Raw genomic sequence first — 121,896 nt, forward strand, 5'->3', positions numbered from 1 at the left:
ATGTTCTAATTCCAAAAGCTTCTAAATTCCACTGCATAGGCTCTGTTATTCAGGAACGAAACATGATGCCAAGTCCCTTCCATTCTTCAATAGATAAGTCTATTGTCTACTTTAGTGTGTAAACCTCTGTAGCCAAAATAGTGTTCCATTTCTGCAGTTTCCCAGGAGATAAAAAATTCTGTCAAATTCGATGCCAACAACTTGTAATATCCCTCGGCTCCTCTAGGTGGATTGTAATAACTCAGTTCCCTTCCAGATCACGTCCACCAGTCAAAGTAACTTATTATTCCTTGTTTTAAACATTTTGTATCCAATTTGTAACAAATATAACCGGCAAAGTCCTCATAACAAAGTTCTCATTTTTGTTCTTCTGCTTTGACAGCTCTTTGACAGCTGTCAAAACCTCTCCTTGTCTTCTCCCGGCGCTCTAACTAAAACGCTCCCAGGTTCCGGGGGGGGGGGTTGCTTTTTGATTAAATTCCACTTTTCTCCTCCAGCTCAATCTTATAGTTTTCCATCGCGAAATTTCATAACTTTATCAAAATAGGGTTGCGCTCAATCTTAGATGTTAAGTCCTTTACTTTAGCTCCTCTACAACAGGGGGGGGGGCTGACTTCCTTTTTACGCCTCCCCCGCTCGTTCCGAATTCTTTAAAAATTTCTCGCCTTTTTTAATCCAAGTTCCGATTACTCACGGGTTATGCTTTTAAGTCCAAATTTCCAATAGAAGAAGTCAGCGCTCTCCGTCGAATGGCATGCGGCTTCGCTCGGCAGGGGAAGCGGAGGACTCAAAGCACCACCCCCCCGTCACCCGTTCCGCAGCCTTTAAAAAGGCTCCTTCGCGGGTCGGGGGGGGGCTCAAAAGGTGCCAGCCGAGTCACCATGTCCATGGGTTTCAGCGCCCATGGTTTTTAGGGGTCCCCGCGTCGCCGGCGCGGTAGGACCCAGCCCCTGCCGAGCAGGCTCCCTCCGGAGCTCGGAGGGAGTCCGCCATTCGGCGATGGCGCCAACCCGGAAGTCCGCTATTTTCTCATAACTTATCAATATTATTTGACCCTCCTCCCTTAATATTGTGCTATACGTTATCCAGTTCTCTTTGATGTTGTTGTTTTTTTTAACAGTGATTGCTTCTAATGGAGAGTTCCATCTTGGGGTTTTCTGTTCCAAATATCTTTTGTATTTTTCCCACACCTTATATATAGCGTTTCTTATTATATGATTTGAAAAACTCCGGTGCACCTTTATTTTCCCATAATTAAGACAGCCATGCCATCCAAAACGTGCTGTAATGGTTGCTAAGGGGTTGCTCGTGCGCAAGCAGGCAACTATCTCCCTGGCTGGGTGCAAACACCTGGCTGGGCTGCCAAAGTAAACTTTATCTGTCCGGACGCCACTCACCCGTGGCTGACTCAGTTGCTGGCAGAATCCGTGAGTGGGCGTTTCTTAAACGTCTTCCAGCAAAGAAGCTCTTTGACGCCTAGTCTCCACCTACCCTCTCTGCGTGAAAGCCTTCTGCGCAAGGAGGGCATGGGCAACGGAGGACCCCTACTCTCCCCGCTGGTCCCAGGCAAGGAGTCATGGGACCGCCTTGCCGCTTCCCCCATCTGCCCCCCTTCTCCACTGGTGCTACGCTGATTCTCTTCCCCAGAAGATGGGCTGCTTCTCCCGATCCCTGGACGCTCTCTGGAATCCCTCTGGCTTTTGCTCTCTCCCTCCGGCACTGATGGCAGTTCCCTGACACGTGTGTCATGACCTTCTAGATCTAAAGTATCCCAATTTTTTAATAAACACCAATCTTTCAACCAGAGAAGACATGAGGCTTCGTAATATAGCTTCAAATCCGGTAACCCGAAGCCACCTCTTTCTACAGTATCTATTAATATCTTATGCTTTATTCTTGGTCTTTTACCCTTCCATAAAAAGTTAGAAATTTCTTTTTGCCACTTGTCAATACTGCTGGTCTTTCCTATAATTGGAATCGTTTGGAATAAAAAGAGTAGCTTCGGTAAGACTATCATTTTAATTACCGAAATACGGCACAGGAATGATAAGTTTAGGCTTGTCCATGTCTCCAACTGTCTTTTGATATCTTTCCAACAATTAATATAATTATCTTCATACAAGTTAATATTCTTTGGTGTTATCCATAATCCTAAATACTTGATTTTGGGGTAGATTTTAATTTGTATTATTTTTTCTAATTCTGCTTTTTCATCAGGCGACAAATTTTTAACTAATAGTTTTGTCTTGTTTAAATTCAGTTTAAACCACACAACTTTACCGTGGGCATATATTATTTCCAACGCCTTTGTTAGACTCTGTTTTGATTGCTCCGTAGTTATAATTAGATCATCAGCAAATGCCCTTATTTTGTAACTTCTATTTCCCAGCATAATCCCTTTTATTTCTTTTTCCTCCCTAATTCGTTTACATAAATCTTCCAATGTTAGTATGAAAATTACGGGGGATAGTGGGCAACCTTGTCTGACCCCTTTACTGATTTCACACTCCTGTGATAAATTTCCATTGATTATGATTTTCGCTTTTTGTTTTGAATATATTGCTTCAATCCCTTTTATATACTGTATACCCAAATCCATATGGTGTAATAGACCTTTCATAAATTTCCAGGAGACCCTATTGAAAGCTTTTTCAGCATCTATGGCCATTAAGACTGCCTTCTTTTCTATTCTGAAGTCTAAATACTCTAATAAGTTTATAATGTTTCTGGTGTTGTTATAAATGTGCCTCCCGGACAAAAAGCCAGCTTGCTCATTGTGTATAATCATCTGGAAGACTTTTTTTGATCTTTCGGCTAAAATATTTGCATATAATTAATAATCGCTATTTAGGAGTGAGATAGGCCTATAGTTGTTAATAAGTAGATTGTCCGTTCCCTGTTTTGGAATTAATGCAATAAGGCTGTCTTTCCATGAGTCCGGCATGGTTCCATCTTTTAAAATGTTGTTCATGATACTTCTTAATGGGTCAGACAGTATGTCCTCAAATTTTTATAATACATTGCTGGTAGGCCATCAAGCCCTGGTGACTTTCCTATCTTTGCTTCCTTAATTGCTCTTTGAATTTCGTACAATGTAACAGGGGCATTCAACAGTTCGTTTTGTTCTTTAGTAAGTTTCGGAAGACCGTTCTGTTCTAAATATTCTTTAACTTCTTCTGATCTTTCATTTCCTTCCTTATAGAATTCTCTAAAGAATTCAACAAATCGTTTCTCTATTTCTTTAGGGTTGTTTATTACTTTGCCTTTGCACTTAACTCTATTTATAAGCCTTTCTGCCTCTCTCTTCTTTAATTGCCATGCTAATAAGCTTCCTGGTTTATTAGCATGTTCAAAGGTCCCCCCCCCAATAATCTTAGTTTCCATTCCATTTCTGCATTTATTAGCATTAAATATTGAGATTGTAGGATCTTAATATTTCTTTTTAATTCTACACTATTTGGTTTTTTGTATAATTCCTGCTCGCTTTTTCTAATCTCCTCTAAGATTTCTTGTTGTTGTTTTTTTCCTTTTGTTTTCTTTGAATTACGTTTTGTTGAATAAAGAAACCTCTTAAGACAGCTTTACTAGCATCCCAGACTATCTTTAAATCAGTACCCTTATTTAAATTCAGTTCAAAAAAGTCCTTTAAGGTCTTTTATGCTTTTTCTATTATTATTTCATCTCTCAATAAAGTTTCATTTAATCTCCATCTTATAGATTTCCTCTTTCCCCAGGTCAGTGTTACTTGTACTGTATTATGATCAGCTATTGTCTTTGGTTGAATTTCAGATTTAGATATTTTGACTGTCAAATCTTTTGTTAGCCAGATGGCGTCAGTTCTTCCTGCCGAGTCATAGAATCATAGAATCATAGAGTTGGAAGAGACCACAAGGGCCATCGAGTCCAACCCCCTGCCAAGCAGGAAACACCATCAGAGCACTCCTGACATATGGTTGTCAAGCCTCTGCTTAAAGACCTCCAAAGAAGGAGACTCCACCACACTCCTTGGCAGCAAATTCCACTGTCGAACAGCTCTTACTGTCAGGAAGTTCTTCCTAATGTTTAGCTGGAATCTTTTTTCTTGTAGTTTGGAACCATTGCTCCGTGTCCGCTTCTCTGGAGCAGCAGAAAAGAACCTTTCTCCCTCCTCTATGTGACATCCTTTTATATATTTGAACATGGCTATCATATCACCCCTTAACCTCCTCTTCTCCAGGCTAAACATGCCCAGCTCCCTTAGCCGTTCCTCATAAGGCATCGTTTCCAGGCCTTTGACCATTTTGGTTGCCCTCCTCTGGACACGTTCCAGTTTGTCAGTGTCCTTTTTGAACTGTGGTGCCCAGAACTGGACACAGTACTCCAGGTGAGGTCTGACCAGAGCAGAATACAGTGGCACTATTACTTCCCTTGATCTAGATGCAATACTCCTATTGATGCAGCCCAGAATTGCATTGGCTTTTTTAGCTGCCGCGTCACACTGTTGGCTCATGTCAAGTTTGTGGTCAACCAAGACTCCTAGATCCTTTTCACATGTACTGCTCTCAAGCCAGGTGTCACCCATCTTGTATTTGTGCCTCTCATTTTTTTTGCCCAAGTGCAATACTTGACATTTCTCCCTGTTAAAAGTCATCTTGTTTGTTTTGGCCCAGTCCTCTAATCTGTCAAGGTCGTTTTGAAGTGTGATCCTGTCCTCTGGGGTGTTAGCCACCCCTCCCAGTTTGGTGTCATCTGCAAATTTGATCAGGATGCCCTTGAGTCCATCATCCAAGTCGTTGATACAGATGTTGAATAAGACCGGGCCCAAGACAGAACCCTGTGGTACCCCACTAGTCACTCTTCTCCAGGATGAAGAGCAACCATTGATGAGCACCCTTTGGGTTCCGTCAGTCAGCCAGTTACAAATCCACTGAGTGGTAGCATAGTCAAGACTGCATTTTACCAGCTTCTTTACAAGAATATCATGGGGCACCTTGTCAAATGCCTTGCTGAAATCAAGGTAGGCTACATCCACTGTGTTCCCTTCATCTACCAGGGTTGTAATTCTGTCAAAAAACGAGATCAGGTTAGTCTGACATGACTTATTTTTCAGAAATCCATGCTGACTATTGGTGATCACAGTATTCCTTTCTAGGTGCTCACAGACTGTTTGTTTAATGATCTGCTCCAGAATCTTCCCTGGTATTGATGTCAGACTGACTGGGCGGTAATTATTTGGGTCCTCTCTTTTCCCCTTTTTGAAAATAGGGACAACATTTGCCCTCCTCCAGTCTGCCGGGACTTCGCCTGTTCTCCAGGAATTCTCGAAGATGACTGCCAGTGGTTCTGAGATCACATCTGCCAGTTCTTTTAATACTCTTGGATGCAGTTCATCTGGCCCTGGAGACTTGAATACATCTAAACTAGCCAAGTATTCTTGTACTATCTCCTTAGTTATTCTGGGCTGTGTTTCCTCTGCTGAATCATTTGCTCCAAATTCTTCAGTTCGGGCATTGTTTTCTTTATCGGAGAAGACTGAGGCAAAGAAGGCATTGAGGAGTTCAGCCCTTTCTGTATCCCCTGTTTGCATTTCACCATCTTCTCCTCTGAGTGACCCCACTGTTTCTTTGTTCTTCCTTTTGCTACGAACATACCCATAAAAGCCTTTTTTGTTGCTTTTAACCTCTCTAGCAAGCCTGAGTTCATTCTGTGCTTTAGCTTTTCTGACTTTGTGTCTACACGTGCTGGCTATTTGTTTGAATTCCTCTTTGGTGGTTTCCCCCTTTTCCATTTTTTGTACACATCCTTTTTTAATCTTAACTCAGTTAAAAGTTCTTTAGATAGCCACCCTGGCTTCTTTAGGCACCTTCCATGTTTCCGTCTCATTGGTATTGCCTGAAGTTGTGCTTTTACTATCTCCCTCTTAAGAAACTCCCAGCCATCATGAACTCCCTTTCCTTTTAGTATTACTGTCCATGGGATCTCACCCAGCACTTCCCTAAGTTTTATGAAGTCACCTTTCTTAAAGTCAAGAAATTGAGTCCTAGTATGCTTGGCTGCTCCTTTCCGCTGTAGAGTAAACTTCAGAAGAGCATCTTCCGTGATCTGTCCGTTCCAAGGTCGCCTGCACATTCCCTGAGGACTGACTTTGCTGCTCGTCTTCATATACCTGATTGACTGTAACGAGGGAGAGATCCTCAATTGGAGTCTGCTCTTCGTCTTCCATGCTAGGGGAGAGGACCTCAAAGCGATTGTGTATTTCTAAACAATCAGAGCGAACCCTGGGCTTCCTACTTCTTTGAGTCACGTTTCTCCATATATTTGGCTCCTGTGTTGGTGAACTAGCTTCCTTCTCAGGGGAGTCCCCTGTCTCCTCCTTGGTGGAGACGGTGTGCTCTGTTGCTTCCAAGAAGAGCTCCAGCTCTCTAATTCTTTGGAGCATAGCCACACGTTCCTCCAGTTGCTGGACTTTGTCTTTTAAGAGGGCAATCAACATGCAATTGCTGCAGGTAAAGCTGCCTGCAACCTTTGGCAAGATGGCAAACATTGTGCAGGAACCGCAGGCGACTACAGCTGTTCCCTCACTCTCCATCTTGAGAACGTGTCATTGGGGCTGGCTACAGCGGCCCTCCATCATAAGAAGCGTGCAGACAGGACAAATAACTCCCCCCCCAAAAAACCCTAGGTCTCCCCCAACAAACGTTTGAGACTAGCTCCCCTAAATCTAAAAGATGGATCAAACTGCGCACGCCGCTGCCCTGCAAGCTCTGGTAAGCTCCTCCCACAGCTAATCACCTGCCTCAACAGAAACCCTGCCCCCTCTGACCTTTGTACAGGGAGAGCAGCTAATCAGCCACAAGAAACACACACACAATAAAACCCTTTTTGCTCCTTCTTCAGCTGCTGCCCTGCAAGCTCTCGGCTGATTTCCTTAAGAATGGATACGTTTGATCTTCTTGCAGTCCATGGGACTCTCAAGAGTCTCCTTCAGCACCTCTTTATTACAGTGAGGTAATTACATCATAAATGCAATTGACGGTAGCAAAACAGTCCCCTTTTCATTTTGGCACAGTTGTTTGCTATTACACTTCCTTATTAAGAGGCTGCCATTTGTTATCAGGGGGTGGAGTGATTTTCAGAGGAGAGGAATTCACCAGCTCATCTTTAATATTGGGGGAATCGTTTACAGCCCCTAATTTATGTTGACTTTTTAGCGTATGGTATTGCAATTAAGTCAGATTAATGAAGGGTAAATTCCAGCTTCTCTATTAAAAAAAATAAGCCTTGTAAAGAACGTAATTAGCATGTTTGTTTGTTTAGATGCTAATGGCTTAATTGCATCCTATCTTGCTATTCACTAATAGGGATCATGAAATGAGCATGAAAAGCAAAGTGTAGCATTCATACTAGCAGAAGAAGAAGGACGTGGAGGGTCAGCCATGGAGGGGAACTGTTGTTAAAACTTTTGAAAGCCATCTGAACTTTTGAAGTGCTTTCGCCTGTTGCAAAGCTTAGCAGAGTATAGCAGAGTACTGCGGTGTTTTTTAGGCAGCTCTTGAGATTGCCCAGGCAGGACGACGATCAGGAACAAAGACTGACGACTAGTAACTTGATTCTTGTAGTTTATCATATACAGCAGTAAACATACAAGCTATCTACAAGTTACTATTTACAACATGACTTCTTCACTCTCAGCAACTCCTCAGCACTAACCAAACCACTTTTCAACACTAGTGTCATAGGTCATGCTGCCTATATGAGGGACCTCAGCCAATCACTGAGCTGTTGCTGGGTCTTCTTATCTCTAGGCAGATTCCTTTCATGCTCTGTCTCCCCAGGCTGTGGAGACACTAATTGCTAACTTGCAAAGCTGCAAGCAAACCATGAATTCCAGCACCCCCTCACAGCTTGCATGGTGCAATTAGTTTCTGAGCACATACAAAGTATTTTCACCAACTTTGTTTTGCAAACCCATGCATTCACACAGCATTTTGTTTTTCACAAATGACAATGGCTTAGTCATTATATCTGACATTCTGGGCACTTTCAACATATTCACATGCAATGACAGTCCTGTGTACATTAGATCTGACATTCTGGTATTTTACTTCCACGTGTTTTGATTTCCCCTTGAACTGCTCAGTTTTACTTAGTGTTATACAGGCTTGGTTGTCCACAAAATCGTTTCCTGGAAAATCTCATTCAGTGCCAAAATCCAACAGTAACTGCTTAAAAAATATTAGCTCATTGCAGAGCTCGCTCAAAGCAGCGTATTCCGCTTCCGTGGAATACACACTAACTATGCTTTGTTTCCTGGATTTCCATCCAATCAGTGATCCACCGAACATGATCACCAGCCCAGTTACAGACTTTCTGTCTGGCAGATTTTCCCAGTCGCTATCTGAGTAGCACTCAAGCATTTCTTCTCCTGCTGAGCTCAATTTCAGAGCAGTTTGCTTTAAGTACCTCAGTATCCTTTTTACTCACAGTGGGTTTGGATACCTGTCTGCTTAAAATCCCCACTGCATAGCAGATATCGGGTCTACTCTACTGTGATATGTACATTAGGCTCCCAATGGCTGATTGGTAGAGATCTGGATGCTCAAACTCAGAGCTTTCATCTGATTGCATTCCTTTAACAAAACCTACTTCCATGGGTGTACTTGCCCCTTTACAATCTTGCATGTTAAAACGTTGCCAGCAGTTGCTTAATTTTGTTTTTCTGACTGAGCAGAAAACTACCATCACTGGCCCAGCACACTTCCACACCCAAATAGTTTTGTACGTAGCCCAGATCTTTTACTTTGAACCTTTTGGCCAACTGCATGGAAAACTCCTTGATTTGCCTAGCCTCTTTGGCCACATATAGCAAATCATCCACAAATACCAAATAAAATTCTTGCTTGTTACCAGTGCCACGCATGTACAAACAGTTATCAGCAACACTGCGTTCAAAACCTAGAGAAACAAGAGTCTCATCTAAACATCTGTTCCACTTAAAAAATTCCTTCCAGTAGCACCTTAAAGACCAACTGAGTTAGTTCTAGGTATGAGCTTTCGTGTGCATGCACACTTCTTCAGATACACTGAAACAGAAGTCACCGGACCTTTCTATATAGTGAGAAGGTGGGGAGGGGTATTACTCAGAAGGGTGGTGGGAATGGGTGATTGGCAGATAGCTGCGATGAGCCTGTTGACGACTCTTAACGACTGCAATAGGTCTAACAGGAAAAAGCAACCTTGCTTTTTCCTTGCTCACCCCTTGCTTTTTCCTGTTAGACCTATTGCAGTCGTTAAGAGTCGTCAACAGGCTCATCGCAGCTATCTGCCAATCACCCATTCCCACCACCCTTCTGAGTAATACCCCTCCCCACCTTCTCACTATATAGAAAGGTCCGGTGACTTCTGTTTCAGTGTATCTGAAGAAGTGTGCATGCACACGAAAGCTCATACCTAGAACTAACTCAGTTGGTCTTTAAGGTGCTACTGGAAGGAATTTTTTTATTTTGTTTTGACCATGGCAGACCAACACGGCTACCTATCTGTATCTGTTCCACTTGTGTGCTGATTGGCGCAAACCATATAGGGCTTTGTGTAATCTGTACACTTTTCCTTATCCTGTTTCAAAACCTGGTGGCTCTGATAAATAAAGTTCTTCATAAGGATTGGCATTCAGATAAGCCATCTGGATGTCAAAATGAATAACTTTAAGATTGCGCTTTGCTGCAATTGCAAGCAACAAATGCATGCTCTCACTTCTAGCTGTGGGTGCAAACACTTCATCAAAATCCAGTCCTGGTCTCTGGGAAAAACTTTGTGCCACTAAATGCACCTTATATTTATAACCACCAGTAGCCAGAGGCTTTATTTTTTAAACCCATCTACATCCCACCACCCTGGCACCCTTTGGCGGTGACGTAGATGTAAACACTCCATGCTCACGGAGAGAGTTCATCTCCTCTTCCATGGCACCCTTCCAGAGCAAAAATTTGCTCCTTAGGTAAATCCATTACTTGTTTGTAGCTTTGAGGCTCTATAGCTACATGGAACACGTGAGTTGTACCAGGCGTAAAACGATCTGGCGGAATTCCTATGTTCTTCCTTTCTGATCTTCTTGGAGTAAAACTGGCCTCATCTTCACTATCATTCCCCTCAGATTTTTGCCCCCTTAGAGGAGAGTAAGACTCATCCTTTGATGTTGGTGAAAAATGACTGGCATTCTGTTCACTAGCCTCAGGAGATGCAGATTTTACAGCCCTGTCACCTTTCTCTTCAGTGTTTACATTGCCTGGTTCCCTTTTAACACTCAAATGTGAGGAACCACCCTTTGATGCCTGGAACCAAACCTCTGAATTAGCATGTAGCCCACTATTTCCAACCACAAACCTCCACCCTTTGCCCAAATCCTGGTAACCAACAAACATAAGCTGCTGTGCTTTGGGGTCACCCTTTCTGCACTGTGATCGTGGCACATGAACCCATGCCTTCACACTGAACGTGTGCAAATGATCAGCTTTGGGCTTTTTTCTGAACAGCATAAAATAGGGTGTTGTTCCAATCGTGCTGTGGACCAAGCAGTTCTGAACATAATTGGCTGTCAAGATCGCCTCCCATCAATAGCGTTTGGACAAGCCAGAATCCTCTAGCATTGAGTCCATCATTTCTTGCAGAGACCTTTTCTTTCTCTCTGCCTCTCCATTCTTCTCTGGACTATGAGGGTTTGTCTTTCTGTGCCCAATTCCATTCCTTTGTAACCATGATTAGAATGCACCTGACAGAAATTCGCCTCCACGGTCAGATTGAAACTTTTACACTTTGTGTGGGAATTGCCTCTCAACATATGCCACCCAGTCTTTAAACTTAGAGGAAAACCTCTGCCTTGTGCTTCATGGGATAAACCCAACTAAACCTTGTGGCATCATCAATTACAGTTAGCACATACTGGGAATTACCCCTGCTGAGTTTAAAAGGACCACACACATCAGCATGAACAAGCTGAAAAGGTTTCTCACTCACCTTCTCACTTCGAGGATAAGACCCTTGGTGGCTCTTGACCTGTTTGCATACATTACAGTCAAGATATTTATCACAGCCTTGTAATTCACATCCATCACTCAAATCTGGCATTTTTGCTACACTACGCCAATTTGAATGACCAAGTCAGTGAGGCCACGGATGTAAACATTTTTTGTGTAATGCCTCATTTTTGCATGCAGGCTGTGCATCACTGCTAGTAAGCACAGACTCCCTTAACACAAATAAACCATTTTCTTTTTTTTAATAAATTTTATCAAATTTTCCACTGTGATAACACAAACCACAAAGCAAGATGATATACAAAAACAGAAAAGGAAAAAGGAAAAAGAAGGAAGGGGGGAAGGGGGGAACAATAAACAGATAGACAATAATAACAAACTTAATTCTTCACAAGTCCAACCTTTTAAACATCTTGGTTGACTTCCTCAAATCCCTCCCTTCTGAGTTTCCTTGTAATTAAAAGTAACAGCTTTCCAATATCATTATTAAACTAAAACAATTTCCAATTATAGTCCATCTTATTCACTTTTCTTAACATTCTGAATCCCATTTATTTAATTATAACTTAATTTAATCCTAGGCCTATTTGTTTCTTTCAAGTAATTTCTAATTTTTTATATTACAATATTTATTCAAATAGTCCTTGAATTTCCTCCAGTCCTCTTGAAACTCCTCTTCTTTCTGGTCGCGGACTCTTCCAGTCAGGTCAGCTAGCTCCGAAAAGTCCATCATCTTCATCTGCCAACCTTCCACTGTTGGTAGTTCTTGTGTTTTCCAATTTTTAGCAAGTAATATTCGGGCGGCCGTTGTGGCATACAAAAATAATTTAACATCTTTCTTGGGCAATTCTAAACCTGTTATTCCAAGAAGAAAGGTCTCTGGTTTCTTAATAAATGTATATTTCAACATTTTTTTCAGTTTGTTATAAATCTTCTCCCAGAAGTCCTTCATCTTGGGACAGGTCCACCACATATGGAAAAAAGTACCTTCTTTTTCTTTACATTTCCAACAAAGATTATCACTATTGTGATAAATCTTTGCTAGTTTTACAGGGGTCAAGTACCATCTATACATCATCTTCATAATGTTTTCCTTTAACTTCGTACATGCAGTGAACTTAACCCCTTTCCTCCATAGCCTCTCCCAGTCCTCCATCATTATATTATGTCCCACATCTCTTGCCCAATTAATCATAACCGATTTAACTTGTTCATCCTTAGTATGCCACTCCAACAACAAATTATACATTTTAGACATATTCTTATCATTAGTATCTAACAACTCCATTTCCAATTTGGTTTTTTCTGTTGCAAAACCATTTCTCTTATCCATCTTATATAATTTGTTAATTTGATAATATTGCAACCAATTCACTTTATCTTTAATTTGTTCAAATGGTTTTAATTTAGAACCTTCCTGATCCTCTAACAAATCTGAATACCTCAACCATTTGTTTTCCATATTTAACTTTTTGGGGGCCTGTGCTTCCATTGGTGAAATCCATTTTGGTGTTTTTCTTACTAAGAGATCTTTGTATCTAGTCCATACATTGTATAACGCCTTTCTAATTACATGATTCTTAAAACCACTGTGGGCCTTTATCTTGTCATACCATAAATATGCATGCCATCCAAATTGATTATCCAGTCCCTCCACATCATCATTCTCTAACTGAATCCAATCCTTGATCCAGCAGAAGGCAGCAGCTTCAAAGTATATCTTCAAATCTGGTAGGGAAAAGCCCCCTCTTTCTTTTATATCTGTAAGTAATTTATATTTAATTCTAGGTTTTTCCCCCTGCCAGATAAATTTAGACAATTCCTTCTGCCATTCTTTAAAACATTTAACATTATCAATGATTGGTAAAGCTTGAAATAGAAACAACATCTTCGGCAATACATTCATCTTAACCACCGATATTCGGCCCATCAATGAAAGTTTTAGGTTTGACCATATCTCAAGATCTCTCTTGATTTCATTCCATAATTTTTCATAGTTATCTTTATAAAGATTCAAATTCTTTACCGATAAGTTCACACCCAAATATTTAACTTTTTTCACAGAAACAAGGCCTGTCCTTTCAAAAAGGGTTTTTCTTTCCTCATTATCTAATTTTTTCCCCCAAAACTTTGGTTTTGCTCTTGTTTAATTTAAATCCTGCTACCTGCCCAAACTCTTGAATCAGCTCCAGTGCTTTTACTGCACTGGTTTCTGGATCTTGTAAACTTAAGACCAAGTCATCAGCAAAGGCTTTTAATTTATATTGCTTGGATCCTACTACAATGCCTTTAACCTCCTCCTCTTTCCTCAACATGTTTAGCAAAACCTCCAGAACAGAGATAAATAGCAGAGGGGAAAGCGGGCACCCTTGCCTGGTTCCTTTCTCAATTCTGATTTCCTCTGAGACCACATTATTAATTATGATTTTTACTTTTTGTTCAAAATAGATCACATTGATACCATTTAAAAATTCCTGGCCAACCTCGATTCTTTCTAGGTTTTTCATCATAAATAACCAAGAAACATTATCAAAGGCCTTTTCAGCATCAATAAACATTAACATTGCTTTACAATTTCTTTTCGCTTCCAACCTTTCTATTATATCAATTATATTTCTAATGTTATCTTTCATTTGTCTCCCAGGCAGAAATCCTGCCTGGTCCTTGTGTATATAATCTGATAGAACCTTTTTTATTCTATTGGCCAAAATATTCGCAAAGATTTTATAATCCGTATTAAGTAATGAGATTGGTCTATAATTTTTTACATCAGATCTATCTTGATCTGTTTTTCATGCCATTTAGTAGGAACCTTTTATCCTCGGGAATTTTCTGCATTTCATTTGCCTCAAGAAATTGCTCAATTTTATCCTTATCTTCTTTGCCTTTTTTATACAGCTGTTTAAAGTATTTCTGGAAACCTTTTCTTATATCTGCAGGGTTTTCCATAGATTTTCCATCAGATACAATATTTGTAATAGTACTTTGCTTCTGTCTCTTTTTAAATTGCCAAGCCAACAATTTCCCACATTTATTCGCAGATTCAAAATTTCTCTGTTTCATCATTTTAATTTTCCATTCTATTTCCTGTTTAATAATTTGAGAAAATTGAATCTGCAATGCTTTAATTTCTTTTGGAATCTGTTGACTCTTTGGCATTAATCTTAAACTCTTCTCTTTGTCCTTTATTTGAGACAGAATTTTCTCTTTTTTCTCATCCTGTATCTTTTTCTTTAGCGAGTTCTGTTGTATGAGGAAACCTCTCATTACTGCCCTACTTGCATCCCAAATGACTCTTCTTTCTACCTCTGTGTTCATATTTAGTTCAAAATAGTCTTTTAGAGTCTTTTGGGCCTTACTAATCATCTGTTCATTCCTCAACAACTCATCATTCATCCTCCATCTAAAGGAGCCCTGCAGGTATAATTTCATCTCCAAAACCACTGCATTATGATCTGAGCAAGTCTTAGGGCAAATTTCTGTTTTAGTAACCTTAGGAACCAAATCTCTGGATATCCATAAATAATTGATTCTCTAGAAAGATTGATTTGAATTTGAGAAAAAAGTATAGTCTCTCTCCATTGGATTTCGTAGCCTCCATACGTCCGACAAATTGTATTTATCAGTCATATCAAAGAAAATCTTTGGTAGTCTGCCGGAACTTGGATTTTTCTGTCCCTGTGTTTTATCCATTAATGTTGATGCTGCTCCATTCAGGTCTCCCATTAAAATCAATTTGTAATCCATATAATCCATAAGTTTTAAGTCCAGATTCTTAAAGAATTCCACTTTGCCATCATTTGGTGCATAAATTCCCAGCAAAAGAAATTTATCGCCTTGTGCCGTAATTTCAGCTGCAATGTACCTCCCTTCCTCATCTTTAAACAGCAATTTGGGGTTCCATTTTTCTTTAACATAAAAAACCACGCCTCTTTTTTTCACTTTGTCGGATGAAATAAATTCCTGCCCAAGTTTCTTATTTTGGAGAATTTTCCTGTGAAGTCTTATAACATGTCTTTCTTGTAAACAGATTATATCCAAATTCTGTCTTGCCAATACATGATAAACTTGATTCCTTTTAAAACGTGAATTTAGACCATTTACATTCCAGGAGTAAATTTTCAAAGACATCCTGATTTGTTAGGGGCCCACTGCCCCTGCCCCCAGTAAAGGAGAACTTTCCAGTCCAAGCTCTTTTGCGTTTTTCTCCAGAAATCTTTCTTTCTCTCCGACAGTTCTTATTCTTTGTTTCCTTCCTTGAAATTTAAAAGATAGTCCTTCCGGGAACTCCCACCTGAAGAAAATGTTCTTTCTTCTTAGGGCACTAGCCAAATCCGTATAATTATTTCTCAGGGCCGAAAAGTGTGTCGGAATGTCTTTAAACAGAATTCTTCCCTTCTCATCTATCTTTAAACTTTTTTTATAATGGTGGCCTAAAATAATATCTCTCTGCTCTTTAGTTTTAAAAAACACCATACAGTCATGTGTAATCTTAGTATCTGTTTTAGGTCCAAATCTGTAGGCCTTGTCAATCCAGGAATTTAATTCTTCTTTTGAGAGAACCCAGTACGTTGCAAATTCTTCAATTAACCAATCCTTCAAATTATCCTGCTCTTTCTGGGGTACGCCCCTCAATCTCAGATTACATTCCCTCTGTTTTAGTTGCAGAGACGCAATTGAAATTTGAGATTCTTGCTGAATTGTCTCTAAGTCAGGAATTCTCTCAGTTTCCAAATGCGCCAGTCCTGACTCATGTGCTGATACATCTGAGTTAACTTGCATCAAATCTTGTCTTAATTGAGCAAAGTCACTTTTTAATTCCTTTATAGACTTTTGATTTCCTCTTCTGTTTTAATTTCCTGAAGCAATTGCAACACAGACTCCTCAAAAGTTGGTGACTTAGAGTCCCTCCTTACTTTGGTTTTTGTTTTCTCTGTCTTTTCTCCTTTCTCTCCCCCATCCATAACTTGTAATTCTTTTGTTCAAGGTCAGTCTCAGACACAAGGGGGAGATAAGGAGGCAGACAGTTTCCCTTCTCAAGCCTCTCCACCAGTCTTAATATAAAAGTCAACAGTCTCTCTAACTTGTAATCCTTTTTTTTACTCCTTTCTTAATTCCCCAGAAGTTAATAACACAGTTACAATTTACAATTTATATCTGGAGGTAGGGGTACTGTTAAAAAAAAGAGAGAAAAGAAAAACCTTTGAGTTCGGGCAGCTGCAGTTACTCCCCCCCCCCCCCAAAGGAAAACGAAAGTTGAAAGTGTCCTTTTTCTTTACGACGTCACAATGGAGTCTAGTCTCCCCGACTGAGTAGTCCGCTTCCACAAAGAAAATACCTTGTAAATCCAAACTGTCTGCAGGGATTATAAAAGTCAGAAAAGTATCTCCCCCCTTCCCCCTGCTAGAAGAGGGAATCCGAAAGTTAACTTGAAAGTCTTTAGAAAGTCGTATATTTTAGATCACGGCTTTGGCTAGTGTAGCTGTTTTCTCTCTTAATCAGAGGAAGGGACTGACCTCCGTTTTTAAGCCCCTATCCTTTCCAAATAGATGTCCAAATTTTTAATTTATTACTTACTCTTTTCCAATCAAAGTTGCTTGGAGAAATTGGCCGCTCACAATCGCTGGACTCAGAGCTTCATGCGATGAAGGAAGTGAGTCTATTCCCAAGTGCCTCCGTCTCCAACCCCACTCGCTCTTGGAGCCCTTATCAAGAGCTTACCGAGGAGTGGGGGAGTCGTTCCAGGCACCCGCAGGAACACCAAGTCCTCGGAATGCTCAATCCAAGGTTTTTTAAGGGGTACCGCGTGTTGGAAAAACAAGTCCCCTCCGGAGAGGCTGGCCCCTCTCCCTGCTTTCGGAGCTTGTTTACCGGTGATCTTCCTCTGGCTGACATCCCGGACAGACCAGGGAGAGCTTGATAGGCGACATTTCCCAGCGTGGAAAATGCTCACCCCCTCCCTCCTTGCATACCGGCAAGAGAAAGGAGATAGTCAGAAATCCTTTTACATCTTGTTTATTTCTGACTGATGTAACTCTACAAAAAACATGTCCGAACAGTTCAGTGTTCAGCAAGCAAGTGACTAAGACTTCCTTCACATACGCAACAGGAAGGTCTCATATTACACACTTCACAAAGCTTTGAGAAGCCTGTGAACTTCCGGGAAGATTCTTTCCCACAGCTAGTCACATCATGTGATGTTTTCACCAAGCTGCCAGTTTGCAGCTGCGTTGCTCTCATATCGTAACATACTCCCCCATATGAATCAATGTTAGCTGCGAACAAAGCTTGATCCAGAGAAGAAAACAAACAGTTGTTATACATGTAACAATCTCGTGTTGTTTCAGTACCACCCTTGGAACTACTCGCCACTGGTTTCACCAATGTAACTCTCTGGGTGTCTCTTTTCCAAGGAATGAGTGCATCTGCATTACCTTGGTTAGGGAATGTAGTGTTACGCTTAGCAACTCCCACTTGTGTCTCTGTCTCTGACTTAGACACAGCTTTTACTAGGCTTGAGTTGTCAACAATAGTAACACATGCAACAGCTGAATTAGCAAACTCTTGAGAATACCTCTTGGGTAGTATGCCCTTTGTGATTCTTCCAGACCTGCATATGAGGTGCTGATCCTCCTTGCTGACTGGTTCATCCTCAGGACCTTTTGGAGAACCAGTTCCAACAGTAAACAGTGGTTCAACCTTAACCTGTGAAGGTCTAGCCATTGTGCGTGAACCTCTCTCAATGACTGTGTCAACAGAACTTCCTGAGCTTTCTGTGTCACTCTCAGTACCAGAATAATCAGAATAATCAGAATCATCATCTGAATTGTCAGCAATGGGAAATGTTTGAAAAACCTCTGTCTCCTGTCTCGGAGTGCTCTCTAGAAACTTTGTGAGAATCACCTGACCAGATTTAGACAAAATTACTCTGTAGAGACCCTTTTCATAACCCACAAAAATGCCTCTGGCATTCTTTACCCCATCTGGAGTTTCTGTACGGATGTGAGATCCAAAAACCTTAAAATGATTTACAGAAGGTTTCCTGTGGAATAGCTTCTCAAAAGGAGAACTTTCCATACCTTTTGAAACCTTTCTCACCTAAGTGTAACAATAAGAAGATAAAGATTCAGCCCAATACTCATGTGGCAAATGTGAACTCAGCAATTGTGCATTCATGCCATTCTGCAACTCTTTGTTCACCTTTACACACACACTTTTGTTCCATGCAGCTTCTGAGACAGCAATTTTATGCTCTATCCCTTGTTTCTTGATGAAATCCTGAAAATCCGGTGAAAGAAAAATTGGCTTTTCATGTGTGAAAAGAAAATCAATATTAGCATCATGAATATTCTTAACCTTATCACAAAACTCTTTAAACCTTGCTAAGGTTTCTCTGGGTGATCCCAATATATATAGCCATACATATTGAGAATAGTGATCAACAAATACAAGGTAGTATTTTGCATTGCCTCTAGATGGTGCTAGAGGACCAATTACATCAGCATACACTTGCTGAAAAACACTGGTAATCTTAGGTGCCTTTTTATCCTTGGCTCCGTCCGATATACCTGCAAGAGAAAGCATTTTAGACTCACATGCAGTACAACTTTTGTAATCACTCTTATCAAAAGTTAACAGATACAGGTAGAGATCCAAGTTGACTTGCAACGGTTTTGTAAGTCCGATTAAGGCTGTTAATGATCATAAAGCAAAATATCTCTTCCTGAAGAGGGAAATTGTGTTGCGCCATCTGCTGGCGTAAATGTTTCATCTCTGTCAAATGCACCATCACATCCCCATCAGGCGCCAGTCTCATGTTTGTGAGTTTTTCAAAATGCAACAGCGCAGTACCTGCAGCATCCCTTCGATGGATTCTTTGCAGCGTTTGCCAAATTTTGCGCGCGTGTTGCATATCTGCTATATGCACGAGCTGCTCATCTGAGACACACAGAATCATAACCGACGTGGTTTTCACATTCTGAGAATTCCAAGCTGGTGTGGGTGCAGCTGGGATTGGATTTTCAAACACTCCAAACACCCTCTGACTCTGAAGCATGGCTTTCATTTTCACAGACCATGAGGAATAATTGTCATTAGTCAGGGGAGGTGGATAAGGTAAACCTGCCCCTTTCTTGGCATCCATCTTGATTCCAAGCTTCAGCTTTCAGCTACAAGCTGGAAAATCCAAAAGTCTATGAGCTGTTTACAAGCTGGCAGCAAGCTCCGCTTGGAAAGTCCCGACTTTGGGTCCAAGATGGCCACGGCTTAGCAAGCAGGCTTCGGAGCTCCGCAGATAACAGTGTCAGCATCGCCCTTGAGCCAGTGTACCAACTGGACTCATGCACTACAGTCCCGACTGGGCTAGGCGAGCTGGGTAGCACTGCCAGAGACCTCCTTTCCCACAGGAACAGGTCACAGTGCTGTGGACTCACAGCTTGGAGCTGAGAGCACCGGATTCACTGTCTCAAAATACAGTCGTCGCGCAGCAGCGTTTTGCAGAGTCTTGCAGAGTATAAACCACTCGGAGAGCAGCTCTGTAAAATATCCTCCTTTATTCTATAACTACAGCTATGATACAAACTATATACAGAGCTAAATATTCTGAGCATAAATCAATGCTATACTCTGAGTGCCTGCAGCTGCTCCTAGCAGCAATCTTATCTATAAACACGATCCCTTGCACTCTCTCTCCGACACACTGACTGACTGACTCTCTCTCACACAGAGAGACTGACTCACTCACTTGACTAATTAAGTAGAGAGCAGTACATTGCTCCTCCTCTCTGTAGAGTCAGCAGAGACCTCAGGAGATTCTCAGGAGATTCTTGGGTATGGGAGGGGTGAAATCTCCTCAGGTAGAGATCCAAGTTGAGATCCAAGTTGACTTTCAACAGGTAGAGATCCAAGTTGACTTGCAACGGTTTTGTAAGTCCGATTAAGGCTGTTAATGATCATAAAGCAAAATATCTCTTCCTGAAGAGGGAAATTGTGTTGCGCCATCTGCTGGCGTAAATGTTTCATCTCTGTCAAATGCACCATCACATCCCCATCAGGCGCCAGTCTCATGTTTGTGAGTTTTTCAAAATGCAACAGCGCAGTACCTGCAGCATCCCTTCGATGGATTCTTTGCAGCGTTTGCCAAATTTTGCGCGCGTGTTGCATATCTGCTATATGCACGAGCTGCTCATCTGAGACACACAGAATCATAACCGACGTGGTTTTCACATTCTGAGAATTCCAAGCTGGTGTGGGTGCAGCTGGGATTGGATTTTCAAACACTCCAAACACCCTGGATCCAGCAATGGGGCAAGTTGATCCTGTACTCCTCAGAGAGGAAGGAATAACAAGTAGGGAGAGCACCCAATTAACTCTAATTGCAAGAACGGTTGAGCATATCTTCCAGCAAATTAGAGGTATTGCCTCTCAAATAACCCAATTATCCAAAGAGGTCCACAGTTTATCAGTTAATACCAAGCAGGCATCAACAGAACACCATAGTACGAAAGGAAATTGGCGACAACAAGAGCCGACCCCTAAGCTCAATATAGAACGTGCAGAGGCTCTTAAAACAAACTCTTCTTATTTAATCTTCCAACCAAAAAAGATCTGCATGACAATTTGTGGAAGGCCAGATCAAACTCCTAGCTGGAAAGGTGCCCAGCGTTCCAAACAACATTTATCAGACTTACTTGGCATTGGACTTACAGAGATCAACCTCGTTAGGACTGAACTCTTGAATACCACAAATCAAAGCCAAAAAATTATGTTAACTTTTTCCTCTACTAGACTGCCCTCACTGATTCACAAGCTGAAATTCAGATTGTCAAGCAGAGGAGTTTTTCCAACCCGGGTATTTTGCAATTCTATTGTTGCACCCTTATGTAAGATGAGGACTGGTGCTTCAGAGGGGCTCACAAAACCAAAGCCTGGATCCCCAATGGAAGTAATGACATCACAAAAAAACTTGACAGGTGGGGAGGAAACAGACATGCCTGAGTTGAATTCGCAGGGTCATGCCCAACATCAAAATAACCAGGTGAGCCAAAAGGAACAGCCGATTCCTCTAGACAATCATCTTCAGGAATCTGAGCACTCTGTAAATCCTTTGGAAGAGGATTTTCTCAAGTCCTTTAGGAATCTCCCTCAGGAAGAGCAACAAACAGTTATCAAGAGGCTTGATCTTATGAGCCAGACATTGAAAGAGATTAAAGAACCGGAGGCAGAGATTGATAATAGACCCAATGGCCACAACAGAATGGTAACTATAGAACCACCGAAGTATTGGACAAAGATGAGATATTTAGAAGAGGAGGAGTCAGGAAACACACCCAAGAAATCCCCATTGGCAAACAATTTGCAAAGAAAAGGCCCAGTGATTACAAATGTGAGCACTTTATGTACTACGACTGAAATAATCGAACATCTGGATTATTCCACTACCATTAGCAATACTCTGTTGCCTGAAAAACTGGTAAACTCTGAGAGTACATTGGCCAACAATTGACTAAGAGTAAATCACTGTAAAACAATTAAACTTCTCTCATGGAATGTAACAGGGTGGATGAACAAGATCCAAGACAGTGATTTCTGTTCTTATCTACAAACACATGATATCATCTTTCTTCAAGAAACCTGGGCAAAAGAGGGCACTATGGTTGAACTACAGGGTTTTACAAGTTACACTCAACCAGCTCTTAAAACTGTAAAGTATGGAAGGCCTAGTGGGGGGCTGGCAGTGCTGGTGTCAACCTCTCTTAATGTATCAATTCAGCAGTGTCCCTCGTTGACCACCCCTAATTTTTTAGTGTTGTCCCTTTCTGATAGTCTTCTGAGAAATACTTATTGCATCTGTGTGTACATACCTCCAGTAAAGTCTTGCGGGGAACTGAGATCATATTGGGATAAACTTGACCAACTACTCGAAAGTATAGACTCTCTGTCGCCTAACCCTCGGCTTGTCTTGGGAGGTGACTTCAATGCCCGGATCAGCCTTGTTTCCCCACAAAATACAATATTATTTGGTCTAAACTTGGAGGACGAACCTGAAATCTGTCAGAGGGCAGCAATGGACACCACCTCTAATCGCGCTGGGAAATATCTTTGTGAACTTATAATAAAGCATGACCTTTTGTTATGCAATGGGCACGGTCAAGGGGATCAAGAGGGTTATTTTACTTTTATCTCCCCCAGAGGATTTACTAGCACCATAGATTATATCCTAACATCTAATAATGTGCCAGTTAACCGAGATACCTTCAGGATAATTCCCAGAGTTCAAAGTGACCACTTTCCACTTGATAGGTGACATTTCCCAGCGTGGAAAATGCTCACCCCCTCCCTCCTTGCATACCAGCAAGAGAAAGGAGATAGTCAGAAATCCTTTTACATCTTGTTTATTTCTGACTGATGTAACTCTACAAAAAACATGTCCGAACAGTTCAGTGTTCAGCAAGCAAGTGACTAAGACTTCCTTCACATACGCAACAGGAAGGTCTCATATTACACACTTCACAAAGCTTTGAGAAGCCTGTGAACTTCCGGGAAGATTCTTTCCCACAGCTAGTCACATCATGTGATGTTTTCACCAAGCTGCCAGTTTGCAGCTGCGTCGCTCTAGCGGTTTCGCCGACCTTCAAAGCACTGGTGCTATTTCAGGCGAAAGAGCTCACCCTTCCAGCAGAACGGGCAGTCTGCTAGAGCCCTCCCCAATGTTACTCCGTCCCTCTGGATTTCACAACATGCGTCTTTGAAAAGAACATAAAACCCAGAATTCACCAAACAAGAGACAGACATCAGGTTGCTCTGCAGCGAGGGAATGCACCGTACATTGTCCAGCTGCGTGTGCAGACAGGGTACGAAGACAGATCCCTCCGATTTCACGTTGGACTTCCTCCCATCTGCCAACACAACCTGTTTTCATGGCGAAGAGGCCTTCTTGGCAAAAAACACCTTTGAAGCAATCAGGTGTCTGGAACTGCCTGAATTGATGACCCAAGTGATTTGCTGCTCATCTTCGGAACTCTCGTCCACTGCAGTCACGAGGTGCACCGTCTGCTTCCTCTTGCTTCTTTTGCTGCTGTTGACGGTGCAAATGACCTTCGGAAGCAGCCCCCTCCGGACAGGACTTCCACAGATGCTTAGTCAAACAGCACTTGTAACAAATCTGGTGGCCACCAACAAGAAACATCTGACCTTTGTAACTGCCAACAAGGGTTTTGCCACCAAGTGCTAAGTCATCTTTTGCAAAGGGATCCAATTCTTATTTCACTCATTATAATGCACATCAATCTCTGACTTTTGTCTTCTGGGTTTCTGGGGGTTTTCCTGTTGTTATTGTGTCTCCCACAGCTGCAATAAACCTACCATTAAAATGATGGGCTGGTCATTTCTTTGTCAGAGGGCAAATGGGCAAATTTAGCAGGGGATCAAATACTTCCCCCCCCCTCACTGTATATGCTGCTATCAATTTTAGATCTTGCTGGCTATTAGACACTAGAAAACAACTAGATAGCGAGGAAAGCATATTGCAGAATTACAGCTGGATATGTGTTTCTCCTTCTGAGCTTTGAAGAACAGGGTCAGACCAAGTGACACAAAGGGTGGGTTCTTGTGGCCAAGCAGCTGCTTTGCTTCTCTCCCAAAGGTGAGGGAAGATGTGGAGCAAAGTAAGAGCAGCACCAGCTGCTTTCCAGGGGAAACCCTGCCAGGTGGGTGGGGTATACATTGTCATCATCACCGTCATATTATTCCCACTCCAACCAAGGGGAGGAAAGATTGCTGACTCAGAGCTGCTCTATTTTCAAGGTTGGGACACAACAGAACCATGACACAAATCCCAAAGTGACTCTCATCCCCAGTTGAAATGGGGCCTCTCACCCACAAAAGAAATAACCTTATGAAGTAAACTTCAAAATAGAATTGTATCCACTTTAATTCAAGTGGTGCCAGAACCCTGTTGCTACAAACCATGCAGGAACAGAAAAGATGGATCTAGGGGAGCAGTACCAGTGTGGTTGCACCGGACACGAGAGTTTCTAGCATGCTGCAGCAGGCACAACAACTATGACAGCCAATGGAAGGCAAGATGTGTGGGGCACCAGATTTTGACATCACGCAGGGTGCCACTGAAATTTGAGATGCCAAGGTCCACCACTGGGAACAGTCTTAGGGGCTCTGACTATCAACAAAGATGAGGTACCGTATTTTTCGCACCATAGGACGCACTTTCCCCCTTCTAAATAGCAAGGGAAAATGTGTGTGCGTCCTATGGAGCGAATGCAGGGGGGAGGCAGGCGGGAAAAGCCCCCAAGAGCTTCGTGCGCTCTTGCGGGCTTTTCCCCAGGAGGGAGAACGGACTGACTGGCCGCATCAGTCCCTTCTCCCTCCTTGGGGAAAAGCCCCCAAGTGCAGCCCCTTTAAAGAGCGTGCGGCTTCTGCGGGAGGTGGGGGAAGCTGCAGCAGATTCCCTCCTCCCGGGCTCCCTTTGAAGCGGCAATGTGGGAGGGGAGCAGCTTACACTCGTGTAAGCAGCTCCTCTCCCACTTTCCTGCTTCCAAGTGGAGGGAATCCACTGCAGTTGCGAGCAGAGGATCCATGGCTCCGCTTCCTTCCCTCGAAGCAGGGTGTGGGGGTGCAGGGGGGAAAGACGGCAGGAAATAGATGCCGGGCAGGAAGACACAACCACACTTTGACCACTGAAAGTCCACCCCAGCCTCCCCAGATTTCCACTGAGACGGCCAAGCTAATCTTGATGGCCATAAGTCTGGCTCAGCATTATTAACTGGACTTAGATAATCTATGGTTCCCCTTCCTACCCTCCTCTGAGGCTCGATTTAAAGCAGCAAAGCGGACAGGAGCCGCCCGCTTTGCTGCTTTAAATAGTTTAGTGCAACATTTTATTCAGAATATTTTTTTCCGTATTTTCCTCCTCTAAAAACTAGGTGCGCCCTATGGTCAGGTGCGCCCTATGGAGCGCAAAATACGGTACTACCCAGTACTAAAGACTGCTCCACCATGGAACCACTACAGTATTTTCCATGCTACTGATCTGGGGCTACAGTCCCCATCATTCTCAGTCCTCAGCTTGCCAGAAGATCTCACACAGTACTTGTGAGCCTTTGTTTACATTGCTTGGCACAAAAACCACAAGAACATAAGAATCATAGAATCATAGAATCATAGAATCATACAGTTGGAAGAGACCACAAGGGCCATCGAGTCCAACCCCCTGCCAAGCAGGAAACACCATCAGAGCACTCCTAACATATGGTTGTCAAGCCTCTGCTTAAAGACCTCCAAAGAAGGAGACTCCACCACACTCCTTGGCAGCAAATTCCACTGTCGAACAGCTCTTACTGTCAGGAAGTTCTTCCTAATGTTTAGGTGGAATCTTCTTTCTTGTAGTTTGGAACCATTGCTCCGTGTCCGCTTCTCTGGAGCAGCAGAAAACAACCTTTCTCCCTCCTCTATGTGACATCCTTTTATATATTTGAATATGGCTATCATATCACCCCTTAACCTCCTCTTCTCCAGGCTAAACATGCCCAGCTCCCTTAGCCGTTCTTCATAAGGCATCATTTCCAGGCCTTTGACCATTTTGGTTGCCCTCCTGTGGACACGTTCCAGTTTGCCTGTGTCCTTCTTGAACTGTGGTGCCCAGAACTGGACACAGTACTCCAGGTGGATTTTTCAGAAATCCATGCTGACTATTGGTGATCACAGTATTCCTTTCTAGGTGCTCATAGACTGTTTGCTTAATGATCTGCTCCAGAATCTTCCCTGGTATTGATGTCAGACTGACTGGGCGGTAATTATTTGGGTCCTCTCTTTTCCCCTTTTTGAAAATAGGGACAACATTTGCCCTCCTCCAGTCTGCCGGGACTTCGCCTGTTCTCCAGGAATTCTCAAAGGTGACTGCCAGTGGTTCTGAGATCACATCTGCCAGTTCTTTTAATACTCTTGGATGCAGTTCATCTGGCCCTGGAGACTTGAATACATCTAAACTAGCCAAGTATTCTTGTACTATCTCCTTAGTTATTCTGGGCTGTGTTTCCTCTGCTGAATCATTTGCTCCAAATTCTTCAGGTCAGACATTGTTTTCTTTATCGGAGAAGACTGAGGCAAAGAAGGCATTGAGGAGTTCAGCCCTTTCTGTGTCCCCTGTTTGCATTTCACCATCTTCTCCTCTGAGTGACCCCACTGTTTCTTTGTTCTTCCTTTTGCTACGAACATACCCATAAAAGCCTTTTTTGTTGCTTTTAACCTCTCTAGCAAGCCTGAGTTCATTCTGTGCTTTAGCTTTTCTGACTTTGTGTCTACACGTGCTGGCTATTTGTTTGAATTCCTCTTTGGTGGTTTCCCCCCTTTTCCATTTTTTGTACACATCCTTTTTTAATCTTAACTCAGTTAAAAGTTAAAAGTTAAAAGTTCTTTAGATAGCCACCCCGGCTTCTTTAGGCACCTTCCATGTTTCCGTCTCATTGGTATTGCCTGAAGTTGTGCTTTTACTATCTCTCTCTTAACAAACTCCCAGCCATCATGAACTCCCTTTCCTTTTAATATTACTGTCCATGGGATCTCACCCAGCACTTCCCTAAGTTTTATGAAGTCGGCTTTCCTAAAGTCAAGAAATTGAGTCCTAGTATGCTTGGCTGCTCCTTTCCGCTGTATAGTAAACTTCAGAAGAGCATGATCACTCGCGCCTAATGATCCTTCCACTTCTACCCCTTTAACCAGGTCATCAACACTGGTTAGGACCAGATCTAAAATGGCTGTTCCTCTTGTTGCTTCTCCCACTTTCTGGACAACGAAGTTGTCTGCAAGGCCAGTGAGGAATCTGTTTGACCTTATGCTCTTGGCTGAGTTTGACATCCAGCAAATATCCGGGTAATTGAAGTCCCCCATTACTACTATCTCCCTTCCTTTTGCATGCTTGGCCATCTGTTCCAGGAAGGCATCATCTATGTCCGCCGTTTGGCTTGGGGATCTATAGTAAACTCCCACAATGAGGTCCCTGTTATTCATGTCTCCCTTAATTTTGACCCAAATGCTCTCACTTTGGCTTTGAGGTTCTAAATCTTGGATCTCTTCACAGGTATACACATCCCTGACATATAACGCCACTCCTCCTCCTTTCTTGTCTGGTCTGTTTCTCTGAAATAGATTGTAACCCTCCATTATTACATTCCAGTCGTGGGACTTATCCCACCAGGTTTCAGTGATGCCTATTATGTCATATTTAGTTTGCTGTACCAAGAGCTCAAGCTCATCTTGTTTATTACCCATGCTTTGTGCATTAGTGTACCTTCAGGAGCACTGTCTTCCTCCCCCACATTAGTCAGTTTAAAGCCCTCCTGATGAGGTTTCTGAGATTTTTGGCAAAAACATTCCTCCCAACCGTTGTGAGGTGCAGCCCATCTCTTGCCAGAAGTCCATCTTCAAGAAACTGCAGTCCGTGATCTAAGAATCCAAACCGTTCCTGTTTACACCATTTGTGAAGCCAGCTGTTCACTTCCACTATTTTTCTCTCTCTCCCTGGGCCACGTCGTTCAACTGGGAGGACAGATGAGATGACAATTTGTGCATTTAATTGCTTCAATTTCCTGCCCAGAGCCTCATAGTCTCTTTTGATCTTCTGGAGGCTATTGCTTGCAGTGTCATTGGTTCCCACATGAACCAAGAGGAAGGGGTATTTGTCAGTGGGTTTTATGATTCCTTGCAGTCGTTCAGTTACATCTTGGATCTTAGCCCCGGGGAGACAGCACACTTCCCGAGACATCTTGTCAGGCCCACAGATCACTGCTTCTGTTCCCTAAGTAGGGAATCCCCTATCACCACTACACGGTTTGGTCGGGATTCTTCCATGATCTGTCCATTCCAAGGTCGCCTGCACATTCGCTGAGGACTGACTTTGCTGCTCATCTTCATATACCTGATCGACTGTAACGAGGGAGAGATCCTCAAATGGAGTCTGCTCTTTGTCTTCCATTCTAGGGGAGAGGACCTCAAAGCGATTGTGTATTTCTAAACAATCAGAGCGAACCCTGGGCCTCCTACTTCTTTGAGTCACGTTTCTCCATATATCTGGCTCCTGTGTTGGTGAACTAGCCTCCTTCTCAGGGGAGTCCCCTGTCTCCTCCTTGGTGGAGACGGTGTGCTCTGTTGCTTCCAAGAAGAGCTCCAGCTCTCTAATTCTTTGGAGCGTAGCCACACGTTCCTCCAGTTGCTGGACTTTGTCTTTTAAGAGGGCAATCAACATGCAATTGCTGCAGGTAAAGCTGCCTGCCACCTTTGGCAAGATGGCAAACATTGTGCAGGAACCGCAGGCGACTGCAGCTGTTCCCTCACTCTCCATCTTGAGAACGTGTCGTTGGGGCTGGCTACAGTGGTCCTCCATCATAAGAAGCGTGCAGACAGGACAAGTAACTCCCCCCCAAAAAACCCCTAGGTCTCCCCCAACAAACGTTTGAGACTAGCTCCCCTAAATCTAAAGATAGATCAAATTGCACGCGCCGTTAGGCGTGCGCTGCTGCCCTACAAGCTCTGATAAGCTCCTCCCACAGCTAATCACCTACCTCAACAGAAACCCTGCCCCCTCTGACCTTTGCACAGGGAGAGCAGCTAATCAGCCACAAGAAACACACACAGGAGAAAACCCTTTTTGCTCCTTCTTCAGCCGCTGCCCTACAAGCAAGAGCCTTGCTGGATCAGACCAGAGACCCATCTAGTCCAGCATCTTGTTCTCACAGTAGCCAGCTGAATGCCCCTGTGGAAAGAACACAACCAGGACCTAACAGCAAAAGCATTCTCTCCAATTTTGATTTCCAGCAACTGGTATTTGGAGGCATACTGTCTCCAAGAGTAAAGGTAGAACATAGTTCTATCCTCCACAGGGTTGTCTAATACACTTTAAAGTCATCCGGGTACTCACCTTGTCGCATAATTTTCACTCATGACTGTTTTTTAAGAGGTGTAGTACCATTGGTGACTTTTGCTCTCAGATGCTCCCCGTCAGATAAGGCACCTCCCACAAACTGCTGAATCATTTCGGAAATGCGGTTAAAAGGTCAAGAGCTACGTTGAAAAGCTCATTTGGCACAACAACATATTCTACATTGAGAACAATATTTTTGTGAGCCATTAACACCATTTTAAAACTCTGGTGAACCCTCAATCCTATTTTGGTACCTAATTGTGACTACAGAGCTAACCTGGGTCATTTTTGAAAAGCTAATTGCAGCTGCTCAACATGCTAACCCTTTCAAGATTTCTGCATGTCAGAGTTTCAGGTCTGATCGCCATGGCGTTTGGCTGTTTTCCCAGAGCACCGGACCCCAATCATGCATTTATTCAGGGATGATATGGGGGTAATTATCCCTGCCAACCCCCCCAGGGTTGTCCGATAACTGCCGCTCACTACAGAATGCGGGGGCAGAGACACTGGGTGCTGAGCATTGCACAAATTGGAAACTCTCCAGAGCCATTGCCATGAGCAGGAGGATCCCTGTTCTTTAAAAATATTTGAATTCAGACTCTGAAACAGGCATGTTCTGGAAAGAAGGAGACAAAAAGAAGACCTGCTAAATAATTCAGTCGCTGAGTGCCAAGGCTTTGATCGGAGAAGGACTTTTGTCGTTTATGTGAGGTGAGCGACTGTTTCTTTCCTATACTTGCTAATTCATGATTTGGCAAGCCTCACTTAGAAAGATCTAATTAATCAAACGGAATGCAGGAGGAACTGTGTAAAAATATGAGAATCTGATGCTTCATGGCGCAGTCCTCTGTGGAGGGCTCTAATTAGAACTGGCAAAAACAAGATTGATGTGCTTCCAGTTTGGGACAATAAAATGGCAAACTGTGACACAGTTGAAAAAGAAAGGAGCCTAAGGGGCGGAAGACCGCTGATAGATTACAATTGGGGTATATTTCACACAAAAACTGCATCTGCTTGTATGGATTTGTGTCGTATATGGATGAAGGTGAATCTATAAAGTGAAGGTGAATCTCTGGTCCTTGCGAGCTTTCCCTAGGGACAGCAAGCTTGGATTTTAGAGGAACCAAATAATTATTAACTCTGGAATATACTCGATGGCATTGCCTTCTACAGAAGATTCTTTTTTTAAAAAAAATAATATTTTATTAGGTTTAACAATAAAGAAATTATAAAACAACAAATAGAAGAAACACAAGAAAAATACAAAAACACAAAAATACAAAAGTACAAAAGTACAAAAATACAAACATTTAACATAGAAAAAAGAAGAAGAAAAAAAACAAATATCCCTCTTTATTTAATTTCTCATCTTTAGTTGACTTATTTTCCTGACTTCCTCGCACCTCCCTTTTTTGTATTCCATTTAAAAATTGGTTCAGCAAATTCATATCCTGTTAATTTATCCTTAATTATTTTTCCTCACATGTTATAACTTCAAATTTTTATCTAATATCACTCCAATCTTACATTTTATCTTATTACTAGAACCCCTTCGTTTCATTTCAATGTCATCAACATTCAAAAATTTTACAATATTTCTGTAGGTAGATTTTAAATTTCTTCCAATCTTCTTCCACCAACTCTTCTCCCTGATCTCGGATTCTGCCCGTCATTTCCGCCATTTCCATGTAGTCCATTACTTGCATCTGCCATTCTTCCTGGGTGGGTAGGTCTTGTGTCTTCCAATGCTTTGCCATGAGTATTCTTGCTGCTGCTGTAGCGTACATAAAGAAAGTTCTGTCCTTCTTTGACACCAATTGGCCAACTATGCCCAGGAGAAAGGCCTCTGGTTTCTTCAGGAAAGTATATTTAAATACCGTTTTCATTTCATTATATATATTTTTTATTATTAAAATTTTTATTACATTTTCAATTTACAGAAAAAAGAAAAAAGAAAAAGAAAAAGCGATCCAACTTTCAAAATGCATTTTTACATTGTTAACTGGACTTCCCCACATCTCCCTCACCCTGCGTTACTTACAATAAACATGTCAGCAAATTATTACCTTATTTCGTGTCTTATTTGTATCTTTCAAAATATTTTACTTCTAGATTTAAAGTACCTTTTTTCAAATATTTATGCCTTAGAATAATACATAAAATAACTTTAAATTTCACCTTTTTCTTACTTATAACTTAATTTTCTATTTTCCCAATCTAGTTGCAGGAGCAAAAATTTCCAAATCATGCAGATTCTTAACATTCATACAACTTATAATGTTTTTGTAAATAGTCCTTAAATTTTTTCCAGTCTTCTTCCGTTGTCTCTTCTCCCAAATCTCGAATCCTGCCAGTCATTTCTGCCAATTCCATATAGTCCATCAACTGCGTCTGCCACTCTTCCAGCGTGGGGAGGTCTTGTGTCTTCCAAGCTTTTGCAATAAGTATTCTTGCTGCTGTAGTTGCATACATAAAAAATGTTCTGTCCTTCTTTAACACCTTTTGGTCCACTATGCCCAGGAGGAAGGCCTCTGGTTTCTTAGGAAAGGTGTACCTAAACACCTTTTTTAACTCATTGTAAATCATTTCCCAGAAGGCCTTCACTTTTGGACACGTCCACCAAAGGTGAAAGAATGTCCCCTCAGCCTCCTTACATTTACAACATTTATTATCAGATCGATGGTAAATTTTTGCTAGCTTGACTGGGGTCATGTACCACCTATATATCATTTTCACAATATTCTCTTTCAAGGCATTGCATGCCGTGAATCTCATTCCAGTGGTCCATAACCTTTCCCAGTCTTCAAACATAATGTTGTACCCAATATCCTGAGCCCATTTTATCATGGCTGATTTGACTATCTCATCCTGAGTGTTCCATTTAAGCAGCAAGTTATACATTCTCGAAAGTACCTTAGTCTTAGGTTCTAACAGTTCTGTCTCTAGTTTCGATTTTTCCACCTGGAATCCTGTTTTTTTGTCAGACTTAAAGACTTCTTGAATTTGAGCATAATGAAACCAATCTTGCACCCTATTCTTTAATTTTTCGAAGCTCTGCAGTCTCCAGTTGTCTCCTATTTTTTCTATCATTTCCCTTTTTCCCTTTTTCATTTCATTATAGATTGTCTCCCAGAAGGCCTTAATCCTTGGGCACGTCCACCAAAGGTGAAAGAATGTACCTTCAGTTTCTTTACATTTCCAACATTTATTATCGGGCAAATGATAGATTTTTGCAAGCTTGACTGGGGTCATGTACCACCTGTATATCATTTTCATAATATTCTCTCTTAAGGCATTACATGCCATGAATTTCATGCCAGTGGTCCACAACTGCTCCCAGTCAGCAAACATAATGTTATGTCCAATATCTTGCGCCCATTTTATCATAGCAGATTTTACTGTTTCATCCTCAGTGTTCCATTTCAACAGCAAGTTATACATTCTTGATAGTGTCTTAGCTTTGAGTTCTAAAAGTTCTATTTCTAATTTTGACTTTTCCACCTGGAAGCCAATTTTTTTATCCAAATTATAAGCCTCCCTTATTTGAAAATAATGAAGCCAGTCTCGCACCTTGTCTTTAAGTTACAGATAGGTAGCTGTGTTGTTCTGCCATAGTCAAAACAAAACAAATTCCTTCCAGTAGCACCTTAAAGACCAACTAAGTCAGTTCTTGGTATGAGCTTTTGTGTGCATGCACACTTCTTCAGATACACTGAAACAGAAGTTTCCAGACCCTTCTATATAGTGAGAAGGTGGGGAGGGGTATTACTCAGAAGGGTGGTGGGAATGGGTGATTGGCAGATAGCTGTGATGAGCTTTCACCTTTTCACCCCTTGCATTTTCCTGTAAGACCTATTGCAGTCGTTAAGAGTCGTCAACAGGCTCATCACAGCTATCTGCCAATCACCCATTCCCACCACCCTTCTGAGTAATACCCCTCCCCACCTTCTCACTATATAGAAGGGTCTGGAAACTTCTGTTTCAGTGTATCTGAAGAAGTGTGCATGCACACAAAAGCTCATACCAAGAACTGACTTAGTTGGTCTTCAAGGTGCTACTGGAAGGAATTTGTTTTGTTTTGACCTTGTCTTTAAGTTTCTCATAACTCTGCAATTTCAATTTATCACCCTCCTGTTCCAAGATTTCCCAATATTTTGGCCAATTGGCCTCCATGTTAAGTTTTTTCAAAGCCTTCGCTTCCATAGGTGATAACCACCTTGGGGTTTTATTTTCAAGTAAATCTTTGTATTTTATCCAGACATTAAACGGTGCTTTTCTGACAATATGGTTTTTGAAAGCCCTATGCACTTTAACCTTGCCGTACCACAAATATGCATGCCACCCAAAAGCATTATCATATCCTTCTAAGTCCAAGATGTCTGTGTTCTCAAGAAGCAGCCATTCTTTCAGCCAGCAAAATGCTGCTGATTCATAGTACAGTTTAAAGTCTGGCAGGGCAAATCCACCTGTATTCTTTTGTATCAGTAAGTATCTTAAATTTTATTCTGGGCTTCTTGCCCTGCCAGACGAATCTAGAAATATCTCTTTGCCACTTCTTGAAACAGTCCATCTTGTCTATAATTTGCAATGATTGAAATAAAAACAACATTCTTGGCAATACATTCATCTTAATAACAGCAATTTGGCCAAGCAAGGAAAGCTTCAGGTTTGACCATATTTCAAGATCTTTTTTCACTTCTGACCAGCATTTCTCATAGTTATCTTTAAACAAATTCACATTCTTAGCAGTCATGTTCACCCCCAGGTATTTTACTTTCTTTACTAAAGTTAAGCCTGTCTCCTTCTGAAACCTCTCTTTCTCAATTGGTGTTAAGTTTTTCTCCAAGACCTTAGTTTTTAACTTATTCAACTTAAAACCTGCCACCTGACCAAATTCCTGGATTAATTCCAAAACCCTTTTAGTACTAGGCTCTGGCTCCTGTAATGTCAAAACTAAGTCGTCTGCAAAAGCTTTAAGTTTGTACTGTTTAGCTCCGACCTGAATACCTTGAATCAGATGGTCCCTTCTTATCATATTTAACAGGACCTCCAGGACTGAAATAAACAGCAGAGGGGAGATTGGGCAGCCTTGTCGTGTCCCTTTCTCCATCCTAAATTCTTCTGTCACCACGTTATTAACTATCAATTTGGCCTTTTGTTCTGAGTAAATTGCACCTATACCATTTTCAAAACCTTGACCAACCCCCATCCCCTGAAGATTTTTCTTCATAAAGCTCCAGGAAATGTTGTCAAAGGCTTTCTCCGCGTCTACAAATATCAAAACTGCTTTTGTGTTGATATTCACTTGTAGTTTTTCTAAAATGTTAATTATATTCCTCGTGTTATCAGATAAATGTCTTCCCGGGAGAAAGCCAGCTTGGTCTTTATGTATCACTTCTGCTAATACTTTTTTCAGTCTTTTAGCCAAAATGTCTGCAAAAATTTTGTAATCCACATTAAGCAGGGATATGGGGCGGTAGTTCTTAAGTTGTCTTTTCAGACTCAGTTTTCGGTATAAGTATAATATAAGCTTCTTTCCACGACTCTGGCGCTTTTTCCCCCTCCAAAATTTCATTACAAACCTCCTTTAGTGGTTGAATTAGGTAATCTTTCAAAGATCTATAGTACTTGAAGGTTAAACCGTCCAGCCCTGGAGATTTACATAGTTGCATATTCTGAATGGCACCTTCCACCTCTTGTTCAGATATTTTATAGTTCAACAATAACTTATTTTCTTGAGAAATTTTTTGTAATCCATTAGTTTTCAAAAATTGATCTATTTCAGTTTCTTTCTGTGGCCCTTGTGTATACAATTTTTTGAAATATCTCTGGAAGCAATTTCTAATTTCCTGCGGATTCTGTATATTCTTTCCGTCCACTTCGAGGTTTGTTACGGTGTTTAACTTTTGTCTTTTCTTCAACTGCCACGCTAGCAGCTTCCCACATTTATTAGCCGAATCAAAAGTCTTTTGTCTCATCTGTTTAATTTTCCATTCTATGTCCTGATTTATCATTTTCATATATTGTACTTGATGTAACTTTATTTCTCTCAGAATCTCCTGCGACTTTGGTTTCGCTCTAAGTCTCTTCTCTCCTTCTCTTATTTTCTCCAAAATGTTTTCTTTTTTTCTCGTTTTGGGTTCTCTTTTTTATTGCGTTCTGTTGAATCAGAAACCCTCTCATTACGGCTTTACTTGCGTCCCAGATTACTCTTTTTTCCACAGCAGTTTTCAAATTAATCTCAAAATAATCGTTCATTATTTTTTTGGCCCTTTTGGTAATTTCTGAATCTCTAAACAAGGTGTCATTCATCCTCCATCTGAAGGAACCAGTCGGTGTTAGTTTCATTTCCATTCTCACAGGGTTATGGTCGGAGCAGATTTTTGGGCAGATTTCCACTTTTCGAATCTTGGGAGCCATTCCGCTGGTTATCCAGATTTGGTCAATTCTTGTCCATGTCATTTTGGCTTCAGAATAGAAGGTCCCCTCTCTACCTAGGGGGTTTTTAGTTCTCCAAATATCAATTAAGTCCATATTGTCTGTCATTTCAAAAAATGTTTTTGGTAGTCTTCCATCTTTTGTGACTACTTGTCTTTCTGATTTGTCCATATTTGTCGACACCACTCCGTTCATATCTCCCATCAAAATGATATTACAGTCCATATAGTCCAACAGCGTCTCATGCAGTTTCTTGAAAAATTCCGATTTCCCTTCATTTGGTGCATATACTCCTACAATCAAAAGTTTCTCTCCTTGAAATTGAATTTCAATTGCCACAAATCTTCCTTGGTCATCTTTAAGCACAAATTTTGGTAATAAACTCTCTTTTGCATAAATCACAACTCCTCTCTTTTTAACTTTGTCTGATGAAATAAATTCTTGGCCTAATCTTTTGTTAATCAATACTTTCCTGTGTAGTCTAGTTACATGGGTTTCTTGTAGGCAGATCAAGTCCAATTGTTCCTTTTTCAACAGGTGAAAAACTTTTTTCCTCTTGTCCGGGGAATTGAGGCCATGAATGTTCCAACTTAATACCTGCAGAGACATGGTGTAGTTATTTTACTTTTCCTCCAACTGCTCCTTGTAATTGTTCTTGTTCTGTCAGTGGTGTCACTTCTGATTTATCCAATCCCAAGGGGGGCCTTGCTAGGTCTAGTATTCCTGGACCTGGTGCCTTCGGCTCTTCTTCCTCAGCTTCTTTTTGTAGATTTTCTTCGTGATCTCTCAGAAATCTCACTTTGTCCTCCTCTGATCTTATTTTAACTTTTTTCCCTTTGTAAGTAAACGAAAGGCCTTGAGGGAACTCCCACCTAAAGATAATTCTGTTTCTTCTTAACAGGGCCACTAGGTCTCTGTAGTTAGCCCTAAGGTCCAATAAATGTTTTGGGATGTCTTAAAAAATTTCTATTCTTGAGTCCTCTATTTCCAGTGATTTCTGATAATGGAGACTCAAAATTTTATCTCTCTCTTCTTTTGTTCGAAGAGTGATCAGGCAGTCTCTTGCCCTGTTCTTTCTTCCCCTTTTCCAAGTCTGAAGGCGCTCACTATTTTAAAGTCTTGTTCGTCTGGGTCAAAGCCCCAAAATTCTTCAAATTTCTGTGTAAGATAACCTCTCAGGTCACCCTTCTCAAGTTCTGGTACTGCCCTGATCCTCAGATTAGTCTGTTTATCCCGAAGTTCGATCATAGACAATTGCGATCTGTGGTCCTCTAGCTGTTTGTTTATTGGCGGTATCTTTTCCTCTACCGCCAATGCCTTCTCTTTCGCTTCTTCTGCTATTTTTTTATTTAATTTAGATTCTTGCAGCAACCTATCGATGACCTCTGTGTTAGAATTCACCTTCTGCCCCAAATTGTTAATGCTTGTAGTATTTAAATCAATTTTAGTTGATAATTTTTCCAGGGCTCCAAAAATTCTGTCTAATCCTGAAGATAATATCTCTTCAGATACTATTCCCTTTGGTCCAGTCTGTACTGGATCTTCCTTTTCTGGGGCAGAAGGGCCAGATGCTGATTGTCTACGTTGCTGCAGCCTAGTTTTGACCCTTGTTGATTTTTCCTGATGTTTTTCCTGAGGCTGAGACTGATCCATTGCCTTGTGTCTGAAAATCAAGGTCACTCTCACAGCTCAGACTTGTTTTTTATGGTGGGAAGATTCTCTGGCCAGCTGTAGTGGAAAATCCCCAATTGTAACACTTTCAAAGTTCCTCTAGGGGAGCACAGTAGCAACAGTATTTGTTTCAACAGTACTTGTTTCAACAGAGTATCTTTCACAACTTTTTAAGTCTTTCAATAATAGGCAACAGTTGCAAGTTTAAGGGAATCCTCCAAATCTTTCAATACACTAGCAGAGTATCTACATAAAGTTACAGTGTCCATAAACAGTGCGTCGTTTAGCTCAGCAGTTCTATTGTCCCTTGGCAGACCGATATCAAGGATTAAGCGGTGGTCTTTTTCTCCTCCTTTTTTTTTTCCTTGCAGGCAAAAGTATTTTTTCTTCCCTCCCTCCCCTCTCCTGCAACTCGGAGAGGGAGATCTTTTACTTGGCATTAAAATTTCACTCCTTTTAAGATGATTTTCCCAGTTCTTAGTTTAAAAAGTCTTTGCTTTTAGTCTATTTACAAAAAGCGGAAGGCGGACTTCCTGTTTACACCTTCCCGCTTCAGTGCCAAATTCAAGTTTGTTACGCCGATCAAAGGAATGATTCCTTTGAACTCCCCGATCTTTCAGATATCCTACTCACGGGTTGTTGTTTAAAAGCCGAAATTTCACAGGAAAAAGGACAGCGCTCTCCGGCATCAGCTGTGCAGCTTCGCTCCGCAGAAGTAGCGATTAACTCTTAGCACCGCGCCAGTCACCCGTCCCGCTCCCGAGCCCTTTGCAGGGTTCCCTTGCAAGTCGGGGAGGCGCAGAAGGTGCCCGCCGAGTCCCACGGTCACAGGCTTCACCCACCTGCGGTTTTTGAAGGGGTCCCCGCTTCGCTGCAGCGGCAGGACCCGATTTCTGCGGAGCTTCTCCCTCTAAGTCAGAGGGAATCCGCCATTGCCGATGGCGCCGCCTCCGGAAGCTCATCCCTTCTACAGAAGATTCTTATCTGGATCCGGGAAACATCTGCTCATTAAGAGACTTGAAAGACAACTTTGAATTTTATTAAAGGAAAGCTGGAAGACAGCCCAGAGTTTTAGAGATAAAAGCATGAAACGGTAACAAGAAGAATAAAATTCCTCTTGCAAGCCAACATATATATGGATTTGTTAAACACGATTGAAAGTCGCATACCAGTGATTGTGATGACGATAAAGGATTAAGATCGGAATTATGACCTTGGGAATAAACAACAGAGAAAAATGCAGGAACAAGAATAAAAGATTCTCTCCCTCCGGCCAGAACATGGGAAGTCCTTTTTAAATTATTTAATTTGGAATGTAGAATTGGCTTTATTATTTGTGCTATGATGTGGTATGATTTGACATGTTATTAATTGGAATGTTATTAATGGAAAATTAATAAAAATTGGGTTTTTTTAAAAAAAGAGCTGCAGGTTTTCTCCCTTCTGTCACCTGCCTTTTGGAAGTGGCACCTCTGATCCCACAGGACTGCTCCTCATTTCCAAAACCACCATCATTTGCTGAAACGCTGTGCCTCTGCTTTTCCAGTCAACATAACAGCTGCTGGAATTCCAGTGTCAATACGATATTGGCACAGAACTGGAAGCTTTTAATATTAACATGCCTGTTGTGAAAACTTTAGAAAAACCTGTGTTTTCATGAACAAATAGTGCTTAAGTGTTCAGCAGAAGTGAATGCACATTATATAAAGTTATTTCCTAGTATTTGCAAACATATGTCTACCTGGGAGAAAGCCTGCCTGGTCTTTATGAATTACTTCATTAAGCACTCTTTTGAATCTACTTGCCAAAATGTCTGCAAATATTTTGTAATCCACATTCAAAAGGGAGATGGGACGATAGTTTTTGAGTTGTGTCTTTTCAGCTTCAGATTTTGGTATCAATGTGATAAAGGCTTCCTTCCACGATTCCGGCGCCTTCTTCCCTTCCATAATTTCATTACAGACCTCCATCATTGGTTGGGTCAGATAGTCTTTTAATGTCTTGTAATACTTGGAGGTCAAACCGTCTGGCCCTGGAGATTTGCCCAGTTGCATGTTCTGGATAGCTTGTTCAATCTCTTGTTGTGTTATTTTGTTGTTCAGGATTAATCTGTTTTTTTGTGACAACTTTGTTAATCCATTTCTTTCCAGAAATTGTTTAATCTCAACCTCATCTTGCGGCCCTTGAGTGTATAATTTTTTAAAGTATCTCTGGAAGCACTTTCTAATTTCCATGGGGTTCTGGATATTTCTTCCTTCAATTTCTAGGTTTGTAACTGTATTTAATTTCTGTCTCTTCTTCAACTGCCAAGCTAGCAGTTTTCCACATTTATTTGCCGATTCAAAAGTTTTTTGTTTCATTAATTTAATCTTCCATTCTATTTCTTGGTTTATCAATTTAGAATATTGGGCTTGATATAGTTTAATTTCTCTCAGAATCGGCTGTGACTTCGGGTTTGATCTTAATTTCTTCTCCAATTCTTTAATTTTCTGCAAAATCTTATCTTTCCTTTCATTTTGTGTTCTTTTCTTTACAGTGTTCTGTTGTATCAAGAACCCCCTCATCACAGCTTTGCTTGCGTCCCAGATAGTTCTTTTTTCCACCGTAGTGTTCATATTTATTTCAAAATAATCCTTCAAGGTTTTTTGGGCCTTCTTGAGAATCTCCTGATCTCTAAACAAGCTATCATTCATCTTCCATCTAAAGGAGCCGGTTGGCAATAGTGTCATATCCATCTTCAGCGCATTATGGTCGGAGCAGGTCTTTGGGCAGATTTCCACTTTTCTGACCTTGGGTGCCAGACCTCTAGATATCCATATTTGGTCGATTCTTGTCCAAGTCAGTTGGGCTTCGGAGAAGAATGTTCCCTCTCTTCCCAGGGGGTTCTTAGTTCTCCAAATATCAATCCAGTCCATATTGTCAGCCATTTCAAAAAAGGTCTTTGGTAGTCTGCCGTCTTTTGTAACGTTTTGATTTTGTGACTTATCCATGTTTGTCGATACGACCCCATTCATATCTCCCATCATAATGATGTTGTTGTAGTCCAGATAGTCCAGCATAGTCTCATGCAACTTCTTGTAAAATTCCGATTTCCCGTCATTTGGTGCATAAATTCCTAATATCAGAATCTTTTCTCCTTGGTGTTGTATCTCAATTCCTAATATTCTTCCATGTTCATCTTTGAATAAGAATTTAGGTGACAGGCTCTCTTTTGCATATATCACCACTCCTCGCTTCTTTACTCTGTCCGAAGATATAAATTCTTGGCCAAGTCTTTTGTTTATTAACACCTTTCTATGGAGCCTAGTCACGTGTGTTTCTTGTAAGCAGATAATATCCAATTGTTCTTTTTTTAATATATGAAAAATTTTCCTCCTTTTTTCCGGGATATTGCAGCCATTAATGTTCCAACTCAAAAGTTGCAGAGACATCCTGAATAAATCTGGTTATTTTTCAAGGGGTGGTATCTTGTTCAGAGAATCTTCAGAGTCCAAGGGTGCAGATGTCTCTGGTGTTTCAGGCCCTGGAAGTTGATCAATTCCTTTGTGAAGGTCCTCTCCGTATACGTTCAGAAATTTATCTCTGTCTTCCGATGTTCTGATTTTGATCTTCTTCCCTCTAAAGGTAAAAGATAGTCCTTGAGGAAATTCCCACCTAAAGATGATTGAATTCTTCCTTAGTAGTCTTGTCAACTCCAAATAGTCAGATCTAAGATCTAGCAGTTGTTTAGGAATATCCTTGTAGATCTCAATTCTTTTGTCCAAAATGTCCAGTGACTTTCCGTAGTGTAGGCCCAAAATCTTATCCCTTTCCTCCTTTGACCTCAATATTATCAAACAATCTCTGGGCTTCTCTTTCTTTAGAAGTCTTCCGAGCCTAAAAGCTGAAACAATTTTAAAGTCCTTTTCCTCTAAACTCCAAAATTTGGAGAATTCTTTAGTCAGAAACTCAGCTAGGTTGCCTTCTTCCACTTCTGGTATTGCTCTTATCCTTAAATTGCTCTCCCTGTTCCGCAGTTCAAGCATGGACAAATAGGTCTGATGTTCGCCTACTTGCTTGCAGAGTGGTCTTACCTCTTGTTCTAAATTTTCAAGTTTTTGGCTGGTATCTTCAGCCAATTTCCGATTTTCCCCTGCAGCCTCCTTCAATTCTCCGATTGCTTGAGTATTCTGTGCGACTTGTCCAGATAATTTATTTAAACATTCTATGTTCTGCTCAATTTTATATGTTTGCTCATCAGCTTTCTTGTCCAGAGATTCTACTTTCTTATCCAAAGATTCTAATTTTTCAAAAATTTTCTCTAAAATAGTAGTGCTTGCCCCTGAGGCCATATCTTCCAGTTGTAATTCCTCAGTTTCTCCCTCCCCTGCCCGTGGCAGAGAAACAGTTTCGACCTCAGAGGGCAAAGTAGGCACAGATGATCTACGTGCCTGTGAGGCTGCGGTTAAAGTTGTCAAAGTTGTTTGTTTAGTTCTTCCTCTCCTTCTTGTACCACTCATTCCAAAGTTATCTAAAATTCAAGGTCAAGCTGAGTTGTTCCCATGAGAAAGCCCCAGCACAGATGGTCACAGTCAATAAGGGGCCGGGAAAAAGAAAGTAAAGTAAAAGTCACTGTTATAAGTCCCAAATCCTCTAGGGGGAGTTTAAAATATTTCAGGGAAGAAATCAATTTCAGTTAAAATAAAGTCAAATTTCTAAGTCCAAGAACCTTCAATAAAAAGATTTTTCAGCAGAGTTAAGGTTTAGTGCAACAACAGTATTTCTGATGGTGTAAGCTGGTAATCCAAATGCTTCAAAGTTACAAGTTCAGACTCTCTCAGATTGTTTCAAAGTTCAGATTCAAAGTATCCAAGCTGCAAACTGCAAGCTGACAGCTCAGTTTCTCAGGCAGTTCCAGCGCCTGGGGTTTTTAGTTAAAATATAGCTCCAAAGGGAGAAAGATTAAAATATAACTAAAATTCATAAAAGTCCAGCACATGAGGTTATTTATTCCACTTAAAATAAAGTTCAATGGGTGCTCAGATCAAATAGTTTAAAAGATCTCTCTTTGCCTCCACTCTTCCACGCTCTTTGCGTTCAAGTTCAATGGGAGCGGAAGACGGACTTCCTGTTTTTCGTCAATCCGCTTTCAGCCAAATTTAATGTTTTAAAGTCCCGAATTACATACAGTCCGTTGTTTACTCACGGGTTGTTGTTTTTAAAACATAAATTTCAGGAAGAAAGGTCAGCGCTCACTGGCAACAGCTACGCGGCTTCACTCCGCCGATTGCGGAACGACCCACAGCGCCGCAGCCTCCTCCGCGATCCGGAGCCCCTTACGAGGCTCCCTCAACGTTTCGGTGGCCGCTTCTGGCACCCGCCGGGTCCCGGGACCGCAGGCTTCTGCTGCCTGCGGTTTTCCGTTTCTGGGTCTCCGCTGCGCCGTAGCGGACGACCCTTTCTCGTGCGGAGCTTCCCTTCCCGTTAGGAAAGGGCAGCCATTACCCTTCGCGCCGCCTCCGGAACAAAACGGAGTGCTTCCGGAAGTGGCAGAAAGATATATCTAAATTTGTCTGGCAGGGCAAAAAGCCCAGAATTAAGTTTAAGATATTAACAGATGCGAAAGAAAGAGGTGGCTTTGCCCTGCCAGACTTAAAGTTGTACTATGAAGCCGCAGCTTTCTGTTGGCTAAAAGATTGGCTACTTCTCGAAGACACTGACGTGCTGGACTTGGAAGGTTTTAACAATGCTTTTGGTTGGCATGCATACTTATGGTATGACAAAGTTAAGATCAATAAGGCCTTTAAGAACCATATTGTCAGGAAAGCACTGTTCAATGTCTGGACGAAATATAAAGACTTATTGGAAAACAAAACTCCAAGGTGGCTCTCACCTCTGGAGGCTAAGGCCCTAAAAAGACCCAATATGGAGGCCAAATGGCCAAAATATTGGGAATTATTAGAAAAAGATGGAGACAATTGGAAATTGCAGAGTTTGGAGAAAATGAAGGATAAGGTGCGAGACTGGTTACATTATGCTCAGATTAAAGAAGTTTTTAAAAATGACAAAAAGTTAGGGTTCCAGGTGGAGAAATCGAAGTTAGAAACAGAATTGTTAGAACCCAAAACCAAGGTACTATCTAGAATGTATAACTTGCTGCTAAAATGGAACACACAAGACGAAATGGTTAAATCGGCTATGATAAAATGGGCACAGGATATTGGGCATAACATTATGTTCGAGGACTGGGAAAGGTTGTGGACCACTGGGTTGAACTTCACTGCATGTAATGCTCTGAAGGAAAATGTTATGAAAATGATATATAGATGGTACATGACCCCAGTTAAACTTGCCAAAATATACCATTCGTCTGACAATAAATGTTGGAAATGTAAAGAAAATGAAGGAACATTCTTCCACCTCTGGTGGACATGCCCTAAGGTGAAGGCCTTCTGGGAAATGATATACAATGAGCTGAAAAAGGTATTTAAGTATACCTTCACTAAGAAACCAGAGGCCTTCCTTCTGGGTATTGTCGGCCAGAAGGTGTTAAAGAAGGATCGAACATTTTTCATGTATGCAACAACGGCAGCAAGGATTCTCATCGCAAAAAATTGGAAAACTCAAGATTTACCCACACTGGAAGAGTGGCAGATGCAGCTGATGGACTATATGCAACTGGCCGAGATGACTGGCAGAATCCGAGACCTGGGAGAAGAAAAGATGGAGGAAGACTGGGAGAAATTCAAGATGTATCTACAAAAACATTGTAATTTGTTTGAATGTTAAGAAGGATGCTAGATTATAAAAAACTGGCCACCACTAAACTAGATTTAAATTTGATGATAAGTGAGACTAAAGAAAATATAAAAATTTTATTGGAAAAAGTGTTAAATTATATTGGAATGTGTGGACATGAGATTGTAAACAAGTTGATAATTTGTTTGGAAAAATTCTTTTTTTAATGATGTAAATGGGAGAGGGGGACGTGAGGGAGTCCAAAGAAGTGAAGAATTTGTTGTTATAAAAGTAAGATTGTTTGATGTGTGCATTTATATTTTAAAAAAAACCTTAATAAATATTTATAAAAAAAAAAAAAAAAAAATATATAAAGTTATTTCCTTCCTTAGATCTAGGAGTATAGGGCAGGTTGTGCTATCATTTTTATCAAGCAAAATGCCCCCAAAAGAGAGTCTGTTGAAGGCTTCAATTAATCTGCTTGTCTTTTCTTTTCTCTGCACAGCTACAGCTGTCGCTTATTTTACCGTCCAAAACAGTATACACTTCAACACATTATATTGTGGTAGAGAATACCACACTGTTATCACTGTGTTTATCAAGTGAGTTTTTTGTATATCTCATGTTCTTCACCAAACCCTCCACTCAACTTGATCATTTTCCATCTTGCTCATCCCCCTCTCTTGAGCAGGTTTCTGGCTATTTTGGCATTTCTCTTGGGCTCTGTTTTAGTTTTATTTATTCATTTTGTGAAATGCAGAAATATTACTTTTCACAGCCTTTACTTGCCAGTGTTTTTCAAAATCAAAAGACATGATTTCGTTCTTTCTTTCCAGATTAGTTCCTGTTCTGGTTTTGGTAACCCAAAGCTCAACTTTAACTTTGGAGCTCAGGATGAGGTTGCTTCTGTTCTGACCCAAATATGACATCAGCAAATACTTTTAATAAATCCATGCTGAATACTATTTGCTCTATCCAAATCCATAGCTGAAGGTGTGAGGAGAACCTGAGCTTACAGGGTTAAACAGCTCAGAGTGTACGCACTGCCCACTGTTGGGAGGAGGGAGACCCTGCGTCATTTCCGAGAGTCTCCAGTCTTTGTTCTTTCTCTCTACTTTCGCTTTTGAGGAGAGAGGACGTGTTTTCACGATGCTGTTCGCTGTGGACAATAATGGATAGTCTGCTGTAAATAAACTGCTTCTAGCTGCTAATATCCTGAGTGGACTTTATTTTAGCACACTGAAGAAAGCAAGGGACTTATGCAGCTTTCTCTTGCTGCTGCGTAAACTCTGCGTTTTTGCTCAGAGCCTTTGGAATGTGGCCTTTGAAGTCCAGCGTATCTGCACAGCCGAAGCGGGCTGGACGCCAGGATTTATCTGAGCAATAAATCATTTCTTAAGAGAAGGTTCCAGAGTTGGGTAGGATTGATATGTGGAAAGTAATTGTGACATAAGTTTTCCCCTCCTTGGCTTGGACATCATCAGCCTCCCTGTTGGAAAGGGACTACTGGAAACAGAAAAACTTGCAAGGTGGTGGTATTTAGGAGCTAGATAACCCTAAATATTGGTGGGGAGGAGGGGAGAACTCAACATGGGGATGCCATTTTGACATGCATAATATATAGTTCAGAACCTAAACACTATGATGAAAGGGTTCTTCTCTGATGCTCACATAGAAAATCCCCCATTTGCTTTTCAGTCTTTTAAATTATGGAGTATGTGTTTCTTACCATTGTCTTTTTTTGGTCACATTTACTTCCCTACACCCCCCTGACAGGTCACATTAGGAAAAGTGTTAAAAGTCATAGTGATAATGCGGAGCCTCTTCATTTACCGAACAATTGTCAAGGGGTATCATGAAAATGTATACACGGACGATGGCAAGGTAAGTGTCTCTTCCATATTTCCCTTTGCTATGGATGTTTATATGGAACTTGGTGCTCAGGCATTTACAGAAGAGCAAGTCTCTACAACTGATGCATCTCTGGTCCAAGAAGCTGTCCTAATGTTATTTATGTAAAGCATCCCACTTTTAATTTTAGATAACTTATCTACTGATTTACTATATCCTCAGCCCTTAGACCAGGTGTCAGGATCCTTGGCACCCCAGATGTTGCTGGATGGCAAGTATCACAATCCTTGGCCATTACCCATGCTTGCTAAAGCTGATGGGAGTTATTATTAAGCAGCTTCTGAATGGCCAAAGGTTCTCCACACTTGCCTTAGGCCCATGTTGCATCATTATTAGTATCTACTATTGCTGGGGCACATCAGTTGTCCAGGCTTTGGATCCCCCCCCCCCCGAGCCACCAGGAAATTGTACACAAATTTTCCATTCAAGAAGGAAAAACCTCTTTTTGGTGAGAAATCGGGGGCTTGTCCCAAGTTGGTTTAATCTGATGGCAGCCACAGCATTCTGAATGGCAGCTATTAAGGCAGTGCAACCTGCTTCCATGAGTGATCTGCTTCATTGGGGGGGGGGGGGAATCACCTGGCTTGAACTCCTAATTTCTCTTGACTGCATGCACTCCATATGGCTTTCTGTGGCGCTTTAGAGGGTGTTAATGGGACCTGACAGCCTTCAAGTTGGTTTCTTTCTCTCTTCAGAGTGGAATGGGCTCTTGCTGTCAGAGAAGTTCCCTCACTGAAAAGGGTAGATCAAGCAGGTACAGAGGCAGAGGGAAGAGAATGCCTCAGAGAGGAGGGAGAAGCGGGGAGTAGCAGGAAATTGACCTCTGTACAGAGAGGCACAGCGAACTGGAATGCAACTGACAGGCTCCAGTGAAGACAAAACAGAAGGAGAGGGGGAGATAGGAGGGGTGGAATTGCCCAGAAGCAGGAGACCTTTGAAGCTAGCCGAGAAGGGGGGGCTGGAAGGAGGAAAAGGTGGGGGATTTCCTGCTGGGACAGGAAAGGGAGGAATCACCATGTTTCGGCAGCTGGATCATCATCAGAGGACTTACCAGAGCTCCTTGTAATGTAGTAATAAATCTGCAATAATTAACTGCCGGAGTTGTGTCGTGTGGGGGAGAGACACTTGCTGAGACACCCACCTAGGCTCACTTTTTTGCCAATAACAAGTACTAAGCACTCCTGAGGGACGCGGGTGGCACTGTGGTCTAAACCACAGAGCCTAGGGCTTGCACATCAGAAGGTTGGCGGTTCAAATCCCCGCGACGGGGTGAGCTCCCGTTGCTCGGTCCCTGCTCCTGCCAACCTAGCAGTTCGAAAGCACGTCAAAGTACAAGTAGATAAATAGATACCGCTCCGGCAGGAAGGTAAACGGCATTTCTGTGCGCTGCTCTGGTTCTCCAGAAGCAGCTTAGTCATGCTGGCCACATGACCCAGAAAAACTGTCTGCGGACAAATGCCGGCTCCCTCGGCCTATAGAGCGCGCATCCTGAAAGTCGTCCACGACTGGACCTAACGGTCAGGGGTCCCTTTACCTTTACCTTTACCTTTAGGCACTCTTGTCTCTCACATTCTTCCCCCGCCCCTCTGGATCTCTCTCTCTCCTTATTACAAAACCCATTAAAAACATAAGGTTCATAATAACCAGACAAGCACTTGCGCTTCAAGGCCCCTAAGCCCTTCCCCTGAAAATAACTTCACACTGACACGTAATTTTAGTTTAAGTCATTGGGCAAAATTTAGGCCACAACGTTATTGATTACAGCAAAGTGAGCGGTGTTGGCTTAGGCATTGGCAACAGACTATAACTGACTCCTGCCTCTCTGGCTTGAAGTCTGAAAGGGTAAACACCAAACGAGGGAACAACATCGATGAAGACCAACCAAAGCTCACTCCAGGGTTCCTGTGGTCCTGGCATGGCCCTAGCCCCTCAAGCGGACTGCAGACGAGATCCAGGACCCCCAGATTCCTTTACCGGAATACCCTTATGCATGGAGGGGCAGGTGATGGCTGCACCTCCCCTCCCACCCACTTCAATAAGCCAATGCCTAACTCCCACACGAGCCTAGCGCTCGCCGCCAACACCCTTACTTCGCAAACAGTCCTTCAAGCCATCTGGGACCTTGGCCAACCACACATTGTTACCTTTGTCAGATAAATGCACTCCATCTGCCCTAAACAGGGCTGCATTAGAGAAGGTAATACCAGGGTGGTATTACGAGTCTCAGATATGTTTAGAGACCCATGCACGCTCTATCAGCAGAGTGTGTAAATCTTCTCACAGCAGAAGAGGTGGACAGAGAAACGTGTAAGCATTATATTACAGCATTTTATTCAGCAGCAGGAACAAAGGAAAAAATATGTCTGCTTCCCTTTGTCTGCAGCAAAAAAAAGCAGTAACACAAAAGCTATATACAAAAGCTATATAGAAAGTGCTGGAAGTAAACAGGCATGTGACACACAAACATCATGCCTGTACCCTTTTAAGGTGGAATGGAACTACATCCTCCCCCTTTCCATGTAACCTGTCGTACTTGTGGTTCAACCCAATTGCAACCTCTGTACATAAACCTGAAGTTGTTCTCTGTTAACAACCTTAGACAACAGATCTGTAGGAATTTTGTTTCCTGGCATGTAGGACACCAGAATGAGTCCTTTCTGAATACACTCTCTTGCACGATGTAGCTTTATCTGCAAATATTTGGCTCTTTGCTTGCAACTCTCTGAGGCCAGCAAAGCCAAACAGGATCTGTTATCTTGATACACCTGTATAGGACATGTCACTTTGACTCTGATGTCCTGAAACAGTTGCATCAACCATTCACAACCCATGAGTGAAGATGACAGGGCATTGAGTTCTGCCTCACAGGAACTTAGGCTTACTGTCGTCTGCTTTTTGCACAGCCAGTCAAACAGACAGTGGTTGTACATGTAGCACACTCCAGAAGTGCTTGTACCATCCGTGGTGTCACTTCCCAAACTAGCATCTGCAAAGATTTCAAGACCTCCAGTCTTCTGACTGGTGAACCTCAGCCTGTAGTGCAAAGTCCCCTTCAAATAGCGGGCTATGCGCTTCAGAGCTTTCCAATCCTGAACAGTAGGATTATTGGCATGTCTGCTAAGCAGGTTAGTGCTTACAGCAATGTCAGGTCTTGAACATCTAGCAATAAAATTCAGCTTGCCTAGAATGCATCTGTACAGTGTGGTGTCAGAAAATGCTTCAGCAGTACTATCTACCTAGTAACCTGTTACCATCGGTGTGTCTACAGGATTTGCATCAACCAAATTCAGCCTGGTTAATACATCAGCAATTTTCTGTGTTTGGTGTACCAGAAAATTACCTTCCTGGTCTTTCTCTACAATGCAGAGAAAGATAGTTGGATACCTCACCAAGATCCGTCATGTCAAAGTGCTCCTTCAGTTGAGCTAGGGTGCTTTGGTACAAAGCCTGATTCTTCCAGAAAAGAAGAATATCATCAACAAAGCATAAACAATACAGTTTGCTTTGCCCCTCCTCTTTGACAAACACACATGGATCAGCTTTGCCTTGGTGAAAACCTAGAGAAAGCAATGTCTCAGTGAGTTTTGTGTCCCAACACCTGGCACTCTGCTTGAGACCCTATAGGGACTTCTGTAGTTTACAGACCATTTTCTTCTGTATCTGCATTCCATCAGGTGGAAGCATATATAGCTCCTCCCCCAAAACCCCGTACAAAAAAGCTGTGTTCACGTCGTGATGAGAAACGTGCAGTTTCTCTTCTTCAGCAATCTTGAGCATTAGTCTAATGCTCTCATATTTGACGGTGGGTGAGTAGGTCTCGTGGTAATCCTGTCCTGGTACCTGTGAAAAACCTCTGGCGACCAATCTGGTTTTGTGCCTGACAGCCTTGCTAGTCTGGTCTGTCTTGGCCTTGAAGACCCATTTGCTGCCAACCAGTCTCATTCCTGGGACTACTGGCACTAGCTCCCAGGTTTGGTTCCTATTAAAGGAATCAACTTCAGCCTTCATGGCATTAAGCCATGGTTCAGCATCTTTAGAGGTTAATTCTTGCACCTCTTGGAAGCTTGATGGTTCCCACACCTTCTCTGAGCTACTAAGAACAGCAGTTGCTATCTTAGCAAACTCATCAGCAAATCTCTTTGAAGGTTTGCCTTTTGTGGCCCTTTCAGATCTGCATGCTAGACACAAGTCTTCTGCACTCATCTCCTCCTTCTTAGGAGAAAAGAGGCCAATGGTGAACAGTGGTTCTTCCAGTTCAATGTCAGACGCATCAGATGGTGTGACTGAGGCCTTTGCGCTCTTGTAGTCTGCTGTGTCATCACTGTCACTGACAGCAGCACCAGCGCTGCTCACTGAGCTGGAATCCGAACTCTGATCATCATCCTCAGCTTCCTCTTCTCCCTCATCATCTTCATCCCCCTCTGAGTGACTCTGAAAAATTCCCACATTTCCCCCCCCCCCCATTTGGGATTGTACTCAACACTCTTTGTGACCCTAATGGTCTTAGAGTCAGTCATGAATACCCTGTATGCACCTTTTTCGTACCCCATGAACAAACCATGTGCCCCACGCTTCCCAAGTTTGCTGCTCTGTGGGGTGTGGACCCAAATGTCAAACGAAAGATTCTCATGTGCTTGACGTAAGGTTTCTTACCAAACATCTTCTCATAGGGAGTACAACCAATAGGTGATGACAGTCTCCTGTTATAGGAATAAAGGAAACACGATAAAGCTTCAGCCCAATATTTCTCAGGGAGATTGGCATCATGCAACAAGGTTTTTAGGCCTTGCAGCAAAGTCTGGCTTGCCCACTCGCAAAGTCCATTCTCCCATGGAGATCTGGGACTTGAGAGGTCGTGCTGGATTCCCTTCTCAGTCAGGAAAGCTTCAAACTGCTGAGAAGTGAATTCACCGCCTCAATCAGTAAATAAACAGCCAGTGCGTTTACTGTGAGCATTCTCCAACCAAGCACAGAATGCCTTGAACTTAGGAAACGCTTCTGACTTCTGCTGGAGCACAAACACATGAATGTACCTGGAAAAAGAATCAGTTAAAACCATGAAGTACATTGCTCCACCCAAAGAGGGTGCAAGTGGACCTACCAGGTCTGCATGGACTAGCTGATAGGGTTTGGAAGCCTGTCTGTCAGACACCTTGCCTTTTGGAGCAATCTTTACTTTGTTTTCAGCACAAGATATACATTTCATGTGAAACTTACAGGGTTTGATGGACATACCCTGAACCAACCCAGGCATCTTGGCCAGTGCCTGCCATGACATGTGACCAAATCTTTGGTGCGCCTCGTGAATACATCCTGCATGAAGAACTTTGTTAGTTCGTGCAACACAACAAGATTCAACATTAGACACATCAACACCATTGTCATCATAAGTTATCAAGAACAAGCCACCCTGTTATCCAATTCGATAAGACAACCAGAAAACATTGGCACCTGATACAAGACGTACCAGGCTGCCCTTTTATACCTCAGTAGAACCAGGAACTTTAAAGACATGCTTGTACACGCAGATATAACGGATAAGAACCAGCCACAAGATTGCAATATAAAATATAACATTTTTAATGCCAAGAGGCCATTGTGGAGGCAACATTTGGAGCAACTGCTGAGGAGGCAGCATATTGGGCCTCCAAGGAACCCTGGCACTGCAGCAGCAACAGAGGCAATGCATTCCTCAGAGGCTTGATTTGCCACTTCTGTGGATCCTGCTAACAGAGGCAGTTGCCTCACCTTGCTATATGAGTAGGCCAACCCTGCTCCTACCTCATGTGAGGCTGGATGCCTGAATAGGCCTTACGTTGCATGTGCACTGTGTTGGGATCGTCCTACTCTCGTGTAGGACCCTGGCAGAGACACATGCCCAACTGGCAAGTTCTCTCCCTCCTGGTCTGTCGTTTGGCAGCTTCAAAAGCTTTCTTCAGCCTGAACATCACAGTGATTGATACCAAAAGACATCAGCACACTTAGGAACCTGCAGAGTATTTGCAGTTTGCATAACGAAACTCAGTATCACAGCATTTTGGCTAATCTACTTTATTTACATATACACTTGGAGCATTCTACCTTAGCTCCTTCCTCTTTCTCATCAGACAGCAAAGAGAGAAAGAACAAAGGACAATAGTCCCACTTCACGGAACACAGTAACACAAAACATCCTGTCTCTGTCACTTCCCATACTGTGGAATGAAAACATACACCATCATGTGATAGACAACAATCCCATGACTGCAAACACGGAGCAAGAATCCTCTGTCTAGTGGAAAGGTTTAGGATTCCAGTTTAAATTTGGTTGTCAGGTATAATTCCAAGAGGAATCAGTCTAATAAAAAGGTGGAATGAATCTGTGTTTCTTAATATTTCATGTATGTTGATATTGCTTGCATCCGCCACAGGACCTTGACTCCACTGTTACAGCAGATGAATTTCAAGAGATGTCCAGAGTACTGTTATGTTGGAAGAGTTTCAGTTAGTAAGTTTCAAGGATGCAAACAAGGTGCTTGGACTGGTCAGGGTGACAGTTTGCATTCTGGACCCATGGCCCTCTTGGCTGAGAAAAACTTAACAGGGAAGGGACAGCTGGCTGGCCCAGGGAAGTATTAATTCTTCCTTGTGAGAGGGACAGGGCCCTGTCTGCTTGAAGAAGGCAGTGGCAAAACCACTCATTAAGAAACTCTCCCTGGATTCAGAAAATCTAAGAAATTACCATCCAGTTGCCAATTTCCCCTTCTTGGGCAAGGTTCTTGAGCAAGTGGTCATGGGCCAGATCCAGGCACTGTTGGAGGAAATTGATTTTCTTTAAAAAATATATATTGTCAGGGAACTGCCATCGGCTCAGGGGCAAGAGGGGAAAAGCCAGATGGATTACAGAGAGCCCCCAAAGATTGTGGGAAGCAGCACCTCCTCAGCAGAGGAGAATAGCCACGCCTCTAGTGGAGAGGAGCTTCAGGGCTCGGAGGAGGCGAGGCGGTGCCAGGACACCTTGCCTGAGCAAAGTGGGGAGGAGAGAGGTCCTCCGTTACCCACGCCTTCCTTGTGCAGTAGAGAGGGGAGGCGCAGACTGGGCATCAAGCAACTACTCTGCTGGGGAAGGTTTAAGGACCGCCCACTCTCAGATTCTGCCAGTGAATGAGCAAGACACGGAATAGAGGAGCTCTGCATGGTGAAGGGGTTTTTTTGCACCAATAACAAGGCTTTACAACAGACCAGGGAGGCATTTGCCTGATTGCTCTCGAGCAACCCCCTGATACCCGTAACAACAATCTGAGAGAGTCCCTGACATTGCTCGAGGGTAGCCATGTGAAGGCAGCATGATGAGCCAGACCGGACCAGCCACGGAGACGGAGCAGGAAGCTATGGTGCGAAGGCTAATTGAGAGGAACTGAGACCTCGAGGCGCACGTTGCTATGCTGTCAGCCCGGCTGGAGGAGAGGTGAGCACAGGATGGTCAGCTCAGAGCTACCCTGATCGGAAGGAAGGTCCCAGGGCTAGTGAATAAGTTTGGAGTAAAGCCCCAAGATTACAACACGTTTAAAACAGAGATACAATATGCGTTGGAATTGCAAGAAGGGGAGTTTACTAGCGACCGGGAGTGCGTTGCTTTTGTAATTGGACACCTTGAGGGGGTGCTCGCGAATGGATTAGGCCGCTCATAGCAGCGGGGAACGATGCTTTGAAAGACCTGAAGAAATTTTATCAGGCGATGGACGCTATGTTCTCCAGCGAGGCGGAAGGAAGTGTGACACAAAGGGAGCTGCTGAGTTTCAAATAGGGGTCTCTGACCGTCAGGAGCTACTGGTCGCGTTTTGCGATGTTAGTGCACAAGCTAGGCTGGGACCTAGATTCTGAACCCCTGCAAGCTCTGTTTGAGGCAGGCTTGAATCCCGAAGTAAAGGATGAATTATCCAGAGCCCCCTGCCCACGGTCCATGGATGAGCTAACTAAAACAGTGTTAGCGGTTGGAGTACGGCAGGAGGCGTGGGCTCAGGAAAGGCGGGAGGCCAGAGGAGAGTGTTTCCATGGCAACCGCATTCCGGAGATGCCTACAGGGACTTCCCACAGTCTGCCAGCAGCCGAGCCAATGGAAATTGATGGAGCCCGTGCGCGAGAGATTTCAAACGTCAGTGAGCTCAGGAAGAAAGAGGGGAGGGACTGGAAAACAGCCAAAAAGTGTTGCATCTGTCAGCGCCCTGGACATTTCGCAAAGGTCTGTCTCCAGAAAAAAAGTCTGGCAAGGCATGATGGGTGCAGCAGGCAAAGTGGAGGGAGAGAAGGCTCAGGTGCAGGGAAACGAATAAGCCTGGCTGCAGACCAACAGGGGCAGCAACCAGGCAGGCAACCAGTAGAAGAGCCCCAACCAAACCCTCCCAAGGCAGGCATAGCAGTTGAAGTGGTGCTAGAACCTCCTAATGGGCACCCAGTAGAAGTCCACGCTCTTCTTGATTCGGGTTCTTCTTGCAACTTTTTCAGCAGACACTTCGCTCTGGAGCACCAACTACACCTGTTGCCACTAGATTTCCCCTTGCAAGTGACCACCATTGATGGCAGGGAGCTACTGGGGGGGGGGGAGTGACACACCAGACACCCCCAATGAGGATGAGGGTTTCTAGGCACACGGAAACCATTGCCTTTCATGTGGCCACACTGGCGGGACCCCCCATTATACTGGGAATGAGTTGGTTGGCACTCCACAAGAGACCACAAGGGCCATCAAGTCCAACCCCCTGCCAAGCAGGAAACACCATCAGAGCACTCCTGACATATGGTTGTCAAGCCTCTGCTTAAAGACCTCCAAAGAAGGAGACACCACCACACTCCTTGGCAGCAAATTCCACTGTCGAACAGCTCTTACTGTCAGGAAGTTCTTCCTAATGTTTAGCTGGAATCTTCTTTCTTGTAGTTTGGAACCATTGCTCCGTGTCCGCTTCTCTGGAGCAGCAGAAAACAACCTTTCTCCCTCCTCTATGTGACATCCTTTTATATATTTGAACATGGCTATCATATCACCCCTTAACCTCCTCTTCTCCAGGCTAAACATGCCCAGCTCCCTTAGCCGTTCCTCATAAGGCATCGTTTCCAGGCCTTTGACCATTTTGGTTGCCCTCCTCTGGACACGTTCCAGTTTGTCAGTGTCCTTCTTGAACTGTGGTGCCCAGAACTGGACACAGTACTCCAGGTGAGGTCTGACCAGAGCAGAATACAGTGGCACTATTACTTCCCTTGATCTAGATGCTATACTCCTATTGATGCAGCCCAGAATTGCATTGGCTTTTTTAGCTGCCGCGTCACACTGTTGGCTCATGTCAAGTTTGCGGTCAACCAAGACTCCTAGATCCTTTTCACATGTACTGCTCTCAAGCCAGGTGTCACCCATCTTGTATTTGTGACTCTCATTTTTTTTGCCCAAGTGCAATACTTGACATTTCTCCCTGTTAAAATTCATCTTGTTTGTTTTGGCCCAGTTCTCTAATCTGTCAAGGTCATTTTGAAGTGTGATCCTTTCCTCTGGGGTGTTAGCCACCCCTCCCAGTTTGGTGTCATCTGCAAATTTGATCAGGATGCCCTTGAGTCCATCATCCAAGTCGTTGATAAAGATGTTGAATAAGACCGGGCCCAAGACAGAACCCTGTGGCACCCCATTAGTCACTCTTCTCCAGGATGAAGAGGAACCACTGACCTTTGGGTTCGGTCAGTCAGCCAGTTACAAATCCACTGAGTGGTAGCATAGTCAAGTCCGCATTTTACCAGCTTCTTTACAAGAATATCATGGGGCACCTTGTCAAATGCCTTGCTTAAATCAAGGTAGGCTACATCCACTGCGTTCCCTTCATCTACCAGGCTTGTAATTCTGTCAAAAAACGAGATCAGGTTAGTCTGACATGACTTATTTTTCAGAAATCCATGCTGACTATTGGTGATCACAGTATTCCTTTCTAGGTGCTCACAGACTGTTTGCTTAATGATCTGCTCCAGAATCTTCCCTGGTATTGATGTCAGACTGACTGGGCGGTAATTATTTGGGTCCTCTCTTTTCCCCCTTTTGAAAATAGGGACATTTGCCCTCCTCCAGTCTGCCGGGACTTCGCCTGTTCTCCAGGAATTCTCAAAGATGACTGCCAGTGGTTCTGAGATCACATCTGCCAGTTCTTTTAATACTCTTGGATGCAGTTCATCTGGCCCTGGAGACTTGAATACATCTAAACTAGCCAAGTATTCTTGTACTATCTCCTTAGTTATTCTGGGCTGTGTTTCCTCTGCTGAATCATTTGCTCCAAATTCTTCAGGTCGGGCATTGTTTTCTTTATCGGAGAAGACTGAGGCAAAGAAGGCATTGAGGAGTTCAGCCCTTTCTGTGTCCCCTGTTTGCATTTCACCATCTTCTCCTCTGAGTGACCCCACTGTTTCTTTGTTCTTCCTTTTGCTACGAACATACCCATAAAAGCCTTTTTTGTTGCTTTTAACCTCTCTAGCAAGCCTGAGTTCATTCTGTGCTTTAGCTTTTCTGACTTTGTGTCTACACGTGCTGGCTATTTGTTTGAATTTCTCTTTGGTGGTTTCCCCCCTTTTCCATTTTTTGTACACATCCTTTTTTAATCTTAACTCAGTTAAAAGTTCTTTAGATAGCCACCCTGGCTTCTTTAGGCACCTTCCATGTTTCCGTCTCATTGGTATTGCCTGAAGTTGTGCTTTTACTATCTCCCTCTTAACAAACTCCCAGCCATCATTAACTCCCTTTCCTTTTAGTATTACTGTCCATGGGATCTCACCCAGCACTTCCCTAAGTTTTATGAAGTTGGCTTTCTTAAAGTCAAGAAATTGAGTCCTAGTATGCTTGGCTGCTCCTTTCCGCTGTATAGTAAACTTCAGAAGAGCATGATCACTCGCGCCTAATGATCCTTCCACTTCTACCCCTTTAACCAGGTCATCAACATTGGTTAGGACCAGATCTAAAATGGCTGTTCCTCTTGTTGCTTCTCCCACTTTCTGGACAACGAAGTTGTCTGCAAGGCCAGTGAGGAATCTGTTTGACCTTATGCTCTTGGCTGAGTTTGACATCCAGCAAATATCCGGGTAATTGAAGTCCCCCATTACTACTATCTCCCTTCCTTTTGCATGCTTGGCCATCTGTTCCAGGAAGGCATCATCTATGTCCTCCGTTTGGCTTGGGGATCTATAGTAAACTCCCACAATGAGGTCCCTGTTATTCATGTCTCCCTTAATTTTGACCCAAATGCTCTCACTTTGGCTTTGAGGTTCTAAATCTTGGATCTCTTCACAGGTATACACATCCCTGACATATAACGCCACTTCTCCTCCTTTCTTGTCTGGTCTGTTTCTCTGAAATAGATTGTATCCCTCCATTATTACATTCCAGTCGTGGGACTTATCCCACCAGGTTTCAGTGATGCCTATTATGTCATATTTAGTTTGCTGTACCAAGAACTCAAGCTCATCTTGTTTATTACCCATGCTTTGCGCATTAGTGTACAGACATTGAAGTCCATTAATCATTCCCCCGTGTCTCTTATTTAAGGATTTTTTCCTCCCACCACTAGGTCTGCGTGCTGTTTGCTCCATTTGGTCTATGACATTTGGATGATCATCTTCATCAATTGATAGACTCCTACCTTCAGGAGCACTGTCTCCCTCCCCCACATTAGTCAGTTTAAAGCCCTCCTGATGAGGTTTCTGAGATTTTTGGCAAAAACATTCCTCCCAACTGTGGTGAGGTGCAGCCCATCGCTTGCCAGAAGTCCATCTTCAAGAAACTGCAGTCCGTGATCTAAGAATCCAAACCGTTCCTGTTTACACCATTTGCGAAGCCAGCTGTTCACTTCCACTATTTTCCCCTCTCTCCCTGGGCCACGTCGTTCAACTGGGAGGACAGATGAGATGACAATTTGTGCATTTAATTGCTTCAATTTCCTGCCCAGAGCCTCATAGTCTCTTTTGATCTTCTGGAGGCTATTGCTTGCAGTGTCATTGGTTCCCACATGAACCAAGAGGAAGGGGTATTTGCCAGTGGGTTTTATGATTCCTTGCAGTCGTTCAGTTACATCTTGGATCTTAGCCCCGGGGAGACAGCACACTTCCCGAGACATCTTGTCAGGCCCACAGATCACTGCTTCTGTTCCCCTCAGTAGGGAATCCCCTATCACCACTACACGCCTCCTCTTAGGTTTGGTCGGGGTTCTTCCGCGAGCTGTCCGTTCCAAGGTCACCTGCACATTCCCGGAGGACTGACTTTGCTGCTCGTCTTCATATACCTGATCGACTGTAATGAGGGAGAGATCCTCAAATGGAGTCTGCTCTTCGTCTTCCATGCTAGGGGAGAGGACCTCAAAGCGATTGTGTATTTCTAAACAATCAGAGCGAGCCCTGGGCTTCCTACTTCTTTGAGTCACGTTTCTCCATATATCTGGCTCCTGTGTTGGTGAACTAGCCTCCTTCTCAGGGGAGTCCCCTGTCTCCTCCTTGGTGGAGACGGTGTGCTCTGTTGCTTCCAAGAAGAGCTCCAGCTCTCTAATTCTTTGGAGCGTAGCTACACGTTCCTCCAGTTGCTGGACTTTGTCTTTTAAGAGGGCAATCAACATGCAATTGCTGCAGGTAAAGCTGCCTGCAACCTTTGGCAAGATGGCAAACATTGTGCAGGAACCGCAGGCGACTGCAGCTATTCCCTCACTCTCCATCTTGAGAACGTGTCATTGGGGGTGGCTACAGTGGTCCTCCATCATAAGAAGCATGCAGACAGGACAAATAACTCCCTCCCAAAAAAACCCTAGGTCTCCCCCAACAAACGTTTGAGACTAGCTCCCCTAAATCTAAAAGATTTAGATTTAGGACTGGAGACCTTGTGCGTTTTTCTCCAGGAAACTGAGCAAGTCAGAGCAAAATTACACTATTTATGACAAAGAATTTCTGGTCTTTAGGCAGTGGAGACACTTTTTGATTGGGGCGCAACACCAGATCCAGGTCCGAACAGACCACAAGAACCTGGAATACTGGCGGACAGCGCACGTACTCAACCAGAGACAGGTCCGGTGGTCGCAGATGTTCTCACAGTATCACTTTGAGATACAATACGTTCCTGGGTGGGGGGGGGATGTGAGGGCGGACGCACTTTCCAAGAAACCTGAGTACATGGAAGGGGAAGGACCTCCTGTGGCCCGGCACGTGTTCCCAGAGGACCGCTGGTCATGTGGGGGAGCACTGGTAGGGGAGCAAGAACTGGTTGGGCTCACCAGACACGATGAGTTTGCTCAAACTAAAATCAGGGAGCTCAGAGATGGAAAAGGAGAAAATGGGGGGTTTTGAGGAAAAAGGAGGGCTCTTGTGCTACAAAGGGGCACTGTATGCGCTGGGAGAGGCATTGAGAGCCAAAATACTTAGGCAGCTCCATGACAACCCCACAGCCGGGCATTTTGGGCAGCATAAGACCATGCTACTAGTCACCAGACAGTTCTGGTGGCCCAAGGTAAGGGAGGATGTACAACTCAGGCTAAATTTGGAAAGGGCTAAAGAAGTCTACAAAAGGCAGGCAGACAGGCACCGCAGGCCAGGGGAGGTCATACGGGTGAGGGACAGGGTGTGGTTGTCGTCCCAGGGTTTGCCCCTAAAGGGAGGTTGCAAAAAATTGCAGCCTAGATGGCTGAAGCCCTTTGAGGTTAACCCAGCAGGTTAACCCAGTGACCTTCAGGCTGAAATTGCCAGACAGCATGAAGATACATCCGGTGTTTCATAGGTCCCTGCTTTCGCATTACAGGGAGGGGTGGGGCTTCCCAGGGAAGGAGGAAGGGGTGCCTACCCATCCATGGGAAAAGGAGAGGGAACACTGTAATGAAGCAATGGAAAAACTTGATTCCGGGTGGAGAGGACACCAGGTAGAGTACTTGGTGGCCTGGGACGGAGAACCCAGCTCCGAAAACACATGGGTTCCCGCAGGATCCGTCACAGAGGATTATCTGGTGGAATAATTCCATGGTTTGTTCCTGCATAAGCCTAAACCCCCAGCGAGGTTCTTGGAGGAGGAGTTCAGACCCACGGACGACGAAGGGGACTTCGTAGGTTTCCCTGCCTCAGAGGAGGAGGAAGGCCGCAGGGACGAGGTCGGGGAAGTGTCCGAGGGAGAAGAACCAGACTGGGAAGTCCAACCAGCGGGAAGGGACCCGAGAGGATGGCAAGCAGCTTTTGAATCCACAGAGGAGGATGACGGGTATTCCGGGGTTTTCCTCCATCGCCGGCCGATGCTCAAGAGGAGGAGATGGTTAAAGACCTCACCAACGGGGAGGGGGGTCTTGAGGAGGGGGTGGATGTCAGGGAACTGCCATCGGCTCAGGGGCGAGAGGGGAAAAGCCAGATGGATTACAGAGAGCCCCCAAAGATTGTGGGAAGCAGCACCTCCTCAGCAGAGGAGAATAGCCACGCCTCTAGTGGAGAGGAGCTTCAGGGCTCGGAGGAGGCGAGGCGGTGCCAGGACACCTTGCCTGAGCAAAGTGGGGAGGAGAGAGGTCCTCCGTTACCCACGCCTTCCTTGCGCAGTAGGCTTCCGCGCAGAGAGGGGAGGCGCAGACTGGGCATCAAGCAACTACTCTGCTGGGGAAGGTTTAAGGACCGCCCACTCTCAGATTCTGCCAGTGAATGAGCAAGACACGGAATAGAGGAGCTCTGCATGGTGAAGGGGTTTTTTTGCACCAATAACAAGGCTTTACAACAGACCAGGGAGGCATTTGCCTGATTGCTCTCGAGCAACCCCCTGATACCTGTAACATATATACCGTATTTTTCGCTCTATAGGATGCACTTTTTCCCCTTCAAAAATTAAGGGGAAATGTGTGCGCCTCCTATGGAACGAATGCAGGCTCCTTGGCTTCAGCGATAGCAACGTGAAGCCTCCGAAGCGCAGAGGGAGCGCTCCCTCCGCGCCTCGGAGGCTTCGCGTTGCTTTCGCTGAAGCGTGGAGAGCGAGAGGGGTCGGTGCGCACCGACCCCTCTCGCTCTCCAGGCTTCAGGGATAGCCGCCTGAAGCCTTCGGAGCGCAGCGCGCGTTCCCGCTGTGCTCCGCAGGCTTCAGGTTCCTTTTGCTGAAGCCAGGAGAGCAAGACTCTCTCAGCTTCAACAGAGAGGGAGAGCTGTGCAGCGCCCCTTCAGCCAAGCGGGAGGAGAAATGGAAGGGGCTCCGTTTCTCCTGCCACTTCGCTGAAGGGGCGCTGAGCAGAGAGGGGGAGAATTTTTTTTCGTGTTCTCCCCCTCTAAAACAAGGTGCGTCTTATAGAGCGAAAAATACCGTATATTGGTTTTTCCATGTATACATCCTCTATCAATATTTCTCTAACAATTTTTCATATTTCCCCCCCCTCCTCCCCTGGACTTCCCTCGTGTTCCCATTTTGTTTTATTTCCATATTACTCACCCTGCGTGTTGTTTCCCAAAATTTTCCCCATACATCTTACTTTTTGTTATATACAATTGTGTTTGTTTATTCAAACCCTGCCAGTGAGTCCAATTCTTTATGTTGCCTCTTCATATATGTTGTAAATGGTTCCCATTCTCTTTTAAAATCTTTGTTATCCTTTTCATGTCATTTCTGTGTTAATTTTGCCAGTTCTGCATATTCCATAAGTTTCCCTTGCCATTGTTCTTTCGTTGATATTTCTTCTGTCTTCCAAACTTGTGCTAATATAATTCTTGCTGCTGTTGTTGCATACATAAATAATTTCCAATTTTCTTTTTTTAAATCTTGAGCTAAAATTCCTAGGAGGAATGCTTCTGGTTTCTTAACAAAAGTCTTTTTAAGCATTTTTTTTCAATTCATTATATATCATTTCCCAATAATTTCTAGCCCTTTTGCACTCCCACCACATATGATAAAATGTACCATCTTTTTCTTTACGTTTCCAACAGGTTTTAAATCCCTTTTTATACATTTTTGCCACTTTCATTGGTGTAATATACCATCATATTCAAATAATACTCTTTCAATAAGATACAATCTGTAAATTTTAAATTCACCTCCCACAACTTTTCCCAATCTGCCAGTTGTATATTATGACCTAAATCCTGAGCCCACTTTATTTGTGCTGACTTTACCATTTTGTCCAGCGTTTCCCCATATAACAGGAGATTATACATTTTTTTAAAGTAATTTCGTATCACTCTCAATTATCTCTTTTTGAAAGTTTGACACAGTAACTCAAACCTTTCTTATTGTCTTCCTTAAACTGTTTGTTCAGTTGCCTATGATGTAACCAACTTTGCAATGTAGTCTTTAGTTCCTCATATTCTTTCAGCTTTAACCCTTTTTCAGCCCCTTTTAATAATTCTCTGTACGTCAGCCAACTGGAGGAAATTGATTTTCTAGATCCATATCAGTCAGGATTTAGGCCCAGTTTTTGCACAGAAACCGCTTTGGCAAGGGAAATGTGTCCCTGTTAATTCTCCCCAACCTCTCAGTGTATTTTGATACCATCAACCATAGTATCCTTCTACTTGGATGGTCCAGAGGGTGATGCTTGGTGAGTGCTCTTCGTCTCCATTTGGAACCCCAAATTTTATCCCCTGTGTTGTTGAACATGTATCTACATGAAACCTCTGAGTGAGGTCAACTGGAGTTTTGGAGTGCGTTGTCAGCAATATGCTGATGACACACATCTCTATTCCTCCTTTGCATCTGCAGGTGTGGCAGTGGATGTGTTGGACCATTGTCTTGCCTCTGTAATGGACTGGACGAGAGACAGTAAAGTGAAGCTTAATCTGGATAAGGCTCGGGCACTGTTAGTGGGTCATTCTCTGGACTGGATAGATTGGAGGTTGCCCATTCTTGATGGGTTTGCACTCCCCCTGAGGGAATGGGTACACAGCTTGGGAGTACTCCTGGGTCCATTGCTGTCACTTGAGGCTCAAGTGACCTTGGTGGGGCAGAGTGCCTTCCATAAGCTTTGGCTGATGGTCCAGCTGCACCCCTATCTGGACAGGGCTAACCTAACTTCTATCATCTGTGCTTTGGCAAGATCTAGGTTAGATTTCTGCAATGTGTTATACATAGGACTGCCTCTGAAGAAATCTGCTGCAAAATTTGGTAGTCAGATTGCTCACCAGGGCAATACAGTTTGAGCATAAAATGCCAACCCTAGCCCAACTGCACTGCGTGCAAGTTAGTTTATGGGCCCAATTCAGAGTACTGGTTTTGACCTATAAAGCCTTAACCAGCTCAGGAATGCAATAACTCAAGGACCACCTCTCCCTATATGCGCCGTCTCTGATGCTCTTGCTTGTGTGCCTCCACCATGAGAGGTCTGGAGGGCAGCAAAATGAGAATGGGCCTCTTCTGTGGTGGCTTCCCACTTGTGGAAGGCTTTCCCCAGAGAGGCTTGCCTGACGCCATCGTTGCATATCTTTAGGCACCAGACAAAAACATTCCTCTTCTTCCAGGCCTAATTAAACAACCTATGGCCTTTTAAACTGGGGGGGGGGTACTGTTTTTGCTTATTACTATGTTACATATTTTTGTGTTTTTATATTGTAAACTTCCCTGTAATCCTCAGATGAAGATGAAGATATACATTTAATGATGATGATATGGGACTTGTTTCTTTTCCTGCAGCTTGACATATGGTCCAAGTCCAACTATCAAGTGTTTCAAAAGGAAAGTTTCTTTGTTTCTAAATGGTGTCTGCTTTATGTTATGTTATTTTATTTCATATTTGAATATGACCTTGTATATACACCGTTTTCAAAATGTGCACATACAGTGGAACCTCGTTTTGTGGCTGGGATCCGTTCCGGAGCCCCGGTCCCTAACCAAAAATGACGCAGGCCAACGTGCATGCACGAGCGGCAAACCTGGAAGTAACCCGTTCCTGTACTTCTGGGTTTGCTGCGGACGTTCACCGGAATGGACGCAAGTGGAGGCAGACGCAGGACGAGGTTTGACTGTACTGTCTCTTAGGTTGCATATGCATTCTGAAGTAAGTGAATGCTTGTTTAGTTAAATGTTCTGGCAACTGTTCTGGATTCCACCTTCCTCAACACACTTGGAGCTTCACAGATGTGCTAGAAGGCAAAGGTGGCCATTTTAAGAACAGGTTGAAGTAATTCTCTGCATATGCAGAGAGCTCACAATTTGGTTTAAAAGAAAACACTCAATTTCATTCTGTCTTCTGTATTACGTCTGTGAAGTATTAGGATGTTGAGTCTATAGATCCAGTAGTCAACTCTTCTAAATTCCCAAGCAAAATATAAAGCATATGTACGTGTGCATGTACTATATATGATTGGTAAAAAGTATTTATCCACCCACATGTCAGAAAAATAAATTAGATGTTTGCTGCATGTGGTGGGAATGTCTGGAAGCAATAAGGTTTTGGAAAACAATAGTCGACTAAAGGTTTGAGAATATGAGACTCCTTATGACTCGGTTTTTGTTTATTTTGGTTGAATCGTATGAAATGTTTTTCAATGGTAACAGCACCTAGAATTTTATATGCAGAAAATAGGGATTGTCAAAAGCACCATTTATTAAGGAAGGGTGTGATAAAATATAGGAACTTGTCTCAATGGGTAATTAACACATTTAAATTATATTTAAAAAATAATCATGGATTTACAGTATTTTTAAATATTACATTTATGTCAAGATTAATTTTGATTATTCTGTTCCTAGCAGGTAGCCTATATTATCATTTTTGCCTTGAACTTTGTTTGTAAACATTGTAGAGTTGGAAGGGATTCCAAGGGTCATCTAGTCCAACCCCCTGCGATGCAGGAATGTAACATGTAACAACCAGGATTGGTTGGATGGTTCAGTTTTCATGTGAATTTTCATTTTAAGCTTCTGTAAATTTGGGGCATGAATTGTTGTTGCTGTTCTTAAACTTCATATGTAAGCTGAGCTATTGATACATACTCTCTAATACACACACACACACACACACACACAAATTACAAGACATTTGGTCCATTATAAGAGCTATTGAAACTGTAGTAATTGTATTGTAAATGGCCACTTGCTTGGCAGGGTCACAGTTGGTGAGTAAAGATTACCACGTTAGACTTTAGCAGGTGTTGTTTACCACGTCCAAGAAACAGGTTGTCAACCCAAGGAAGGGCAGAGATCTCATCGGTGTTGGCTATTTGCAGTATGGTAGCGCTGCAGAGAGCTTGCTGGGGAGACCATGCATTAAAAAGAAAGGGACTCAAAAATAACTTAAACAAGGTTTTAATTACAAAAACAAAAACTCCTTATACACTAAATACATTAACAACAAACCAGACCCAACCCCCAACCCAACCCCCAGGGTAATGGGAGAGCTAGGTGCTGCTCCTTATATACTACATGCAAATGCTGACACACCTTTAATCAATGCAACTCAGCAGCACCTGCTATGTTTCACAGCTGTAAAGCTGGGTCTCGTTATCTTGCTCTGGCCCTTGCTCTGGCCCCTTAAAGACATACACATTAGGTGGAACAATGATGAACCTTTACATTTAAAGAAACCATTCAACATTTCCCCTGCGGTTCATCATTGTGGAACAAAAACATAAAGCATACTTTGTACATGTTTTTCATGTGTAACCTTTGGAAGTGCTTTTGTAAAAATGTCCGCAATTTGATTATCACCTGGGACATATTCAAATACAATCATTTTATCAGCAATTAGTTTCTTTACAAACTGCAAACGTAATCTCAAGACTCTAGTGCGCTGCGTATTGGTTTCTGAACACAGGATAGCGAGTCCGCTCTGGGAATCAAGGTAAACTTTTACTGGTAGTGTTACTTGCATTTGTAGGTCTGCAAATACTTGCAGATACCATTCTACATCACGAGTGGCCTGAACGCATGCACATAATTCACTCTCGGTTGTGGAGAGACAAACAATGGTTTGTGTCTGGGACTTCCATTCAAATGGACAACCGTTATAACAAAACACCATACCAGACACACCCCTGCAATTATTTTGTTCCACTGCATGAGATGCATCGCAGAAAATTTCAAAACCTTTGTCAATACTTGACGTAAACTGCAACCTATAATGTTTGGTATGTTTAAGGTACATTACCACTCTCTTAAGAGCAGAGAAACATTGTGTAGTGGGCTTTTCCACAAATTTTGCCAGAAAGTGAAAAGCACAAGTTATATCTGGTCTTGAGATTCTTTGAATGAAATTTAGCTTGCCTATAGCAGAACGATACAGAGTTTTGTTAGGAAATGGCTTATCTTCACCTGTAAAGGTGAAACCACACACCATAGGCGTTTCCTTCCCATTTGCATTTTCTAAACGTAGCATTTCAACAAGGTCATCAATTTTTGCAGTTTGATGAACCAGAAAAGATCCATTTTTGCCTTTCTCAATTTGCATGGATAAGTAATTTTTAGCTATGCCTAATTCCACCACATCAAATTTCTTCTGTAACTGTGAAACTACCTCTTCATATTCCTGTTTAGTTTTTGTAGAAATTAACACGTCATCTACATACACACATATTTTTGTTACAGAGTTTGCCCTTTCCTTTATAAACACACAATTGTCTGTCTTTCCTTGTGAAAAACCAATATCCAGCAATTCTTTTGCTAAAGTTTGGTGCCAATTCCTTCCACTTTGGTGCAGACCATAAAGGGATTTATTTAATTTGCATACCAAACCTTCAGCAGCGTCTATGCCTTCAGGAACACGCATAAAAATTTGTTCTTTTAAATCTGCAAACAAATATGCAGTTTTTATATCTAGGTGATAAAAGATGCATCACAACGTGGACATTCTGTTTAACAAAAGCTTAACTGTTTCATATTTTACACTTGGCGAATAACACAAATCATAATCTTCGCCTGGGATTTGTTGAAAACCCTTAGCAACTAATCTTGCCTTGTACCTTACAACTTCATTTTTGTCATTCATTTTAACTCTATAAACCCATTTTGAATCAATAAGTCTCATATCTGGGGTTTGTGGTACAAGAGACCAAGTGTTATGCTCTTTTAAAGAAGCTATCTCAGAGTTCATAGCTTTATACCAATTTGCAGCTTGGTGCTTAGGTAAATTCTGAACGTCACTGTAGCTTTTTGGCTCAAAAACCACCTTATTGGCATACACAGTATTAAAATGTTCATCTGCAAATCGTTGTGGCTTCTGCCTCTTTCTATCTGAACGTCTTAGTCTAGAAGGAGAGTCAGACTCCTCAGACTTAATGGGACTAAGTAAATTACTAGTTTCAGGTTGTAAATCATCACTGTCAGATTGAAGAGGTGCCTGTAGGCTAAGCTCACGATCAGAAAACTCAAGAGAATCTAACCTCCCCTCGGGTGCCTGTGACTTTAAATCATCAAACAAATTATCAGATTCAACAGGCTTTTTGTCTTTTTCCATTAATTCAGAAGCACCATTTCCTGCTGCTGCTGCTTCTTCTTCTTCCTCAGTATTATCTATACCATCAGTATCTTGGAAAACAGCAACTCCATTCCAATTTACAGTTTGTATCATGCTTCTGGTAATATGAAATTTGCCAGTTGCTGGTATGTAAATTCTGTATGCCCCCTGCTGGTATCCCATTAATTTACCCTGGACACTACGCTCACCCAATTTCTGCTTAGCGGGATAATGCATAATTACATCTGAACCCCAAATGCGTAGGTATTTCAGATTAGGGCGTTTTTTAAACAGCTTCTCATAGGGGGTGACATCTAAACCAGAATGATAACTGCGATTTTTGACATAACAAAACGCATTAAGCGCTTCAGCCCAAAAGTCTTTGGGCAGATTAGCATCGTGCAGATACGTTTTAACCCCTGCCTGCAGGTCACGCTGCACAACTTCAACAAGCCCATTTTGCCAGGGACTTCGGGGGCAAGATAACTCATGAGTAGTCCCCTGCGCTTCCAGGAATTTCTCAAAATCCTCAGAAACAAATTCCCCGCCCCGGTCAGAAAACAGGTTCTTAATTGGTTTGTTAAAGTGCGTTTTTACCCAGTTGCAAAAAACTTTGTACTTCTCAAATGCTTGGGACTTGTCAGCTATTGCATAAGTCCAACAATATCTACTATACTGGTCTATGAGGGTAAGCCAGTACTTAGAACCTCCTAATGATGGTGGGAGTGGCCCAACTAAATCACAATGTACACGCTCAAATGGCTCAGTTACTTTCCTATCTGAGCACCTACCCTTGCGTGCAACCTTAATCTTATTCTTGCAACAGGATAAACATTGCATAAAGAATTTACATGGCTTTAAGTTGAGGCCATTAACAATATTCTTCGTCCTAATTACATCAGCAAAATTCAAGTGTCCCAGAATTCTGTGCGCCTCGTGGAGACACCCGGAATGAGGCCTTGCATTCCTCAACCCCTGGCTTGACTGTGCTGCTCTGCAATTTATAGGCAATTGGGAGTAGGTGCGAAAATACAGTCTATATAAACCATCAGAGTCCCGGGCATACAATAGACGTTTGTTCCCCTCAAAAAACTCACACATTGAATTTAAGAAACGCACACTTATGCCTTGATGAGCAAAACACCTTACTGATAATAAGTTGTCCACTGATGGGCAGTAAATGCAGTTCGCTATTGTAATGTTTAAAGAGTCAAGTTTAACAGTACCTCTGCCAAGTGACTGCAAGACTTGTGAATTGGCTAAATGTACATTACCAATTTCCTCTTCGAAAGAAATAAACAAGCTTCGATTGTTGCAAGCGTGGTGAGAAGCTCCTGAGTCCACAATAAAAGAATTCCACTTGGCACCTTTAATTCTTTTATGATCTGCAGTCCGAGCGTGAAAAGCTCGCGGCTCGTTTCTGTCTTTACGGTGCGATGTTGGCTGCTGAGATGGCACCCGTGACTGACGAGCAGAAACAGGCTTGGGAGTACTTTGCTTTCTTTTGGCTCTGCAGTCCTTTGCAAAATGTCCTTGCTTATTGCAGAACCAACAACGCTTTGCAGCTTTAAATGCAGTCGCATCACCACAAGTTTGCATATGGCGTTCCTCATTACTTCTGGAAATAGGAGTGCTTATGGCACAAGCCTCCCTTCTATCCAACTCGCCCATTAATCTTGCCGTTACCCCTTCCACAGTTAATTGTGCTGGTGGAACGGCAGATATCTGGCTAGCTATACCATCAAAGTCCTCATTAAGGGAACAAAGAATGATAAAAACATACTGAATATCAGGTATGTCCATGTCCCTTCAAATTAATTCGCCGCGTATTGCCTCCAGACGTCTCAAGTGTGCTGCCAAATCACCACCAGGCTGCAACTTGGTCTGGTACAACTGCTTGAAAAACGTCAATGCAGACGCTGACTCTTTTCTAACATGCACCGCTGCAAGACTGTCCCACATTTCTTTGGCAGTTTTCTTATTCCTTATATAGACTACTTGCTGGTCGCTGACTGCCAAATTAATTATTGCCCTGGCTTTTGCATCTCCTTTCGACCAAGCATTAGTTACAGGGTCAGGAGGGTCTTCAGTTACATAGGTCCATACTTCCCTAGAGGTCAAAAGCGCCTCCACCTGAAAAGACCATAAACTATAGTTCTCATCTGTTAGCTGTGGGAAGACCAGAGCCTTCTCAGCTTCAGGAACCCGGTCAACCATTCTGGAAATCTTCCAGACCCACAAAAACTACACTAACAGGAGAAGGAGTTTTCAAACCTTTCTCAGAGTCCAAAAATATGCAGTCATCCACTCAGCAGCTGGGCCCATAACCAAAGATGTTGGCTATTTGCAGTATGGTAGCGCTGCAGAGAGCTTGCTGGGGAGACCATGCATTAAAAAGAAAGGGACTCAAAAATAACTTAAACAAGGTTTTAATTACAAAAACAAAAACTCCTTATACACTAAATACATTAACAACAAACCAGACCCAACCCCCAACCCAACCCCCAGGGTAATGGGAGAGCTAGGTGCTGCTCCTTATATACTACATGCAAATGCTGACACACCTTTAATCAATGCAACTCAGCAGCACCTGCTATGTTTCACAGCTGTAAAGCTGGGTCTCGTTATCTTGCTCTGGCCCTTGCTCTGGCCCCTTAAAGACATACACATTAGGTGGAACAATGATGAACCTTTACATTTAAAGAAACCATTCAACAATCGGCACTGGGACAACAGTAAAGAAGACAGTGCTCAGGACAAAGCAAAATACTCAGACTCTTGACAAGTTGCTTAGGCCCTAGAAGCTGGTTTTGAGCCTGGGGCTTTATAGGTCCTTGTTGATCCTGTTTGACCTGTGCAGCTAATAATATTCACTCTGTCTGGTTCTACATTCCATTGAGCTTTGTTTGACAGGCTTACCTGGCAAGTTAGAGTGCTGGTGACGAAGGTCCTAGTTACAGGTGTGGGCAGACACACACATGCATCTACATGTATATGTTTAAACTTACTATTTTTCTTTCAAAATAAGAAAGATTATTATTTTAAGTGTCCATCTTAAATGTGATTTGACACATCAGGGAGAGAAATGCTTAAATCATTCCCCTATGAACCTATACAATGTTGGTTTCTATGCCTATTTCAAGTTCTAGGGGTTGATGAATGACCTAAGAATTACAAGACTTTTGGTGCATTAAAAGACCTATTGATGATGTGGTGTAAGTAACCACTTGCCTAATGGTGTCTGTGGTGTTGAGTAAAAATCACTTCCATAAGGAGACCAGGTCAAAGATGGTAGACACTAGCAGATTTGCCTCGAGTGCTTTAATCCCAACCCCAAGGGGATGACTTGACATTCCAAGTTTAAGCTAAACCCATTCTCATTTTATGGGATCCAAACCTGAAGTTGAAGGAACTTAAAAAGTCCAATATACTTTGCATAATTTCCTGTCCCATTTCCCCCCTCTGGTACAGTGGCTTACAAACTGTTCTGAAGAACCTTGTGATACGTCAGAGTGTATTGATGGTTTCTCAGTAGGAAGTGTTGGCATGCGACCAAGGAAACGGGGGCAGTTGGCAGGTCCCCATCTGGCTCCAGTCCACAGGCCGGTGTGCCGGGCAATCTCCAGTCCTTGGATCAGCATGAATCTGTGACCCGAGTCCAGGCTTTTGAAGACTGAGCATGCTACTCAGCAGCGTAAATGCCCAAACAGAAGTGGCAGGAGAGGTTGTGTGAGCATATTTACAAGCAGTTTATTCAGCATACATCAGGACAAAAGGAAACATGTCTGATCTCCTTTGTGTCCAAAGCAAGACAGCTAAAGCAAAAGCAATGCACAAACGGAAGTTTCCAACAAGCTGTGCTGGACTGTAAACAGACATGTGACATGCAACAATCCACACGTCTGTTCTTAAGGTGGTACGGAATATCCAAACAGGAAGATCAGGAAGATTACCGATCTTTCCCTCCAATATATGGCTGACAGTGTTATACACTTGCTAAGGAACCTGGTTCACATGGAATGACATTGAGGGGCCTAATAGGACCTGTCCAGCATCCTATGTGACATCCTAGAATGCCACATATGGAGAAGTTCTTCAACAGATGTGGAAAATAGTTCACTAAAAGTTGAAAGTTTTGAAAAGCCATTGCTCAAGTTTGTCAAACAAATACCAGCAGGAGACTCTTGAGCTTGGGCCTAGCCTGGAGGCATTCCACTACAATTCCTGTATAGATATCTCTTGAAACTTTTGGTGCCAGGATTCTGTGTTCACCCAGAAGTAAATAATTTTGACCTGTGATGCCAGCTTCCTCCAGATCATAGAATAGCTTCAGGGAGGTAGGTATCAGCCCATTCCCTGACTAGCATTAAGAGGCAGAATAACACAGTAAGTTAGTCTGTTACCCGAGAGACAAGTGAGAATTAACAGATGATTGAGAAAAAATTGGTCAAGCCATAAGACTGAGAGAGGGTGAGAGCTTAGCATAAGTTTACCAGACGTCCCCGTTTCCCAGGGACAGTCCCTGGATTTACAAATCAGTCCCCTGACAAAATCCATCTATTTAGTAGGAAGTTGAAATTGTTAGGATATTTCCGTTCCACCTTAAAAGGGAGCAGGCTTTTGTGCGTCACAGAGCCTGCGTATTTCCTGTTCACAGGATATTTCTGTTGTGTCTTTGTTTCGTCTCTCTCTCTGCGCTGAACACGCTAGCAGGCAGACATGTTTTTCTTTGTTCTGACCAACGCTGAATAAACTTGTAAATAATGCTCTCCTGAGTGCAACTTTCGCTGTGCATTATCTGCTGAAAGAGCGTGCATCAGTTCCGGAATGTGAAAGCTATTTTCTGGAGCTCATGTCGCTAATTGCTGATACTGTATCTACGGGAGGTCGATGGACGTCCGGAGTCCGGAGTCGGCTGGAGGCAGTGATGGCCTATGTCTCCCTGGCAGTATCCCAACAACAGGTTTTGGGCCCAGATTCACGGCACATACAGGAGAGTAAGGCTGTGACAGACTGCTGAGGTATGTGTTGGAAAAGCGAAAGCAGAGGCTTTTCTGAAAGCCGCGGAAGAGTCTTTGAACTCCGGCTGCCTAATTGGTCTGGGAGCCGAGCCAAGCAGGCATCGTGATTAATGAGCTGCCGAGATAAGGAGTCTTTGAGGTGAAAAAGGCTCACGGCTCAAGCAAAGAGGTGGAATGGAGTTTTTCCAAGCCTCTGAAGCTGCTGAGTGCCCAAAGTTAAATCGGCACAATTATGACACCTGGGTTGTGTACTGTGAGAGCTTGCTGCGACAATTTGGAGTGTGCCATACTGTGTGTGAGGCCCCTCCAGTTCCTCTGACAGAGAAATGGAAGGCTCAGAATTTGAGGGCCGTGGACGTAATAGTCTTGTCCGTCTCTCTAGAGGAAATTGCTGCGCTAGCTGGCAACACCACTGCACGTCAGATGTGGAATGCTTTGAAAAAAGCTCATCTGCCTGTTATCCCAGCTCAGAGTTTGACTGCATCGGAGGTCCTGGCTGTTTCCCAGAATGCGAGTGAATGCAGGGATGCTGAGGGCACCGGTTGCAAGCTACAGGGGGAGCTGACTGTGATGTCATCCCAGGCAGCATTCCAGTCTCCAGGGGGAGCCAAGGAGTCGGCAGCTGACAGCTCTGTTTCTCATGGGAGCCAAGGTCATCCTAACAGATACCGGAAGGCCAGAGGTAAACAGAGACAGTTGTCTGCAGATGGCCAGAAGCAGAAGGGGGGTGAAAAGCCCAAACGAGGGAAAAACAAGGCTTTGTTTGCTGGCACTGCTTCACCAAAGGCTAAAGGCAAGTCTGATGGCCAGGAGCAGGGGGGCAAGCAGCAAAAGCCCACGCCGGTGGAAAACAAGGTTTTGCTTGCCAGAAAACCTGCTCCAAAGGCCAAGGCCAGGTTTATCGTGGACTCTGGTGCCAGCTGCCATCTTACGAAGGACTGGCACCTATTTATCTCCTTCACACCTCAAGATGGAGAGATCCACCTGGCTGATGGAAGGACTTTGCAAATTGCAGGAAAAGGGACTGTGAAACTTGCAAGTCTGCACACTACCATCAGTGATGTACTTTTTGTTCCAGGTGCTGCGGACAATTTGCTAGCAAGGTTGTCAGGCATAAAACCAGATTGGTCGCCAGAGGTTTTTCACAGGTACCAGGACAGGATTACCACGAGACTTACTCACCCACCGTCAAGTATGAGAGCATTAGACTAATGCTCAAGATTGCTGAAGAAGAGAAACTGCACGTTTCTCATCACGACGTGAACACAGCTTTTTTGTACGGGGTTTTGGGGGAGGAGCTATATATGCTTCCACCTGATGGAATGCAGATACAGAAGAAAATGGTCTGTAAACTACAGAAGTCCCTATAGGGTCTCAAGCAGAGTGCCAGGTGTTGGGACACAAAACTCACTGAGACATTGCTTTCTCTAGGTTTTCACCAAGGCAAAGCTGATCCATGTGTGTTTGTCAAAGAGGAGGGGCAAAGCAAACTGTATTGTTTATGCTTTGTTGATGATATTCTTCTTTTCTGGAAGAATCAGGCTTTGTACCAAAGCACCCTAGCTCAACTGAAGGAGCACTTTGACATGACGGATCTTGGTGAGGTATCCAACTATCTTTCTCTGCATTGTAGAGAAAGACCAGGAAGGTAATTTTCTGGTACACCAAACACAGAAAATTGCTGATGTATTAACCAGGTTGAATTTGGTTGATGCAAACCCAGCAGACACACCGATGGTGACAGGTTATCAGGTAGATGGTACTGCTGAAGCGTTTTCTGACACTACGCTGTACAGATGCATTCTAGGCAAGTTGAATTTCATTGCTAGATGCTCAAGACCTGACATTGCTGTAAGCACTAACCTGCTTAGCAGACATGCTAACAATCCTACTGTTCAGGATTGGAAAGCTCTGAAGCGTATAGCCCGCTATTTGAAAGGGACTATGCACTACAGGCTGAAGTTCACCAGTCAGAAGACTGGAGGTCTTGAAATCTTTGCAGATGCTAGTTTTGGAAGTGACACCACGGATGGTACAAGCACTTCTGGAGTATGCTACATGTACAACCACTGTCTGTTTGACTGGCTGTGCAAGAAGCAGACGACAGTGAGCCTAAGTTCCTGTGAAGCAGAACTCAATGTTCTGTCATTTTCACTCATGGATTGTGAATGGTTGATGCAACTGTTTAAGGACATCGGGGTTTCTGTGAAATGTCCTATACAAGTGTATCAAGACAATAGATCCTGTTTGGCTTTGCTGAACTCAGAGAGTTGCAAGCAAAGAACCAAGTACTTGCAGATTAAGCTACATCGTGCAAGGGAGTGTATTCAGAAAGGACTCATTCAGGTGTCCTACATGCCAGGAAATGAAATTCCTGCTGATCTGTTGTCTAAGGTTGTTAACAGAGAACAACTTAAGGTTTACGTACAGAGGTTGTAATTGGGTTGAACTACGGGTACTATAGGTTACACAGAAAGGGGGAGGATGTTAGGATACTTCCGTTCCACCTTAAAAGGGAGCAGGCTTTTGTGCGTCACAGAGCCTGCGTATTTCCTGTTCACAGGATGTTTCTGTTGTGTCTTTGTTTCGTCTCTCTCTCTGCGCTGAACACGCTAGCAGACAGACATGTTTTTCTTTGTTCTGACCAACGCTGAATAAACTTGTAAATAATGCTCTCCTGAGTGCAACTTTCGCTGTGCATTATCTGCTGAAAGAGCGTGCATCAGTTCCGGAATGTGAAAGCTATTTTCTGGAGCTCGTGTCGCTAATTGCTGATACTGTATCTATGGGAGGTCGATGGACGTCCGGAGTCCAGAGTCGGCTGGAGGCAGTGATGGCCTATGTCTCCCTGGCAGTATCCCAACAGAAATGTGTCCCCGGATTCGTTGAAAAAAGTCTGGTAACCTTAGCTTAGCAGATAAGATGGGAACTCTGGAGTGGAAATAAATGGTGTGCTGGTTAGAGTGTTGGACTAAGACCTGGGAGACCAAGCTTCAAATCCCCACTCAGACATGTAGCTTTATGGGTGATCTTGGGCCAGTCACCATCTCCCAGCCTACCTATTGCACAAGGCTGGTTGTCAGGATGCTATGGGTTTGGGAAGAGAGAGAGCGAAAGAGAGATGCCACCCTGAGCTTCTTGGAAAATAAGGCTAATGTTTCATTTATTTGTTTGCTTTTCTCTGTTTTTACGCCACCCTTCAGCAAATCTACCAGGGCAGTATACAAAGAAATAGTAAAACCTTTTCTTTTCTTTTTTACAATGGAATACAAAAACACAGACAAAACAGACCAGGAGCATAGAAACTCCGCAGAACAAGTAAAACCTAACCAGCCACTTTGCACATTCCATTGTGGAAGGCAAATCATCAGCATCAGCATCTTTGCTTAAAACGCAGCATAGTTGTCACTAGGCAAACCTTCTTGGAAAAGGGAAATAGTTTTAAGGGTGCTTCAGTGCATAGTCAGAGGCTACAGGCGACCACCTCCCTTCAGGGTTACACACAGCAGCTGCTGGGTGCTATATGAATCACCCCTAGAAACACAACATGGGAGGCAGCCCCCATTCTGCATGGTGGGACCAACACAAGTCCGGACATGGGGACTTCCGGTGGAGCGCGATCCCGTCGGAAGCGAGGGATTTTTCGGTGAGAGGAATCCCGGCTATTTCAGAAGGAAAAGGGGGTGCTACAGGGCACAGTAGCCCCCTATGAAGCCTCTGGAGGGTGTCCAGGGTCTCAGGTTCCCGGCAGTGCCCCAAAAGCTGCCCGTCCGGCCGTCAGGTAGCCTCCAAAAAGGGGTGAAGAGTACGGCGGAACGGGATAGCGGGCTATCGGGAAGCCATTGCTGCATCCGAATAGCGAAGCCCCGAGCTTGCAAGGAACAGCGCTCCGCTCTCAAAACTAAGAAATTTGGACCCAATTAAACTACAAATTAGAAGATGTGGATTTAAGGAGGGCTCCAAAATAACAAGGATTTATTTGAGTTCAGCTGCTATCTGGAATCAGCTTAGACGCAGCAATACATGCAGAGCTCGAAAGTGAAAGTAAGTTGCCGCTAGCGGCTATTATCTCCGTTTCCCTCGTAACTTTTAGGAACAAAGTAAAGAAGTTAAAAGTAACTTTTGCAGAAGATATAAAGAAGTACAAGGCTACTACAAAAAAAGGGGGAACAGAAAGTTATTATTGTGGCGTATAGAGGTCTTGGATGTAAAGGAGGATATATAAAGAACAAGATTCTTTGTCTCTCCACTTTCGCTTTTAAAGACAAAGAATGGAGAAACGGAAGGATAGTTTCCGACTCCATTGTTAATAGTAAAAGCTTCGGAAAGGCTGCAGTTGCAGTGAAGAGGAATTAATACATTTTTCTTTCACTCTCCCTATTAACTAAATTTATAAATTCGGCATACTAAAATTGAAAGCTGGAAATAGTTGGAGTTTGTATATTTGGACTTATTAATTTATGTCGCTCACATTTGGACATTGATCTTCCAGTGGATGGAATGGGACAGTACAACTTGTTTTTCATGGTTCATTTCAAGGTTAGTGGATTATTTATGAAGTGACTTTGGCTTTTCTCCCCTTCTGTGCTGTATTCTTGCGGAACACTTCCCTTTGGAATAATATTGGTTAATTTTTGCAGATACTTTAATTCTCTCCTGGTTCTTTTTTTTTATCATCACTATTACTATTTTGGAGGGGTCATTTCATTTCATCTGGATTACAACATAATTTGAACTTGGATTTTAATGTTGTTTTTACTTCAATAAGCACACTCCTAAATCCATTTTATTTTCAAACTATAAGTTGGACGTGTTCTGATTACAATACAAGACCATCAGGTCTACAATTTGATTTATTTGGTTTACAATTCTGTTTGGATTACAAATTTGTTCGGATTATAACCCCATTTGGATTACAATTGATGCAAGCATAAATCCAGAAAGATAACCCAACTAAGGATTAGCCCAATTGGGGGCAAGAAGATTGGAACTTTGGATTTGATTCTGATTTGACTTTTATTTCTCCCAAATTATTGAGGGAGATTAATTAAATTCTATTTTGGGGTTTAAGTTGTGAGATATCTCTATTCGTAAAAAGACTCTGTTTTTACTATTTCTGACACTCTTCCCTTCATCCCCCTTTTCTTTTTTACTTTTTCTTTTTTCTGTCTTTTCTAAAAGTGATACATTACAATTTAAAATTGGAAAATTGGTTAAATTTTATATTTATCTGTGCTGTGATTTGACTAAGTGGGGAACGTGTTACGAGATCAGTGTTAAGTGATATTTTGTCGAAAATGACGCATCAACAGAAGAAAGGGATGGATGGGGGGACACCAACAGACAGGAGAGCATCTAAACAAGAAACAGATTTTAAAGCAGAAATATTGAAAATGTTTGCAGAAACTAGACAAAGTGAAAACAATTTAGAAACAAAATTAGAACAAGTGGATAGTAAAATTGGGAAAATGGATAAAAAAATTGATGAGACAGTTAATGAACTGAAAGGGCAAATTAAAGAGGTATCTAAGAGAACACAATCACTAGAATTGGGGTTGAAAAAGACAAAATTGGAGATGAGGGAAGTGAAACGAGAGGAAGAAAGGATGAAGGCAGAAATGATAGAATTAAATAAATCTCAGGAGGAAATCAAAGATGCAATTGCTATGAATGTACTGAGACAGGGAAGTGAACCTGAGGCTGAGATCTGTGCCAGAAATACAGAATGAAAATATCAAAGAGAGATTGATAACGGAAATTGCGCAGTGGTTGGAGCTACCAGTGGAAGAAGTTGCAAAAACAGTACAAAATGCATTTAGAATGAGAGTAAGAACAACTAAGGCAAGAAAATTTCCGGGAGACTGTTTAATTACATTTAAGGACAGAGAGATGAGAAATCTGATACTACAGAAGAATAGAGAGAAAAGACTATATATAGATGGAAACTACATAATCATTTTTAAAGACATCCCAATAAGGCTGTTGAAACGAAGAGACCCATATAAGCCACTGGTGCAGATTCTTAAGAAAAACAAGATCGACTTCAAATGGGAATTTCCAGAGGGAATTTCATTTTTCTACAAAACTAAGAAGCGCAGATTGACAAGCCCAGAAGAAATAGGGAAATTTACGAGAAGGTACAAGGTGTTACAAGTGGAAGAACAAGAGGTCAAAGGTGCAGAAGGAGGAGTAGGATCTTCAGAATCGGGGGAAGAAGAAGAAGAGAAAGGAAAAAAGTCTGAAGAAGAAGAAGGAGAAGAGGTAGATAGGTCATAAAGAAACTAAACTAAATTTATTTAATTGGAATTTAACATGGCGTTAAAATTATGGAATTGGAATATTAATGGGATGAATGATAAGAAGAAACGAAATAAAATTGAACAATTCTTTAAAAAGAAAAATCTGGACATTATATGCCTACAAGAAACCCATGTGGCAAGGAAACATAGGAAAATTTTGATCAACAAAAGACTTGGGAATGAATTTATATCTTCGGATAAAGAGAAAAAAAGGGGGGTTGTTTTATACATCAAAAACAAAATTGAATCCCAACAAATATTTAAAGATGAAGAAGGAAGAATCATAGCAATCCAGGTCAAATGGCAAGGCGAAAATTTAATTATTGTCGGGATCAATGCACCTAATGCAAATAAGACTGATTTTTACAAAGTTTTGGAAGAAAAACTATTTGAACATATGGATCAGAAAATCATAATAATGGGAGATATGAATGGAGTGGTTTCATTGGAAATGGATAGATTAAGAGAAGGAACAAACAAAGAAGGGAAATTACCTAAGACTTTTTTCACAATGACCAAGAATTACAATTTGATTGACATTTGGAGACTTAGACACCCATTGGAGAAGCAATTTACGTATCATTCAGAACCGAATCAGTCAATGTCAAGAATTGATCAAATATGGGTTTCGAATGAATTGACTCCAAGAATCCAACTAATTGAAATACAACCTAAAGTAATCTCAGACCACAACCCAATAAAATTGGAACTAAAAGGTTTTGAAGAAAGAACTTTCAGATGGAGAATCAACGATTATCTGTTGGATGACCAGAAGATCATAGAAAAAGCGCAAAAGAAATTAACCGAATATTTTATGGATAACATCAATAAAGGTACAAAGATGAACATTGTTTGGGACGCAAGCAAAGCAGTCATGAGAGGATTTTTTATTCAGCAGAATTCATTGAAGAATAAAAACAGGGGAAAAGGGGAAAAAGAAATTTTAAAGCAGATTATGGACAATGAACAAAAACTAATCAAAAAACCCAATAATTTAAAAATTAAGCAAGAAATTAAGATTCTACAAACTCAATTTGCAATGATAATAAACAAAGAAGTAGAATGGCACATCAAAAGGTTAAGACAGAAAAACTTTGAATTCGCTAACAAATCAGGGAAACGGCTTGCGTGGCAAATTAAAAAGAGAAAGGAGCAGAATACAATCAATAATATTATTGTAAATGGTGAAGAGACATCCAATCCGAAAGAAATTAGAAAGGGATTCTTGGATTTTTATAGGCAACTATAGAGAAATAAGGAAAGGAACAATATGAAGAAAATAGAAAGATTTCTAAAAGATAAAAAGGTGCAGAAGATCCCGACAGAACAAAAAGACCAGCTGAACGCCCCAATAGAAACTGATGAGATTAAAGAGGTTATAAAAGAATTGAAGAGGGGAAAGGCCCCATCAGGCTACTATAAAGAAATGAGAAACGTTTTGATGACACCATTGAAAGAAGTTATGAATAATATTTTAAAAGTAAGAGAGATTCCAGAAACGTGGAAAGAAGCATTTATTACTCTGATTCCAAAACAAGATTCTGATTTAACACAAGTTAAAAACTACAGGCCTATCTCACTGTTGAATACGGATTATAAAATATTTGCGGGAATTTTAGCGAAGAGAATGAAAAAGATATTGATAAGAATCATCCACAAAGACCAAACAGGTTTCCTGCCAGGCAGACAAATGAAAGATAACATAAGAAATATAATAAATATTTTGGAATACCTGACTGCCAGGAATGAGAAGCAAGCGATACTAATGTTTGTGGATGCAGAAAAGGCCTTTGATAATATAGTTTGGGATTTTATGCTGAAAAATTTGGAATACATGGATGTGGGGAAAGAGTTTTTCAATGGAATCAAGGCAATATATACAGAACAGAGAGCTAAACTGATAGTCAATAATGTAATTACGGAAGATATAAAAATATCTAAAGGAATGAGACAGGGGTGTCCACTCTCACCATTGTTATTTATAACGGTCCTAGAGGTCTTTTTAAGTGCGATCAGATGAAACAGATTAATAAAAGGGGTGACAGTAGGTCAGAATGAATATAAAGTTAAAGCCTTTGCCGATGATCTGGTAATAACGATTGAATAACCAATGGAAAGTGTAAAAGTAGTATTGGAGGAAATCGAACAATTTGGAAATGTGGCCGGGTTTAGATTGAATAAGAAAAAAACAAAAATAATGGCTAAAAACATGGAGCAAAATATGATAGAAATAATGCAACAATTGACAGAGATAGAGGTGGTGAAAAAGGTAAAATACTTGGGAATTTGGTTAACTCCTAAAAATATTGATCTGTTCCAGAATAATTATGTACAGGTTTGGAAGGGAATAAGGAATGATCTGGAGGTGTGGAGTAGAATGAAATTGTCCTTTTGGAGCAGAATTTCTACGATAAAGATGAGCGTGCTTCCAAAGATGTTATTTTTATTTCAGACTATCCCCATTATAAAGGGGGTAGGGATTTTCAAAGAATGGCAAAGAGTGATTTCAAGGTATATCTGGCAGGGGGAAAAGCCAAGAATAAAATATAAGTTACTAACAGATGCAAAAGAAAGAGGAGGCTTTGCCCTGCCAGATATGAAATTATCTTATGAAGCAGCATGCCTATGTTGGTTAAAGGAATGGATAAAACTAGAAAACAAGGAATTACTAGATCTTGTTTTTTTTTATATATAAAATATTTATTAGGGTTTTTTATAGAAGAAATACAAAGATAATAAACAGCATTGCTTTGTTTTAACAAAATTTCATAACTTCTTTGGACTTCCTCACGTCTCCCGCTCCCACTTACATCGTTAATAAATTTTTTCAAGCAAATTATCATCTTATTTGCAAATTTATAACCACTCAATTCAATATAGTGTAACAATTCTCCAACAAATTTTTGTTTCTCTTAATCTCATTTATCGTCAATTTCCGATCCAATTTAGTGATGGCCAATTATTTATAGCCAAGCATCCTTATTAACATTCCTCTAAATCACAATATTTTTGTAGATAAATCTTAAATTTCTTCCAATCTTCTACAATCCTTTCTTCTCCCAGGTCTCGAATTCTGCCAGTCATCTCCGCCAGTTGCATATAGTCCATCAGCTGCATCTGCCATTCTTCCAGTGTGGGTAGATCTTGAGTTTTCCAGTTCTTAGCGATGAGTATCCTTGCTGCCGTTGTTGCATACATAAAGAATGTTCTATCCTTCTTTAATAGGAATTACTAGATCTTGAAGGTTTTGATAACAGATTTGGATGGCAAATTTGGATGGCACGCATATCTATGGTGTGACAAAAAGAAAGTCCATAAAGGTTTTGGGAACCACATCTTCAGGAATTCGTTAATAGAAGTATGGGACAGATACAAAAATTTATTGGAACCAAGAGTACCACATTGGCTATCTCCGTTGGAGGTTATGAGTGTAAAGAAAATTAACATGAGAAGTAAATGGATTACATATGGTGAAATGGTAATTAAAGAAGGAGGAAAATGGAAATTGAAACCATATGAACAAGTTAAAGAGCATGTATATGATTGGTTACATTATTTCCAAGTAAATAATGAATGCAAAATTCTGTCAAAAATGTATAAGATATTATTGGAATGGTATACGAAAGATGAAGAGGTCAAATCGGTAATGATACAATGGGCCAAAGACTTTGGGTATAATATTCAATTTGATGACTGGGAAAAGTTGTGGAAAGAAAATTTAAAATTCACTGCATGCATGCATGACATTGAAGGAAAATGTTATGAAAATGTTTTATAGATGGTACATCACACCGGTAAAATTAGCAAAAATGTATAAGACATGTAATAAGTGTTGGAAATGTAAAGAAAAAGAAGGAACGTTTTATCATATGTGGTGGGCATGTAAGAAAGTGAAGAGTTTCTGGGAAGCGATATATAATGAACTGAAAAAGATGTTAAAATATACCTTTGTAAAGAAACCAGAAGCTTTTCTTTTAGGGATTACAGGAAAAGAAATAAGAAGAAAGGATTGTAAACTATTTCAGTATGCAGTTACAGCAGCAAGAACTTTATTGGCCCAGAAATGGAAACAAGAGGAAATACCGACGATACAAGAATGGAGAATGAAATTGACAGACTATGCGGAACTGGACAAACTAACTGGGAAAATTAGATATCTGCGAGAACAAAAGTTCATCGAAGACTGGGGAAAGTTTGTAGAGTATCTGAAAAATGTGTGTGATGTGCAAACAACGCTAGTGGGGTTTCAAGAAGCACTGTAAAAGTTAAGATGTATTGTCAAAAAGAAATAGAAGGGGGAGGGGTGCCAAATAGAAATACAATGAAGGGAATGCGTACTGAAGAATAACTATGGATGATTACCAGAGAAGCTGAAGGAAGTCCAAAAAAGATTTAATTTGTTAAAATTTGGATAAAATTGTATAATTGTATAATTTTGTTGGAAAATTAATAAAAATTTATTAAAAAAAAAACACAAGTCCAGACATGCTTTACACGAATGAGAATAAGCTTCTTACATCTTTCTCAACAACAGAGGGCTAAGCATCGGATTACAGTGGTACCTCGGGTTACATACGCTTCAGGTTACATACGCTTCAGGTTACACACTCTGCTAACCCAGAAATAGTGCTTCAGGTTAAGAACTTTGCTTCAGGATAAGAACAGAAATTGGGCTCCGGTGGCGTAGTGACAGCAGGAGGCCCCATTAGGTAAAGTGGTGCTTCAGGTTAAGAACAGTTTCAGGTTAAGAACGGACCTCCAGAATGAATTAAGTACTTAACCCGAGGTATCACTGTATATAGAAAAAATGATGCATTTAAATATAACCATTATTGTGGGTGGGTGTTTTGTTTGAGGAGGAGACCCAACAGTACATCATAGAATATTTGTGAACGCCTTTATTTTTCATTTTTTTGTAATAACATAATTTATTAATTATTGTTTCCCTTCCCATCCCAAGAGCTTGGGAGCAGACTGTGAATATAGCTGTAAAAATAAAGAAAAAGAATCAGGTAACATCGTCATCAATAATTGTTTCCCAACCCAATAACTTGGGATTGGTAACAATTGTTTGTTTGTTATTTCTATTTCAGTGTATGTATATTCGTTAAAACCCACTGACTCTAATCCTGTCCACCAAAACCCAGTTTAAATGAAGAATTTTCACACTGCTTCCAGAATACACTTCGCCTTGAGATTGGGCCAGGTCTCAATGTGACAGAAATTTCAAAGTAGAGGGGCTGCCACCACAAGCCACCCTGGACCCCTTACGATCCTGGCCTGGTTTTGCATCCAGGTTGTCTCTCTGTAAGCTTAGCAGTCCTAAAGTATCGTTTTCCTCCAGTACAAGGGCACATAAGTATTGTAATGTAATGTATGAAGATGTATTCCTGTCATTAACCTCTGTGAATAGGTGTGTGGAATGAATGCATGTATGAGTCAACTATATATTGACAGTAAAACACATACAGTAAGCCCACAACTTGCGCTCGATTTATTTACACGTTCACAACTTTACACTGGGAGTGTGTGGGGAATATATACCGTGGTACCTCGGGTTACAAACACCTCGGGTTACAAACACAAGCTTCCCAGACCCCAGTTAGTAGCACTCCAATACCACACAGGGGGGCAGTTCTGGGGGGTTCCTGACTTTGCATGATCTTGCGTTTGCCCATGAATCCCCAGAACTGAACCCCCTCATAAGGGGCAGGCCCACTGTATGTGTAAAACATAGGTGTCAGGGAACTGCCATCGGAGAGACAGGTGGTGGACAGGCTCCAGGAGAATAGGAGAGAATCTGCAGCAGAAGAGGGAACCAGCAGGGGGAGTGCAAGAGTCACAGCGGAGGGGAGGCTCTGGGATGCTTCTAGTGAGAGTAGTGGAGAAGTAACGGGACCCCCGTTGGGAACTCCCACCCTTCGCCGGAAACTGTCACGCAGAGAGTCACGAAGGCGCATGTCCGTCAAACAGCTTTTATGTTGGCGTAAATTCCGTAGACGCCCACTGTCAGATTCTACCAGCGACTGACGGAGTCATGCTTTGGGGGCTCCATTAGTGCATCGGTTTGGATGACCAGCCAAACCCCAGAGGGATCAAGCTTTTACGCACAAGCAGCTCATTATCCCATCACAGCAATCTGACAGTCTTTGAAAGCAGCTTGTGCAAGCAGAAGGCATCATGAGCGAACCAGCCGGAACCGGAGGAGCTGGAGCTGGTCCAAGCCTGGAAGAAAGGTACAGGGCGTTGGAGCTCCAGCTGGCGCTGCAAACGGTGAGGCTCGAGGAGAGGAGGGCTCAAGATGCAGATAAGGGGAAGACCACCCCACTTGCCAGACGGGTGCCTGGACTGGTGCAGAAATTTGGGGGGGATCCCCGGAACTATCAAGCCTTTAGGACAGAGATGCAATATGCTCTCAATCTGCTGTTTGATGACTTCCCCGACGAGAACTCTAGAGTGGCGTACGTGATTGGCCATCTAGAGGGAGGGGCGAGGGACTGGATTCGGCCCCTGATGGCAGCCAATAATGAAATCTTAAAGGACACAATGAAGTTTTTCCGCGCCATGGACTTGATGTTTTCCAGCGAGATCGAGCAGGGAGTGGTGCGCAGGCAGTTAATGGCGTGTAAACAGGGGAGCCGATCTGTACGTGAGTACTGGACTGAGTTCACCATGCTGATTCATAGACTTGGGTGGGACCTTGCTAGTGAACCTATTCAAATGCTGTTTGAAGAAGGTCTCTCTCCGGCAGTGAAAGATGAACTTTCCCGGGCGCCTAGGGCGGAGTCTATGGATCAGCTGACTAAATCAGCGCTGTCCATAGGGGCACGCCAGGAAGCTAGAGCTATGGAAAAGCGGGAAGGAAAGGGGGAACGTTGGAAGGACTTCCGCATTCCAGAGATTCCGGAGCAGCCTTTCCCGCCAGCAGAGCCGATGGAACTTGGAACAGCGCGCGCGCGCGCAGTTTCAAACACCAGTGAAGGGCGGAAGAAGGAGGGAAAGAGCGGCAAGAGATGCTATCTCTGCCAACAGCCAGGTCACTTTGCCAGAGTCTGTCCGCAAAGGAAGGAATGGCAAGGGATGGCGGGAACTGTTGGGGGGAAGGAGGAAGAAGAAATCACGGAGCAAGTAAAAGCCAACGCCTGGTTGCCAACATCAGGGCACAGCAGCCAGGCCAGGGAGTAATGAATGTGCCCACGCCGGAACCTCCAAGACCAGCGCTTGTGATAGAGGTGTTGCTGGAACTGGCAAACGGACACCCACTGAAGATAAAAGCGCTATTGGATTCAGGTAGCTCATGTAATTTCATGAGCAAAGAGTTTGCAGCTGCACACCAGATACAGACTATCCCATTGAGTAAGCCTTTGCAGGTTACCACGATTGATGGGAGGGAGCTGTTGGGAGGAGAAGTGAGCCAACAGACTGTACCAATGATAATGAGGGTGGCACGACACACCGAACTGATAGCGTTTAACGTAGCCACCTTGGGAGGAGCTTTTATTATCTTGGGTATGAGCTGGCTGGCGCTACACGATCTGCTAGTAGGCTGGCATCAGAGAGTGGTTTCCTTTGGATCAGCACATTGCCTAGAACACTGCAAGGAGGGAGAGGCTCAGGCAGGCGCCAGGGCCACTCTAGCAGGGATGGAAGTGATGGACAAGGGGAGGGTGCCACCACAATACGCTGACTTGATTGACGTATTCAGCGAAAAAGAAGCAGATAAACTGCCCCCGCACAGACCCTTTGATTGTCAAATTACCTTACTCCCAGGAGCACAATTGCCAGTGGGCAAGCTGTATGCAATGTCAGACAGTGAGATGCAGGAGTTAAGGGAGTTCATTGACAAGAATCTCAAGCGAGGTTTCATCAGAGAGTCACGAGCGGTGGGGGGCAGCCCAGTGTTCTTTGTGGACAAAAAAAACACGAGCAAGCCCAGGCTTGTATGTGATTTCAGGGCCCTAAATGCAGTGTCAGAACCAGTGACTTTCCCTATGCCTAGAATTGATGACATTCTAACACAGGTGAGAAAAGGGAAAATTTTTACCAAGCTGGACCTTAGGGGGGCATATAACTTGATACGTGTGAGAAAGGGGGATGAGTGGAAGACCACTATGTTCACCCCCTTGGGGGCCTTTGAGTACCTCGTTATGCCTTTCGGATTACAAGCGGGCTCCGCCTGCTTTCAATCATTCATGAATCACGTCCTGGGGCCACTGCTCTACAAGAACTGCGTAGCGTTCTTAGATGACGTCCTGGTGTACTCAGACAATGAGGAGCAGCATGTGCGAGATGTAGGAGAGGTACTGAGCAAGCTGTGAGAAAACCGGCTGTGGGTGAAACTGGAGAAGTGTCAGTTTCATACCAAGGAGGTGGAATTCCTGGGGTACCGGTTGTCTGACAAGGGATTGGCCATGGATCCCAGCAAGGTTCAAGTGGTACTGGAATGGAAAACACCAAAGACTAAGAAGGACGTGCAAAGGTTCCTGGGCTTCGGAAACTTCTATAGGAAGTTCATCAAAAACTTTGCCCATTTAACAGCGCCCATCACGGATTGTCTTAGTAGCAAAAAGAAATTTGTTTGGACGGGAGAAGCGCAGAGGGCGTTCGAACGCTTAAAGCAGGCGTTTGCGTCGGAAGAGCAACTTTTGCACGTGGATCTACAACAACCAATGAGAGTGGAGACTGACGCGTCAGACCGAGCGGTGGGGGCCGTTCTTCTCCAGCCGGGAAAAGATACGTCTGAATGGAGACCGTGTGCATTCTTCTCGCGGAAGTTGAACAAATCCGAGAGGAACTACACAGTGTACGACCGAGAACTGCTCGCCATTCATGAAGCATTCCGGAAATGGCGGCACTTGCTGATTGGGGCGCAGCACAAGGTTCAAGTCCGAACTGACCACAAAAATCTGGAATAGTGGAGAACAGCCCGAGTGCTGAACCAGAGACAAGTGAGATGGGCCCAGGAGTTCTCCAAATTCCACTTTGAGATTCGTTACGTGCCCGGCTCCGAGAACGTGAGGGCGGACGCTCTTTCCAGGAAACCTGAGTACTTAGAGGGGGAGGGAGCGCCTGAGGCAAGGCATGTAATCCCTGAAGACCGCTGGGTGTGTGGGGCGGCATTGGTGGGGCAGAGGGAACTGATAGAGGGTACGGAGAACGATGAATACGCCCAAGAGAAACTCAGAGAGCTCCGGAGGACAGAGGAGAACACAGGGGGGTTTGAAGAAAAGAACGGGGCGTTGTATTACAAAGGGGCACTGTACATACCCGACGGGGAACTGAGGGGCAGAGTACTCAAGCAGTTGCATGACAGCCCCACAGCGGGACATTTTGGACAGCACAAAACCATGTGGTTGGTTACCAGGGAGTTTTGGTGGCCCAAGGTGAGGGAGGACGTACGGGAATATGTCAGGGGTTGCGACAGGTGCCAGCGAGCGAAAGGAGAGAGGGTGGCGCCAGCGGGGCTATTACAACCCTTACCCACGCCCGAAAGGCCATGGGAGGCAGTATCCATAGATTTTATGACGGACCTGCCAAAATCCAAAGGCAAAACAGCTGTCATGGTGGTGGTAGATCAATTAACCAAGATGTGTCATTTTATAGCTTGTTCACATGCAGTCACAGCGGAGGAAACCGCCAAGTTGTTTGTAGAACATATTTTTAAGTTGCATGGCGCCCCCTTGAGGGTTTTGAGCGACAGAGGGAAACAATTTACTTCCAGGTTCTGGAGGAAACTTATGAGCTTACTGCACGTAGAACTCAATTTCTCAACTGCCCGGCACCCAGAAACCAATGGGCAAGCGGAAAGGGCAAATGGGATTTTACAACAATACCTGAGGTGTTATGTAAAAGACAGAGAAAATGATTGGGTGGATAAGTTACCTCTAGCAGAATTTGCCTACAACAACGCGGAGAACGTGTCCACAGGGATGAGTCCCTTCCTGGCAAATTATGGGTGTCACCCCCGGGCATTCCCAGGAGAGGGAGGGGAGAGGTGGAGCGTGCCGGCGGCGGAATATTTTTTTGAAGAGATGGAGGCGATCCACCGTCAGCTTCAACTTAACTTAGAGAAAGCCAAGGAAGAATATAAGAAGCAAGCAGACAGAAATAGGAGGGAAGGTGAAACTATAAGGGTGGGGGACCGGGTGTGGTTGTCCACCCAAGGGCTACCGTTCAAGGGCGGGAGTAAGAAATTGAGGCCCAAAAGATTGGGACCCTTTGAGGTCATACAGCAGGTCAACCCAGTGGCATTCAAACTCAGGCTGCCCAGTCACATGAAATTACACCCAGTATTTCACAGGTCATTACTGTCGCCGTACCGAGAGGGACGTGAGTGGGGGGAGCGTGAGAGAGAGGCCACCCAAACGCCCGTGATAGAAGAGAGAGAGCGCGACATGAACGTGGCAGGAATCATTGATTCCAGGTGGAAGGGGAATCAGGTGGAATATCTGGTAGAATGGGAGGGGGAAGTAGAGTCGGAAAACACTTGGGTACCAGCAGAGGTAGTCAATGACGAGGTTTTAATAGAAACATTTCATCAGCGTTTCCCAAGAAAACCGCAACCCGTGGCACGATTTAGAAGGGAACACTTTGGGACCACCGATGAGGAAGGAGAGTTTGAAGGGTTCCCAGAGTCAGGGGTGGGTGAAGAAGCCGACTCCGACGAAGAAGAGGAAGACGGGGAGAGAGACGGTACGCCGTGGCTAGAAGTGTTAGAATCCTCGGACGACGAGGAGAGTTCCTTCAGGGGCTTTCTGCCCTCACCGCCAGTGGGAGAGGAGGCGGGAGGGGGTGAAGGGGGCCCTGGGGGGGAGGTGGATGTCAGGGAACTGCCATCGGAGAGACAGGTGGTGGACAGGCTCCAGGAGAATAGGAGAGAATCTGCAGCAGAAGAGGGAACCAGCAGGGGGAGTGCAGGAGTCACAGCGGAGGGGAGGCTCTGGGATGCTTCCAGTGAGAGTAGTGGAGAGGTAACGGGACCCCCGTTGGGAACTCCCACCCTTCGCCGGAAACTGTCACGCAGAGAGTCACGAAGGCGCATGTCCGTCAAACAGCTTTTATGTTGGCGTAAATTCCGTAGACGCCCACTGTCAGATTCTACCAGCGACTGACGGAGTCATGCTTTGGGGGCTCCGTTAGTGCATCGGTTTGGATGACCAGCCAAACCCCAGAGGGATCAAGCTTTTACGCACAAGTAGCTCATTATCCCATCACAATAGGGTAGCAGTCATTGGCCCAGTAAGACAGGGATAAACGCTGAGAATACAAATAGACAGGTTTCAAAACATTTAGTTTAGTCTGGTGGTTCTCAATTTAACTCAGAGCAGGGAATTGGATAAGCATCAAATAAATAAAATATATATGTTTTAAATTTTATGTCAGGTTGTTTTTAATGATTAATTTTATCTGCATTTTTAAAATGAAAATTTTATGATGTTTGATGTAAACAGCTTAGAGTACTGGTTGCTGGTACTGTTTTTATTTGCTGGTACTGTTTTTATTTAAGCAGTATCTAAATGTTATTAAATAGGCATTGGCTTGATCCACGTATGTGGTAGCAGTAGTCTCCACAATCAGGTCTTTCCTATGCTATCATGATTTTGGAATTTTATGAAACATGTGTGCTTCTGAATTCTATTTCCAGCACAGAAATAGAGACAAACATGTTCAAAGGAAACACCATTTAAAAATTTACATTCCAGAGACATTCCAGGCTGTTGGAAGTCTCACGGAAGACAGGAGACGGATGTGACGTTACTGGTTTCCTGTTCCTTTGTTTTCCAGTTGCTCTTTGCTTTCATAGAGAGAGAATGTATATTTCTTTGCTGTCTGCGTAGTAAGAAATAAAGCATAGCGATGTAGCCATAAATCTCATCACTTCCGCGTGCTGCTTTGATTCTCTGCTGAATGGGAATGTGCCTGAGGCCTCATCAAAGGCTCAGGTCGTTAATCACGTCAGAGGGCGATTCCGGAAGATGAGCTTTATCAGCTCGGTCGAACGCAGATTCCGACATTTATTACTTCCAAGAATTTTCTATTTATCTTATATCACATTATTTAGCTAAATATTCTTTAAATTTCTTCCAATCCTCTTGTTTCTCCTCTTCTTTCTGGTCGCGGATTCTTCCACTCAGGTCGGCCAGCTCCAAAAAGTCCAACATCTTCATCTGCCATTCTTCTACAGTTGGTATTTCTTGCGATTTCCAGTTTTTGGCTAATAAAAGTCTTGCCACTGTAGTGGCATACAAAAACAGTCTAGCATCTTTTTTGGGCAATCCCAATCCTAGTATTCCAAGTAGAAAGGCTTCTGGTTTCTTAATAAATGTATTTTTCAACATTTTTTCCAACTCATTATAAATCTTTTCCCAGAAGTCTTTCACTTTAGGACACGTCCACTGTAGCCTTATTGGAGTTCACCGATTGGGTCTGCGTTGCTCCGGGACAGGAGGAAGGAAGTCAAATGACACCGAGTTGGTTCAAAGAAAGAGTTTATTCTGCTCTCCGGATAGCAGAAGGCACTTGCGTGATCAAGTCCACAGCAAGTCCAAAGAAATGACAGGTTTCATGCAGTTTATATATCCTCCAGGCACCCTCTCACTCCTCCCCTAGGAGCCCAACCACGTCGGCCTGCGTACGCAGGTTAACATCACATATGTTCCTGCTCTGGTACTCTCAACCATAAAAGGATCTTCCTTCCTGTACTTCTGACCATAAAAGGATCTTCCTCTTCCTACTCTTATCTGGGACGCAGGGGTCACCATTTCCGAGAACACACTCTGGCGTTATTCCCAGACGTGGGTCTGTGCGTCTTTGTGGTCAGCACACAAGATAAGGCACACACGCACCATCCCTGCTGTACTGGAACTTGGCAAGGTGACTCATTGCCGCCACGGACTGATAAGGGAGAGAGCTTTGTTCTTGTTATGGATTTGCTCAACGGCTCAACTTTATGCATTTTAGCTAAGGAAAAATAGGGATTTTGGTGCAGTCAGTTTTGGGGTTTTGGGAAACCCATTCCTTCACCACCACATATGATAAAAAGTACCTTCTTTTTCTTTGCATTTCCAACATTGATTATCATTTGTATGATAGATCTTTGCTAATTTCATTGGGGTTAAGTACCATCTATACATCATTTTCATAATATTTTCTTTTAATACAGTACATGCAGTGAACTTAAACCCTTTCTTCCACAGCCTTTCCCAATCTTCCAACATTATATTGTGTCCAACATCTCTTGCGCAATCAATCATCACAGATTTAACTTGTTCATTCTTTGTATGCCATTCCAACAATAAATTGTATATTTTAGAGAGATTTTTAACATTGGTATCTAACAGTTCCATTTCCAATTTGGATTTTTCAAACGCAAAACCATTTTTCTTATCAAGCTTACACAATTCATTAATGTGATAATATTGTAACCATCCATCCAATTTATATTTAATTTGATCAAATCGTCTCAATTTAAATCCTTCATTATCTTCCAACAATAAATCAGCGTATTTCAACCATTTAGTCTCCATATTCAGCTTTTCTGTGTCTTTGCTTCCATTGGTGAAAGCCACCTGGGTGTTCTCCTTTCTAAGAGATCTTTATATCTTATTCATACATTATATATAGATTTTCTAATTACATTGTTTTTTAAACCTTTGTGTTACCATAAATATGCATGCCATATTTGTCATTATCAAATCCTTCCAAATCTAACACATCAGCATTATCTAGTTGAATCCATTCCTTGATCCAGCAGAAAGCCGCAACTTCAAAATATATCTTCAAATCTGGCAGGGAAAATCCCCCCCCCCCTTTTGAATCTGTTAATATTTTATATTTAATTCTGGGGTTTTTTTCCCTGCCAGATAAATTTAGACAATGCTTTCTGCCATTCTTTAAAGCATCTTACATTATCGATAATTGGTATAGCTTGGAACAAAAACAACATATTTGGCAATACATTCATCTTAACCACCAATATTCGGCCCATTAATGACAATTTTAAATTTGACCTGACGTCAAGATCTCTCTTAATTTCATTCCATAATTTTTCATAATTATCTTTATATAAATTCAATTTTTTCACGATAAATTTACACCCAAATATTTCACTTTTTTCACAAAAACAAGGCCTGTCTTTTCCTGGAGGATTTTTTTTCTCCTCGTTATCTAAATTTTTTCCCAACACTTTGGTTTTGCTCTTATTTAATTTAAATCCTGCTACTTGCCCAAACTCCTGAATCAGCTCCAGTGCTTTCACTGCACTGGTATCTGGATCTTGTAAAGTTATCACCAAATCATCAGCAAAGGCTTTTAGCTTATATTGTTTAGATCCTACTGTTATACCTTTAACCTCTTCCTCTTTCCTTAGCATGTTTAGCAAAACCTCCAGAACTGAAATAAAAAGCAGGGGGGAAAGTGGTCACCCTTGCCTGGTTCCTTTCTCAATTCTAATTGCTTCTGAAACCACATTATTAACTATAATTTTTGCTTTTTGCTCAAAATAGATCGCATTAATACCATTTAGAAATTCTTGGCCAACCTCAATACATGTTAAATTCCTTTTCATAAAACTCCATGAGACATTATCAAAGGCCTTCTTAGCATCGATGAACATTAACACCGCTTTACAAATTTTTTAAACTTCCAACCTTTCTAACACAATGATTATATTCCTAATATTATCTTTCATATGTCTCCCAGGCAGAAATTCTGCCTGGTCCTTATGAATATAATCTGTTAGCACCTTCTTCAATTTATTGGCCAAAGTGTTAGCAAAAGAATTATAATCCACATTGAGTAATGAGATCGGTCTATAATTTTTCATATTGGATCTGTCTTGATCTGGTTTTGGTATCAGGGTTATAAATGCTTCCTTCCAGGTTTCAGGTGCTTTGTCCCCTCTTAATATCTTATTGCATACATCCACCAACGGCTGAATAAGCCAATCTTTCAAAGTCTTATACAGTGGTGCCTCGCAAGACGAAATTAATTCGTTCCACAAGTTTTTTCTTCTTGCGAGTTTTTCGTCTTGCGAAGCACGGTTTCCCATAGGAATGCATTGAAAATCAATCAATGCGTTCCTATGGAAACCGTTGGGGGACAGAGGGGAAGGCGCGCGCGCCTTCCCCTCTGTCCCCGGACCTGTTTTAAAGCAAGGGAAGGAGCAGCGGGGAGAATCGCTTCTCCCCGTTGTCGCCCCTTGGTTCAAAAGGGGTCCGGGGACAGAGGGAAAGGCGTGCGCGCCTTCCCCTCTGTCCCCGGAGATTGCGGGGCTGGCAACGGGGAGAAGTGATCTTCTCCCCGCCGCCCCTTGCTTCAAAAGAGGTCCGGGGACAGCGGGGAAGACGCGCTACGCTTCCCCGCTATCCCCGGAGCTTGCGGGGCAAGCTTCGTTTTGCGAAGCAAGCCCATAGGGAAATGCGTCTTGCGAAGCGGCTAAGAAAACGAAAAACTCCTTCGTCTAGCGAGTTTTTCGTCTTCCGAGGCGTTCGTCTTGCGGGGTACCACTGTAATACTTTGCTGACAAACCATCTGGCCCTGGGGCTTTGCCAAGCTGCATCTGATTTATTGGCTTCTCAACCTCTTGTCTTGTAATCAATCCATTAAGCAGGATCTTTTTATTTTCGGGAATTTTTTGCAGTCCATTTACTTTTATAAATTGCTCAATTTTTCTTTATCTTCTTTCCCACTTTTATACAGCTGTTTATAATATTTCTGAAAACATCTTCTTATCTCTGCGGAGTTCTCCACAGACTTTCCCTCTGATACAATATTAATAATAGTACTTTGTTTCTGTCTCTTTTTTCATTGCCAAGCGAGCAATTTTCCACATTTGTTTGCAGATTAAAAATTCCTTTGTCTCATCATCCTTAATTTCCATTCTATTTCCTGATTTATAATCTGAGAATACTGAGTCTGTAAAGCTTTGATTTCCTTTTGGATCTGCTGATTCTTTAGGTTGCGTCTCAACTTCTTCTCTTTATCTTTTAATTGAGACAAAATATTATCTTTTTTCTCATTCTGTATCTTTTTCTTAATCAAATTTTGTTGTATGCGGAATCCTCTCATCACTGCTTTACTTGCATCCCAAACGACTCTTGTTTCCACCTCAGAAATCATATTTGTCTCAAAGTAATCCTTTAGAGCCTTTTGGGCCTTTCCGATCGTCTGTTCATTCCTCAAGAAATCATCATTCATTCTCCATCTGTAGAATCCCTGCAGAAATACTTTCATTTCCAACAACACTGCATTATGGTCGAAGCAAGTCTTTGGGCAAATTTCAACTTTAGTTACTCTGGGAACAAAGTCTCTGGATATCCATAAATAGTCAATTCTCAAAAATGCTTGATTTGTATCTGAATAAAATGTGAAGTCTTTTTCAGTTGGATTTCTCACTCTCAATATGTCTGACAGATCAAATTTATCCACCATTTCAAAAAAAAGCCTTTGGTAATCTGCCAGCATTCATTACTTTCTGTCTCTGTGTTCTATCCATAAATGTTGATGCCACTCCATTCAAGTCCCCCATCAGTATCAATTTGTAATCCAAATAGTCCAGAGGTCTTGTTTCCAGGTTCTTAAAAAATTCTGCTTTGCCATCATTTGGTGCATAAATTCCCAACAGCAAGTATTTTTCGCCTTGTGCATTAATTTCTACTGCAATGTATCTTCACTCCTAATCTTTAAACAACATTTTGGGATTCCTTTTTTCTGTTACATAGAAAACCACTCCTCTTTTCTTCACTTTGTCAGATGAAATAAATTCCTGACCAAGTCTCTTATTCTGGAGGACTTTTCTATGTAATCTAATAACATGGGTTTCTTGCAAACAAATTATGTCCAAATTCTGTTTTGCTAACACATGATATACTTGGTTTCTTTTTGGTCATGCGTTCAAACCATTAACATTCCAAGAGTAGATTCTCAATGCCATCTTGTACTATTAGAGAGCTCCTGCCCCTGCCCCTGGTGTCTGCACTTTCCAATCCAAAATTCTTAACGTTTTCCCCCAAAAAACCTTGTTTTTTCTTTGACGGTCCTAATTCTTTGTTTCTTTCCTTGAATTTGAAGGAGAGGCCCTCTGGAAACTCCCACCTGAAAAAGATGTTCTTCCTTCTCAGAGCTCCAGCCAAATCTGCGTAATTATTCCTTAAATTCAGGAAATGTTTTGGGATCTCCTTAAACAAAACAATTGGTTTATCTTTAATCTTCAAACTTTTTTTATAATGTAGACCCAGAATATTGTCCCTCTGTTCCTTCGTCTTGAAGACCACTGTATAGTCATGTACTTTTTTTGAGTCTTTCTTAAGCCCAAACCTATAGGCCCTCTCAATCCAAGAATTTAGCTCTTCTTTTCCCAGATCCCAACACGCTGCAAACTCCTCAACTAGCCAGTCCTTAAGATTATCTTGTTCCAATTGGGGTGCGCCTCTCACTCTCAGTTGGTTCTCCCGTTCCTTCATCTGTAAAAAAGCAATTGCATTGAGCGCATCCTGTTGAATCTTCTCCACGTCAGGCACTCTCACTGTTTCCAATTCCGTCAATCTTGTTTCATGACCAGCATCTTCTTCCCTGACCTCTTGAACACCTTTTTTCAAATCCACAAATTCTTGTTTAAGCTCCTGTACACTCTGCTGCATTCCTCTGACATCTGTTCTTATGTCCGTTAACATTTGCATCACCTCCTCTTCAAAATTTGGTGTTTTGGAGCCTCTTCTGTCTTTAATTTTACTTTTCTCAGGCTTATCTACACCATTAGCCATAACTATTCCAAAGTATCAAGGTCAACTCACCCAGTCACAGTCAACAAGATTTTTAGTGCGCAGGCAGCAGCAGACAACTCAGCAGCTCCCCCCTTTCAAAGTGTTATTCTCTTTACTCTTCTTATATTTTTTAGGAACCATCCAAAATTAATTCAAGCACTTGTATCCAATTCAGGGAGGGTAAAAGAAACACTGTGTACTGTTTTAAGAAGCTCAGACGGCAGCAGTTACCTTGTAATCCCCAAAGAGGAAAACGAAAGTTAAATGTATCCCCTCCCTTTGTGACACAATAATGGAGTCTAGCCTTTCCCCTCCAGGAAGTCCGCCTCCAAAAAGCAAGAGTCTATTCCACTGTCAAATCTATCTCATGCAGGGTCTCTCAATTCAATCAAATTCTCCCCCTTCCCCCTGCAGAAAGAGGGGTTTAAATTATTTCCTTGGAAGTTTTAACAAGTCTTTTAAAGTTACAGCTTCGGTCAGCAGTGACTGCTTTCACTTCTACTTCATTGGAAAGGGATCGACCTCCGTAATTTAAATCCCTTCCAATCCAATTAACAGTCCAAATCTGAAACCTTTTTTACTCACAATTATCCAATCTTTTGTAATTTGGTCGGAGAAATTGGTCGCTCACGATCGCTGGACTTTGGAGCTTCGCACAATGAAGAAAGCGAATAGATTCCACAGTACCCATGTCTCCAACCCTGCTCGCTCTTGGGGCTCTTATTAGAGCTTACCGGGGAGCAGGGGAGTCGCAAAGGGTACCCGCTGGAACACCAGATCCTCAGAATGCTCGATCTGAGGTTTTTTTGGGGGGTTCCGTGATGCTTTCGGTCACCCCAATCTTTAAAGCGCAGGGGCTCTTTCATCCGAAAGAGCTCCCGTCCACCATTAATCGCACGGCCAACCAGTACAATGTAACTAAAGCATTTTTTACATTGCCATATCTTATCACAATATGTTTACTTTTACTCTTAAAGTTTTGTTGGTTGGCAAGCTGTTGTGCTGCCATGTTGTCACTGAGCACAGTGATTGGCATTTCAGAAGGTATTCCTAGTTCTTTTGTTAGGCAAGCAAACCACTCTAGTTGTGATGCACATTTGCTTATGGCCGAGTACTCTGCTTCACAAGTACTTGTGGCAACAAAAGTTTGTTTCTGGGAATTCCACTGAACCAGGGCATTTCCAATATATATAGCATAGCCAGTGGTAGACTTTCCATTTTCTCTGTCTCCCCAGCTGGCATCAGCGTATGCATACACTTGCTGATCATATCCTGTATTCAGCACCAGTTTGTAATCTTTTGTGCCTTTCAGATACCTTAGGATTCTTTTAAGTGCTGCCCGATCTCTCTGAGCACTGCCAATGTTATGTCGGGTCTCATCCACCAACTTAAATATAACAGAGAACCTAACAAAGAATGAAAAGCTGTTGCATTCTCACATTTTTGTCCTTCTGGTTCATTTTTGTACTGTTTAGTTATGGGAGTGTCAACCTCATTTGCCCTCTCCATTCCATATGTCTTCAGTAACTTTTTGATCTTTTCCTTCTGGCTTAGAGTGTAGACGCCCTCTTCATTTCTCTGAATCTCTAATCCTAAGTAATTCTGAATCTCACCCAAATACTTCAGTTTGTATTTGTTACCTAGGCTGTTTATAAACCAAGACACTTGCTTTTGTGCAGTTGTTATTAGACAGATATTGGCAACATACAAAAGTAAATAACAAACGCTTCCTTGCACCATTGCTGAATATAAACAGGCTTTGTTTGAATCCCATCTTTTTCAGAGTTGTGTCTATGCATTCATGCCATAGACGTGCACTTTGGTGTAAACCATATAGCAGCTTTAACACAATGTTGTCTTTTTTCCAGCTCATAACCTGGTATTTGCTGTAAATACACCTCAGCATCAAGAGGAGCATTTAAATATGCTGAGGCAACATCAGAATGATTAGCTTTCAATCCCCTCAGACTTGCCATTGCTAAAACTGATTTTACTATTTCAGCCTTTGCTGTTGGGGCAAAGACTTCATCACAATGCATCGTTTTCCTTTGTGTAAAGCCCCTTGTGACCAACCTGGCTTTCCTTTGACAACTACCATCAGCCAGCTTTTTCACTTTAAAAACCCCCTTACAGCTTATGGGCTTTTTACCTTCAGGCAATTCTGTAGGTACAAACATGTTGTTTAGCAGAGAGTTATACTCTGCCTGCATTGCCTTTAACCACGCCTCTTTCTCTAGAGTAGGTAACTCTTGCACTTCTTCAAAGTTTTCTGGCTCAGTTACATAAACCTGGTTTATGGGGGCTGGGAACCCATAACGGACTGGAGGTTGACCTTTATTACTTCTTTCAGACCTCCTTGGTTCATTAATCTCACCCCCTGGGCTATCTTCAGGACTGCTTTTGGGGTGGATTGACTCTGGAGATTTACCTCCTCCTGTCCCAGTTGCACTTTCTTTTCCCCCCTGCTCCACATGAGCAGCTGGAGAAAAATGCTCAGTCATTACCCCCTCCCTTTCAATTTTCCTGGGAGCGCTGCCAATTCTTAGCTTTGTTTCAACTGCCTTATCAGGTACGCTCGGTAGTAAAACCTTTTCTGGCAGTTGGTTTTCAAGTATCTTGGGCCAATTTCTTTGCTCATTAAAGCTGGCTGACCGACTATAACTCAAATGATTTTGATTGTCTTCAAACCTATAGGCTTTCATTCCACTTTCATACCCAAGAAATAACAACTACTGTGCCCTTTTCCCACCTTTTCTTCGGTTTTTTTACAGATATGTCAACCCATGCCTTTGTCTCAAAAATTCTCAAATGTTGCAAACTGGGACTTTTGTTATAGAGAACAGCCTGTTAGGAACTTTAGGTGGTTTAAAGAGGAAGGGGGAGAGGCATCACATGAAACTTCCCCGCCTTTTCTGTTGGAGAAAGGGCTGGCATAAGTCACTCCCAGAATCTGAGCCGGAGGATTCGGATGCATGATTGTAATGCGCTGCTTGTACATACGTAAAATAAAGACTGTATATATGTATCTCAGAGTGAGCAGGGGCATTTCTTGTGAAGAGCATTCACAAGCCATCACATAGGGTTTCCCAATTCTCCCTTCCAGCTGCAACCCCACATGCTACAGCATCCTAAGTCTTTCTAGAAAATCCAATGAACCTCAATAATGACTTTGGGGGGGGGTGGATGGGACTACTGGCTGTAGCAGAACAGTGGGGCACAGGAAAGCCCAATACTGTGAACATTCATTATTCATTAATATTTTGTAATAATATCCCCTGTCCTACCACTTAGCTATTTGACACCAAAATACTTTGGATACCTGAAGTCATGCTCTACTAGTCTACTTCATTGCGACCGCTTCTGTTAGACAAGTCAAGAGAAGGGCCAAGTGGAATATACATGGAAGGAGTTGTATGTTGTCAAAACATCACTGACAAGTCTTCCTCTCTCCCTCCCTCTCCCCTTTCTTGTCACCTCCAGGTAACTGATCATGCTACTACTGCCTTACTGCATTACCAGTTGCCTCAAATGCCAGATGTGGTGGTCAGGTCATTTATGGTAAGTTTGATACAAACTCTCTCAACTGGCATAACTTTGCATGTTGGGTTTTTATGAATGTCTTGAAAGCCTGTTTTGGTCAAGACAAGAGTCTGTATCACGAAAGGGAAGCAGTGTTGTCTGTTGTTCATCCCCACCCCAGGATGCTGTGGGAAGATGTTGGAAGTCTGGACAGGGAGCATATTGGAAACTACAGCCATTGGTGTTTACCAGAGCATGTCTGAAAGTGTATCGGTGGAGCTGTTCAACAATATAATGGGGAGAGAAAGCAAGGAGCACAAGCTAATCCTGGCTAGAGCAATTACAGAATGATGCCTTTTGCCCTTCAAAAAGGGCTAGTGTGTCTGCTGAAGAATCCTACCCTGGATCCTATGTTTTACAACAGCTATCATCTCATTGTATTAATTTACAAGACCCTTAACAACTTGGGTCCATGATACCTCAGATACCACCTGAACCTTTATATCCCATGTAATCACTGAGGTATTTGGAGGAGCCACTGTTAGTGGTCCCTCATGCCTCGAATGCACCTTTCATATACACCAGGAGCCAGGCATTCAGTATTGTGAGCCCAAGTCTGTGGAACTCCCTGTTGGGAGAGCGCTCCGGGCTATCTGCAGCCCCCCCCCAATCTCCGAGCGTCCTCCGGTGAGCATAGCTCTGGAAAAGGCATCCTCTTCTTTTCCAGGGCGCGCCAGCGACATAAACCAGCTTGGTTTATGCACACTAGCCTTCTGGCTTAACACAGCAAAAGGAAAGAGGCAACGTAGTTCTAAACTACTATTTATTTACAGAATATTTACAGACAACAGCATTATGGCATCTGTCCTTGCCAGCTCAAAGAACAAACAGAACAGCGTAAAAGTGAAAGTTTCACAGACTCACACCGGAAGAGAGATAAGACAGACTTCCTTTCTCACACTCCTCTCAGACAGGCGTGTGAAATATACCAATCACAAAATCAACATCGGGGAGCATGAAATCCTAACATCCTCCCCCATTTCAGGTAACCGATGCCGCATAAGCTAAGGCAGCAGTAAGTGAAGTAAACTTACAGTTGTCAAACACATAGTATACCCCTGTAGTACCCGTTCTACCTTTGGAACTTCATGCAACTGGACTGGCCTTGTGCCTGACCATTTTGCACTTCTGGTTACCTTCCTTCCATGGGACTAGAGCCTTAGCTCTTTTCCTGTCTGAGAAAACAGTGTTGGCCCTTGCAGCCTTTGAGCGTGGTTCCGCATCCTTTGAAGACAAACCTTGTACCCCTTGCAAGACCTCAGGTTCTGAAACCTGTTTCGTGCTACTACCCACAGCTATATTTGCAACAGCTGTGTTAGCAAACTCATGAGCATATTTGATGGGTCTTCTACCCTTTGGTGCTCTCTCTGACCTGCACATTAAGCTCATGTCTTCCTTACTGCGCTTCTCCTGTGGAGAATGGTGACCTATTGTGAACAGTGGTTCCTCCAGTTCATGATCAGACTGTTCAGATGGTCTAATCATCGTGACTGCACTCTTATAGTCTGCTGTATCAGTTGAATCGCTACCTGTGCCCCCACTGTCACTGTCAGTGTCAGATCCCTCACCTGAGCCATCATTGACAGGATAACTTTGGAAAATAGTTACATTTGTTGGCATGCACCCAAGGAAACGAGGGCCATTGGCAGGCCCCCAGCTGGCTCCAGCCCACTGGCCGGTGTGCTGGGCGAACTCCGGTCCTTGGTGCAGCATAAATCTGCGGCCAAGGCTTTTGAAGACTGAGCACACAATTCAGCAGAGAAAATGCTGTGCAAACAGAAGTGACACGAGAGGCTGTGTGAGCATATTTACAAGCAGGTTTATTCACTGTAGATCAGGACAAAAGGAAACATGTCTGATCTCCTTCGTGTCCAAAGCAAAACAGAAAGTTCCCATCATGCAATGCTGGTATGTGTTACAGACATGTGACACGCAACAGTCCCACGTCTGTTCCTTACGGTGGAATGGAACATCCCAACAACATTCCCCCCCCCCCCCCGTTTTGCAGTGTACTCCACATCTCTATCAAGTAGAACTGTGTTGGTGTTAGACATCAGTACTCTGTACTAGCCTTTTTTGTACCCCAGAAATATACCATGTGCACCACTTTTGCTGAGCTTCTCACTCTGTGGTGTCTCCACCCACACGTCAGACCCAAAAACCCTAAGGTGTTTGACAAAACAGTTTCTCATAGGGTGTGCATTTGACAGCTTTGGAGTATCTCCTGTTATAAGAATACACATAACAATTCAGAGATTCAACCCAAAACTCATTTGGCAAGCCTGCACTAAGCAGTAACGCTCTCATGGCTTTTTGTAACTCCATGTTTACCCTTACACATAAATTGGTGTTCCATGAAGACTCCTGGGTAGCAACTTTGTGCTTCATCCCTTGTGCAGCCAGGAAACTTCCAAATTCCTGTGAAACAAAATCCTGTTTCTGACCTGTGAAAAGACAATCAATTTGCACATCATGGACAGATTTTACCCATGCACAAAATTCACTGAACGTTGTCAACGCTTGATTTCTCTTCTCTAGCATATAGACCCATGCATATTTAGAATGAGAATCAACCAAAATCAGGTAATACTTGGCATTGCCTCTAGAGGGTGATAGAGGACCCACCTGCTGAAAAGCCGTTTTGCCTTTCAGAGCCACATTGACTCTTACCTCTTGTGTCACATTATCATTACATTAATCATTATCAAATGAAAGTAAATACAAGCCGTCTTCATTGTAAGCATACAGAAGATCATGTCCATTCTTGGCAATGACGCATTTCTGCCTGTCAAAAGAAACACAATAATCTTGCACCGTTAGCTGAGACACACTGAGCAAATTATAAGTCATTGTCCACTGTGATCTGGATGCCCTGAAGGAATATTTTCCCAATCCCTTCACTTCTCAGACAAAGACCATCTGCTTGCTTGATGGTGTCATGTTGCTCCTTAAAGGTAACAAACAAACCTTTCTGTCCAGTTAGATGGACTGTCACCTCAGTATCTATGACAAAGGCATTCTGGGTAGTTGGGGAGGTGCTTGGTGTGATTAAAGCAAGTGCCTGGGTAGAGCTAGACTTGGCACGATTCTTGCCACTGGCTCCTCCTGCCCCGGAGCTCTTGGGCTTCTTGCCGTTCCTGCAGTTCTTCTGCAGGTGGCCCTCTTTCCCACACTTCCGCCACCGTAGGGCTTTCAAAGCAACAGCCTCCCCTGTACCTTCCACTGCTGAGAGGGGTGCTTTTGTGGCTTTGGCATTCCCCTCATCAGCTGCAAGCGCCATCTGGCAGTCAGACTCATTCAAGAGCGTTGAGCAGACTCTCTGAACAGTCAAATCAGCAGCTGGCAGAGCTCCAAGCTGTGATGCCACAACCGCATACGATGCATACGATGCATCCATGCTGTTGATAATCATAAAACAAAAGAGTGACTCCGGAAGTTCAAACTCCCTCTGCACCAGCTGGCCATGCAGAAACTTCATCTGGGTGAGGTGTTTCTGCAAGTCTCCCCCCACTTTCAGCTTCAAATTGGAAAGCCTCTGGAAGTGCAAGAGGGTGGATCTTGCTGCGACATGAAGATGTGCTTCTCGTAAAGCAAGCCACGCCTCCTGTGCTGTATTCAATCCTTGAATATGGATAAGCTGGTTGTCCAACACAGACAAGGTGATCGCAGCTCTCGCTTGTTTATCAGCTTCGCGCCACCCTCTGTTTGGTACCTGTGGCATGGGGTCACCTATAACATGCCATGCGTGTTGTCTTATTAAGACAGCTTGCGGAGAGTGTGTGCATGCTCTAGCTCGAGCCTGTCATCTGCCCTGGAACTCCCCTGCCAAGCTAAACAATTTATGGCCTAAAGGAATGTAAGATAAACTGAAAAAAGAAAATAAAGACTAAAGAGAGAGTGTGAAGTTGTAGAGAAACCGGGGTTGCCGAATTCAAGCCTGCAAACTTGGTAAGAAAGTCGCTAAATTAACTTCAAGCCTAACGGAGACGCCCAGCAGTTCCCTCTTATTTATGACTCTATTTAACAACCTAAGGATGGCAAAAACGTTGAAAGATTTATCAGTTCAGCTAGCAGCTTTTCAGGACTTAATGCTTGCCTCCCAAAACAACATTAGAGAAGATATCAAGTCGGTGAAGGAGGATGTCTTACGGATAGGAGTCAAATTAAGGGGGTGAAGCAATTAGCAATTCAAGCTAAAGAGCTAGCCCAGAAAAAATGAAAAAAAGGTACGGTAACTACTCTATCTAAACAGGTGGCAGAATTGTCGGACCGCCAGAGAAGAGCTAATATGATTTTGGGAGGAATTCCAGAAGAAATACAGGCTAAAGAGTTGGAAGAAACTTTGAGACCCTGGCTATGTACTCAAGGAGTTAGTTTGAAGGCAGAAGATGTGGAACGAGCCCATCGCTGCCGAGGGCCCAGGGGGAGAAAATCCCCCAAGAATGTAATAGTTAAATTTTCTAGAGAGAAGCTGCAACAGCAGGTATACCAGACTTTGAAGAAAATTAAAGAACTGAGTTTCCAAGGGAAAAGAGTGTGGGTGAGTCGAGACATATGCCAGGCTAGGTAAAGGTAAAGGTACCCCTGCCCATCAGGGCCAGTCGTGTCCGACTCTAGGGTTGCACGCTCATCTCGCTCAAGAAGCCGGGAGCCAGCGCTGTCCGAAGACACTTCCGGGTCACGTGGCCAGCGTGACTAAGCTGCATCTGGCGAGCCAGCACCAGCGCAGCACACGGAAATGCCGTTTACCTTCCCGCTAGAAAGCGGTCCCTATTTATCTACTTGCACTTAGGGGTGCTTTCAAACTGCTAGGTAGGCAGGAGCTGGGACCGAACGACGGGAGCTCACCCCACCGCGGGGATTTGAACCGCCGACCTTTCGATCGGCAGGTCCTAGGCTCTGTGGTTTAACCCACAGTGCCACCCGCGTCCCATATGCCAGGCTACTCTAAGGCAAAAAAGCCAAATGAAACTTTATGCACAAAAACTGCATAATAACGACATAAGGTTTACCTGGGCATACCCTGCCTCTATACTGATTTTTAAAGATGGTAAAAGGTTTATAGCCGAGAACCCAACAGAGGCTGGGATTTTATTGACGCAGCTGGGAATCGAACTTGATGAGTTACTACTACAGGTAATTGAGGAGGAGGCAGCGGAAGAGGTGGATGCAGGAGAAGGACACTCAGGTGAAGCTTCAACACGACCAGAGAAAAGACCAAGAACACACTCGCATGATGTTACGTCTTAAAAATGTTTTGGTTAAGGGGAGGGAGGGGATGCGTGCTTTTTTGGAATGTGGAGAGAGGGGATGAAAATTCTTCCTCGATATATTTTCTCTTCCATGGGGGGGAGGGGGGTAAAGAATTGTATGGGGGGAGAAATCCTCAGCTTAACGTACACAAAATTCAAAGCAACAAATAATATGGTTAATTCAGTCAAAATTATTTCACTGAATGTCAATGGTCTTACATCCAACCGTAAACGATATAGGTTATCCAGGCTAGCCAGAGAACAAGGAGCCGATATAATATGTCTTCAAGAAACCCATACACAGGCAGGGGTCTTTCCAAGCCTTACCTGGAGATGCCATTGAGCATTGAATCTGGGACCTTCTCGGGACTTCCGCGTAGTCTTTGCTCATGGTCAGATGCGTCTCTCCCACTCTGCCAAGGTCGGGAGGTACGCGTTCGTTAGTGGAGCTAGAAGGGGGAGCTAAAGCTAAGCTGACCCCGAAGCCTTGGAAGGAGATTCCAGGTGATATGGCGTTGCTGCAGCATGAAGAAGAGGACCCCCAGACCTTTTTCAAGCTCCTAAAAGCTGAGCAAGAAGGGGGAGAAGGGGGAGAACTTATTCGGTGCTAGTTCCTGCAACCCTCCGCTGACGAGAAGCTCGAGCCCGTGGGTATGTCTGTGGCTACACTTCTAACAAACTGAAGCAAACCTAAACGATTAGCCTATTTTACCTACTGAACTTGCTAATTTACGACTAAAAACAAAGTGTTTGATCTTAAAACAAAGTGTTTGAACCTAAATGGCTTTTCGCAACTGACCAAGATTTACCTACAAGCTATATCAGACTGGTTTTTTTCAAAAAAGACGTCTATTCCATTAATACCTAAGACGTTTTAGCCATTTTTTTCTGCTGGAGTTATGAACATAAAGATTACCTGTGGCTTCATTAGTGTTGCGACAGAAATAAACCAAGAAGTCATGAAGAAGAAATAATAAAAAAGACCTTTCCCAAGTGGTGAAATATATAAAGGGGTCTCCAGACTCTTCAGTATAAAATTAACTGTTGTTCACAAGTTAGTTTTCAACTGTCTGTTCACGCTGGCAAAAGGAATATAAGAGGCCAGAGACTCCCAGAGAACGGTGGGGAGTGTGTGAGAGAGTGATTGATTACAAAGTTATAAAACTGTCACAAGACTGATAAACATCGCCTCTCCTCTCCCAAGAAGTGTGGCTATTCTCCTTTTCTGGGGATTTCTGTTTGTCCTCGGTTGTGGACTGCTACGGAGTATAAATCAACTTAATAACAGCTAAGAGTACTTCTGCTGACTCATGCGCTCCGACATTTTCTTAGACCGACATTTTCCTGGTTTGAGGAACGGAAACGAACTGTATTAGACTGACATATTAGACTGACATATTAGACTGACATAGAAAGAGAAGGGGGTCGAAAATCGCAGAGAGGGAGTGACTCAAACAGCGACATCAGCTGGTGAAAGAAAACTTTGCCCTCTTTTGAAAAAGACGTTCCTCTAATAAGACTTATAAGAGCAATTACAGGGATTTTTGCAAGATCTGCAACTATTGAAGATCCCAAAACGCTGCATCATAATCTGCTGAAAGAGACAAGGTTTCATAAATTCTTATAGACCCTATAACCCATTACTGGAATAGCATTCCTGTTACCTCTGGAAAAGTAACATCTAGAGAGAACTTAATAGCACATAACATTATTGCATTGTACATTATTAATTCAAAATACTCCCCAGCTCTTTTCTTATTATTTAAATATACTTTTCGTATTTTCTTCCCCCTCTTTATTTCTTTACAAATTATAAATTGCATTATTATTATTACTTCTTTTGCTTTATCTTTCTCTTACCCTTCTATCCTTTCTTTGTTTCTTTCCTTTGCATTTCTTTTGTGTTTTTGTTTTGTTTTGTTTCTCTGTTTGTTTCATTTTTGTTGTTTTTCTGGTCGTTTTTGTGTGGTTCTCAACTTGTGTCGTTTTGTCTTGTGTGTTTTTTTTGTTTTGTTTTGTTTCTGTTTTTTCTGTTCTTGTTTGCTTAGCCTTTCGCTATCTATTGGTAGCTAATGCAGCTGATATTAGCATCAGATGTCATTAGCTTTGTTGCAAGGTGCAGACTAACTGAACCGTTAACCTGTTTAAAGAATTATACATTTGATCTATTACCCTGAATGATTAAGTAAATGCAAGGATTGCAATCACTTATTATATTTATTTGATCTGATGAATTTGTGATATTGCTGTATTGATACTTGGCTGTAACTAATTAGATAATTGTTCATAATCAATTTAAAATATATTTAGTGAAACTGGGAATATAAAAAAATAGTGGATACATAGGCCAGAGATCACGATCGGACTGGTAAAATTGTCGTAATTGTATTAAGAAAGATTGAACTTAATTGACATTCATTAATTATCACATTGGAAATATTGACACGATTGTATTAAGAAAGATTGAACTTAATTGATATCCAATCTGTAAGACAGAAGGGAAGAGAACAAATTACCTAGTGAGCTAATTGAATTTCTTAGTGATGTATGGTAAAAAAACAATTGTGTCAGGTTCTGCGGCAGTATCAGCCTCACAAATCAGGAGAACTTCTGTAATTGACATGGATCAACCATTAGATATGAGAGAATTAATTTTAAGTTTGAAGAAAGATATCCAAGATTTAAAAAATAATGTAAATGAAAAGGCAAAAGCAACAGAAGAAAAACTTATTTCAATGGGAGCCAAAATAGATGAAAATGTGAAAATAGCAGCTGAGTTATCAACTCAGGTCAACAATTTAGTACAAAAAAATTCAGAACTGACGAAAATAGTGCTAGACCTTAAAGGTAAAACACAGAACCTAGAGGAAGCTCAGAAAAAATTACAAAATGAAAATAGAGAGTTGAAAAAGGAATAAGGAATAAGATAAGGAAAGAAAGAAACAGCAGATCTGAAAGCACAGCAGGATTCAACTTTGGACTCTATTGCGATGTTGCAAATGCAGAGAAGGGAGAATACCCTAAGATTCAGAGGACTAACGGAGGACGCAGAGGAAACAATTGAGAAAAAAATCTCAAAAGAGCTAGCAGCTTGGTTAGACCTAGAAGAAGCAGAAGTAGCACAAAAAATAGAAAAAGCATTCAGAGTCAAATCTAATGTAGCAAAAGTAAACAACTGGCCGGCTGATTCTTTAGTCTCTTTTAACTCTATGGATTTCAGAAACAGAATTTTACAAGCTAGTAACAAGAAGAAATTTCAATCAGAAGGAAATGATATTATCGTCCACAAGATTATTCCAAATCGGTTGATAAAAAAGAGAGAAGCTTATAGACCTCTGGCCGAGGCATTAAAGGCAAAGGCAGTGGACTATAGGTGGGAGTACCCGGAAGGCATCTCTTTTTTCTTCAAAGGGAAACGTAGAAAGTGCTTGTCGGCATTAGATGCGGACAAGTTCTGGAGAAAGTACCGGAAAGACCTCAGAGGAAAAAGGCAATTGTTGGGAGAGTCAGAGGATATTGAACAAACGGTTGAGAGTTAGGAGACAGATCTAAGAAGGGAATTTATTAAATTATACTGAGGCCTTGAATGTGTAATTTTTTTTTTTTTTAACCTGTTGACGTAGCATAAGAAATAAAGTATGGATTATAAATTTATTACTTGGAATGTAAATGGTTTAAATGAAAAATCAAAAAGGAACAAGGTGGAACATATTCTGGTTAAGTAAAAATATGATCTAATCTGTCTGCAAGAAACTCATGTAGCGGAAAAACATAAGAGAGTATTAATAAATAAGAGATTGGGGCTTGAGTTTATTGCATCAAGTAAAGAAAAAAAGAGAGGGGTGGTAATTTATGTAAAACCTCAGCTGGAGCCAAAACTGCTTTATAATGATGAAAAAGGCCGAACAGTGATTATAGAGGTTAAGATCAATAATGAAAAAGTGATAGTTATTGGAATCTATGCACCAAATGAAAGAAAATCCGAATTCTATCAATTCCTGGAAGAAAAAGTCATAGAATATATAGGGGGGAAAATTATACTGTTAGGAGATTTTAATGGAGTAGTCAATCCAAACATGGACAGGACAATAAAACAGAAAGAAAAGAGGCAGAACAAACTCCCAACTACATTTTTCCAATTAATAGAACTCCTGAATTTGTTCGACGCTTGGAGGTTTAAGAATCCAACAGAGAAAGAATTTACACATTACTCAGAGCCACATAAATCGGCGGGACGAATCGACGCGATCTGGACAACAAAGGATTTATTAAATAATATTACAAAAGCAGAAATCCACCCAAGGACAATTTCTGACCACAGCGCGGTCTGGGTTAACTTTAAAGGAAAAGAAGAAAAGGTTAAAAGGTGGCAACTTAATGAGAGTATGCTAAACGATGAAAAAATTGTACAGAAGGCCAAGCAAATCTTAGAAGAATATTTTAAGTTTAATTTAAATCAAGGAGTAGATCTAGAGACGGTTTGGGACGCGGGTAAAGCCATCATAAGAGGCTTCTTTATACAACAAAACGCATTCCAAAGGAAAATAAAGGAGAAGAAGAAAATGGAGATCTGGGAGGAAATTAGAAAAAAGGAAAGGATCCTTTTCTAAAAACCAGATGATGAACCAATTAAGCAAAGTATAAAAATTTTACAGATGCAATTCTCCATGATAATAAATGAAGAGATAGAATGGAAGATAAAATGGTTGAGACATAGAAATTTTGAGTTTGCAAATAAACCTGGTAAACTTCTGGCCTGGCAATTAAAGAAGAAAAAAGAAGATAGAATTATCAATAAAATTAAAATTGAAGACAAATGGATTCAAGAACCTAAGGAAATTAGTAAAAACTTTGCTAGTTTTTTCGGAAAACTATATAATGAAGGTCCAGAGACTCTGGAAAAAATAATTGATTATCTGGGCAAAAATAAACTACCAATAATACCTAAGGAAAAAGCTGAAATCTTGAACTCACCAATAACAGCTATGGAGGTGCAACAAGCTATACAGAGATCAAAATTAGGAAAGACACCGGGCCCAGATGGTCTTCCAGCTAATTACTATAAAAAGTTAGAACAAGCATTATTTCTTCCCATGAAAGACCTAATGAATAATATTCTGGCAAATGGAAAACTTCCGAAAACCTGGAAGGACAGCTCTATTACTCTTATCCATAAACAAGGAACAGAAGCCTCAAACATGGCCAATTACAGACCCATTGCACTGCTAAATAACGATTACAAGATATTTGCAGACATTCTTGCAAATAGATTAAAAATGGTGCTGAAAGAGATAATTCATAAAGATCAAACCGGATTTCTTCCCGGACGATTTATGCAATCCAATATTAGATGTGTGATCAATGTATTAGAATATTTGGATATTAAAATTGATAAACCAGCAGCTATTATGTTGGTAGACGCTGAAAAAGCTTTTGATAACGTGTCCTGGAAGTTTATGAAAAAATTAATGGAAGAAATCGGACTGGGAGAAAATATTTGTAAAGGAATAAATGCCATCTACTCAGAACAATATGCAAAATTGATCATCAACGGAAGAATTACTGAGGAGTGCAAAATAAACAAGGGAACCAGACAGGGCTGCCCACTGTCTCCACTGATATTTATCTTGGTGATGGAAGTATTGAACAATCAGATAAGAAGGGATCAGCTTGTTAAAGGCATCACTCTGGGAAACAAAACATATAAAATTAAAGCTTTCGTGGACGATCTACTCGTTATGACTGAAAACCCTAAAGAAAGTCTGAAAAGAGTGCTGGAACTGATTAAAGAATTTGGAGAAGTGGCAGGCTTTAAGCTGAATATTACAAAAACAAAAATGCTTGTTAAAAATGTAACCACTTAGAAAAAATATTGGGCTTGAAAATCTCTTCAAAAGCGAAATACTTGGGTATTTGGATCACCCCCAAGAACATAAACTTATTTCAGGATAATTACACCAAAACTTGGCTAGAGATTAGAAAAAACTTGGTAACCTGGAGTAAACTAAAATTAACATTTCTCGGTAGGATTTCCATTATAAAGATGAATGTGCTTCCAAAATTAATCTTTTTATTTCAAATGATTCCGATACTCGGTTGTCAGGGAACTGCCATCGGAGAGACAGGTGGTGGACAGGCTCCAGGAGAATAGGAGAGAATCTGCAGCAGAAGAGGGAACCAGCAGGGGGAGTGCAGGAGTCACAGCGGAGGGGAGGCTCTGGGATGCTTCCAGTGAGAGTAGTGGAGAGGTAACGGGACCCCCGTTGGGAACGCCCACCCTTCGCCGGAAACTGTCACACAGAGAGTCACGAAAGCGCATGTCTGTCAAACAGCTTTTATGTTGGCGTAGATTCCGTAGACGCCCACTGTCAGATTCTACCAGCGACTGACGGAGTCATGCTTTGGGGGCTCCGTTAGTGCATCGGTTTGGATGACCAGCCAAACCCCAGAGGGATCAAGCTTTTACGCACAAGCAGCTCATTATCCCATCACAGCAATCTGACAGTCTTTGAAAGCAGCTTGTGCAAGCAGAAGGCATCATGAGCGAACCAGCCGGAACCGGGGGAGCAGGAGCCGGGGCAGATCCAAGCCTGGAACAAAGGTACAGGGCGTTGGAGGTCCAGCTGGCACTGCAAACGGCGAGGCTCGAGGAGAGGAGGGCTCAAGATGCAGATAAGGGGAAGACCACCCCACTTGCCAGACGGGTGCCTGGACTGGTGCAGAAATTTGGGGGGGATCCCCGGAACTATCAAGCCTTTAGGACAGAGATGCAATATGCTCTCAATCTGCTGTTTGATGATTTCCCCGACGAGAACTCTAGAGTGGCGTACGTGATTGGCCATCTAGAGGGAGGGGCGAGGGACTGGGTTCGGCCCCTGATGGCAGCCAATAATGAAATCTTAAAGGACACAATGAAGTTTTTCCGCGCCATGGACTTGATGTTTTCCAGCGAGATCGAGCAGGGAGTGGTGCGCAGGCAGTTAATGGCGTGTAAACAGGGGAGCCGATCTGTACGTGAGTACTGGACTGAGTTCACCATGCTGATTCATAGACTTGGGTGGGACCTTGCTAGTGAACCTATTCAAATGCTGTTTGAAGAAGGTCTCTCTCCGGCAGTGAAAGATGAACTTTCCCGGGCGCCTAGGGCGGAGTCTATGGATCAGCTGACTAAATCAGCGCTGTCCATTGGGGCACGCCAGGAAGCTAGAGCTATGGAAAAGCGGGAAGGAAAGGGGGAACGTTGGAAGGACTTCCGCATTCCAGAGATTCCGGAGCAGCCTTTCCCGCCAGCAGAGCCGATGGAACTTGGAACAGCGCGCGCGCGCACAGTTTCAAACACCAGTGAAGGGCGGAAGAAGGAGGGAAAGAGCGGCAAGAGATGCTATCTCTGCCAACAGCCAGGTCACTTTGCCAGAGTCTGTCCGCAAAGGAAGGAATGGCAAGGGATGGCGGGAACTGTTGGGGGGAAGGAGGAAGAAGAAATCACGGAGCAAGTAAAAGCCAACGCCTGGTTGCCAACATCAGGGCACAGCAGCCAGGCCAGGGAGTAATGAATGTGCCCACGCCGGAACCTCCAAGACCAGCGCTTGTGATAGAGGTGTTGCTGGAACTGGCAAACGGACACCCACTGAAGATAAAGGCGCTATTGGATTCAGGTAGCTCATGTAATTTCATGAGCAAAGAGTTTGCAGCTGCACACCAGATACAGACTATCCCATTGAGTAAGCCTTTGCAGGTTACCACGATTGATGGGAGGGAGCTGTTGGGAGGAGAAGTGAGCCAACAGACTGTACCAATGATAATGAGGGTGGCACGACACACCGAACTGATAGCGTTTAACGTAGCCACCTTGGGAGGAGCTCCTATTATCTTGGGTATGAGCTGGCTGGCGCTACACGATCCGCTAGTAGGCTGGCATCAGAGAGTGGTTTCCTTTGGATCAGCACATTGCCTAGAACACTGCAAGGAGGGAGAGGCTCAGGCAGGCGCCAGGGCCACTCTAGCAGGGATGGAAATGATGGACAAGGGGAGGGTGCCACCACAATACGCTGACTTGATTGACGTATTCAGCGAAAAAGAAGCAGATAAGCTGCCCCCGCACAGACCCTTTGATTGTCAAATTACCTTACTCCCAGGAGCACAATTGCCAGTGGGCAAGCTGTATGCAATGTCAGACAGTGAGATGCAGGAGTTAAGGGAGTTCATTGACAAGAATCTCAAGCGAGGTTTCATCAGAGAGTCACGAGCGGTGGGGGGGCAGCCCAGTGTTCTTTGTGGACAAAAAAACCACGGGCAAGCCCAGGCTTGTATGTGATTTCAGGGCCCTAAATGCAGTGTCAGAACCAGTGACTTTCCCTATGCCCAGAATTGATGACATTCTAACACGGGTGAGAAAAGGGAAAATTTTTACCAAGCTGGACCTTAGGGGGGCATATAACTTGATACGTGTGAGAAAGGGGGATGAGTGGAAGACCACTATGTTCACCCCCTTGGGGGCCTTTGAGTACCTCGTTATGCCTTTCGGATTACAAGCGGGCTCCGCCTGCTTTCAATCATTCATGAATCACGTCCTGGGGCCACTGCTCTACAAGAACTGCGTAGCGTTCTTAGATGACGTCCTGGTGTACTCAGACAACGAGGAGCAGCATGTGCGAGATGTAAGAGAGGTACTGAGCAAGCTGAGAGAAAACCGGCTGTGGGTGAAACTGGAGAAGTGTCAGTTTCATACCAAGGAGGTGGAATTCCTGGGGTACCGGTTGTCTGACAAGGGATTGGCCATGGATCCCAGCAAGGTTCAAGCGGTACTAGAATGGAAAACACCAAAGACCAAGAAGGACGTGCAAAGGTTCCTGGGCTTCGGAAACTTCTATAGGAAATTCATCAAAAACTTTGCCCATTTAACAGCGCCCATCACGGATTGTCTTAGTAGCAAAAAGAAATTTGTTTGGACGGGAGAAGCGCAGAGGGCGTTCGAACGCTTAAAGCAAGCGTTTGCGTCGGAAGAGCAACTTTTGCACGTGGATCTACAACAACCAATGAGAGTGGAGACTGACGCGTCAGACCGAGCGGTGGGGGCCGTTCTTCTCCAGCCGGGAAAAGATACGTCTGAATGGAGACCGTGTGCATTCTTCTCGCGGAAGTTGAACAAATCCGAGAGGAACTACACAGTGTACGACCGAGAACTGCTCGCCATTCATGAAGCATTCCGGAAATGGCGGCACTTACTGATTGGGGCGCAGCACAAGGTTCAAGTCCGAACTGACCACAAAAATCTGGAATACTGGAGAACAGCCCGAGTGCTGAACCAGAGACAAGTGAGATGGGCCCAGGAGTTCTCCAAATTCCACTTTGAGATTCGTTACGTACCCGGCTCCGAGAACGTGAGGGCGGACGCTCTTTCCAGGAAACCTGAGTACTTAGAGGGGGAGGGAGCGCCTGAGGCAAGGCATGTAATCCCTGAAGACCGCTGGGTGTGTGGGGCGGCATTGGTGGGGCAGAGGGAACTGATAGAGGGTACGGAGAACGATGAATACGCCCAAGAGAAACTCAGAGAGCTCCGGAGGACAGAGGAGAACACAGGGGGGTTCGAAGAAAAGAACGGGGCGTTGTATTACAAAGGGGCACTGTACATACCCGACGGGGAACTGAGGGGCAGAGTACTCAAGCAGTTGCATGACAGCCCCACAGCGGGACATTTTGGACAGCACAAAACCATGTGGTTGGTTACCAGGGAGTTTTGGTGGCCCAAGGTGAGGGAGGACGTACGGGAATATGTCAGGGGTTGCGACAGGTGCCAGCGAGCGAAAGGAGAGAGGGTGGCGCCAGCGGGGCTATTACAACCCTTACCCACGCCCGAAAGGCCATGGGAGGCAGTATCCATAGATTTTATGACGGACCTGCCAAAATCCAAAGGCAAAACAGCTGTCATGGTGGTGGTAGATCAATTAACCAAGATGTGTCATTTTATAGCCTGTTCACATGCAGTCACAGCGGAGGAAACCGCCAAGTTGTTTGTAGAACATATTTTTAAGTTGCATGGCGCCCCCTTGAGGGTTTTGAGCGACAGAGGGAAACAATTTACTTCCAGGTTCTGGAGGAAACTTATGAGCTTACTGCACGTAGAACTCAATTTCTCAACTGCCCGGCACCCAGAAACCAATGGGCAAGCGGAAAGGGCAAATGGGGTTTTACAACAATACCTGAGGTGTTATGTAAAAGACAGAGAAAATGATTGGGTGGATAAGTTACCTCTAGCAGAATTTGCCTACAACAACGCGGAGAACGTGTCCACAGGGATGAGTCCCTTCCTGGCAAATTATGGGTGTCACCCCCGGGCATTCCCAGGAGAGGGAGGGGAGAGGTGGAGTGTGCCGGCGGCGGAATATTTTTTTGAAGAGATGGAGGCGATCCACCGTCAGCTTCAACTTAACTTAGAGAAAGCCAAGGAAGAATATAAGAAGCAGAGTCGGAAAACACTTGGGTACCAGCAGAGGTAGTCAATGACGAGGTTTTAATAGAAACATTTCATCAGCGTTTCCCAAGAAAACCGCAACCCGTGGCTCGATTTAGAAGGGAACACTTTGGGACCACCGATGAGGAAGGGGAGTTTGAAGGGTTCCCAGAGTCAGGGGTGGGTGAAGAAGCCGACTCTGACGAAGAAGAGGAAGACGGGGAGAGAGACGGTACGCCGTGGCTGGAAGTGTTAGAATCCTCGGACGACGAGGAGAGTTCCTTCAGGGGCTTTCCGCCCTCACCGCCAGTGGGAGAGGAGGCGGGAGGGGGTGAAGGGGGCCCTGGGGGGGAGGTGGATGTCAGGGAACTGCCATCGGAGAGACAGGTGGTGGACAGGCTCCAGGAGAATAGGAGAGAATCTGCAGCAGAAGAGGGAACCAGCAGGGGGAGTGCAGGAGTCACAGCGGAGGGGAGGCTCTGGGATGCTTCCAGTGAGAGTAGTGGAGAGGTAACGGGACCCCCGTTGGGAACGCCCACCCTTCGCCGGAAACTGTCACGCAGAGAGTCACGAAAGCGCATGTCTGTCAAACAGCTTTTATGTTGGCGTAGATTCCGTAGACGCCCACTGTCAGATTCTACCAGCGACTGACGGAGTCATGCTTTGGGGGCTCCGTTAGTGCATCGGTTTGGATGACCAGCCAAACCCCAGAGGGATCAAGCTTTTACGCACAAGCAGCTCATTATCCCATCACATCGGTGAAGCAGGTTGTCTCAAGATATGGCAAAGAGAAATTTCCAAATTTTTGTGGGAAGGGAAGAAACCCAGGATTAAACACCTGATCTTAATAGACATAAAAGAGAGAGGAGGCTTTTCCCTACCCGACCTAAAACTTTATTATGAGGCAGCCTGTTTCACCTGGTTAAAAGATTGGTGCACGTTGCAGGATCCGGACCTCCTGGACCTGGAAGGTTTTGACAACCGTTGGGGATGGCACGCCTACCTAATATATGGAAAAGCGAAAATTCATAAAAATTTTACCAACCATATAATAAGAAAGTCACTCTTTGCTGTATGGGAAAAATATAAAAACCTGATGGAGCCTAAAGTCCCGTGGTGGACTTCTCCAGTAGAAGCCATAGCAGTAAAACGGAAAAATACTCAGGAAAGCTGGCCAACATATAAAATACTTCTAAAAAATGAAGATAACCAAATAAAATTAAAAAAATTTGAGGAAATAAGAGAACACATTTCAGACTGGTTCCAATACCATCAGTTATTTGAAAAATTTAAATCTGACAAACAAAAGGGGTTCTCAGTAGAAACTTCCCGATTCGAATCTGATCTTGTAAATTCTAAAAGAAAAACTCTTTCCAAAACTTACCGACTCCTCCTTGACTGGACAGTCAAGGAGGAGGAGGTAACAGTGGCAATGGTGAGGTGGTCTCAGGATTTTGGCCATTCAATAACCATGGCCCAATGGGAAAATTTATGGAAGATCAATTGGAAATTCACAAATTGTTACACGATTAGAGAGAACTTTCAAAAAATGCAACATCGATGGTATCTAACACCATGGAAACTCTCAAAAATGTATAAAAATGTGTCAAGTAATTGTTGGAGATGCGGAGACTCAGGAACATTCTACCATATGTGGTGGACATGTAGGAAAATACAGGTATTCTGGGAGAGTATACATGTAGAACTGCAAAAAATGCTAAAGATCTCATTCAATAAAAAACCAGAGACCTACCTCCTGGGAATAACAGATTTGGATATTCCACAAAAGAGGAAGGGTATCTTTTTATATGCGACGGCGACAGCAAAAGTTTTGATCGCAGCAAAATGGAAGAGTAATGAAATTCCCTCTATACAAGATTGGATCCAAAAGCTGACAGAATATGCTGAATTAGATGGTTTATCAGAAAAAATAAAGAATAAATCCAAACAGGAATTTGTTTCTAAATGGGAGGTTTTCAAAGAATATCTGAAAAATAAATATAGTAGTTTAAATTCTGTTGCAGCATTCGAGGAACTTCAGTAATAGTTGCTAGGTAGAGAGAAGAAATTAGATTTATTGAGAATAAGTTTAATTATGAAAAAAATGTGTATTGGCAATAAGTAATTTGAACTTGAAATATGGAATAGACAGGAAGTTGGGTCTTTAGTGTTAAGACCAATAGATGTTTTATTGTTTGCCAAGAAAATTATGTGTCTATGGTTATTTTTGTAATTTGTGTGTAATTTGGTACTTGTGTTTTTTGTGTGTGTGTGTTTTCTTGTTTTTTCTTGTTGTATAAATAAATATTTTTTTTAAATAAAAAAAAAAGAAAAAAGAAAATCGAATCTGGGACCTTCTCCATGCAAAGCAGATGATCAATATCAAGCTATGGGCCTTTCCCTATATACTCTGCTGTCCCACTACTTTCCATAAGTAGATGCAACTAAAATTCAGTCTGCACACCTGCAAGTAGGTATTTGGGGTCAATATAGTAAAAAAGTATCTCTGTAGAGATAAGGCTATGAACCAGATGCTTTGTATACTGAAAGTGCAGAAAATACTCCTGCCTGAAACATGGGGGGGTGGGGGTGGGCAGCTGCCAGTTTTTGTCGGCCAATCTTCCTACCCTGGTGCTGTTGGACTCCAATTCCCATCAGCCCTGGCCAGTATCACTAATGCTCAGAGATGATGGGAGTTGTAGTCAAACAACATCTGGAGGGCTGCAGGTTCCCTATGACAATAGCAAAACATACAGACCAATAATGTGTTTCTCTTTTCCAATTTTTAAAATTAATTTTCCACATTTATAACAGACATAACATATAAAACACACAAAAAAACACACATTACAATACTAAAGAAAAAAAAAGAAACAGAAATATAAACACTTATTACTTCTAAAACCCCATTTAACTTTCATTGTTAACTGACTTCCTCAAATCCTCCCTAACTGAATTCCATTATATCACCATGTAATAGTTCTCCAAAATCATATTTCTAATAAAATTAACTCCTTCAATTTACTATCTTCTTCTCTTTTCTTAATGATCTAAATCCATAATGCTTTACAATTCATTCTTATTCTAATCCTAAACCTGTTTGATACTTTTAAGTGACTTCTAATTATTTTATGTTACAATATTTGGCTAAGTAATCTTTAAATTTCTTCCAATCCTCTTGTGTCTCCTCTTCTTTCTGGTCGCGGATTCTTCCAGTCAGGTCGGCCAGCTCCAAAAAGTCCAACATCTTCATCTGCCATTCTTCTACTGTTGGTATTTCTTGCGATTTCCAGTTTTTGGCTAATAGCAGTCTTGCCGTTGTAGTGGCATACAAAAACAACCCAATATCTTCTTTGGGCAATTCCAATCCTATTATTCCAAGTAGAAAGGCTTCTGGTTTCTTAACAAATGTATTTTTCAACATTTTTTTCAACTCATTATAAATCTTTTCCCAGAAGTCCTTCACCTTGGGACATGTCCACCACATATGATAAAAGGTGCCTTCTTTTTCTTTGCACTTCCAACATAAATTATCATTTGTGTGGTAAATCTTTGCTAATTTTACCAGGGTTAAGTACCATCTATACATCATTTTCGTAATGTTTTCTTTTAATGCAGTACATGCAGTAAACTTAACCCCTTTCTTCCACAACCTTTCCCAGTCTTCTAACCCCCGGAGGGCTGCAGGTTCCCTATGACAATAGCAAAACATACAGACCAATAATGTGATTCAGCATTAGGCAGCTTTGTGTGTTTTTGTTCCCTTCTGTGCCCAAGAGTCACAGAAACTGGTATGTTTTTTATCACTGCAGCCAAAATGGACCTGATCATATTTATTTATTAAATTTATTATATCCTGCTTTTCCTCCTTAAGGAGCCCAGGGTGGCAGATACATGAGTGATTAACAGTTTAATCATCTAAAAACATCCCCAATACAGAAACAGACTGGGAAATACCTCTATTTAAAATGGTTGTTGAAAGAGGATGGTTTTCATTAGGTGCCAAAGACAACAGAGATGGTAAATATCAGATTATATATTTCCCCAACAGAGGCAGCACTGCCAAACAGACCTGCCCTAAAATTGGCAACTCTTCATGCCTAGTCATGGCCCTCCTTTCTGATCAAGATTTAAATCCATGTTGGCCATGAACAAAAGATATCTGCATATATTCTTGCTGAGACTTAAGGCACGTGTTTGAAAGGATAGCTGTGAAACTGGTTTTAGAAATGTTTCTGTATGATTTCACATTTCTGAAGCATGTGGCTCTTGGATAGATATCGTTTGGATGCAAGAGGCAGACTCCAGCATGTCATAATGAAAAGGTCACTTTTTATGAGCTGAATTTGATTTTGGTCTAGCTGCAAGGAAGTCCTGGCTGTCCATGGTGACCCTTCAGTTCCAAATACCTGCTTGTCACTGCAGGAATTTCTGTTTATGTTGTTGCTTATTGAGAGAGGACAGGCATTCCAATAAAGTATACTATCAGCTATACTGTGACCTTGTGGGTTTTTGGTATACTTCCTTCTAAAGTCTGCCTCTCTCTGGACTCAAGCCAAGATACATTTCCCATCCTCTGCATCATTGGTCTTGACATAAGTGATGACCTTGGGAGTGTCCATATTAAGTTTCCTCCCTTCTTTCTTTTTCTTTCCGACTTTTAAAGACCTGGTTAAGAAGTTACATGAAGCTGTTCCAGGCTCCATGCCAGCGCTGCGGAAGGTATCTGCAAGATGGTCTACCACCCACATGGCGGGACTTTTGGACACTGGAGGAGTTCCATGACACCTGTAGGCAGTAGTACAACCTGGAGGCTGACGGAAGTCTGTGGAGGAAACAGACTCAGAAGTTGGGTCCCAAGAAACACCTCTTTACTGTTTCTCCAAATATCTGTATGGACAACTCACAACTTAATTTGTACAAAATCAGCTTTATGCACTTGGCTGGGGGGGGGAGTAAAAATAAACACGGGGTGGGTGTTGGGGGCTGGAGGAGTTGGCAGTCCCTCCCATCATTGCACTCATCTTAGAGGGAGCATTTGGAGGTGCAGGGAGACAGTGTAGTGGCCTTTGTAGTGGCCTAAATTATTGGCAAATAATTTAAATTTTGATTCCTTTTCCCATATTTATTTTTGTTTCAGATACAGCAGGCTTTTTGTTATTTGTAGAATTTCTATAGTTTCCAATTTCTGACATGTAACTTTGATTTGCTTCCTAATTTTTGTAGAACCAATTGGTTTATGGTGCTGTTCTAATTGTTTCAATTCAATATGTAAGGATGTTGCTGTTTGTTCATGTTGTTTGCATATCTTATTCTTTCCTGCCATACTGCTGCTTTCATAGTACCACACATCATTTTTTCTGGTAAATCTATATCTGCAATAGGTTCAAAATGTTGAGATGGTTGTGGAGATGGCTTCCACAGCTAATTGGCTGGTTAGTAATTTAGCATCAAAATGCCATGATTGTGTGGTTCCATGCATGTTTAAAATAGGATTAGTAGACCAGACTGGAGAAGGATCAGGTACCAGGCAGTGGTGGAGAAAGGGGGGTAGGGTGGGGGCAAGCCGCCCTGGGTGCCATCATGAGGGGGGAGACAAAATGTTCAACGTGCCCGCTCCCGGCCCCGAAAGAAAGCAGTGGCTTCGAGTGAACAATGCTGCCACGTTCTTTCCGCTGCCGCCGGTTGCCCTGGTGGGAAAGGAGAAGTGGGGGGTGGAGGGTGGGGGTGGGGGTGGAGGGTGAGGGTGAGGGTGAGGGTGAGGGTGAGGGTGAGGGTGAGGGTGAGGGTGAGGGTGAGGGTGAGGGTGAGGGTGAGGGTGAGGAGAGGTCAGCACGAGCCCAAAACTCCAGGACACTGACCCTCGAGCCCGGCCGTGGCTCTGCCTCCTCCTCTTCTCAGGGAGGACACCTGACCGGCCAGCTACACACGTGTTGCCTTGGACCGTGAACGTGCCTCCAGTTTGGGCTCAGGCAGAGGCTGGAGCGAGGAGGGACCTCACGGCTGGCTTCAAGGGGTGGGCGCACGTGCATTTGGAGCGCCCGTGTGTAGCTGTTTGCTCTCGCCACGTCCCGCCTGCCTCCAAGGCTGCTTGTGATGGCCTGGGATTCGGACTCGGAGGCTGAACCTGAGGAATCCCAGCCTGCACAGGACTCCCTGCCTCCAGAACCAGCTGAGCCTGAAGGGTCCTCACCTGTGCCGGATCCTCAGGTGCAGGCACCAGCTGAGTCTGCTCTGGTTCCTGAGGTGATGGAGGACCCATTGCCTGCAGGTGTTCCACTCTCAGCCCTGTCAGGGGAAGCTGAGGTTGCCTCTGGGTCTGGTAACCCTCCAGCCTCTCCTGGGCTGCAGAGGCTCAGGGCAGAGAGGCGGAGGGAACTAAGTTCTTGCAGGAGGAGTGCTTGCCTCCAGGCTAGGAGAGGCAAGTCACCTGTGGACCGGGGCCGCCCTATGCCTTGGGGCAGATAAAAGCCAGCCA

At 42.9% G+C, this 121,896-nt stretch overlaps 1 protein-coding gene across 1 annotated transcript; it reads left to right on the top strand.

The window, feature by feature from the left end:
• The first annotated feature begins 45,552 nt into the window (after window positions 1-45,552).
• Window positions 45,553-120,808, top strand: LOC309333253 (mediator of RNA polymerase II transcription subunit 27-like). Its single transcript, XM_081846675.1, has 3 exons — window positions 45,553-45,654; window positions 99,618-99,695; window positions 120,085-120,808. The coding sequence occupies exons 1-3, from the start codon at window positions 45,583-45,585 to the stop codon at window positions 120,217-120,219; spliced, it is 285 nt and encodes a 94-aa protein (XP_081702801.1). The 5' UTR covers window positions 45,553-45,582; the 3' UTR covers window positions 120,220-120,808.
• The last annotated feature ends 1,088 nt before the right edge of the window (window positions 120,809-121,896 follow it).

Source organism: Podarcis erhardii (assembly GCF_964252035.2).
Source record: "Podarcis erhardii genome assembly, chromosome: W".
NCBI classification, from domain to species: domain Eukaryota; kingdom Metazoa; phylum Chordata; class Lepidosauria; order Squamata; family Lacertidae; genus Podarcis; species Podarcis erhardii.

What these genes read in the sequence shown, in the direction of transcription:
- LOC309333253 (XM_081846675.1), top strand. Translation starts at nt 45,583, where the DNA reads ATGCGGAGCCTCTTCATTTACCGAACAATTGTCAAGGGGTATCATGAA. An exon ending in TATACACGGACGATGGCAAG is followed by an intron (nt 45,655 to 99,617) that starts GTAAGTGTCTCT and finishes TGTCACCTCCAG; the next exon opens with GTAACTGATCATGCTACTAC. An exon ending in TGGTGGTCAGGTCATTTATG is followed by an intron (nt 99,696 to 120,084) that starts GTAAGTTTGATA and finishes CGACTTTTAAAG; the next exon opens with ACCTGGTTAAGAAGTTACAT.